Below are 144179 nucleotides of genomic sequence, written 5' to 3'. Positions count from 1 at the left end.
ACATAAAGAAATTCAGAAAAGTAAATCTTGGAAAAATGATTAGCCTTACTGCAAGGCTAATTGAAAGTTACAAAGTAGAATATTAGCAGAGCTAAGAAAAATAACCTCATATTGATAAAATTGTATTTTAGGACAACAGTTTTTAAAAATATTAAGGCAAAGCACAAGATCTATGAAATTATTCATGTTTGTCCCATAATCCATATTTTGGAATATATTCCCTTAAAATAATCCAAGGGAGACCTGACCTGTGGTGGCACAGTGGATACAGTGTCGACCTGGAATGCTGAGGTCACTGGTTCAAAACCCTGGGCTTGCCTGGTCAAGACACATATGGGAATTGATGCTTCCTGCTCCCCCCCCACACCCTCTTCTCTCTCTCTCTCACTCATTCTCCCTTCTACCTCTCTAAAATGAATAAATAATTTTAAAAAATTAAAGAAAATCCAAGTGAGAAAAACAATTTTCATGAAATGTTTATAGCAGTGAGGAAGGAGGGGCAGGCCCCCTCTTCCCTGAGAAGGAGGAAACAAAAAGAATACAATGGAAAGGAGCCAGCAAGGGTAACCAAGTCAGCCAGTAATAAATTAACTATATCCCATAGTTGTAATACAAAGCAAGAATAGCAGAATCTGTATGTAACTATGGACAGTGATCTAGAAACTCCTTCCCCCTTGTTTACCCCACTGAAAATTTCCCTCCCCTCTACCTTGAGTCCTGGGAAACCTTAAACAAAGAAATCACATGCACATTGCTTAGAGACTGTAAAGCAGTGGTAGTCAACCTGATCCCTACTGCCCACTAGTGGGCGTTCCAGCTTTCATGGTGGGCAGTAGCGGAGTATAAATAAAATGTATAAAAAACCAAAGTATAAATAAAAAGATAGATTTAACTATAGTAAGTTGTTTTATAAAGATTTATTCTGCCAAACTTAGCAAAAACCCGACATAAAGTACTTGGTAAGTAATTACAGTATTATTATATGCTTTAACTTGCTGTAACTCTGCTTTATAAATTTTATAAAGTAAAGTTACTTCCCTACTTTATAAATCATCATTACTGTGGAACTGGTGGGCAGTTAGAAAATTTTACTACTAACAGAGATACAAAAGTGGGCAGTAGGTATTAAAAGGTTGACTACCCCTGGTGTAGAGGTATATAACCTGTAAGAAAATCAACTTTGGGGAGCCCATGTTTTGGAGCTACAAATCGCATGTGCTCCGCCAGCTTTAATAAATCCTACTGCCTTCATCAAGTTGTCTGGCCCTTTTTGTCCTCCTTTGATTCCTGCAATAGCAGCACTATTCACAAGGCAAAACAAAATAAATCTGTAAACAACTCAAATACTGATAATTCGGAAGGTGTTTATTAAAGTAGCCAATGTGGACTGCATTCATACATGAGAAAGTACATACAAAATAATAAGAAAAGTAGAATTCAAATTACTTTGTAAATCCTGATGAGTGCTCACAAATAAATGTACATTGTTATGTATAATGAGAAGAAAATTTAGTATTAAATGGGTACCAGGATTTTTCTTAAGGAAAAAAGAAAAAATTTGCATTGTTTGGGAAAATACCCTAATAAACTGTTTCAATTATGAGGTGAGATCCTGAAAACATGGGTATAAGCAGAAGCCCTAGCAACACAAGGAAAGCTGCTCTGCATGGAAACATAGGAGGGAGTTGATGCTTCTGAAGGTGAGAAGAGGTGGACCAAGCCTGGACGGGTCGGCAGAGCAGAATGAAAAAGAGGAGGGCTAGCAGGTGATAGGTTGGGAAAATAGACTTTTTAAAGAACAGGAGTGTCTAATAGATAAGTTTTAAGTTCTTTTCTCAAATCTGAAAATCTCACTAATGCTTTGTTTAAATGGGTTTTTATAAAAACTGAAGAAGAGGCTGAAGTCGAGGCCATTGGAACAGTAAAATGACAGCACCCACAGATGCAGGGGCTCAGGGGCAGAGAGGGCAGAAGACAATGAGCCTCTGAAATTATTAGTACTCTTAGGTTCCAAACATCCAGATTGAATATTTGAGATGATTTTACTTAGATTCCACTGAATAAACAGAATGAATAGATCCTGCCATGGTGAAATTCAGTAGAAATGATAATGGCAGGGGGAATGAAAATGAATATGTAAGATGGATCCTGAACAGGTGGTGGTGCAGTGGATAGAGCATTGGACTGGGACCCAGAGGACACAGGTTCAAAACACCGAGGTCGCTGGCTTGAGCGTGAGCTCAACCAGTTTGAGCGCAGGGTCGCTGCCCTGAATGTTGGATCACAGATGTAACCCCATGGTCACTGGCTTGAGCCTAAAGATCCCTGGCTTGAGCCTAAAGATCCCTGGCTTGAAACCCAAGGTCACTAGCTTGAGCCCAAGGTTGTATGCTTGAGCAAGGGGTCACTCACTCTGCTGTAGGCTCCTGGTCAATGCACATATAAGAAAGCAATCAATGAGCAACTAAGATGATGCAATGAAGAATTGGTGTTTCTCATCTCTCTCTCTTCCTATCTGTTCCTATCTGTCCCTCTCTCTGTCTCTGTCACACACACAAAAAAATGTAAGATGGAAAAATTTATAGCCAAATAAGAAAAATTGTTCTATGTTGAAGTGCTGATAGAACAAAAATATGATCAAATGTTCAAGAAAGCTGATCTGTGAGAAAAGGAGAAAAGTTCAAAAGGATCAATGTGTAAATGACTCAGTGACCACATTCAAGCTCTTAATTCCCTAACTCCAGAATTCATGACTTTCACTGATTTAGCCAGAGGAGGGTTACTAACCAGCTCTAATTTCCAGGTGGCAGGTCTGTGGCTCAAGGCCTAGAAGTGATTTCCCCAAGGTTATGGAGCAAGTCAGAAAGTGAACTAAAAATAGTGCTGTACCTCACACTCCCATGCAGGCCATATGATAACTTGTGTACTGTCAGCAAAGAGTTGAGGAATGAATGTCCTGGAGAGGTTAGCATAGTTTTATGGTTAAAGGAGTCTTGCTCAACCATTGCCAATGCTACTTGACAACAACAAATGACCTACTTAATCCTATAAACAGTAATATCCTGGCTATTAAGCAAAAGTTTCAAAAAACAATTCCTCTTTGACAAAATTTTTTAAACTGTAATGACGTCACCACTTCTTTTTCTTTCTTTTTTTTTTTTTTTTTTTTTAGCGCACACAAGTAAGAGAGAGAAGAGACAAGCAGGGACAAACAGACAGGAAGGAGAGAGATGAGAAACATCAACTCGTAGTTGTGGCACTTTATTTGTTCATTGATTGCTTTCTCTTACATGCCTTGACTGGGGGGCTCCAGCTGAGCCAGTGACCCCTTATTCAAACCAGAGACCTTGGGCTCAAGTCCAGGCTGAAGCCAGCAACCATGGGGTCATGTCTATGATCCCATGCTCAAGCCGGCAACCCCATGCTCAAGCCGGCAACCTCAGGGTTTTAAACTTGCTTCCTCAGCATTCCAGGTCAACGCTCTATTCATTGCACCACCACTTAGTCAGAGTAAGCCACCATTTCTGTAATGCTTAAACCACAGAGATTGTCATCCTGACCTATGGTGGCACAGTGGTTAAAGCATTGACCTGGAATGCTGAGGTTGCCTGTTCAAAACCCCTGGCTTGCCTAGTCAAAGCACATATGGGAGTTGATACTTCCTGCTCCTCCCCCCTTCTCTCTCTATTTCCCTCCCTCTCACTTTCTCTCCCCTTCTGCCCTCTCAAAAAAGAATAAATTTTTAAAAATTAAAAAAAAATCCCACAGAGATTGTCACCTTTGACCCTCCCTTCTAAAGACAACTTCCAATACCAGCAAGCTTATAGGATCTTGCAGAAGTATCTAAACATTTATAAAAGTGTAGGGTATCTTGGAAACTTAGGCCCTCAGTGATAATAGTTCTCTGTAAGTTTCCTTACTGAATTAAAGAAATAAAATAGAATGGAATATTCAGATAGTTAGAGCCCCAAGGCTTAGCCACTAAATTAATGCCTCTAAGTACCCAAGCCTTGGAGGGATTGCTCAGTTAGCTGCTATGTTATATCTTAGTTATTATGCTCATATTTTTGAGAGAACCACAAAAACTTGTACCACTGTTAAGTGACCCTTTTCTAGGGTAGATTTGTACCATACCTTGCACTGATCTAGTCAACAGAAAACTTTAAAAATTGATGTTTTCAGGAGTGTTGCCAATCCCATTCCCACTTTCAAGAAAGGGTTCTTTGTGGTGATTGCTATATAAAGTGGGTTAATACTTTCATCTAAGCTTTAAGAGAGAATACCACAAAAAATCACAGAATCACAGACTGTGGACTTCTCTTTTTTTGTGACAGAGACAGAAAGAAAGAGAGAGGGACAGATAGACAGGAAGGGAGAGAGAAATGAGAAGCATCAATTCTTCGTTGTGACATCTTAGTTGTTCATTGATTGCTTTCTCATATGTGCCTTGATTGGAAGCCTACAGCAGAGCAAGTGACCCCTTGCTTAAGCAAGCAACCTTGATCTCAAGCCAGCCACCTTGGGCTCAAGCCAGCAACTTTTGGGCTCAAGCCAGCAACTTTGGAGTCATGTCTATAATCCCACACTCAAGCCAGTTGCCCCATGTTCAAGCCAGATGAGCCCATACTCAAGCCAGCGACCTTGGGGTTTCAAACTTGGGTTCTCCGCATTCCAGTTCAATGCTCTACCCACTGTGCCACCTCCTGGTCAGGCTAGACTGTGGACTTCTTGGCTGCTACTTACCTCTCCTTCGTATAAGAGGCTGCACAGCTACTGCTTCTGCTCAGTTCTTCAGTCCTGCCTTCTATAAACCTCCGAGCAAAAACCTAAAATGTAAATGTACAGTAGAAGAAAGGGACACATCTAGAAGCTACTTCTTAAGAAACTCTCATTTAACTGGTGAGAGCGGTGGAAGCTGGTCTCCTTTCTACAACATAACATCATGTATGACAGCATCTCACAGAGGCCCCATAGAAAGCAGAACCAATGGAACTACCTGGACAACATGCATATCAAAAGTGCTCACCAAGAAAATTGGGGTTATTAGAAATGTTATTTCTTACAGGCAATATTTTATTAATATATTAATAACCCAATTATTGCGAGACAGAGGAATAACCCAAACATCCAAATATGAATGAATTTGTTTGCACCTTCAGACTCTTTTAGCATATATACTTTGGCCACTGCCAGTTTTTTCCTTTAAGCAGCACAGTGACATAGTTGGACTTTCTGGGTTAAATACACATAAATACATAGGCTGAATACAGTGGGGATGGGAAGTGGCTCGAGCTTTGTTCAGAATGCCTTTTGAGTATTCTTGGCCATTATACTGTCTAAAATCTAGCAATACATAGGATTTGTCTTTGCTTACCAAAACAGACAGACAAGCTATATTTCACACAGAGGGGGGAAAATAAATTTGAAAAATTCTGTAGGGTCAGTAGTACACCTGGGTTGCCCCTTGGCTCACTGTCACCCTCCCTTCTCAGTTTGACTCATGCTCTGGTTTACTTTGAACCCTGGTTTAGCAATTTCTGTATGCATAGATCCAACATATGGACTATTTTAACTGATTCATGTACTCATCTATCCATCTATTCACCAATATTTTTGCCATTATGAGGGACATAAGTATCCCTTTCCCTTAATGAGGCTGCAGCAGAATGAAGGAAATAGTCACGGTGACAAACACAATGTAAGAATATATGATGGGCTCACCAGCTTGAGCCCAAAGGTCACTGGCTTGAAGCCCAAGGTCACAAGCTGTAGCAAGGGGTCACTTGTTCTGCTATAGCCCCCCTGGTCAAGGCACATATGAGATAGCAATCAGTGAACAACTAAGGTGCTGCAATGAAGAATTGATGCTTCTCATCTCTCTCCTTTCCTATCTGGCTGTCCCTATCTGTCCCTCTCTCTGACTCTCTCTCTGTCTCTTTCAAAAAGAAAAAGAAGAGAAAAGAAAATATGAAATAAGTGCTATAAGTAAGCTTTGGGGTCAAAAAAACTTAAGTTCAAATCCAGTTCTCCCATTTACTGAATGACCTTGGTCTAATTATTGAACCTCAATGAGTTTCAGTTCCACCATATGGGAGAACGATGGATGTGTCAGTTATCTATCAAGATGGCCCTCAACTATCCTGTATTCATGCTCTTGTATAATCCCTCTTGCCTTAAATGTAGGCTGAACCTAATGACTTGTTTCTAACTAACAGAACATGCAAAAGTGATAGGATGTCACTTTCATAATCAGGATGCAAAAGACGGACTTACTGGATTTTCTCTATTGCCTTCTTAGCTTGCAATGCTATAATAAAGCCAGCTGCCATGTTAGAAAGTCCCATGTGGCAAAGAACTGAAGGAGGCCTCCAGCCAACATTCAGTGAGAACTGAATCCTGCCAACACCATGTGAGTCAGCCTGGAAGCAGATCCCTTCCCAGTTGACGTTTGCAATGACCAGAGCCCTATCTAATATCTTGATTGCAACCTGTGAAGCAGGGAACCCAGTTAAGCCAGCCCAGCCTCCTGACCTACAAAAACTGGGAGATAATACATGTTGCTTAATGTTTTGGGGAGAATTTATTACCTACCAATAGATAAATAATATAATTGATAATATGCTCCTTACAGAATTATTGTTATTATCAGAATATATATGAGAATAAGAATGAGGAGGAGGGGGAGGATAACCACATCAGGGGAGCCCAGTAAGCTTAAATTAAGATTCAGAACCTGACAGAAATGCTGCTATTGTGAAGAAGACATTTTTAGTGCTTGAGCCCCTGAGAAGTACAAGAGAGCTGAAGGTATGGGGAGCAGGGTATCATGTTGCTCAATCAGGCCCAGACTGTCTGACTCTGATGGAGAGGGGCTTACGAGCAAAAGTAAAGTAGCAAGTTTGTGAGAGTCAGTGAACAACAAATGGAGGCCTTGGTGATGAAGTTTAGCAAAGAACTGGGGAGCAGGTCATTCTCCCACTTCTGCTCAAACTAGAGCACGGCAACAGCAGTAAAATGAGCACTGAAGGGATGGCACAGTTGTTCAACTCAAGGATGCTCTGCCTGGGAACACGGAGAGCCGTGCCCTGGGCAGGAGGACGGGCTCTCACGGAGGACACTGACCACAGTGTAGGTAACAAAGCCCTGGCACTTCTGCTGAGATCGGCACAGAACTAGTTTGTGGTTGATGAATAATGAGGAAAGAATATGGGGAAGGAACATATGCACACTTGACTTGATCTACCTCACCATAAGTCAATGACATTTTGGTTATAGGTGTCTTAAAGAATGTGCAGACTTTTGACAGGCAAAGAAGGGTAAATAGACATCCTAAACTGAAGGAACAGCCCAAGCCAAGATTCGGAACTATGACTATAAAAGGGAAATTTTTAGGGAAAAGCAAGTAATCTTGTGTGATTAGAGAAAGGAGTACAAACTAGTTAACATTTTTCTATTCAGATTCTGATTTAGTCCCCGAAGTGGTGAGTCTTAGACTTCTTGGTGTGTTTCCCTTTACATTTTTATAATTTTGGTGACTTCAGAGAGTTTTTGTGGATAATGTCTCTTGAATATTTACACTGTTAGAAATTAAAATGGATAAATTTTTAAATACTTAGTTTGAAATCATCCAAAATAAACAATGTTAACATATAAATAATATTTTATGGAAATTAACTCTATTTTCCACCACAACAAAAATAAGTGAAAAGAGTTGCATTCTTTTACATTTTTTAAAAATGTTTTTTTAAATTTCTGGCCTAATAGAAGACAGGTGGATTTTCATATGTGTTTCCGCATCAATCTGTTGCAATATCACACATCACATTGTCTCTGAAACTGCACTATAGGCTTGTGAGAGAAGGAGAGTGAAAAAGGCAAATCATCTTTTCTTTTTTTTATTATTAACTTTAATGGGGTGACATCAATAAATCAGGGTACATATGTTCAAAGAAAACATGTCCAGGTTATCTTGTCATTCAGTTATGTAGCATACCCATCACCCAAAGTAAAAATATGGAATGCTTCACGAATTTGCGTGTCATCCTTGCGCAGGGGCCATGCTAATCCTCTCTGTATCATTCCAATTTTAGTATGTGCTGCCGAAGTGAGCACGGCAAATCATCTTTTCATATTATGAAAATAGTTTTGATCTCTTGGGCCCTCTGTAAGAGTTTCAGGGACCCACACAGTTCCCTGGATCACACTTCGAAAATCACTGCCCGAGAGCAAACATAGTACATATCACCAAAAGAAAAAGCCCGAGTTTACAAATGTAGTAGTGATGATGCTAATAGTAATAATCATGTTGACGGCTGACATTTATGGGGTGCTAACTACATGCTATTCTAAGCAGCCACAAAAACCTAAGAAGTGATTACAATTATACTTTCCAGATGAGGACACTAGGGACAAAGAAGTTAAGTAATTTGCCCAAGTTTACACAGCTAGTAAGTGGTGGTGAAGCTGGGCTACAAACAGGCAGCCTGGCTCCGAAGGTCTGTACAACCCCTGCCCATCCTGCCTCTCTAAGGGAAAGGCCTGCAGTATAAATGACAAAGGATTGAGTCATCCCAGTCACCCACTCTTTTCTCCCCTCCCTGCCATTTTAGATTTCAATGCTCTTTTCTCTTTCCCTGCCTGTGTAGGAAACTCATGTTTCTTTTCACTCTGCAGTAAGTCCTTGTCCATTACCCATTGTTCATTATTCTCCCCACTCCACAGAAACTACTCTCTCCAGAGTCACCAAACGACCTTATAATTTTCAGATGTGTAGAAACTTTTCAGTCTTCATCTTCCTTGCTCTTTGAGATATGGCATATTATTGATCTTTTAAAAAAAATTAATATTCTCTCCTCTATTGATTATTCTGACACCAGACACTCTTGTTTCTTTTGCCACTTATTCAGTAATTTCTTTCCAGAAAATCCTTTATGAGGTCCTCTTCCTTGGCCTGTCCCTTAAACACGTTCATTCCTCAGTATTTGGTCCTAATGCTTTCTTACTTTTCATTCCATAACTTCTCCAACTGCCACATCATTCACCTTCATGGCTTTAATTCAGTGGTCCCCAACCTTTTTTGGGCCACGGACCAGTTTAATGTCAGAAAATATTTTCACGGACCGGCCTTTAGGATGGGACGGATAAATGCACAAAATAAAATTATGCGACTGGCGTAAAAACTGAAATATTTTAAAATATAATTGTTGAACTTTCGAGACAAGTGTCAAAAGTGAGTCTTAGACCAGGGGTCTCAAACTCAACTCAGCGTGTGGGCCGCAGAGCAAGATCACAGCCGTTCGGCAAATACAAGTAGGCCCCTAGGCTTACTTAATTTTATCCAAAATATTTTGAACTTCATGGATTAGTCTGCGGGCCGCACAAAATTGTTCGGCGGGCCGCATGCGGCCCGCGGGCCGCGAGTTTGAGACCCCTGTCTTAGACGGATGTAACAGAGGGAATCTGGTCATTTTTTAAAAATAAAACATTGTTCAGACTTAAATATAAATAAAATGGAAATAATGTAAGTTATTTATTCTTTCTCTGAGAACCAGTTCCAAATGGCCCACAGACTGGTACCAGTCCACGGCCCGGGGGTTGGGGACCACTGATCTAAGTCTCATTTTGGTACCTGGACTCTGTGGAGATTAGGACTGCTGACTAGGGCACATATGTGCACCTTCTGCTCTTGGCTTGGTTTCCCCATAGCTTGGTGGCTTCAGTGTAGAAAGATTTTTTTTGCGTGATATTTCAGAGTTCCAAGTGCAACTATTCCAGGTGGAAACTACATATCCATTTGTGACAGCCACTGAATTTATACAGTGTCACTTCTACCACTTCTTGTTGGTTATAAGAATATTTGTCCAGATTCAAGGGACGGAGACATAGACTTCACCTGTCCATAGAAAGAGTATCAGGTCACATTGTAGATGAACACAAAAAAGTGGGACATATTGTGGCCATCTGTGGAAAATACAATCTGTCACACAAACTATAGCAAACCTTGCCTGCAAGCCCACCTCCCCACCTGCCCTCTCTCCTTGACCTCTGTGCTCCAATTGCACAGACATCTGGCTGCTCCCTTCTGCACCAGTCGCTTCCTCTACCTGCACACTCCTACCCCTCCTTTAATAACAAACTTTCAAGCAGGAAAAAGAAAAGTGACTTTAAAGAGTTAACCTATATTTCAAAAATGGCAAAAGAACAGAGAGAAGGATCACTGTTGGGCAGATAAAATATATTATGCTCACTTTGTTAAAGATGGCACTGCCCACATGGAGGCCAGTTGCCCAGGTGATATTAATGTGTGTTGGGGGTGGGCTGTGGGCAGGCAGGATCCCTGTAGCCTGGGGCTTGGTTTTAGGAATAAGCCTTTCCCACCCTTTTTGATGTGGGGTGGTACAATCCCATCATGCCTCAGATAAGTGACTTTGTATTAGAGACTTCCCTATTTTGTATATTGGATTAAAGGTTTGGATTTCTACACTATAAAATGGGGGCAGAACAGGAGCTTGCTCTCTTGGTTCCTGAGATTATCATTAGAGGAGAGAGTAGAGAGAGCAGAGAGAAGCCATGTGGAGGAGGCCAGGAGAAGCAGCCAAGATGGTGGAGTGCTGAGTGAGAAGTCAGTTAGTGCAGAGTTTGTGCAGGGAGAAGGAAGGACATGGGGAACAGAGGTGAATAAGGCTGGTGAGCTAGAAACCTTTGATTCTAGGAAACTTGGATGAGTCAGTAGCTTTGTGAGCACTGAATAAGTGGGTTTCGGAGCCCAATGTGTGTTTTTACTTGCCCGCTGGGCACAGGCTAGGATTAAAGGTAATGGCCCACCAGTTCTTGGCTTTGTTGTTTCTTTACCGACTGTCCGAATCCAATGCGAACCTGCATGGGCCGGGCAGCTGTGATGGTGGCCGTGGACACTGGCTTTACATTTGGCGTAGTCTGTGGCAGGATTCGATACAGATGAGTATGGAGTCACCACCACCTTTGAGCGGTGGAGTACAGGATTGGCTGCTGTTATAGTTCCCCATGGCTGTCATTTTGGGGGCCGTAGGCTGGCTGACTTTTACAGCCATGCCTGAGGAAACCGATAGCTCTGTGGAAGAGGCTGCCCAGGACCAGCACACCGAGCAGTGAAAGAAGCTGGAGGAAACATGAGAGAAACAGATGCTGACCCTGGAGCTGGAGGAAGCGCTGGAGAAGGAGGCCAACCAGGCTTGCGAGATTCGCCTGGAAATGGAGCAGATGCTGGAGAAGGAATCACAGGTTCGTGAGTTGCAGATTGCCCTGGATGTTGTGGAGAGCCAGCAGCGGTGGGAGGCCGGGGCTGAGGCTGGAGCTGAAGCTGCAAGGTCTGTGGAGCTGAAGGCGGCAGCAGCCTGGGACTCAAGCCCAGCAGCGAGAGCTGGTGTTTTCAGTTCCTCTTTGGAGGATGAGGAGAATCAGCCTGGAGTTGCGATCCATAGTCTCCAGAAGGTGAGAACTCAGCAGCAAGGAGCACCTACTATGGTCCTGGTAGGTCTGTGATTTTGGGACATATGGGTGAATGCCATCATGCTCTCCGAAGCAGAGATGGAAATGCTGACTGCCATTGCCACATGCTCCTCTTTGGGACAGTGTAAGACCTGCCAGGACGGTTGGGATGAGGGGGGAGGCTGAGGCCCCATGTGTATGAACTGGTTTCCTGGACTACGACTAGAGTGAGCACTGGCTCCTTTGTTGGATGGACTTACGGATTTTGAACAATGTGAAATATCCTGATGGGGGTTGGGGGTAGCTTTGCTGGAAGGACTCCCCTGCCCTAGGAAGCTTTTCCCATGTTTAGAAAGAAGGCTAGGACATTTTGGGCTTTTGGCAAAGTGCTCAGAGACTGGTGAAGTGTACCTTTGTGATTGTTGAAATTGTATGATTTGTCATGTTGTAATATGTGTAATGTGCCTAATTTCCTTGCACAGGGATACCGATGATGTAGATTGTGGGTAGTAAAGTGAGCGTAGGGGTGGATTGTTGGGCAGATAAAATGTATTATGCTCACTTTGTTAAAGATGGTGCTGCCCACGTGGAAGCCTGTCTCCCAGGTGATATTAATGTGTGTCGGGGGTGGGCTGTGGGCAGGCAGGATCCTTGTAGCCCGGGGCTTGGTTTTAGGACTAAGCCATTCCCACCCTTTTTGATGTGGGGTGGTGCAATCCCATCATGCCTTAGATAAGTGATTGTGTATTAGAGACTTTCCCTATTTTGTATATTGGATTAAAGGTTTTGAATCTACACTATGAAATGGGGGCGGACTGGGAGCTTGCTCCTTCTTGCTTCCTGAGATTAGCATTAGAGGAGAGAGCAGAGAGAGGTCACGTGGAGGAAGCGAGGAGAAGCAGCCAAGATGGTGGAGTGCTGAAGGAGAAGTCAGTTAGTGCAGAGTTTGTGCAGGGAGAAGGAAGGACATGGGGAACAGAGGTGAATAAGGCTGATGAGCTAGAAACCTTTGATTCTAGGAAACTCGGATAAGACAGTAGCTTTGTGAGCACTGAATAAGTGGATTTTGGAGCCCAGTGTGTGTTTTTACTTGCCCGCCAGGTGCAAGCTAGGATTAAAGATAATGGCCCACTAGTTCGTGACTCCGTTGTTTCATTACCATCTGTCCGAATCTAAGGCAAACCTGCGTGTGAATGGCCACGATGCCGGATACTGGCTTCACAATCACTTAAACAGAATAGAATACAGAAATAGACAAAAGGATATACTAAAATTTAATATTTGATTTTCAAAGAAAAGGAGAGATATATACCCAAACATCCATCTAAGAATCAGCTTCATCTGGTAGATATTAGAAAAGTAGAAGTTTTATCAAACATCCCTCTTATTTCCCCCAGAGTTAGCTCTATTCTGCATGTACTCCTCATTGCTCTACCCCCGCCTGCTCCCTCCTTCTCTCCCTGAGGCTCCTGGACAGGCCCCTCCTATAGATTTTTCTTCTTCAGTGTCCATACCATCACCATACAAGCCTACCTGTTGGGCAGATAAAATATATTATGCTCACTTTGTTAAAGATGACGCTGCCCACATGGAAGCTGTCGCCCAGGTGATATTAATGTGTGTTGGGGGCGGGCTATGGGCAGGCAGAATCCTTGTAGCCTGAGGCTTGGTTTTGGGATTAAGCCTTTCCCACCCTTTTTGATGTGGGATGGTACAATCCTATCATGCCTCAGAAAGTGACTTTGTATTAGAGACTTCCCTATTTTGTATATTGGATTAAAGGTTTGGATTTCTACACTATAAAATAGGGACAGAACGGGAGTTTGCTCTCTTGATTCCTGAGATTATCATTAGAGGAGAGAGTAGAGAGGAGAGCAGAAAGAGGCCATGTGGCCAGGAGAAGCAGCCGAGATGGTGGAGTGTTGAGTGAGAAGCCAGTTAGTGCAGAGTTTGTGCAGAGAGAAGGAAGGAGATGGGGAACAGAGGTGAATAAGTCTGGTGAGCTAGAAACCTTTGATTCTAGGAAACTCGGGTAAGTCAGTAACTTTGTGAGCACTGAATGTGAGTGGGTTTTGGAGCCCAGTGTGTATTTTTTGCTTGCCCGCTGGGTGCAAGCTAGGATTAAAGACTATGGCCCACCAGTTTTTGGCTCCGTTGTTTCTTTACCAACTGTCCGAATCCAATGCGAACCTGCATGGGCCAGGCAGCTGCTGTAGTAGTGGTGTGGCTTCTGGCTTTACACTACCCAAGATTGGGGAAAATGAAAGAATTACAATGTAGGAAGGGAGAACTTAAGAGCTGAGTGCAAAATATTGTTTTCCCACACAAAACATCTATCACATTTATTTAACATGTGAACTGTGATCATTGAATATGTATTTAATACTACATGTTCATTATGTATCAGGCACAGTTCTGTGTGCTGAGAATAGAAAGTGTAGCAGATGGTGTTGTGGCCCCACCTTTACAGCCTTGGGCCTTATAGCACACATCACTTCTGATTATCAGGATCTGCATCTCTTTGCCTGTTGACTCTCTTCAGCAGCCAGAACATGATATGGCCATGGGCAAGTGGGCCTATCAGGACAGAAGTACAAAAGAATTAACACACCCTAGAAACAGCCCTTATTTGGTGATGCTTAATAGGAGTTGATGTATTCATATCTCAGCAACACACCCCTCAGGGTATATTCTTTGAGGCCCAGAGTTCCCCTGCACAATTAAACTCCAGTTACCCACAGTGGTAATTTGCTTGATAATGCATCCTTTATTGACTGCCTTCTCATCTCTGCCTCACTTCTCCATGCTCCTATGGCACTTCCAGAGGTCATATTTGATATAAACAATTGCACTCAAATTCTTGTCTCAGGTCTGCTTCTGAAGAAACCCAAACTAAGATAAATGGTTAAAAAAATGCACTTAAATGGCAAAGTCCTGACCTCATGAAGAAGATAAACAACAAATAAGTTAAACAAATAAATATATGATTTTAGGAAATGAGAAATGCTATGCAGAAAAACAAAGCAGGTAAGAGATAAAGTAACTGGTGGGCCTAAGGGGAAAGAGATACTATCTAGATAGGATGATCCAAGAAACTGTTTCTAAGGAAGTGACATTTGAGAAGCTTAAATGAAGTGAAGGAGGGAGCCTTGCAAATGTCTAGTGACAGAACATTCTTGGCAAAGTGCCTGAAGCAAGAATGAGCTACATTTAAAGTACAACAAGAAGGCCAGTGAGGAATCCTTTCCTCTTCTTCATCTACGTCACTCTTCTGTTGGGGTCATACAGTCCCAAGGGTTTAAATACCATCTGTATACTTTCAGCTCCTAAAGTTGTGTTGTCAGCTGGACCTTTTTCTTGGAATCCTGACTCACAAATCTGTCTGTGTACCTGTCTCCACCTGCATGTCTAATAGACAGCTCAAATTTAGATCCAAAACCAAAATCCTGATCTTCTCCCCCAACTTTCTCCTCCCACTGATATGTCTTTCCCTCATCCTTCCTGTCTCCCAAACCAAAATTACTGGAATCATGTTTGACCCCTGTCATTTACTGCCAACATCCAATCTAGCAGCAAATTCTGTCAGTCTGCCTTAAATATATTTAACATTCAGTTAACTTCTCTGCCACCTCAAGCCAGGCCACCACCACCCTTGCCTCTTGCAAGCCTCTTGCTCCTCTTCAATTTATTCCCAGTAACTGAAGAAATCTTTTAAAAATTAAGTCAGATCATCTCAGAGTAAAACAAAAGTTCTTGTAATGGCCTATAACATGTAAGGCCAGGAGCCGCCATCGTGGCCATTCACATGCAGGTTCCCATTGGATTCGGGCAGACGATAAAGAAATGGCGGAGTCAGAGGATGGGGGGCCATCCTATTTATTGGTGTCTCACCAAGACAGGCAAACCACAAAATAAGACAAGGGAAAAGCAGAAAACCAGCTCTTCCCATGAAGGGCAAGGGATCAGGGGAGCCCCTGCAATTGTGATAGCAGGAACTGTGTGTCCAAGCTCCTGGTCTGTCCCACTTTATAGTGTAGAAAACCAAAATCCCTTAATCCAATATACAAACAAGGAAGTCTCTGATACAAAGTCACTTATCCAAGGCATAATTGGATTCCTCATGAGAGTGCACCACCCAGATCATACAATCAGTCAAGGGTGTGGGGAAAAGCTTAGTCCCAAAACCAAACCTCAGGCTACAACAACCTGGCCTGCTTATAGCCTGTCCCCCACACCCACTATAAGTCACAAGCGAGCAAACATATATATCATATTTACAAACTTATTTGACCAACATTCCACCCCTTTTGCTCGCTTTACAATCTAAACCACAGGCATCTTCCATGATGGTCACTGTGCAAGGAGTAGGATACATTGCATAAACTGGAATAGTACCAACTACAGCAATAGGATTAACAGATCAAAAACTATGGGCGAGCCCTGGCCGGTTGGCTCAGCGGTAGAGCGTCAGCCTAGCGTGCGGAGGACCCGGGTTTGATTCCTGGCCAGGGCACACAGGAGAAGCGCCCATTTGCTTCTCCACCCCTCCGCCGCGCTTTCCTCTCTGTCTCTCTCTTCCCCTCCCGCAGCCAAGGCTCCATTGGAGCAAAGATGACCCGGGCGCTGGGGATGGCTCTGTGGCCTCTGCCTCAGGCGCTAGAGTGGCTCTGGTTGCAACATGGCGATGCCCAGGATGGGCAGAGCATCGCCCCCTAGTGGGCAGAGCGTCGCCCCATGGTGGGCGTGCTGGGTGGATCCCGGTTGGGCGTATGCGGGAGTCTGTCTGACTGTCTCTCCCTGTTTCCAGCTTCAGAAAAAAAAAAAGTATGGGCGAAATGAGAGAGCTGTCAGTGGCACCAAGAGAGGCAAATCTTTTCCCTCTGGCAGAATACAGGCCAGAGTTTTGTCTGCAGACAGCACCGTAGCTGGCACCAGAGGCCGCCCTAAGCGGGCATACCAAACCTTATTGGCCAATACACCAGCATCTGCTGGTTCTATGTGTAGTAAAATAGGGGAACTCATTATTGGCCATAAAGAAATTACAAAGGTGCCCTTCAAAATGCTGTCCCCTTGAGCACTCAAGGGATAATACACTTCTACCTTAGGTGGCCAGGTGCTGGTTGCCCAAGGAGTTAACTGGAGGTCCACCTCTAACCCCTTTCCCCATGGTGCCAACAAGGCCACCCATCTCAGATGGGGGGCCTGTACAGTCCAGGGCCAAGTCCATTGAAGCCGTTGTCCTTTAAGAAGGGCTATTGGAGCAGGCAAGAGCACGTTGCCCTGCTGTCCGAAACCTGGCTTGAGTAAAATGTCCTTGGTGCGTATCTGCAACTGAATAGGGGCAGCTGTCCGATGCAGGAGGGCCTCTACTGGAGCTGGGCTTCCCCGTCGAGGTCGCTCATTCAAAATCCGAAGTACTGTCCATAAGCGGCGTGTCCATCCAGTAAGAGAGCCGGTGCCCCCCTCCTGTCGCAGTCCCTGCTTTAAGAGTCCATTATAACGCTCAATGATACCAGCAGCCTGGGGGTGGTAGGGAACATGGTACTTCCAGTCCACCCCCAGCTTTTGAGCCCATTGCCTCACCGTTGAACCAGTGAAGTGGGTACCATTGTCACTTTCAAGGACCAGTGGTCGCCCGTATGCAGCACTCAGGCGGTCCAGAGCCTGTATGACTGCCCTCTGATCAGGGTTACGAGCGGGGTAAGCAGCAAGCAGCCCGGTGGCAGTATCTACACAAGTGACTGCATACTGATACCGTTCTGACTTTGGTAAGGGTCCAGTGATGTCTATCTGCCATCGTGTCAGTGGAACATGACCCCTCTGGATCTGTCCAGGTGACACCAATGGTCTCCGAGGGTGTTCCTTGGAACATACTGCACATTGCTCACAGGCTGTAAGTACCTCTGCATAGATCACAGGCAAGTTCCAAGCCTTAACCGTAGCCCACATAGTTTTCTGTCCTGCATGGAGCAGGCGCCGGTGGAGCCACTGTGCCACATCACCTGCAGGTGCAGTCTCCAACCATCGCACCCTTGCCAACGTATCTGCCTCATCATTCCCAGGATGGGCTAGAGGGGCATGCCCTGTGACATGATATACTGTCACCTGCTTCTGGTGTCCTATTTCCCATAAGTCCTGCCACATGGCCTGACCCCATAATGGACAGTGCATTACCATCCACTGGTTAATGTGCCAAGTAGCAATCCAAAGGGTCAGTCCACGATAGACAGCCCAACTGTCAGTACAGATCACCAGAGGTGAAGGTTCATTATGGGCAACTAGCCAAACAGCTCTTAATTCTGCCCATTGGCTGCTTTGGCCTGTACCCGTGTCCATCCAAATAGTCTCAGTGGCCGGATGGAAGGCGATAGCCGTCCATTTGGCAGGTTGGCCCCTGCTGGAACCATCAGTATACCAGGCATCTTCGGGGATGGGCACCCGCCCCTCCTGGTAGGGACTGACCTCAGGTTCTGCCTCCTGAGCCCCAGTTGCACCTGACTCTAAGGTCGCATAGGTGACTGGACCCAAGACTTCCTGCAGTTCTGCCCTCAATGGGCTGGTGCTAAGAGCACAGCGTTGTTGCAGATAGGCACCCCACTTGGCCAGGGTAGACATTTGGGCCATACCACTACGTGGTTTAGTTGCCCAATCTCTCACCCATCCAGCTATAGGGTATGTTGTTTTGACCGTAACTGGTGTTGTGGTTGTAATACTCTCAGTTGCCAGGAGGGCAGCATACACAGCTGCCAGCTGCTTCTCTACTAATGAGTAACGAACTTCAGCACCTTTCCACAATTGGGACCAAAATCCAATAGGTTGCCGTAGGCACTCTGTCCGCTGCCACAAGCCCCATCCAAACCCCTCTGAGGTTACATGAACATCCAGCTCACAGGGCCTGGCAGGATCAAACACATTCAAGGCCTGTGCCACCTTGACAGCTCTCTTAGCAGCTGCAAATGAACCTTGCACCTGCTCAGTCCAATCCCAGTGAACCCCCTTTCGAATAAGGTTGTACAAGGGGCATAGTAACTGAGCCAAATGCGGTATAAATGCTTGCCAATACCCCAACAAACCTAAGAATTCCTGTAACTGTTTTACCGTAGTGGGCACAGGGTATGCTTGAATCTTATCTATAACTGCGTCAGGGATAACTTTTGTCTTACCCGACCAGACAACTCCCAAGAATTTAACAGATAACCCAGGTCCTTGTAATTTGTTCTCGTTAACTGCTCAGCCACATGCTTTCAAATGGGATAGCAGGGTAGGGACTGCTTGCTCCAATTCTGAAAGAGAATCACTAGTTAGCATAATATCATCAATATAATGGTACATGCGGACTACCTCTGGCTGTTTCCATTTAGCCAGGTCAGCAGCCACCAGCCCATGGCACAAGGTGGGGCTATGCAAATAGCCCTGGGGTAACACTGTAAAGGTCCATTGTCTCCCTTCCCAACTGAAGGCAAATTAGTCTTGACTCTCTGCGGCTATATCAATAGAGAAAAAAGCATTGGCCAAGTCTGCCACAAAGTGGTATGTCCCTAACTCATGGCTTAGCCGATCCATCATGTTAGCTATCAAGGGAACAGCAACGTGCAAAGGGGGAACAACTTTATTAAGTTCCCTGTAATCTACTGTCATTCTCCAGGTTCCATCCGCTTTGCGCACAGGCCATACTGGGGAGTTGTAAGGACTGTGTGCTGGCCGGATGATCCCCACCTTTTCTAGTTCAAGGATTGTCCCTGTGACTTCTTCATAACCACCTGGCAGGCGGTACTGCTTGGTGTTAGTCACACACCGAGGGACGGGTAATTGCAAAGGGGAATGTGATGCATGTCCCCACAATACTGCCTTCACAACCCTGATCCGCAGCCGGAACTCCCCAACTGTAGTTTCCAACCACAGTCCTTGCAAGACATCTACCCCCAAAATATATTCAGGAATAGGAGATACATACACCTTATATGGCTTAGGAGGCAGTCTCCCTATCCCCAATGGAATAGTTATTGGCTTCACTTGAACAGTTTGGCCCCCATAACCGTCAATGGCCACTGGGGTCCCAGCAAACCGCTCTGGGTTTCCATAGAGAAGGGAACATTCTGCACCTGTATCCACCAAGGCCAACACCTGTTGTACGTTGGAAGGGGACCAGTGGATAGCCAGTTCCACATGTGGCCTCCGGTCCCCGCCCATCCCCGTTAGACGGGTCCCTCGGCCTTTTTCCTATTCAAACTGGTACAATGGGTCTTGGGAGTTCCCCTCTCCCTCGGCTGTCTCTATCATATAATCTTGTAACCGAGCTGTGCGCGCACCAAACGTTTTATTGGTAGCTGCTGGGGCCTTTCGTCTCAGTGGCTGGAACTTCTGTTCTGGTTTAAGCTGCCGCCAAAGCTCCAAAAGAATTTTATTAGACTGGCCATCCAATTTCCCCTTATCTGCTCCAGCCGCAATCAAGTCTACCCACATCTGCATTCGGGTAACCTTTACAGGCCCGTTTCCCTTGTTAGTTGGGGGGGAAACATAGGCAGCAGCCCTCACTGCTTTATGATCCTGAGCGGCCTCCAGCTCTCCCAAATCTGCTACCATCTGTGTAACTGCATTGATGGGCTGCCCCACATAGGGGCCCAAGATAGCCACAAGTGACCCAAAAAGGGCTGACGGGGCGCTAGCAAGGACAAATTCCCTCATTTTGGCCGTAAACACTTCCTCGTCTGGCCCACGAGACCCAGGGTTGAAAACAGCATTCTTCATACCTAGTTCTCAAAGGACCTTTACTAACTCACTGTAGCACTGCCACCGACTCATTGCCCCCGGCAGTTCTCCAGCATTCTGCCAGACCATACGAATGGCAGCCATCACCCATTCTAATAGGGTATGGTCTCCTGGGTTGCCATGGCAGTCCTGAAGACGGAGAGCATGATGCCATCCACCCCTATATCCCATAATCGTAGTAACCAGGCTACCAGGGATTCAGTAGGTTTCTGTCTAAATTGTGCCCCCAACTCCATCAGCTCTGCCTGGGTATAGGGCCGGACCACAGAGTGTTCCATTACCTGGGCAGGAGGCTGTGGCTGCCCCTGAGGGACTCTTTGTTGCTGGGTTTTTACCTTCTTGGCGACAACTGGTCGGGCTCTCAGTGTGCATATGGCAGCTTCAGCCTGAGCCTTCTCATCCTCAGAAGAGGAGTCGCAAGCGCCTGCTCCCGCTGACTCAAAGCCAATCCACTGGCACGGATGCTGCTGCTCCTTTGGTGACCGTTTAGGCTCCTGTGGCTGCTGGCTTTTGGCCAGAAGCTGAGACTCGAGCTCTTGAATCCGCAGTTGTTTCTCCAACAACTGCCGGTGAAGACGTTCAGCTTCCAGGGTAAACTGCAACTCTCGAACCCGTAATTCCTTCTCCAGTGCTCGCTCCAATTCCAGCCTTTTCTGCCGTTCTGTTTGCAATTCATGCTGAAGCTTTTGACCTCGGGCAGTTTCCTCTTGAGTAAAAAACATGTAGCCCATGGCCCCTAAAAGGACAGCCATGGGGAGCCAGAGCAGCAACCAGTACTCTATCCCACCCATCAAGGGTGGTGGCTCCATACCAATCTCTGAATCCTGCCGGAAACTACGCCAGTTGTAAGGCCAGGAGCCGTCATCATGACCATTCACATGCAGGTTCCCATTGGATTCGGGCAGACGATAAAGAAATGGCGGAGTCAGAGGATGGGGGGCCATCCTATTTATTGGTGTCTCACCAAGACAGGCAAACCACAAAAGAAGACAAGGGAAAAGCAGAAAACCAGCTCTTCCCATGAAGGGCAAGGGATCAGGGGAGCCCCTGCAATTGTGATAGCAGGAACTGTGTGTCCAAGCTCCTGGTCTGTCCCACTTTATAGTGTAGAAAACCAAAATCCCTTAATCCAATATACAAACAAGGAAGTCTCTGATACAAAGTCACTTATCCAAGGCATAATTGGATTCCTCATGAGAGTGCACCACCCAGATCATACAATCAGTCAAGGGTGTGGGGAAAAGCTTAGTCCCAAAACCAAACCTCAGGCTACAACAACCTGGCCTGCTTATAGCCTGTCCCCCACACCCACTATAAGTCACAAGCGAGCAAACATATATATCATATTTACAAACTTATTTGACCAACAAAGATAATGAGGAGCCACTGAGCCATTTCACCCGCAAGTGTTGTAAAGTACCAAAGGCTACAGAATTAATATTAATATTTTAGGAGACTTGGAGAACATTTTATTAATTTGGATTAAGCTGTGCAGAGAAATTGTGAAAATAGTCTCTGTACTGTGTGATTGGCATAACCAGGATGGCCCTTGGCATTGTATTGTAAATGCAAGGGGAGGAAAACATGGATTCCCAGACATTCCACCACACCTGTGGGGAAAGGGGTGAATGGCTAGCCAGGTGCAGAAAGAGAAAAGCCAAAATAAACCTTTTCTTATAGCAATGAGTCATTTGCAGGCATTTGTCCCCACCGAAACTACCTCTCCTATGTAAATGTGTGTGAGACTCTGGACAGAGAGATGACAGATAAACACTAGATAATATAGGAATGCCTTTAATATGTAAAGAGACATCTTTCTACCATTGTGTTGGCTTGTAAATTTTGTTTTCTCCAAAATAATGTATGGTTTGCAATTTGGATGTGGTCCTATCATGTTAAAGGACATATGACTATAACCAATAGCGGTAAGGGGCTCCTAATTGCAATTTTTGCTTCTGTACTTCCCACTTACAAAACTTTAAAAACTAAGTAGAACAAAGGGCTGGTGCGCTCTCCCTCAGATTTCTGTCGGAGCTGCCAACGTTTGGCCAAGCTAAACAATAAAGCTTTCGTGTGTAAACTACGGACCTTATTTCTGTCTTTCATGTTTTGGGTCCCTCCGAATTTGGATTAACAATGCCATGCATTTACATTCCCACTTCCTATTCTTATCTCATTGCTTATCACTCTCCCTCTTGCTTACTTCATGCCAGTCATGTGGGCTTTTCCTCCACTATGCCAGTGTATTTCCATTTCAGGATCTTCATGCTTGCTGATATCTCTGCTTAGAATGCTTTTTCTTCTATTATCCTTTACCTCCTTCACATATTTGTGAAGTGCCACCTTCCAAATGATCTCTCCTTGCCAGGGCGACTGCATATAGGTAGGCACCTGGCCAAAGGGACAAATGATGCCTACAATCCAGCCTGAAATACAGGACACACAATAAGCACTCAATAGATATTTGCTATATAAGTGAACAAAAGAATGTATTACATCAAACACATGTGACTCTTAATTCAGTATAAATACTTGTAAAGCCAGTAGCCAGGGCCACCATCACAGCAGCCCGGCCCATGCAGGTTCCTTCCTTCTCCCTGCATAAACTCTGCACAAACTGGCTTCTCACTCAACACTCCGCCATCTTGGCTGCTTCTCCTGGCCACATGGCCTCTTTCTGCTCTCCTCTCTGCTCTCTCCTCTAATGATAATCTCAGGAACCAAGAGAGCAAGCTCCTGTTCTGCCCCCATTTTATAGTGTAGAAATCCAAACCTTTAATCCAATATACAAAATAGGGAAGTCTCTAATATAAAGTCACTTTCTGAAGTATGATAGGATTGTACCATCCCACATCAAAAAGGGTGGGAAGGCTTAGTCCTAAAACCAAGCCCCAGGCTACAAGGATTCTGCCTGCCCACAGCCAGCCCCCAACACATTAATATCACCTGGGCAATGGCCTCCATGTGGGCAGCGCCATCTTTAACAAAGTGAGCATAATACATTTTATCTGCCCAACAATCCTGAAAGAGGAAAGGACATTTCTTGACTTCTTCAGCACCCTTACACTGGTATAAAAGCCTTACAATATTATGCGGAGCACTGTTAATTCCTCTTCTCATCCTTGTTTTACAGTTTGTGCCCATTCTCGGTTGCTGACAAAAAGAAGCCTGGTGGCTCTTTATGGTCCTTCTTCTGTTGCACAAAGACTTGGCTAAGGCTATGGCAGTAATGTTTTTGTTTGTTTGTGTTTTAAAAGAGTACTTTATTTTTTTTTGTTTTGTTTTTATTTTTTTTTACAGAGACAGAGTAAGAGTCAGAGAGGGGATAGATAGGGACAGACAGACAGAAACAGAGAGAGATGAGAAGCATCAATCATCAATTTTTCATTGTCGCACTTTAGTTATTCATTGATTGCTTTCTCATGTGTGCCTTGACCATGGGGATACGGCAGACTAAGTAACTCCTTGCTCAAGCCAGCAACCTTGGGTCCAAGCTGGTGAGCTTTGCTCAAACCAGATGAGCCTGTGCTCAAGCTGGTGACCTCGGGGTCTTGAACCTGGGTCCTCTGCATCCCAGTTCAACATTCTATCCACTGTGCCACTGCCTGGTCAGGCGGCAGTAATGTTTTTAATGCCTAGATTACATTCTTTGCTCAGAACTGATGTCTTCCTTGCAGAATCAAGAGAGCAGGAAAAGGGGTTGTATTATCCTTAATAAGAAACAGTATTTGCCTGACCTGTGGTGATACAGTGGATGAAGCATTGACCTGTAATGCTGAGGTCGCCATTTTGAAACCCCAGGCTTGCCCAATAAAGGCACATATGAGAAGCAACTACTATGAATTGATGCTTTCATGCTTCCTGCTCCTCCCCCTCCCCTCCTTCACTCTATCTCTCCTCTCTCTAAAATTAATAAATAAAATCTTAAAAAAAAAAAAAAGAAACAGAATTCTAAACTGTAAAGCCAGTATCCACCACCACAGCCATGCAGATTCTCTTGGATTCAGGAAGATGGTAAAGAAACTGTAGAGCCGAAAAGTGGTGGGCCATTCCATTTATTAAAGTCTCATAACGGCAGACAAGCAAACAGGCAGTGAAGACTCCTTCCTTTTTTCTCTCCAGACTTATCCAGATTCACAGGCCCCCACCATCAGTCTCAACAGGGCCCCCAAACCCCTCAGCACTCCATCTCTCTCCCTGGACTCTCCAGCAAACAATGGCCCCTCTCAAGCAAGAAGGCAGTTCGTATTTTGCAATCTGCTGCCCTGAGGGAAAACACCCTCAATCTTCCATAGGCTATACACACATGGCACTGCCCCCCCATCACCAATGCAAAATATAAGAGAGCAAACCTAAACATACTTGTTTACCCAACATAAGCCATGCTATTGGGGCAACTGGTTAGCCATCTGAGAAAAACATTAGTTGGATTTCCTATCTTAATTCCTAAATAAAATGGATAAATTCCAGATTATTTTGCACTTACATGTAAAAAAATGAAACTGGTACTAAAAGAAAATACAGTGAACAGAAGACAAGATGGCGATGGAGTAGGTGGATGTACCAACTCCCACCTCCCAGAACCAAAATGGATTACAAACTAATTTTAAGAACTATCATCTGGAAAAACCAACTTTGGACTAAACTAAGAGGACTCTTCAACCAAGGAACACTGAAGAAGCCACACTAAGACTAGTAGGAAAAGCTTAAACGTGGAGAGGGCTGCCCAGCTACCCGGAGCGAATGGCAGCCAGGAGAGACTCGCATGGCGGAAAGTGAGTTTAGCAGAGAGGGGAGGGTCCTGAGTCCCAGGATCAAAGCCCCAGCCTGCAGCCCCAGAGCCTAGAAGAGGCGTATGGACAGTATTTAGCTGGAAACAAGACAGGATGCTATTTGTGAGAAAAAGACTGATTTCTCAGACCCAGGATTCTTCTTAAAGGGACCGCGCAGAACACCTTTCTCACAACCACTCACCCGGGGCTCCGGGGGACAGGGAGAGAGGAGAGTGCCAAGGTAGCAGGAAGAGAGTGTAATCTAGTAGGCACAGGGAGAAACATTTTGAGAGACAGCCACCCTTACCCCTGGGATGAGTCACTCCCCAAATCTGAAGTGAATATTTCCCCTGGAAACAGCAATACCAGCAAAGGGAAGCAGGACACCAACCAAACAAGCTCTCCCATGGCACTCAGAGAAGAGTCGCTTAGAAGGAGGGAGCTTTCGGGGCTAAAGTAGTGAGTCTTAGGGTCTGAGCTGCAGCACCCCCACCCACACGGCTGAGGGCTCGCCCAAGGGCAGGCGCTGGGACACAGAAGTGTGGTTCTGTCAGCAAGGGCAGAAGCCAGGTGGCCACCACTAGGCCCAAGTGTGAGCTCAGTCTTGCCCAGCTGGGGAAGATGGGGCATGCAAAAGCGGTCAAGCCCGGCTGCAGGCGGCCTGTAATCCAGCCTCCGTGGGAAGGGCGGGAACCCCAGAAGGGGTGGAGACAAGCCCTTCAGCAAGGACGCAGGGTGGAGCCAAAAACCCAGAACAGGCAGAGTCCTACTACTGAGCGTGGGCACGCAGTCCCACCTGGCCTGTGGAGCCAAGGCTTGAAGCTGACCCAAGAGTGGGCTCCTCCTGCAGGGGTGGGGTGAAAACCCAGAATCAGGTGGAGACCCACAGCTGAACAAAGGTGCTCACCCCTTCCCTCAGGGCCGAGCATAATGCCACCCACGGGGGCAGGGCGAAGGCCAAGGCCACAAAGGCTTATATACCCGAGCATGTGATCACGGTTGCTCTGTGAAGGAGAGGCAGAAACCACAGCAACAGCCCCAGTGGGCAGGCATTAGCAATGCCCATACCTGAACACCCTAGGCAGCTACAGCAGAGGGGGTGGCAGGCCTGCAGACAGACCATACCTAGGTAACAGAGGCCATATGCAGTGGACTCCAGTGGCCAAGACCTTCTTTTACACAGAGAAGATGAGAAGGCAGAGAAATGCAACACAAATAAATTAAGAGAAATCCCCAGAAAAGGACCTGAATGAATCAAATATAACCAAATTACCAGATGCAGAGTTTGAAATAACGATTGTTAAGATGCTCAAAGATATTAGAACAACAATAAATGGTCATTATGAACACCTAAATAAAGAGATAGCAAATATAAAAAGGACATTGAAATAATAAAAAAGAATCAGTCAGAAATGACAAATACAATATCAGAAATGAAAAACAATGGAAGAAATTAAAAGGATAGATGAAACTGAGAATCAAATCAGCGAGTTAGAGGACACAATAAATAAAGGCATGGAAGCAGAGCAGAAAAAAGAAAAGAGACTCAAAAAGTCGGAGGAAACTCTAAGAGAGCTCTGTGACAACATGAAGAGAAATAACATCTGCATCATAGGGGTTCCTGAAGAAGAAGAGAAAGAACAAGGAATAGAGACTTTGTTCAAGCATATCATAGCTGAACACTTCCCTCAATTAAGGCAGAAAAACATCTCACATGTTCAAGAAGCACAGAGAACTCCATTAAAGAAAAACCCAAAGAAATCAACACCAAGACACATCATAATTAAAATACCAAAGCTAAGTGATAAAGAGAAAATATTAAAAGCTGCTAGCGAAAAAAAGACTATCACCTACAAAGGAGCCCCCATAAGGATGACTTCTGACTTCTTAAGAGAAACACTTGAGGCCAGAAGGGAATGGCAAGAAATATTCAAAGTAATGCAGAACAAGAGCCTACAACAATGATTACTTTATCCAACAAGGCTATCGTTTAAAATCGAAGGAGAAATAAAAAGCTTTCCAGACAAATAAGAAAACTCAAGGAATTCACTGCAACCAAACGAAGGCTGCAAGAAATGCTAAGGGACCTGTTGTAAACAGATCAAAGGAGAAAAAGAATATAGCAAAAGATGAATACAATTTTAAAGAATAAAATGGCAATAAACAATTACATATCAATAATAACCTTAAATGTAAATGGATTAAATGATCCAATCAAAAGCCATAGGGTAGCTGTGTGGATAAGAAAACAGGACCCATACATATGCTGTCTACAAGAGACACACCTTAAAACAAAAGATGCACATAGACTGAAGATAAAGAGATGGAAAAAATATTTCATGCAAATGGAAATGAAAAAAAAGCTGGGATAATACTTATATCAGACAAAATGGACTTTAAAACAAAGACTATAGTAAGAGATAAAGAAGGTCACTACATAATGATAAAGGGAGCAATCCAACAGGAAGATGTAACCATTATAAATATCTACGCACCTAATATAGGAGCACCTAAATATGTAAAGCATACTTTGATGCATTTAAAGGGCGAGATCAACAGCAATACTATAATAGTAGAGCATTTCAATACCCCACTAATATCACTAGATAAATCCTCAAGAAAGAAAATTAACAAAGAAACAGCAGACTTAAAGGACATACTAGATCAACTTGATCTATTAGATATCTTTAGAACCTTTCACCCTAAAGCAGCAGAATATACATTCTTTTCAAGTGCTCATGGTACATTCTCTAGAATAGACCACATGTTAGGGCACAAAAGCGGTCTCAACAAATTTAAGATTGAAATCATATCGAGCACTTTCTCTGATCACAATGGCATGAAACTAGAAATCAACCACAACAGAAAAACTGAAAAATACTCAAACACTTGGAAACTAAATAGCATGTTATTAAATAACAAATGTGTAAACAATGAGATCAAAGAAGAAATTAAAAAATTCCTAGAAATGAACGATAATGAGCATACATCAACTCAAAATTTATGAGACACAGCAAAAGCAGTCTTGAGAGAGAAGTTCATAGCATTACAGGCATACCTTAAGAAGCTAGAAAAAGCTCAAATAAACAACATGACCCTACATCTAAAAGAACTAGAAAAAGAACGGCAAGTAAAGCCCAGAGCTATTAGAAGGAAGGAAATAATAAAGATCAGCAGAAATAAATGACATAGAGGCTGAAGAAACAATACAGAGGATCAATGAAACCAGGAGCTGATTCTTTGAAAAGGTAAACAAGATTGATAAACCTTTAACCAGACGCACCAAGAAAAAAAGAGAGAGGACTCAAATAAATACAATTAGAAACGAGAATGGAGAAAATAACAACTGACACAACAGAAACACAAAATATTGTAAGAAATACTATGAAGAACTGTATGCCAAAAAATTAGACAACCAGATGAAATGGACAAATTTCTGGAAACATATAATCTTCCAAAAATTAATCTGGAAGAATTAGAAAACCTAAACAGACCAATTATAACAAATGAGATCAAAACAGTTATCAAAAAACTCCCAATAAAGAAAAGTCCTGAACCTGATGGCTTCACAAGTGAATTCTACCAAATATTCAAAGAAGAACTAACTCCTATCCTTCTCAAGCTATTTCAAAAAATTCAAGAGGAAGGAAGACTTCCAAACTCCTTTTATGAGGCGAGCATAATTCTGATTCCAAAACCAGGCAAGACAACACAAAGAAAGAAAATTATAGGCCAATATCCCTGATGAACTTAGATGCAAAAATCCTCAATAAAATATTAGCAAACTGGATCGAGCAATATATGAAAAAATCATACACTATGATCAAGTGGGATTTATTCCTAGGAGGCAAGGCTGGTACAATATTCACAAATCAATCATTGTGATTCATCACATAAACAAAAGGAAGGAGAAAAACCACATGATAATTTCAATAGATGCAGAAAAAGCATTTGATAAAATCCAGCACCCATTCATGATCAAAACTCTCAGCAAAGTGGGAATACAGAGAACATACCTCAACATGATAAAGGCCATCTATGACAAACCCACAGCCAACATCGTACTCAATGGGCAAAAATGAAAAGCAATCCCCTTAAGATCAGGAACAAGGCAGGGGTGCCCCCTTTCACCACTCTTTTCAACATAGTTCTGGAAGTCTTAACCACAGCAATCAGACAAGAAAAAGAAATAAAAGGCATCCGAATTGGAAAAGAAGAAGTAAAACTATCATTATTTGCAGATGATATGATATTGTATATAGAAAACCCTAAAGTCGCAGTCAAAAAACTACTAGACCTGATAAATGAATTCAGCAAGGTGGCAGGATATAAAATCAATATTCAGAAATCAGAGGTATTTTTAAACACTAACAATGAACTGTCAGAAAGAGAAATTAAGGAATCAATCCCCTTTACCATTGCAACCAAAAAAATAAAGTACCTAAGAATAAATTTAACCAGGGAGATTAAAGACTTGTACTTGGAAAATTATAAAACATTGATAAAAGAAATCAGGGAAGATACAAACAAGTGAAAGCATATACCGTGCTCATGGTTAGGAAGAATAAACATCATTAAAATGTCTATATTACCCAAAGCAATTTATAAATTCAAGGCAATACCGATTAAAATACCAATGACTTACTTCAAAGATATAGAACACATATTTCAAAAATTTATATGGAACCAAAAGAGAACACGAATAGCCTCAGCAATCTTGAAAAGGAAGAATAAAGTGGGAGGTATCCCACTTCCGGATATCAAGTTATACTATAAGGCCATTGTACTCAAAACAGCCTTGTAGTGGCAAAAGAACAGGCATATAGATCAATGGAACAGAACAGAGAACCCAGAAATAAACCCACACCTTTATGGACAACTGATATTTGACAAAGGAGGTAAGAGCATACATTGGAGTAAAAGACAGCCTCTTCAACAAATGGTGTTGGGAAAATTGGACAGCTACCTGCAAAAAAATAAAACTAGACCACCAACTTACACCACTCACAAAAATAAACTCAAAATGGATGAAAGACTTAAATGTAAGCCATGAAACCATAAGCATCTTAGAAGAAAACAGGCAGTAAGCTCTCTGACATTTCTCGCAGCAATATATTTGCCGATTTGTCTCCATAGGCAAGTGAAATAAAAGACAGGATAAACAAATGGGACTATATCAAACTAAAAAGCTTCTGCACAGCTAAAGACAATAAGACAGAATAAAAAGACAATCTACACAATGGGAGAATATATTTGACAATGCATCTGATAAGGGATTAATAATCAAAATTTATAAAGAACTTGTAAAACTTAATACCGGGAAGACAAACAATCCAATCCAAAAATGGGCAAAAAAAAATGAATAGATACTTCTCTAAAGAGGACATACAGATGGCCAATAGGCATATGAAAAAAGGCTCAACATCACTAATCATTAGAGAAATGCAAATTAAAACCTCAATGAGATATCACCTCACACCAGTCAGAATGGCGCTCATCAATAAAACAACACAGAATAAGTTCTGGCGAGGATGTGGAAAAAAGGGAACCCTCCTGCACTGCTGGTGGGAATGCAGACTGGTGCAGCCACTGTGGAAAACAGTATGGAGATTTCTCAAAAAATTAAAAATCGAACTGCCTTTTGATCCAGCTATCCCACTGTTAGGAATATACCCCAAGAACATCATAGCCCTGTTTGAAAAAAAGAAATGCACCCCATGTTTATGGCAGCATTGTTCACAATAGTGAAGATCTGGAAACAGCTCAAGTGTCCATCAGAGGACGAGTGGATTAAAAAGCTTTGTTACATATACACTATGGAATACTACTCAGCCATAAGAAATGATGACATCAGATCATTTACAACAACATGGATGAACCTTGATAACATTATTCTGAGCGAAATAAGTAAATCAGAAAAAACTAAGAACTATATGTTTCTGTACATAGGTGGGACATGAAAATGAGACTCAGAGACATGGACAAGAGTGTGGGGACTACAGGGTGGGGGGGAGGGGTGTGGGAGAGGGACGGGCACAAAGAAAACCAGTTAGATGGTGACAGAAGACAATTGGACTTTGGGTGATATATACATCGTAACCTCTGCCAGAACAGGAGAGGCTGCTAAGTAGGTTATAATTCATTGTCTGTATGCATTTTTCTATTATTGGATTTCCTAAATTGGTTAAAACTGACAATAATCCTGCAAAAAATAAAAAAAATACAGTGAATATATAGATGAGAGAGGCCTATCTAAGCACAAAAGTCATACAGAAGCCTAACCAGGCAGTTGCACAGTGGATAGAGCGTTGGACTGAGATGTGGATGACCCAGGTTCGAAACCCCAAGGTTGCTGGCTTGAGTGTGGGCTCATCCAGCTTGAGCGTGGGGTCGCTGGCTTGAGTGTGAGATCATAGACATGAGCCCATGGTCGCTAGCTTGAGCCCAAGGTTGCTGGCTTGAAACCCAAGGTCGCTGGTTTGAGCAAGGGGTCACTTGCTCTGCTGCAGCCCCCTGATCAAGGCACATATGAGAAAGCAATAATTGAACAACTAAAATGTCACAATGAAGAATTGATACTTCTCATCTCCCTTCTTGTCTGTCTGTCCCTATCTGTCCCTTTCTCTGACTCTGTCTCTGTAAAAAAAAGATCATACAGGAGAATACTAATACCTACACAAGAATTTTAGAAGCTTCTATGTGGGCATTTAAGAATATCTACAGATGGGATAAATTTTAAGAAAAAACAAGACAACACTTAGCACAAAATTTTTGATAATGGTTACCTTTGGAGAGAAAGTCACCCAAGAATTTCACTTCTATAAATTATCATATGGAGTGAATTATACAAATGTCCAAAGATATATTTGCAAGAATGTTAATACCAGTATTTTTATATTGGAAATAACACAAAAGTTTATTAATAAGGAACTAGGTAAATAAATTATGGCATACATAGAAACAATGAATCCTTCACATATATTAAAAAGATGTTAGTCTAGATATATTAATATAAAAAGATGCTCACAGTATTTTTTCAAATGAAATAAGGAAATTAGAGAACATCGTGTGGACAGTGGTCTCGTGTGTGTGTGTGTGTGTGTGTGTGTGTGTGTGTGTGTGTGTGAGGTTAGTAAAAAAAAAAGGTATGTGGAAGGAACTTTTAACAGTGATTATCTCTGCATAATAATATTGCCTTTCTTTTCATATTTTTCTGAGTCATAGGATATATATTAACACAACATATCACTTTGTCAATAAAATTGTTCTTAAAATATTAAAATAATATTTCCTTAACTTTACAGAGTAAATCTAAGTTAGAGCTGATAGATAAAATAGTATCTGAATTTCTCCAGCAGTTTCTTAAGTCTGTCCTGATTTCAATAACTTGAATATTCATTTGCAAATTAATCTAATTTAAAAACATTGGGAGTAATGATTTTTTTTCTGAGTGCTGTGTCTGTTATAAGTTTTATCATATTTCTTGTCTAGCATTTTTAATTATGTCATCACGACTGTCTGATTTATTCCTCAGTAAAGTTGCCACCTCTTAAAGTGTCATGTTTTGGAATTCTTGATTTCTCTACCCCACATACACATACCCAACAAATTTTTTTTTTTGTATTTTTCTGAAGTTGGAAATGGGGAGGCAGACAGATTCCTGCATGTGCCCGACCGGGATCCACCCGGCATGCCCACCAGGGGGCGATGCTCTGCCCATCTGGGGAGTTGCTCTGCTGCAACCATAGCCATTCTAATGCCTGAGGCAAAGGCCATAGAGCCATCCTTAGCGCCAGGGTCAACTTTGCTCTAGTGGAGCCTTGGCTGCGGGAGGGGAAGAGAGAGACAGAGAGGAAGGGGAGGGGTGGAGAAGTAGATGGGCGCTTCTCCTGTGTGCCCTGGCCGGGAATCGAACCCAGGACTCCTGCATGCCAGGCTGACGCTCTACCACTGAGCCAACGGGCCAGGGCCCCAACAAAAATTTTTATGGATGAACTTCAAAGATTTATTCTGTGAAAATATTTGCAGAGCCCATAAATTTCACCACCACTACCCAATTTATCTTTTGCAAACCATTATTTCTATTATAGCAGCTTGCATTCTAAAAGCAAAGCTCCCAATGATCAGAAAGGTCCCACTATAGTCTGGGAGCTAAAATTCCAAGGATGCCTCCAGGTTCCAAATTTACTCCTCCTGTAATGGAAAACCCAGTGCTGACCTCTCCTGCTGGGGTGATAGTTTCTGATTGCACAATATTGTGTTCCTGTCCCAGGGCTACAGAACCCAGATACTCTTTTGAGAACTTTCCTCACTAGAAACGCAGACTGTTCATTTAGCAATTAGAGCTGTCAGCACAACAAGCTGGCAAGAAAGACAGCAGCTGCTGTCCCCAGGCAGGAAGCCACTGGCAGAGACAGAACTTCAGGGCCTAGGTAAATAGGTAGGATAGGGACTTTCATTTGTTACTTCCCAGCACTTATATATTTGTATCTTGTATCTTGACAAATGACATGTGTATTAATCACACCTATATGGTAGAGTGGAAAGTTAGACTGGAAGTGTAGAAAGGAAGGAAAAACAGAAATAGACTGTGGGTCTCCAATGGCTCACATCTAGGTGATGCTATTCCATCCATTCATTCCTTAATTCAACACCCACTTACTCATCTATTCTATATCAGCTGCTGATTTCTTTTTTCTTTTTGCGAGAGAGAGAGACAGATAGCCAGGAAGGGAGAGAGATGAGAAGCATTAATTCTTTGTTGCAACACTTCAGTTGTTCATTGATTCTTTCTCATATGTGCCTTGACTGGGGGGCTCCAGCAGGGTAAGTGACCCCTGGCTCAAGCCAGCAACCTTTGGGCTCAAGCCAGTGACCATAGGGTCATGTCTATGATTCTACCCTCAAGCCAGCGACCCTGCGCACAAGCTGGAGATCCCATGCTCAAGCCGGATAAGTCTGCACTCAAACTGGGGACCTCAGGGTTTCAAACCTGGGTCCTCAGCAACCCAGGTCGATTCTCTGTTCACTGCACCACCACCTGGTCAGGCCCAGTTGCTGATATTGATGCCAAAGAGTAACTGATGAGTGTGACATGGTTCTTATCTTTGAGGAATACACAGTGAGTGGAAAAGACCAAAATATTAATAAGAGCAACAACAGGTTTCCAATGTTATGGGGCAAAGAGAGGACATATGTACAGGAATGGAATAAATTGTGGGTCTTCATAGTTTCCACCTGCCCCTTTGTCCTAAGGAGCCAACTTTCTCAACCATTTCAGCATGGTTCCTCTGAGGTTTTCCATCATCTGACCAGGATATCCTGAAATTCCTTAAATTTTTATGGTACATGCTATTTGTGCATTTTATTTTGGTCTGTAAAGTGTGTTAGCCTGTAATAGCTATTTAGGTATTACATGTATATATCATATTTCCCCATGTATAAGATGCTCCCATTTATAAGACACCTTAATTTGGGGGCCCGAAATTTGGGAAAAAAATGTATTACATAAAGTTATTGAACTCAAGTTTTATTCATCATAAAATTCATACAACTTCTCATCACTGTCAAAACTTCAATCCATTAGCTTGTCCTCTGATGACAAATCACTGTCTTCAACAATGAGCATGAAAACAAGTGTGAAAAAGTGGGAAATACAAGTAAAAAAAACTACAACCACTATATAAGATGCACCCAGTTTATAGACTCCAAATTTTTCCAAAAAAGGTATGTCTTATATATACATGGGGGATATGGTAAATCTTGACCCCTAATAACCCTTACTCGATGGTGGTAATTATCTTGTACTTTCACATAAGGGCAATCATAATGCTAATTATATCATAGCTACTCACTATACATTTTGAATTAAATAGTTATTGATTATCAGAAGGCCCCTCATCTCTCTTTCTAGCTCTTAGATACTACATATAAAACATAAAGAGAATTACCCTGCCTTCCTTACTCTCTCTTAGAACTGATGATCAAGAGCTTTGAGGAATAAATATATTTTGTCTGGATAAGGGTGAATGATTAGTGTTCATCCCTTCACAGAGTTCAAGATACAGACATTAGGGAAGGATCAAAAGTAGTACTCTTTGGCCTGACCAGGCGGTGGTGCAGTGGATAGAGCGTCGGACTGGGATGCAAAGGACCCAGGTTCGAGACCCCGAGGTCGCCGGCTTGAGTGCGAGCTCATCTGGTTTGAGCAAAGCTCACCAGCTTGGACCCAAGGTCGCTGACTCAAGCAAGAGGTTACTCGGTCTGCTGTTAGCCCCATGGTCAAGGCACATATGAGAAAGCAATCAATGAACAACTAAGGTGTTGCAACACGCAACGAAAAACTAATGATTGATGTTTCTCATCTCTCCATTCCTGTCTGTCTGTCCCTGTCTATCCCTCTCTCTGACTCTCTCTCTGTCTCTGTTAAAAAAAAAAAAAAAAAAGTCTTGAACTTAGACTTTTCGGTAAAGTGAATCAACAATTCCCTTTTTGCTTAAGGGAATTTGGAGCTGGGTTTCTATAAGTTGTATCTCCAGTCTTGACTAACAAAGAGCACTACTTTTTTAAAAATTATTAATTAATTAATTTTTTTTTTACAGAGATAGAGAGTCAGAGAGAGGGATAGACAGGGACAGACAGACAGGAACGGAGAGATGAGAAGCATCAATCATTAGTTTTTTGTTGCGCATTGCGACACATAGTTGTTCATTGATTGCTTTCTCATATGTGCCTTGACCGTGGGCCTTCAGCAGACCGAGTAACCCCTTGTTTGAGCCAGCAACCTTGGGTCCAAGTTGGTAAGCTTTTGCTCAAACCAGATGAACCCATGTTCAAGCTGGCACCTCAGGGTCTTGAACCTGGGTCCTCGGCATCCCAGTTCAACACTCTGTCCACTGCGCCACCGCCTGGTCAGGCTATGTTCAAGACTTTTAGCCAAATTTTTCTGGTTAACATTGATCATCAATAACATTTTAAATCATAGTCTTAATTTCTCATTAGTATAATCATTTATTACACGCCTGTATTTTAGTTTCTGATTGAACTATTTAGAAAAGCTAATAATTTAGCTTTCTTATTTTTAGATTTCACTAAGAAAACTATTTAAACAGAAAAGTAGAAAGAATAGTATACTGAACTCATTACTTAATCCAAAACTACTTAACATTTTGTTATAGTGACTTAATCTGTATGTATATGTATTGCTAAACCATTTCAAAGTTAATTTCAGTTATGACCATTCATCCTTAAATATTTCATTGTGTAGCTTTTAAAAATTAAGAATATTCTCCCTTTTAACCACAGTACCAGCATTACAGCAACAAAATGAAAATAATTCTCACCAGACCAGGCGGTGGTTCAGTGGAAAGAGCATCAGACTGGGACCCAGAGGAATCAGGTTCAAAACCCCTAGGTCCCCGGCTTGAGTGCGGGCTCACCTGACTTGAGCGCTGGGTTTGCTGGCTTGAGCATGGGATCATAGACATGATCCCATAGTCGCTGGCTTGAAGCCCAAGTTCACTGGCTTAAACCCAAGTTTGCTGGCTTGAGCAAGAGGTCACTCTGCTGTAGCCCCACCAGTTAAGGCACATATGAGAAAGCAATCAATGAACAACTAAGGTGCTACAACAAAGAATTGATGCTTCTCATCTCTCTCCCTTCTTGCCTGTCTGTCCCTCTCTCTTTCTCTCTCTCTCTGTAAAATAAAAAAAAGAAAATAATTCTCTAATACTGACATCCAGTATATATTTCTGTTTTTCCACTATTCTAAATGTACTTTACAACTGTTTTAGCTTGTTATTTAAATGCTCATTGAAATTGCTGTTACCATTAAATAACTACTGTTAGTATCACTTATATTCTTAATTGCATAATGTCTTCTTACTCTGTGTTAGGTTGACACCTAACACAAAGGAACTTTGGGTATTTCAGCCCTCTTTACAAGTCCTAACTAGACCGTTTCCCTTTTTTTTTTGCCTTTGTTCCTCTTCTTCTTTTCACCCAGCTCCCAGATTTCTAGCTTTTTCTGCTTTTCATCATCACTCAGATACTTCACATTGCCCTCTCCAGTCTTGGCTTTGGCTCTTTCCTACGTGGTCTTTGGAGCCTTCTTCTGGATCTCTTTTCCTCAGCACTTCTACCCTACTTGACCAAACCAATGCCAACATCAGCCAAACTATGCCTTTGAGTTCTCCTCAAATCTCTGTCAGAAGGAAGAGAACATTTTTTTTAATTTAGCCATGAAAGGTGGGGTAGATTTCAAGAACCATGGAAGATCTATCATAGTGTTGCCCTGTCTTAGCAACAGTGCTCACCACTCTTCCATAGCCTCATTTCTGCTTCCATCTCTCCATCTGGCTTCTTCAGACTGATGCTTCATTGAACTATGCATATGTTTGGTGCTGTGCTTCAGACCTCAACTACAAAAAAGGATGTCCTGAATTCCAGTTGGGCGTGGGCAGAATGTTCCTTCTTAGGGTAAGTAGAGAAGAGCAAGTCAGAATACTGATCCTGGGAAGCTAATGATTTGATGCTCCAATAAATCAATGCTTAAAGAATATTTGTTCAACCTGACCAGGCAGTGGCACAGTGGATAAAGCATTGACCTGGGACACTGAGGACCCAGGTTTGAAACCTTGAGGTCTCCAGCTTGAGTGCAGGCTCATCCACCTTGAGCACAGTCTAATCAGCTTGAGTGTGGGGTCACCAGCTTGAGCCTGGGGTCTCCAGCTGGAGCGTGGGATCATAGACATGAACCCAAGGTTGCTGGATTGAAGCCCAAGGTTGCTGGGTTGAGACCAAGGTTGCTGGCTTGACCAAGGGGTCACTGGCTCAGCTGGAGCCCCCTGGTCAAAGCAAATATGAGAAAATAACGAACAACTAAAGCGCCTCAACAACAAGTTGATGTTTTTCATCTTTCTTCTTTCCTGTCATTCTGTCTTTTTCTGTCTGTCGGTCTGTCTGTCTCTCTCACTTGCTAAATTACATATATGATACATATATATTTGTTTAGTTTCTTTTTTTATACAGAGACAGAGAGAGAGATAGACAGACAGGAACAGAAAGAGATGAGAAGCATCAATCATCAGTTTTTCACTGCGACACCTTAGTTGTTCATTGATTGCTTTCTCATATGTGCCTTGACTGTGGGGTTACAGCAGACCGAGTAACCCCTTGTTTGAGCCAGTGACCTTGGGTCCAATCTGGTGAACTTTTCTCAAACCAGATGAGCCCATGTTCAAGCTGGCAACCTTGGGGTCTTGAACCTGGGTCCTCCACATCCCTCTAGTCCGACGCTCCATCCACTGCACCACCACCTGGTCAGGCTACTCATACACTTGACTAAGCGAAACAAAGGCTTACAGATAACTGGACTCACTCTTCTTTAAAAAATTATTGGGGAGAAGAGAAGAAGCAATATTGCTGAGGTTGAAATGGAGGGAGGGTCAGAGAGACGTGTCAGTGACCTAGAAGACCACTTCATCTTCATTCCAGTTGTTCTTTTTTTTTTTTTTTTTTTTTTTTTTGCTATTTTCTGAAGCTGGAAACAGGGAGAGACAGTCAGACAGACTCCCGCATGCGCCCGACCGGGATCCACCCGGCACGCCCACCAGGGGCGACGCTCTGCCCACCAGGGGGCGATGCTCTGCCCATCCTGGGCGTCACCATGTTGCGACCAGAGCCACTCTAGCGCCTGGGGCAGAGGCCAAGGAGCCATCCCCAGCGCCCAGGCCATCTTTGCTCCAATGGAGCCTTGGCTGCGGGAGGGGAAGAGAGAGACAGAGAGGAAGGCGCGGCGGAGGGGTGGAGAAGCAAATGGGCGCTTCTCCTGTGTGCCCTGGCCGGGAATCGAACCCAGGTCCTCCGCACGCTAGGCCGACGCTCTACCGCTGAGCCAACCGGCCAGGGCCTCCAGTTGTTCTTATAAGCAGTCTGTCCAAAGCCAATGGCTATTAGTCCCATACTTCCCATACTGGCTGAATTCCTTGGACTCTCCAGACTGAAAGCCAACAACCAAAGCATGTCCTGAAGGACTCATTCCTACCACCCTCCAGCATTGCTTGGGTTCCTGGAACTTCAGCTCCCCTGCCACACCAATATCAGAGATTCCAGACAAATACCTACAGGGTGGTAGAGCTACCCTGTTAACACCCCCCTCCCTAGTACAAATGTCCAGTTGAACATGTGCCCAGCCTGAGATCTTGCCAAGCAGCTGCATTCCCTTTTCTAGCCTGAAGTTTAAGCTCTTCTCACAAACCATAACACCAGTTCTCCAGCAAGCCTCCAGGGACCTTGGTAAAGAACTCCTACCAGAACTACCACAGTCTCAACATAGCTCATCATCATATCTGGTGGCATTGGATATTACTAATGCTCACTCATTCACCCCTTTTCTACTCGTTCACCCCTTTTCTTCACTCGTTCACAGTAAAAGCAACCTGGTAGTTGTTCTATACTCCAGAAGCTGTAGGTTTTGCATCTCTCAGCTTTGACCTTATTTGAGCCAGTCTGACATTTTACTGTCTTCTAGATTTTTAGCTTATAATGAAGTTCTGGGGTAACTATCTCAAAGGGACATCAGTCTAGTAACTTTGACCTTGTGCCCATTTCCTATGAAAGATGACCCCAGTTGAGGTCAAATATTATCCCAGGAAATGAGACTTCCATCCTAAAACCAGCTTTTAGTCATTGTTTCCAAAAGGCTCTGCATCTATGGCTGGGGCACATCCCATCGTGGCCTGTCACATGCAGGGAAGTTCTGTTCACATCAGGCAGGCTTCTTTTTCTGAGTTTTCAATCTCATACACTCTAGAAAGCCAAAACTTCCAGGTAGACTCTCTTTCTCTAAAGCTCAGGGAACTTTTACTAGCCCTAAATATATTCTACAAAACATAGAATCAAACACACATCCTTCACATTACTGCTATATGAGACTTCCACCCTGAAATCAAGTAATACTTGGGAAGCTTGAGGATTTAATGTATCCTCTCCAACTCCCAGTGCTTTCTTGCATGTTTCTGATCCAATTTCCTATCCTGGATGTTTTGCCTATTAACCCCTATCTGCACTTTCATAGCCAATCTGTTCATCAGTGAGGTCGTCTTCCTCCACAGCTTCTTTCTTTCTTTCTTTCTTTCTTTCTTTCTTTCTTTCTTTCTTTCTTTCTTTCTTTCTTTCTTTCTTTCTTCCTTCCTTCCTTCCTTCCTTCCTTCCTTCCTTCCTTCCTTCCTTCCTTTCTTCCTTCCTTTCTTTCTTCCTTCCTTCCTTCTCTCTCTCTTTCTCTCTCTCTCCCTCTCTCCCTCCCTTCCTCCCTCCCTTTCTCCCTTCCTTCTTTCCTTCATTTCTTCTTTCCTTCCCCCCCTCTTTTTTTTTCCTTCTTTCCTTTACTTTCCCTTTTTTTGAGAGAGAGAGAGCAACAAGGAGGGAGAGAGATGAGAAGCATCAACTCGTAGTTGCATCACTTTAGTTGTTCATTGATTGCTTCTCATATTTGCCTTGATCTTGGGGTCAAGCTGAGCTAGTGACCCCTTGTTCAAGCCAGTGACCTTCGGCTCAAGCCAGCAACCTTGGGATCGTGTTGATGATCCCACACTCAAGCCAGAGAGAGACCCTGTGCTCTCAAGCCAGATGAGCCCTGCATTCAAGCTGGTGACCTTGGGGTTTTGAACGTGGGTCCACAGGGTCCCAGGTTGACTCTCTTCAGTGCACCACCTCTGGTCAGGCCACAGTAATTTATTTCTGACCTAGCCCCTGGTGTGCCTCACAGTTTAAATGGGTTTATCCTTGTCCACCTGAATCATTCCCAACACTCAGTAATGACCAAACAGCACATCTCATTCAAAGACTCAAAGGGAACCTATCATCAACATCACTTGACAGAATTCCTCATCTATGCAGGGTTTTAACAGGGTTGTATTTAACAGGGTTTGTATTTAACAGTTTTAACAGTTTGTTTCTTTTCTAGTCAGAGTGCCCCCACCATGCTCACACATCCTCCTGCACTACCAACCTGAAACTCCACAAGCTCTATTGCAATGATGCTTCAACCACTTGACCTTGAGCTTTTAAATCCTCCAGGGGTCTCCAAACTTTTTACACAGGGGGCCAGTTCCATGTCCCTCAGACCATTGGAGGGCTGCCAAATACAGTGGTCCTCTCACTGACCACCAATGAAAGAGGTGCCCCTTCCAGAAGTGCAGTGGGGGCTGGATAAATGGCCTCAGGGGGCCGCATTGCAGCCCGCGGGCCGTAGTTTGGGGATGCCTGCTATCCTGTGGATCAGAACTGAGAGGATAATAAAGACAAGTATTGCTCACTGTCATTTAATTCCTTCTCTAAGAATTAATTAGCATCCTCTGGATTTTACTTCTCCCAGTCCTGCTCTCCTCAGCTCTTAATTCTTGGTTTTGCCATCCTTTAAGGCTTTGTTACTGCCCTTTGGATTCACTAAATGAACTTGGTTTTCTGGGCTTGACCTATGGAGTTCTTAAAGACCCCGTCTTGTGTTCACTGTTCTGGTACATCAGTCATGATGGGCTAAGTGAGGCTGTGATCACAAACAGTCCCAAGATCTCAGAGCCTGTATATAACTGATAATGTATAATGTCCAATCTGAGTTAGGAAGGGCTCTGTTCATTGTAGTAACAAAGAGACCCAAGCTGATGGAGGTTCTGTCTAAACACCTGCTACATCATCACTGAGATAAGAAAAAGATGTGGCATATAATGTTCTGGTTTTTAAGATACCAGTCTGGAAATAATACACATTTTTTCTATTCACATTTTATTGGCCAAAGCATATCATGTAAAGTGCAATCTACCATGAGTTTAGAAAAGATACTGGAGTATTTGGTACTGATTCTGTTGATAAGTGCAAGACCACTTGTTATGGTTCAGTTGCTTGTCACCCCCAGTGCTCCAGTTCATTCTGTCACTCCTTGTTCTTGGAAGAAACTTCCATTCCTTTACCTATATTCACTCATCCCACATTGGCTCTACAGCCAGGCTCCTGCTCCCTGCATTGCCCCTAAGATGAACTCCCTGGATTACGATCTCTATCATACTTTTGCCTCTGATTCTGGTCTCTGCCTTCTGACTTCAGGCCCCATTAACATGGGAAAGAGCTGTCTGGTCCACATACTATGCCTGGAACCCAACAAAACCAGATTAGTCCTCATCTGCCCTGTTTCTGACGGGAGGTTTAGACATTCAGAGTCCCAGACTTGCAACTGGAGGACAAATACCAAAACTGTTTCCAAAGAAGAGTGCCAAGGCTGAGGAACTCAGCCAAATCTAGTCATCATACAAGGAGCCAAAGGCAAGTAACCAGACCCTGAGTCAAGGTCAGGGAGCTGAGGAACATGAGAATACAGACCAGCAGGGAGCATGCTGCAAATAGAAACTCCATAAACATGGTTCCCTATTCATACCATAGGGCTTCAAAATTAAATGTCTTTAATCAAAGTAATGCCTACACGTGTTTTACAAAATCAATTGGATTTACCAGCCTTTTTAAAAAAAACAGTCTTTTGACAAAAATTACCCATCCTCCTCATCTCTGCTTTTGAAGCAAAATTTTTCAACTTTTCAAAACCTATCATATATGCATAGATATATGTATACATATATATCTTTCTATATATATACACATATATCCTCATATATTAATAACTTGGTTATATATTGATTCTTGGATCTTTTAGTGTTAGACTATTCATCATCTTTCTGCTGTGCAATATAGGGAATTAGCTCTCTTATGCTACTCACAGCATACTTTCCCTTTCCCTATTCTCCCAGTGTGGTTTTTCTTTTCTTTTTTTTTAATAATTTTATTTTTTTAATGGGGTGACATCAATAAATCAGGATACATATATTCAAAGATAACAAGTCCAGGTTATTTTGTCGTTCAGTTATGTTGCATACCCACCACCCAAAGTCAGATTGTCCTCTGTCACCTTCTATCTTGTTTTCTTTGTGCCCCTGCCCACCCCCTTTCCCTCTCCCATTCCCCCCTCTCCCCCCGTAACCACAACACTCTTATCAATGTCTCTTAGTTTCACTATTATGTCCCACCTACGTATGGAATAATACAGTTCCTGGTTTTTTCTGATTTACTTATTTCGCTTCGTATCATGTTATCAAGATCCCACCATTTTGCTGTAAATGTTCTGATGCCATCATTTCTTATGGCTGAGTAGTATTCCATAGTGTATATGTGCCACATCTTCTTTATCCAGTCATCTATTGATGGGCTTTTTGGTTGTTTCCATGCCCTGGCCACTGTGAACAATGCTGCAATAAACATGGGGCTGCATGTGTCTTTACGTATCAATGTTTCTGAGTTTTTGGGATATATACCTAGTAGAGGGATTGCTGGGTCATAAGGTAGTTCTATTTTCAGTTTTTTGAGGAACCACCATACTTTCTTCCATAGTGGTTGTACTACTTTACATTCCCACCAACAGTGTATGAGGGTTCCTTTTTCTCCACAGCCTCTCCAACATTTACTATTACCTGTCTTGCTAATAACAGCTAATCGAACAGGTGTGAGGTGGTATCTCATTGCCGTTTTGATTTGCATTTCTCTAATAGCTAAAGAAGATGAGCATCTTTTCATATATCTGTTGGCCATTTGTATTTCTTCCTGGGAGAAGTGTCTATTCATATCCTCTTCCCATTTTTTTATTGGATTGTTTGTTTGTTTGTTGTTGAGTTTTATGAATTCTTTGTATATTTTGGATATTAGGCCCTTATCTGAGCTGTTGTTTGAAAATATCATTACCCATTTAGTTGGCTTTCTGTTTATTTTGTTATCAGTTTCTATTGCTGAGCAAAAACTTTTTAGTCTGATGTAGTCCCATTCATTAATTTTTGCCTTCACTTCTCTTGCCTGTGGAGTCAAATTCATAAAATGCTCTTTAAAACCCAGGTCCATGAGTTGAGTACCTATGTCTTCTTCTATGTACTTAATTGTTTCAGGTCTTATGTTTAGATCTTTGATCCATTTTGAGTTAATTTTTGTACATGGGGAGAGACTGTAGTCCAGTTTCATTCTTTTGCATGTGGCTTTCCAGTTTTCCCAGCACCATTTATTGAAGAGGCTTTCTTTTCTCCATTGTGTGTTGTTGGCCCTTTTATCAAAAATTATTTGACTATATATATGTGGTTTTATTTCTGGACTTTCTATTCTGTTCCATTGGTCTGAGTGTCTATTTTTCTGCCAATTCCATGCTGTTTTGATTGTCGTGGCCCTATAATATAGTTTGAAGTCAGGTATTGTAATGCCCCCAGTTTCATTCTTTTTCTTTAGGATTGCTTTGGCTATTCGGGGTTTTTTATAGTTCCATATAAATCTGATGATTTTTTGCTCTATTACTTTAAAAAACATCATTGGAAGTTTGATGGGAATTTCATTAAATTTGTATATTGCTTTGGGTAATATAGCCATCTTGATTATATTTATTCTTCCTAGCCAAGAACAAGGTATATTCTTCCATCTCATTATATCTTTTTCGATTTCCCTTAACAATGGTTTATAGTTTTCATTATATAAGTCCTTTACATTCTTTGTTATGTTTATTCCTAAGTATTTTATTTTTTTTGTTGCAATCGTGAAGGGGATTATTCTTTTGAGTTCCTTCTCAGTTGTTTCATTGTTGGCATATAGAAAGGCTATTGACTTCTGGATGTTAATTTTGTATCCTGCGACCTTACTGTATTGGCTTATTGTTTCTAGTAGTCTTTTTGTGGATTCTTTGGGGTTTTCAATGTATAGGATCATATCATCTGCAAAAAGTGATACCTTTACTTCTTCTTTTCCGATATGGATGCCTTTTATTTCTTTGTCTTGTCTGATTGCTCTGGCTAGAACCTCTAGTACCACATTAAATAAGAGTGGAGAGAGTGGACAACCCTGTCTTGTTCCTGATTTAAGGGGGAAAGCCTTCAGTTTAGTGCCATTTAATATGATGTTAGCTGATGGTTTATCATATATGGCCTTTATCATGTTGAGATATTTTCCTTCTATACCCATTTTGTTGAGAGTCTTAAACATAAAATTGTGTTGTATTTTATCGAAAGCCTTTTCTGCGTCTATTGATAAGATCATGTGGTTTTTGTTCTTTGTTTTGTTGATATGGTGTATTACGTTAACTGTTTTACGTATGTTGAACCATCCTTGAGATTCTGGGATGAATCCCACTTGATCATGATGTATTATTTTTTTAATATGTTGTTGTATATGATTTGCTGGTATTTTGTTTAGTATTTTAGCATTTGTATTCATTAAAGATATTGGTCTGTAGTTTTCTTTTATTGTGCCATCCTTGCCTGGTTTGGGTATGAGGGTTATGTTGGCCTCATAAAATGTGTTTGGAAGTATTGCTTCTTCTTCAATTTTTTGGAAGACTTTGAGTAGAATAGGAACCAAATCCTCTTTGAATGTTTGATAAAATTCGCTGGTATAGCCGTCAGGTCCTGGACTTTTATTTTTGGGGAGGTTTTTAATGGTTTTTTCTATTTCTTCTCTACTGATAGGTCTGTTTAGGCTTTCTGCTTCTTCTTGACTCAGTCTAGGAAGGTTGTATTTTTCTAGGAATTTATCCATTTCTTCTAGGTTGTTGAATTTAGTGGCATAAAGTTTTTCATAGTATTCTACAATAATTCTTTGTATATCTACGGTGTCCGTGGTGATTTCTCCTCTTTCATTTTGGATTTTGTTTATATGAGTTCTTTCTCTTTTTTCCTTGGTAAGACTTGCCAAGGGTTTGTCAATTTTGTTGATCTTTTCAAAGAACCAGCTCCTTGTTCTATTAATTTTTTCTATAGTTTTTCTGTTCTCTAATTCATTTATTTCTGCTCTGATTTTTATTATCTCCTTTCTTCGGCTGGTTTTGGGTTGTCTTTGTTCTTCTTTTTCTAGTTCCTTAAGGTGGGAAGTTAAGTGGTTCACTTGGGCTCTCTCTTGTTTGTTCATATATGCCTGAAGTGATATGAACTTCCCTCTTATCACTGCTTTTGCTGCATCCCATAGATTCTGATATGTCGTATTGTCATTTTCATTAGTCTTTATATGTCTTTTGATCTCTGCACTTATTTCTTCTTTGACCCATTCATTTTTTAAAAGTATGTTGTTTAGTTTCCACATTTTTGTGGGATTTTTTTCCTCTTTTTTGCAGTTGAATTCTAGTTTAAAGGCTTTATGATCAGAAAATATGCTTGGTACAACTTCAATTTTTCTAAATTTGCTGATGTTGTTTTTGTGGCCCAACATATGGTCAATTTTTGAGAATGATCCATGTACACTGGAGAAAAATGTATACTCAGTCACTTTGGGATGAAATGTCCTGTAGATGTCTATCATATCCAGGTGCTCTAGTGTTTTGTTTAAGGCCACTATGTCTTTATTGATTCTTTGTTTGGATGACCGATCTAGAGCCGTCAGCGGTGTATTGAGGTCTCCAAATATGATTGTGTTTTTGTCAGTTTTTGTTTTAAGATCAATAAGTAGCTGTCTTATATATTTTGGTACTCCTTGGTTTGGTGCATATATATTAAGAATTGTTATGTCTTCTTGATTCAGTGTCCCCTTAGCCATTATGAAATGGCCATTTTTGTCTCTGAGTACTTTTCTTGTCTTGTAGTCAGCATTATCCGATATGAGTATTGCTACACCTGCTTTTTTTGGATGTTATTTGCTTGGAGTATTGTTTTCCAGCCTTTCACTTTGAATTTGTTTTTATCCTTTTTACTTAGATGAGTTTCCTGTAGGCAGCATACAGTTGGATTTTCTTTTTTAATCCATTCTGCTACTCTGTGCCTTTTTATTGGTGAGTTTAATCCATTTACATTTAGTGTAATTATTGATACTTGTGAGTTCCCTATTGCCATTTTATATCTTGCTTTCTGTTAGTTTTGTGTCTTGTTTGATCCTTCTCTTTCGTTTTTCTATCTTTTGTTTTTATTTGGTTGTATTCCATACATCTTTCCTCTCTTGCTATCTTTTTTATCTCATGTGCTTCTGTGGTGGTTTTTTCAATGGTGCTTACTTGAGTAATGAAAAGCGTCCCTACCCTGTTCATTGTAGCGAACTATTTTGTGAGTACTTTTGCACTCCATTGTCCTTTGCTACTGTTAATCTCCATCTTCTCCCCCTCTTTCTTTTTGTTGTTGTCACAGTTTAAATTTGGTTTTATTGTGTTCTTCTTGGAGCTTTTACTTGTGGCTCTGTTTTTTTTTGTTCTTTGTATCTGATTGGAGAACCCCCTTTAGTAATTCCTGGAGTGGGGGTTTTCTGATGATAAATTCCCTTATCTTTTCTGTATCTGTGAATGTTTTTATTTCTCCTTCATATTTGAAGGATAGCTTTGATGGGTATAGTATTCGTGGCTGAAAGTTCCTCTCTTTCATGACTTTAAATATTGGGGTCCACTCTCTTCTAGCTTGTAGAGTTTCTGCTGAGAAATCTGATGATAATCTAATGGGCCTTCCTTTATATGTTGTATTCTTCTTTTCCCTGGCTGCCTTGAGAATTTTTTCTTTGCTGTTGGTTTGTGTCAATTTCATTATGACATGCCTTGGAGTAGGTTTGTTGGGGTTAAGAAAACTCAGAGTTCTGTTTGCTTCTTGAACTTGAGGCTTTAGTTCTTTCCACAGGCTTGGGAAGTTCTCATCTATTAATTGTTTGAGTATGTTCTCCATTCCATTTTCTCTCTCTTCTCCCTCTGATATACCTATTATTCTTATGTTATTCTTTTTGATGGAGTCAAATAATTCTTGTAGGGCTATCTCATTTTTTTTTATTTTTGAGTCTCTTTCTTCTTCTCTCTGTTGTGCCTCAAGTTGCTTGTCTTCTATTTCACTAATCCTCTCTTCTATCTGACCTGTTCTATTAGCTAAGCTTGTTACTTCGTTTTTCAGCTCGTGAATTGAGTTTTTCATCTCTGTTTGATTTGTTTTTATAGTTTCAATTTCCTTGGACATATATTCTTTGTGTTCATTGAGTTGTTTTCTGAGCTCCCTAAATTGCCTTTCTGTGTTTTCTTGTATATCTTGGAGGATTTTTAGGATTTCTATCTTGAATTCTCTGTCATTTAGCTCCAAGGTTTCCAATATATTAAATTTTTTCTCCATAGATTTTTCCTCATCTAGCTGTGTTACCTCGCTTTCTTTTGTATCCATGATATTAGATTTTCTCTTCCTTAATGGCATCTGAGGGTAGTTTTGTTGATAGTATTAATGAGATTTAATAAAGAATTAAAAGTTAAAAAAATAATAAAAAAATAAAAAATCGAAGAGTTGTTTTTTTAAAAAAAATTAATAATGAAATAAAGAAAAATAAAATAAAATAAAAATTTAAAAAAAAGGAAATTATTCCCCCCCTCCTTTTTTCCTCTCCTCTCCTCTCCCCTCTTTCTTGAGAAAATCTTGTGGTGAACTGTGAATTATAACAAACAATGCCTGTGATGGAGGGCCTGAATTGGGGAAAAGTAATAAAGGGGCAAAAAAAAGAAAAAGAAAAAAAAAGAAAGAAAAGAGCATATGGACCCACAAAAAGCAAATAAGGAAAAAATTTGGGTCAAGAATAAAATGATTTGCTTCTAGGTGTTGGTTGTCTAAGAGTTATGATGAGAGGAATAAGAGGAAAACGAAAAAATGGGGGGACAAATTAAGAAATTACTATTATATTTAGTGGAACAAGAACTAGATAATATGGAGAGCCAGGGATGGGAGCACTGCTAGTGAGTTAAAAAGGTGTAGTAAAAAACCCCCAAAATGCCACAAACATAAGTTTGAGTCCCAGATAAGATAATTTGTTTGTTATTGAGGTTTGAATGAGAGGAGATGTAAAGGAGAAAGAGGGAGAAAAGAAAGAGAGAGAGAGAGAAAAAAAGAGGGAACCACTAAAAGAAGAAAAAAGAAAGGAGAGAGAGAGAGAGAGAGAGAGAGTTAAGGGTTTTGGAGTGCAACCCTCATAGAGAGAAAGGAAGAGAAGAGAAAAGATAATGGGAGATGTAACACTTATGGGTAGTGTAGTTCAAGGAGAGGAGAGAGTAAGACCGGCAGAGAGTTAATTGGCCAAATTGGAGGAGGAAAATAAGTATCAAGAATGAAGATAAGAGAAACAAATGAACAAATATAATAAAATGGGATAGGTTATAAAGTCTGCAGATTATTCTCGATTTTGAGAGGTTATCTTCTTGCTTTTTCTTTTCTCTCCCTCTTCCTGGTCGGTGACTCTGTACCCCGGGTTCTGCCCCTTTGGCACGCTCAGGTAGAGGTTTGCAGTTGATAAGTCTCTATGGCAATGTCATGTATTGTGCTTTAGTCTCGTTGGCAGTCGAGGCTCATTAGCATTTATAGGCTCTGACAGTGAGAGTCCGTGTTCCTGGAGCCTTTCTCCTAGTCTTTTCTTCCTCAATTAGTAGCCTGATAATCCAGCTATGGGGTTGCTGCTGCCTCTGCCTGGATAGTAAGAGGCTCAAAGAGCTGGCAACTCCCCACTCTATTTCCACTCAGCACAGGGCTCTGGGTAAGGCTCAGTCAGTCAGAGCTGCTAGCATAATCAGGCGGGCTTTCCACCCACTCAAAGACCTCTGGCTCTGCCACTCTGTCCGGTAACACAGGCGGGCGCCCACTTCCAGGGCGCTTGGAGGAAACTCTCACTCACTGCGACCAGGATATCCGGCCAGCAGTCTCACGCTCTGAAACCCCCAACCGCAGGGAAAAGTTGCAGCGTTGGAATTGAGTCTCACTCCGTCCCCGTGCGCGGCTTTTGCAAGGCGCTGGGACGGCCCGAGATTCCGCTTTGGCCCACACAAAGGCCCCTGACTCTGCCCCTCTGTGCGATAACACGGGCGCGCACTGCTGAGGCACTCGGAGGAATCTCTCATTCACTATCTGCGCGCACAGACCAGGATATGTGGCCGACCGCGTTTCCCTCTGAGTGAAACGCCCTCCAGCACAGAAAATTTCCACCGTTGGAATTAGTTCTCGCTCCCTCCCGTGCGTGGCTTTCCCAGGGCACTGGGGCTGCCCAGAGACTCTGCCCTGGGCCCACAGAAAGGACTCTGACCCTGCCTCTCCTTGGGCTAACACGGGCACCCACTCCCAGGGCCTAGGAAGAAATCTCTCGCCCACTAACTGCGCGCACGCCGACCAGGAGACCGGGTAAAATGGCCGCTCCACTTGTCTTTCTTTGTTTGGGTTTGGCGCGAGTGTTAGCTTGTATTGCCCAGGTTGCCACAGGATGTTTTTTCCTCGGCTTGGATCTCCGTGCCACAGCCTGGTTTGGCCGTTTGTGCCGCGGCCTGGATCTATTCACCCCCTTTGCCCGCCTCAGTTTCTATATTCACAGTTACCAGAGAAAGCCGCCCTGTTTAGGTTAGTGAGGAAGGCGGAGCATTTCTTACTCCCTATTTCCTTCGGGGTTTGGTTATATATTTAGCCAATTTTTCACTCAACCATACCTTTGGGTGTATTGCGAAGCATCTAGAGGCTCCAAGTATAGGTTTTTCTGTTTCTGGTTGAAGACCTTGTTGAGTTTTGGGGGAGATTTATCGGTATCGCTTCCTACCCCACCGTTACTCTGACGTCATCTCCGGTTTTTTTTTTATAAATAAATTTTTATTAATGTTAATGAAGTGACATCAATAAATCAGGGTACATATATTCAAAGAAAACATGTCCAGGTTATATTGTCATTCAATTATGTTGCATACCCATCACCCAAAGTCAGATTGTCCTCCGTCACCCTCTATCTACTTTTCTTTATGCCCCTCCCCCTTCCTCTCTCCCTCCTTCCCTCCTGCGCCCCCCTCACTCCCACCCTCGGTAACCACCACACTCTTGTCCATGTCTCTTAGTCTCATTTTTATGTCCCACCAATGTATTGAATCATGTAGTTCTTGTTTTTTTCTGATTTACCTATTTCACTTCGTATAATTTTATCAAGATCCCATCATTTTGTTGTAAATGATCCGATGTCATCATTTCTTATGGCTGAGTAGTATTCCATAGTGTATATATGCCACATCTTCTTTATCCAGTCTTCTATTGAAGGGCTTTTTGGTTGTTTCCATGTCTTGGCCACTGTGAACAATGCTGCAATGAACACGGGGCTACATGTGGCTTTACGTATCAATATTTCTGAGTTTTGGGGGTATATATCCAGTAGAAGGATTGCTGGGTCATAAGGTAGTTCTATTTTCAGTTTTATGAGGAACCACCATACTTTCTTTCATAGTGGTTGTACTACTTTACATTCCCACCAACAGTGAATGAGGGTTCCTTTTTTTCCACAGCCTCTCCAACATTTGATAATAGCTAATCTAACAGGTGTGAGGTGGTATCTCATTGTAGTTTTGATTTGCATTTCTCTAATAACTAATGAAGATGAGCATCTTTTCATATATCTGTTGGCCATTTGTATTTCTTCCTGAGAGAAGTGTCTGTTCATATCCTCTTCCCATTTTTTTTATTGGATTGTTTGTTTGTTTGTTGTTGAGTTTTATGAGTTCTTTGTATATTTTGGATAATAGGCCCTTATCTGAGCTGTTATTTGAAAATATCATTTCCCATTTAGTTGACTGTCTGTTTATTTTGTTGTCGGTTGCTGAGCAAAAACTTCTTAGTCTGATGTAGTCCCATTCATTAATTTTTGCCTTCACTTCTCTTGTCTTTGGTGTCAAATTCATAAAATGCTCTTTAAAACCAAGGTCCATGAGTTTAGTACCTGTGTCTTCTTCTATGTACTTTATTGTTTCAGGTCTTATATTTAGGTCTTTGATTCATTTTGAATTAATTTTTGTACAAGGGGACAAGCTGTAGTCGAGTTTCATTCTTTTGCATGTGGCTTTCCAGTTTTCCCAGCACCATTTGTTGAAGAGGATTTCTTTTCTCAATTGTGTGTTGTTGGCCCTTTTATCAAAAATTATTTGACTATATATATGTGGTTTTTATTTCTGGACTTTCTATTCTGTTCCATTGGTCTGAGTGTTTATTTTTCTGCCAATACCATGCTGTTTTGATTGTCATGGCCCTATAATATAGTTTGAAGTCAGGTATTGGAATGCCCCCCAGCTTCATTCTTTTTCCTTAGGATTGCTTTGACTATTCGGGTTTTTTTATAGTTCCATATAAATCTGATAGTTTTTTTGTTCCATTTCTTTAAAAATTGTCATAGGAATTTTGATGGGAATTGCATTAAATTTATAAATTGCTGGGTAGTATGGCCATTTTGATTATATTTATTCTTCCTATCCCAGAACAAGAAATATTTTTCCATCTCATTGTATCTTTTTTGATTTCCCTTAACAATGGTTTGTAGTTTTTGTTATATAGGTCCTTTACATTCTTTGTTATGTTTATTCCTAGGTATTTTTTTGTTGTTGTTGAAATCCTGAAGGGGATTATTTTTTTGAGTTTGTTTTCTAATATTTCATTGTTGGCATATAGAAGGGCTATGGACTTTTGTATGTTAATTTTGCATCCCATGACCTTACTATATTGGTTTATTGTTTCTAGTAATCTTTTTGTGGAGTCTTTGGGGTTTTCAATGTATAGGATCATATCATCTGCAAAAAGTGATACCTTTACTTCTTCTTTTCCGATATGAATGCCTTTTATTTCTTTCTCTTGTCTCATTGCTCTGGCCAGAACTTCTAGCATCATGTTAAATAAGAGTGGAGAGAGTGAACAACCCTGTCTTGTTCCTGATTTAAGGTGGAAAGTCCTCAGTTTTATTCCATTTAATCTGATGTTGGCTGATGGTTTATCGTATATGGCCTTTATCATGTTGAGATATTTTTCTTCCATACCCATTTTGTTGAGTGTCTTAAACATAAAGTTGTGTTATATTTTATCAAATGCCTTTTTCATCTATTGATAAGATCATGTGGTTTTTGTTCTTTGTTTTGTTGATATGGTGTATTATGTTAACTGTTTTACGTATGTTGAACCATCCTTGAGATTCTGGGATGAATCCCACTTGATCATGATGTATTATTTTTTTAATATGTTGTTGTATTTGATTTGCCAGTATTTTGTTTAGTATTTTAGCATCTGTATTCATTAAAGATATTGGTCTGTAGTTTTCTTTTTTTGTGCCATCCTTGCCAGGTTTTGGTATGAGGGTTATGTTGGCCTCATAAAATGTGTTTGGAAGTATTGCTTCTTCTTCAATTTTTTGGAAGACTTTGAGTAGAATAGGAACCAAATCTTCTCTGAATGTTTGATAGAATTCACTAGTATAACTGTCTGGGCCTGGACTTTTATTTTTGGGGAGGTTTTTAATAGTTTTTTCTATTTCCTCCCTGCTAATAGGTCTGTTTAGGCTTTCTGCTTCTTCATGACTCAGTCTAGGAAGTTTGTATTGTTCTAGGAATTTATCCATTTCTTCTAGATTGTTGAATTTGGTGGCATATAGTTTTTCATCGTATTCTACAATAATTCTTTGTATATCTATGATGTCTGTGGTGATTTTTCCTCTTTCATTTTGGATTTTATTTATATGAGTCCTTTCTCTTTTTTCCTTGGTAAGTCTTGCCAAGGGTTTGTCAATTTTTTTGATCTTTTCAAAGAACCAGCTCTTTGTTCTATTAATTTTTTCTATAGTTTTTCTGTTCTCTATTTCATTTATTTCTGCTCTGATTTTTATTATCTCCTTTCTTCGGCTGGTTTTGGGTTGTCTTTGTTCTTCTTTTTCCAGTTCCTTAAGGTGTGAAGTTAAGTGGTTCACTTGGGCTCTCTCTTTTTGTTCATATAGGCCTGAAGTGATATGAACTTCCTTCTTATTACTGCTTTTGCTGCATCCCAGAAATTCTGCTATGTCGTATTGTCATTTTCATTTGTCTTTATATTTCTTTTGATCTCTGCACTTATTTCTTCTTTGACCCATTCATTTTTTAAAAGTATGTTGTTTAGTTTCCACATTTTTGTGGGTTTTTTTCCCTCTTTTTTTTCAGTTGAATTCTAGTTTCAAGGCTTTATGATCAGAAAATATGCTTGGTACAATTTCAATTTTTCTGAATTTGCTGATGTTGTTTTTGTGGCCCAACATATGGTCAACTCTTGAGAATGTTCCATGTATAATAGAGAAAAATGTATACTCTGTTGCTTTGGGATGAAGTGTCCTGTTGATGTCTATCATATCCAGGTGCTCTAGTGTTTTGTTTAAGGCCAATATATCTTTATTGATTCTCTGTTTGGATGACCGATCTAGAGCCGTCAGCGGTGTATTGAGGTCTCCAAGTATGATTGTATTTTGTCAGTTTTTGTTTTTAGGTCAATAAGTAGCTGTCATATCTTTTGGTGCTCCTTGGTTTGGTGCATTTATATTAAGGATTGTTATGTCTTCTTGATTCAGTGTCCCCTTAATCATTATGAAATGACCATTTTTATCTCTGAGTACTTTTTCTGTCTTGTAGTCATCATTATTAGATATGAGTATTGCTACACCTGCTTTTTTTTGGATGTTATTTGCTTGGAGTATTGTTTTCCAGCCTTTCACTTTAAATTTGTTTTCATCCTTTTGCTTAGATGTGTTTCTTGTAGTATACAGTTGGATTTTCTTTTTTAATCCATTCTGCTACTCTGTGTCTTTTTATTGGTGAGTTTAATCCACTTACATTTCGTGTAATTATTGACACTTGTGGGTTCCCTATTGCCATTTTATAAATTGCTTTCTGTTAGTTTTTATCTTGTTTGATTCTTCTCTTTTGTTTTTCTATAATTTGTTTTTGTTTGTTTGTATTCCATACTTCTTTCCTCTGTTGCTACCTTTTTTAAGTCATGTACTTCTGTGGTGGTTTTTTCAAGGGTGGTTACCATTAAGTATTGAAAAGGGTACCTACCATATTCATTGTAGTATCCTATCTTATGAGTGTTTCTGCACTTCATCGTCCTTTGCTACTGTTAATCTCTGTCCTCTTTCCTTTTTTTTGCTTTTGTTGTCACAGTTTAAATTTGGTTTTACTGTGTTCTTGGTGGAGCCTTTACTTGTGATTTTGTTTTGTTTTGTTATTTGAATCTGGTTGGAAAACCCCTTTTAGTATTTCCTGGAGTGGGGGTTTTCTGATGATAAATTCCCTCATCTTTTCTCTATTTGTGAATGTTTTTATTTCTCCTTTGTATTTGAAGGATAGCTTTGATGGGTATAGTATTCTTGACTGAAAATTCCTTTCTTTCCGGGCATTAAATATTGGGTCCACTCTCTTCTAGCTTGTAGAGTTTCTGCTGAGAAATCTGATGATAATCTAATAGGTCTTCCTTTATATGTTATATTCTTTTCCCTGGCTACCTTGTGAATTTTTTCTTTGTTGTTGGTTTGTGCCATTTTCATTATGATGTGCCTTGGGGTAGGTTTGTTGTGGTTAAGAAAACTCGGTTTTCTGTTTGCTTCTTGAATTTGAGGCTTTAGTTCTTTCCACAGGCTTGGCAAGTTCTCATCTATTATTTATTTGAATATATTCTCCATTCCATTTTCTCTCTCTTCTCCCTCTGATATACCTATTATTCTTATGCTATTCTTTTTGATGGAGTCAGACAATTCCTATAGGGCTTTCTTATTTTTTTTTATTTTTGAGTCTCTTTCTTCTTCTCTCTGTTGTGCCTGAAGTTGCTTGTCTTCTTTGTCACTAATTCTACCTTCTATTTGGCCTGTTCTATTAGCTAAGCTTGTTACCTCATTTTTCAGTTCATGAATTGAGTTTTTCATCTCTGTTTGATTTGTTTTTATAGTTTCAATTTCCTTGGTAATATATTCTTTGTGTTCGTTCAGTTGTTTTCTGAGCTCTCTAAATTGCCTTTCTGTGTTTTCTTGTATCTCTGAGTATTTTTAGGATTTCTATTTTAAATTCTCTGTCATTTAGCTCCAAGGTTCCCAATATATTAAAGTTTTTCTCCATAGATTTTTCCACATCTATCTGTGCTACTTTTCTATCTTTTGTGTCCATGATATTCGATTTCCTTTTTCTTAATGGCATCTGAGGGTGGTCTTGTTGATAGCATTAATGAGAATTAATAAAAAATAAAGAGTAAAAAAAATGAAAAAAAAATTGGAAAACAACCCACAAAAAAACCCAATAATAATTTATTATTCCCCCCCTTTTCTTTCTTCTTTTCTCCTTCTCTCCCCTCCTCCTTAGGAGAATATCATGATGAACTGTGAATTATATACGATATTATGCTAAATGGAACAAAAATTGCCTATAACAAAGGGCCTCAGTTGGGGGGAAGTATTCAAGGGGCAAAAAAGGAAGTAGGGACCCACAAAATGCAAAAATCAAAAAAATTTGGGTCAAGTATGAAATGATTTGCTTGTAAGTGATGGTTGACTAAGAGATGTAATGAGAGGGATAAAAGGGAAACAGGAAAAAGAAAAAAAATTGTATTAAGTGGAGTAAAAACTAAATAGAATGGAGATTCTGGGTTGGGAGGAATGCTAATGAGTTAAAAAGCAAAGTAAAAAGCACCAAAAATGCCACAAAAAAAAACTTGAGTCCCAAATTAAATAATTTGTTCGTGATTGAAGATTGAATGAGAGGAAAAGTAAAAGGAGAAAAGAAGAAACTAACAGAGAAGGAGAAATAAGAAAAAGAGGAAAAGGAAAAATAAAGAAAAAAACAAAAAGAGAGAGAGAGAGAGAGAGTTAAGGGTTTTGGAGTATAACCCTCATGGAGAGTAAGGAAGAAGAAAAGAAATAAAATGTAACACTTATGACTTATGGGTAGTGTAGTTCAAGAAAAGGAAAGAATAAAATGGGCAGAGAATAAAAGGACCAAGGTGGAAGAAATAGAAATAATATTAATAAAGGCAAGAAGATAAAAGAAACAAAAAAATAGTGGAACAAGTTATAAAGTCTGTGGATTTTTCTTGATTTTGAGAGGTTAACTTCTTCTTCCTTTTTCTTTCCTCTCCCTCTTCCTGGTCAGTGACCCTGTAGCCCAGGCTCTACCCCTGTGGCATGCTTAGGTAGAGATTTGCCGTTCATGAGACTCTATGGCGATGTCATATATTAGGCTTCAGTCTCGTTGGTAATCAAGGCTTGTTAGCGTTTGCAGGCTCCGACAATGAGAGAGTCTGTTTTCCTGGAGCCTCTCTCCTAGTCTCTTCTTCCTAGATTAGCACCCTGATGATCCAGCTATGAGGCTGCTGCTGCCTCTGCCTGGGGAGTAAGAGGCTCAAAGAGCTGGCAAATCCTCACTCTATCCCCAGTGAATGCAGGGCTCTGGGTAAGGCTCTGGCAGTCTGAGCCGCCAGCATAATCAGGCGGGGCTGGGAACCAATTGCTCTCAAGGTGACTTACTATGAGCCTCCAGGCCTGTTCAGCACGCCTAGCACTCTGTGGGACCACTCTACCCAGGCTTTCCGCACTTTGTAACCTGTTTTGGCTGGGAAGAAGATGCCCTAGTCGCTGCCTGCAGTACAGGAGGTCTTAACATCTGCCAAGTCCCTCTTTTTAGCATATATCCCTGAGTATGAAAGCTCTGCCAATCAGAAGTTGCCCCCACCCCTTTAGCAAGAGGCACTAAAAAATATCACGCCTCTTGTCTTAGATCGCTGAACTGAGAAAGATCTTGTCAATTAGAGTCGTGTAGGTCAGTTGGGAGGTGAGCAGACTGTGAGTTAAGCTAATTTCAGCGATTGGATCCTCCGATCTGCTCCAGAAAGGATTGCAAGCTGCCTGTGCGCCCCTCCCCCAATGCTTGATTGTTAGCTTGAATGGCTGGGTGAGGCGCCCTGCCCACCTAGAGAAGCTAGGGCGTAGGGAAGTTCGCTTTGGCACACTCCCCGCAAGCCGCTGGCAGCTTCTACTCACAGGGCGCGGGCGTTTGCTTGCGGCTTGTGGGCATTTGCTCGCATGGGCTGATTCACCACAGGCACACTCTTTCCTTGGCTTGAACGAACGTCCGTGCTCCAGCCTAGCTTCCTCCACACCCTTAGCCCCCCCCCCCCCGACTCTCAGTTCCAAGTGAAAGCAGCCTTTGCTCAGGTTAGTGAGGAAGGAAGGCAGAGTGTTCCTTTGTCCGATTTATTTCCTTCAGGGTTGATTATATATTTAGTCAATTTTTTGCTCAATCCTACCTTCACCTTCAGTGTGTGAAACTCCTGGATGCTCCAAGGATAGATTTTTCTGTCTCTGGTTGATGATCTTGTTGAAATTTTGAGGAGATTTGTCGGTCGCACTCCTCATGGCACCATTTCTCTGACGTCACTTCCCCAGTGTGGTTTTAGCCCAACTTTTGTTAAATCTATATTGAGTGTTACTATGATTACAACTATGTAAATATTTTCATCGAAGCAACAGAGCATAATGAATAAGAGTGTGAACTCTAGCCTGACCAGGCAGTGGTGCAGTGGATGGAGCATTGGACTGGGATGCGGAGAACCCAGGTTTGAGACCCCAGGGTCGCCAGCTTGAGCGCTGGCTCATCTGGTTTGAGCAAAGCTTGGACCCAAGGTCACTGGCTTGAGCGGGAGGTTACTCAGTCTGCTCAGGGCCCATGGTCAGGGCACATGTGAGAGGGCAATCAATGAGCAGCTGGGGTGTCGCAACAAGGAACTGATGATTGATGCTTCTCATCTCTCTCCGTTCCTGTCTGTCCCTGTCTGTCCCTTTCTCTGACTCTCTCTCTGTCTCTGTAAAAAAAAAAAAAGAAAGAAAAGAGTGTGAACTCTAGAGATAGATTTGAATCCTGCCTCCACCCCTATCAGATTGTGATAGGCTAAATCAGGGGTCGGGAACCTTTTTGGCTGAGAGAGCCATGAACACCACATATTTTAAAATGTAATTCCATGAGAGCCATACAACAACCCGTGTCCGTTATGCATTATCCAATAAAAATTTGGTGTTGTCCTGGAGGACCACTGTGATTGGCTCCAGCCACCTGCAACCATGAACATGAGCAGTAGGAAATGAATCGATTGTAATACATGAGAATGTTTTATATTTTTAACGTTATTTTTTAAAAATTTATTCATTTTAGAGAGGAGAGAGAGAGAGAGAGAGAGAGGGAAAGACAGAGAGATAGAGAAGAGGGGAGGAGCAGGAAGCATCAACTCCCATATGTGCCTTGACCAGACAAGTGCAGGGTTTTGAACCGGCGACCTCAGCGTTCCAGGTTGACGCTTTATCCACTGTGCCACCACAGATCAGGCACATTATTTTTTTTTTATTAAAGATTTGTCTGTGAGCCAGATGCAGCCATCAAAAGAGCCACATCTGGCTCGTGAGCCATAGGTTCTTGACCCCTGGGCTAAATAATGTCTCCTAAAAGATGCCCATGCCTTAATCCCCAGATCCTATGGATATGTTACTTTACTTGGTAAAAAGAGACTTTGTAGATGTGATTAAGGTAAAGATTTTGAGATGGAGAGATTATCCTGGATTACCAGGTGGGCCCATTAAGAGAAAGGCAAAAGAATCAGAATTAGAGAAGATGTGCCTGACCTGTGGTGGCGCAGTGGATAAAGCATTGACCTGGAAATGCTGAGGTCGCCGGTTCGAAACCCTGGGCTTGCCTGGTCAAGGCACACATATGGGAGTTGATGCTTCCTGCTCCTTCCCCCTTCTCTCTCTCTCTCTCTCCTCTCTCTATAATGCATAAATAAAATCTTAAAAAAAGAATTAGAGAAGATGTAAGGTTAGAAGCAGAAATCAGAGGGCAAGCCCTGGCCGGTTGGCTCAGTGGTAGAGCGTCGGCCTGGCGTGCAGAAGTCCTGGGTTCAATTCCCGGCCAGGGCACACAGGAGAAGCGCCCATCTGCTTCTCCACCCCTCCCCCTCTCCTTCCTCTCTGTCTCTCTCTTCCCCTCCCGCAGCGGAGGCTCCATTGGAGCAAAGATGGCCCGGGTGCTGGGGATGGCTTCTTGGCCTCTGCCCCAGGTGCTAGAGTGGCTCTGGTCGCAACAGAGCGACCCCCCGGAGGGGCAAAGCATCGCCCCCTGGTGGGCAGAGCGTCGCCCCCTGGTGGGCATGCCGGGTGGATCCCGGTCGGGCACATGCGGGAGTCTGTCTCTCCCCATTTCCAGCTTCGGAAAAATACAAAAAATAAAATAAAATAAAAAAGAAATCAGAGGGCAAGAAGATGCTATGCTGCTGCCTTTGAAGATGGAGGAAGAGACCAGGAGACAAGGAATAGAGATGGCCCCTAGAAGATGGAAAAGTCATGGAAACGGATTCTTCCCCAGAGCCTCCAGATAGAATGCAGGCCAGTAGACACCTTGATTTTATTTCATTAAAACTTATCTTGGAGCCTGACCAGGTGGTAGCGCAGTGGATAGAGCATCAGACTGGGATGCGGAAGGACCCAGGTTCGAGAGTCAAGGTTGCCAGCTTGAGTGCGGGCTCATCTGGCTTGAGCAAAAAGCTCACCAGCTTAGACCCAAGGTTGCTGGCTCCAGCAAGGGGTTACTCGGTCTGCTGAAGGCCTGCGGTCAAGGCACATATGAGAAAGCAATCAATGAACAACTAAGAAGTCGCAACACGCAACAAAAAACTAATGATTGATGCTTCTCATCTCTCTCCATTCCTGTCTGTCTGTCCCTGTCTATCTGCCTCTGTAAAAAAAAACAAAACAAAAAAAACTTATCTTGGACTTCTCCCTTCCAGAAGTATAAGTAATAAATTTGTGTTGTTTCAATAAATTATGAGTTTGTGGTAATTTGTTATAGTAGCAGGTGGAAAACTAATACACTGTGTGAGCTTAGCAAGGTACCTCACTTTGCCAAAGATTTCTTATCAACAAGATGAGTTGCTGTGAGGATTAACTGAGTAAAGAAATGTAAAACATTTAGAATGGAGCCTAGTGTTATAAAGTACCACATCCCAGATTCTGAAAGGCACTGTATCTCACTTCATTGAGTTCACGTAGAGATACTCAGTCTAGATAAATTTTGAAGAGTTTTATTAGAGGAGGAGAGTTATTAAATATGCTGGCTGCATATGGCTGACATGGGGCATCGGCAGGCCCAAATCGTGCAGTCCCAAAAATAGTTCAAGGGCTGCTTATATACCACCCCCCCCACCCCACCGCCACCCCTGCTCAGACACAGGTGGGGGAGAGCATGACCTCACGGTAGGAGCTGGCAACATTTGTTTAGGGGATACACAGAAACATTAAGACTTTCAAGGTAACACAATCAAGGATGTTTACAAATCTTTCAGGGTTCATCTTCCCTCATTAGCCTAGAGGTATTTTGCTCTCAAGATTCCAGGAAGGAGGAGGAACTACAATCAATGCAAGGTGGTATGTAAATTCTATCTCCCATTGCAAGAGAAGTTTCTCCGTTAACTTTTATTTTAGATTTAAAACTAAATGACCCATTGTTCTTGCAAGCCAGAAACTTCTACATTCTTCTCTCCTCCCTGAAGGAGGGATAGGACAGGAAAGCCTGATAGGAAAGCCTGATCTTTCCTCCCAGAACATCAATACCAATTTTCAGCTTTTTGGTACCTTACAACACTAGCACATAGTAAGTGCTATGTGTATATATGCTATTACTGTTTGCAGGTAAGCCACCAACTATAGTATGATTATGTGCCTTTCCTTTAGTCCACCTTTTTATACCTACCTCCCACTTTTGTATCTCTGTTAGTAGTAAAATTTTCTAAACACCCACTGGTTCCACAGTAATGGTGATTTATAAAGTAGGGAAGTAACTTTACTTTAGAAAACTTATAAAGCAGAATTATAGCAAGTTAAAGTAGATAATAATAATTACTTACCAAGTACTTTGTGTTGGATTTTCGCTGTTTGGCAGAATAAATCTTTATAAAACAACTTACTATATTTAAATCTATCTTTTTATTTATACTTTGGTTGCTCCACTACTGCCCACCATGAAAGCTGGAACGCCCATTAGTGGGCGGTAGGTACCAGATTGACTACCACTGCTTTAGTCTTTTCTTGGCACTTCCAGTATCTTCTAAGACTTAGCTGTTGGCCCTTTGTTGTTATTCTGGGAATTCCTTTCATTCTTCTCTTCTGTTAGATCTGCTTACCTTGATTCTGTCTTCTTTTCTCTCATCTTCTTTTTTATTTTCTCCAGCTTTATTGAGATATAATTGCCTTCCTCTTTCTTTCTTTTTTTTTTTTTAAAGATTTTATTTATTGATTTTATGGGGAAGGAGAGAGCGAGAAGTATCAACTCATAGTTGTTTCACTTCAGTTGTTCACTGCTAGCTTGTCATATGTGCCTTGACTGGGCAAGCCCAGTGTTTTGAACTGGTGACCTCAGCATTCCAGGTCGATGCTCTATTCATTGCACCATCACAGGTCAGGTGCCATCTTCTTTCTTGATTTACTTTCTAATTTTGATGGTGTACATACTCCAATAGTTTCTGATGAAGAGTACTTGAGAAGTAAATTTGCTGAAAACTTGATTGTCTGAAAATGTTTTCATATTATCCTCACACTTAATTGATAGTATAGCTTGGTATAGTTTTTAGTACCATAGACTGAATGTCTGTTCTCCCAAAATTCATATACTGAAACTTAATCCCCAATGTAATGGTATTTGGAGGTGAATGTTTCCTGCCATGCTTGGGAACCAGAGGTATAGAAGGTCTCTTTTTTTTTTTTTTTTTTTTTACAGAGGCAGAGATAGACAGGGACAGACAGACAGGAACAGAGAGAGATGAGAAGCATCAATCATCAGTTTCTCGTTGTGCGCTGCGACTTCTTAGTTGTTCATTGATTGCTTTCTCACATGTGCCTTGACCGTGGGCCTTCAGCAGACCGAGTAACCCCTTGCTGGAGCCAGCAACCTTGGGTCCAAGCTGGCGAGCTCTTTGCTCAAGCCAGATGAGCCCGCGCGGGACCTCGGAGTCTCGAACCTGGGTACTTCCGCATCCCAGTCCGACGCTCTATCCATTGCGCCACCGCCTGGTCAGGCAGAAGGTCTCTTTGTGTGTACAATAAATCTCTTCATGTCTTCTTGGTATTTGTGTGGTATCATCAGTATTGACATTTGAATCCATTCCTCATCTGCAGAATGACAACACAGCCCCACTGTTTGCTAACTGAATTATTTGGGGAAATTATGCCATCTCAGTTTTTTTTCATAAAATGGGAATAATAACAGCACTTATGCTGTTGTTTTAAAGATTAAATGGGTTAATATATATTAAGTGCTTAAAGCAGTACCTAACACATAGCAAAAATTCAACAAGTGGTAGTTATTAATGGTGTGAACCTTTTTAAAAAGACTTTACTATTCATTTTAGAGAGAAGAGAGAGAGAGAAGTGGGGGAGGAGTAGGCAGCATCAACTCCCATATGTGCCTTGACCAGGCAAGTGCAGGTTTTTGAACTGGAGACCTCAGTGTTCCAGGTTGATGCTTTACCTACTGTGCCACTGCAGGTCAAGCCTAGTGTGAACCTTTTTATTCAAAGTTTTGGGCACTTGAATTCTTTCAATTAAAGGACTCAAATTAATTTGATTATGAAACATATTTTTAGTATTTAATTTAAATCCTTCCTTCTAACCTGATCAAGTAGTGGCGTAGTGGATAGAGCATCAGCTTGGGAGACTGAGGACCCAGGTTCAAAAGGTCTCTGGCTTATATGCGGGCTCATCCAGCTTGAGTGTGAGCTCACCAGCAAGAGATTGCCAGCTTGAGCCTGGGATCATAGACATGACCCTATGGTCACTGACTTGAGCCCAAAGGTCACTGGCTTGAAGCACAAGGTCACTGGATTAAGCAAGGGGTCACTGTCTCAGCAGGGGCCTCCTGGTCAAGGCACATATGTGAAAGCAATCAATGAACAACAAAGGTGCCACAGCTATGAGTTGATCTTCTCATCTCTCTCCCTTCCTGTCTGTCTGCCCGTATCTGTCTGTCTCTCTCTCAAAAATAAATAAATAAATGCTTCCCTCTGTTCTTTAACATTTCTCACACTTTCTCTCCTATTTTTCATCATTTTAAAAAAATTTTTGCTTCACGGGACATGGACAGTTCCTCAACTTTATCATCCAGCTTTTTTTTGGCCTTTATTTTCATTCTCTTTTTAATTAATAGTAGAATCTCTGTTTTTTAATTAGCCATTTGGTCATTCAGACCATGTGCAATAATAAATACTCTGAGTATCTATAATAGAAGAAATATTTGTAAATCATTATCTTTTTTTTTATAAATAAATTTTTATTTTAATGAAGTGACATCAATAAATCAGGGTACATATATTCAAAGAAAACATTTCCAGGTTATCTTGTCATTTAGTTCTGTTGCATACCCATCACCCAAAGAGAGATCGTCCTCTGTCACCCTCTATCCAGTTTTCTTTGTAGCCCTCCCCCTCCCCCTCCCCCTCTCCCTCCTTCCCCCCCCCCCCCCCCCGTAACCACCATACTCCTGTCCATGTCTCTTAGTCTCGCTTTTATGCCCCACCAATGTATGGAATCCTGCAGTTCTTGTTTTTTTCTGATTCACTTATTTCACTCCGCATAATGTTATCAAGATTCCACCATTATGCTGTAAGTGCTCTGATGTCATCATTTCTTCTAGCTGAATAGTATACCATGGTGTATATGTGTCCCATCTTCTTTATCCAGTCTTCTATTTTTTTTTACAGTGATTAAAAGCCTTTAAGCAAACTCTTGGCCAATACAGCAAGAATCCATAAAAGAGTAGTGTCCTTAACATGTTCACCAAGTCCAAGTTGGCCCGATCACCATGCCAAATCCCTGAAAAATGCAACCCAACCACAGTTCAGTCTGTTAGGAGCTGTCACAGGGAGCAGGAGTCCAGGAAAAGTTCACATCCAGGAAAAGTCCGCATGGCACTGGAATTGTTGTCACCATTCTATACTTTGCAGCTCATGTCCAAGTCTCAATGACTGCTGCTTCTAGCTGGTAATGGTTCAGGTAGACTGGAAAAGCCATTTGCAGCATGCGTGGATATGGAGCTTCTGTTCTCCTCTGCCTGGAGAGATGAGAGCAGGTTGCTTTTCCCTGGAGCTCTGCGACTGTGGCATGGTAAAGAGAACCTTGGGATACACTAAGCTGGGTGGCCAAGGTAGATTTATAGTAGAAGTTGGCAAAAGGGGGAAAGTACTCTAAATTAGGAGTAGGTCCCAGCCTGAAATATGAGTGGGGCATTGAGGTAGGAAGGATAAAGGAAACACTATATATTAAGCAAAGCAGCAGAAAATAGGACTATCAACACCCACAACAGAGATCTTTGAGGGAAGAATAAAAAACCTGACTATTCAGGCAAAACATAGTTAAGTGGCCCTTGTGCAAATGAGATCAGTTTACCTGCTTCTTGGAAGAAATACCCTAGGCTCATCCACAGTGTCGTAGATGGGGCCAACGGCCCTGGGCACGTTCAGCCTTCAGTGGCAGACCCCAGCTTTCTGGGCAAGGTTAGGTTATAGGTGGCTGGAGCAGGGCTGGAAGAGACTGAACCCTCCCTTAGAGGAGCGAGGGAGAAGCCTACCTTCCAGTGTCCCTGTTTCCTCACAGCAGAGGCATGTAAGCCTGGCAGGCTTTAGCTCAATGACCTTCCTTTCCACTATTGAAGCAGGATCCAGATGACATCCTATGAGACCCCTTTGGGGCATTGGAGCCTTTAAGGGTGTATCCTAAAAGCTGGTAGTTCCCCTGATCTCTATTGGGCTTTTTCTGCCTCTAGGTATCTTAAAAGCCATGCTCAGAAGATCTCGCTGAGGGGTTTGAGGATCCCCCTCCACCTATATAAATCTTTTCTATATATCTGGAGCTATTTGGAAAAAGAAAAAACAGTGTTATTAGCTGTATCTAATAAAGAAGGTAGTAGTTTGCAGGCGAAAAAGATTTGGTGTCTCTTGTTCATCAGCATTCCAAAGAAATGTAAATTTTTTTTTAAGTAAAAAACATGATATGGTAGACCCGTAGGAGTTTCAGGATATGACTACCCCCTCTTAAATTTTTTTTTTTAAATTGACCTTAAAATGTTTGCTGAGTACACTTTAATAATACCTTAACTTTAAAGATTGTAAGCATGACAAAATACAGTAAATACTTTTGCTCCATATGCAGGAGCATTTTCAGTTTAGCCAATTTAGGAAATTCAATAATAGAACAATGCATACAGACAATGAGCTATAGCATGCTTAGCAGCCTCTCCTGTTCTGACCGAGGTTACTATAGATCCAGAATATGTATACACTGTAATGTGGACATATGACTGTTTGCCAAATGAAGGTATATGAGTAACATTCATCTGCCAAAGTTGTCCTGGTAGGGGTCCTTGAGGGTTAACTCCAAATGAAGGGGCAGTATAGGACCCCTTGGACAGGATTTCCCAATCTGCCGTGCTGCTTCCCGAGAAAGTTGAAACTGTTTACACCGGGCTGCAGCATTCTGGTGATGAATAGTATGAGACTGACTTGCTCGGTCTGTCATGATTGCTCCATATAATTTTCTTTTGGGTAGCTTGATCAACAAGGGCATTCCTAGGCCCTGGCCGGTTGGCTCAGTGATAGAGCATTGGCCTGGTGTGCAGGATTCCCGGGTTTGATTCCCAGTCAGGGCACACAGAAGAAGCGCCCCTCTACTTCTCCACACCTCCCCCTCTCCTTCCTCTCTGTCTCTCTTTTCCCCTCCCACAGCCAAGGCTCCACCGGAGCAAAGCCACCCCGGGAACTAAGGATGGCCCCATTGCCTCTGCCTCAGTTGCTAGAATGGCTCTGGTTGCAACAGAGCAACACCCCAGATGGGCAGAGCATTCCCCCCTGGTAGGCATGCCAGGTGGATCCCGGTCAGGCGCATGCAGGAGTCTGTCTGACTGCCTCCCCATTTCCATCTTCAGAAAATACAAAAAATAAGTAAATAAAAGAAAAAATACAACAAAAAAAAAGAAAAGAAAAGAAAAGAGAAAAAAAGAAAAAAAAAAGGCATTCCCTTGTGCTAAAGCTCCAGGGAGCATGGAGTGAGCTTGAGTATGTCCTATGAAACATGGAGCTCTATGTTGACATATAAGTCTTTGAAGAAGGAGGAACTGCTGAAATAGTTCATCAGCATTTGTCCCTAAGACAGCAGTCTTTATAGTGGAAACACCATAAGTAAATATTTGCTGTCTGTCTATAGATTAAAGAGGGAATATGGCAAATGCTGAAAAGCATGATCTTTGTGCCGCTCCCCTCCCCCAACCCCTGTAACCCCAACACTGTTGTCCATGTCTCTGAGTTTCATCTTTATGTCCCACCTATGTATGGAATCACATATTTCTTAGTTTTTTCTGAATTACTTCTTTCACTCCGTATAATGTTATCAAGGCCCATCCATGTTGTTGTAAAAGATCCTATGTCATCATTTCTTATGGCTGAATAGTATTCCATAGTATATATATACCAAAGCTTTTTAATCCACTTGTCCTCTGATGAACACTTGAGCTGTTTCCAGATCTTTGCTATTGTGAACAATGCTGCCATAAACATGGGGGTGCATTTCTTCTTTTCAAACAGTGCTATGGTGTTCTTGGGGTATATTCCTAACAGCGGTATAGCTGGGTCAAAAGGCAGTTCGATTTTTAATTTCTTGAGGATTCTCCATACTGTTTTCCACAGTGGCTGCACCAGTCTGCATTCCCACCAGCAGTGCAGGAGGGTTCCCTTTTCTCCACATCCTCGCCAGCACTTATTCTGTGTTGTTTTATTGATGAGCGCCATTCTGACGTTGTGAGGTGATATCTCATTGTGGTTTTAATTTGCATTTCTCTAATCATTAATGATGTTGAACATTTTTTCATATGCCTATTGGCTGTGTGTCCTCTTTGGAGAAGTGTCTATTCATTTCTTCTGCCCATTTTTGGACTGGATTGTTTGTCTTCCTGGTATTAAGTTTTACAAGTTCTTTATAAATTTTGGTTATTAACCCCTTATCAGACTCCATGTCAAATATATTCTCCCATTGTGTAGTTTGTCTTTTTATTCTGTTCTTATTGTCTTTAGCTGTGCAGAAGCTTTTTAGTTTGATAATGTCCCATTTGTTTATCCTGTCTTTTATTTCACTTGCCTGTGGAGACAAATCAGCAAATATATTGCTGCGAGAGATGTCAGAGAGCTTACTGCCTATGTTTTCTTCTAAGATGCTTATGGTTTCACGGCTTACATTTAAGTCTTTTATCCATTTTGAGTTTATTTTTGTGAGTGGTATAAGTTGGTGGTCTAGTTTCATTTTTTTTCAGGTAGCTGTCCAATTTTCCCAACACCATTTGTTGAAGAGGCTGTCTTTACTCCATTGTATTTCTTTACCTCCTTTGTCAAATATCAGTTGTCCATAGAACTGTGGGTTTATTTCTGGGTTCTCTGTTCTGTTCCATTGATCTATGTGCCTGTTCTTATGCCAGTACCATGCTGTTTTGAGTACAATGGCCTTATAATATAACTTGATATCCGGAAGTGTGATACCTCCCGCTTTATTCTTCCTTTTCAAGATTGCTGAGGCTATTCGTGTTCTCTTTTGGTTCCATATAAATTTTTGAAATATGTGTTCTATATCTTTGAAGTAAGTCATTGGTATTTTAATCGGTATTGCCTTGAATTTATAAATTGCTTTGGGTAATATAGACATTTTAATGATGTTTATTCTTCCTAACCATGAGCACGGTATATGCCTCCACTTATTCATATCTTCCCTGATTTCTTTTATCAATGTTTTATAATTTTCCGAGTACAAATCTTTAATCACCTTGGTTAGATTTATTCCTAGGTACTTTATTTTTTTGGTTGCAATGGTAAAGGGGATTGATTCCTTGATTTCTCTTTCTGACAGTTCATTATTAGTGTATAAAAATACCTCTGATTTCTGAGTATTGATTTTATATCCTGCCACCTTGCCGAATTCATTTATCAGGTCCAGTAGTTTTTTTACTGAGACTTTAGGGTTTTCTATATATAATATCATATCATCTGCAAATAATGATAGTTTTACTTCTTCTTTTCCAATTCGGATGCCTTTTATTTCTTTTTCTTGTCTGATTGCTGTGGCTAGGACTTCCAGAACTATGTTGAATAAGTATGGTGAAACGGGGCACCCCTGCCTTGTTCCTGATCTTAAGAAGATTGCTTTTAATTTTTGCCCATTGAGTATGATGTTGGCTGTGGGTTTGTCATAGATGGCCTTTATCATGTTGAGGTATGTTCCCTGTATTCCCACTTTGCTGAGAGTTTTGATCATGAATGGGTGCTGGATTTTATCAAATTCTTTTTCTGCATCTATTGAAATTATCATGTGGTTTTTCTCCTTTCTTTTGTTTATGTGATGAATCACATTGATTGATTTGCGAATATTGTACCAGCCTTGCCTCCTAGAAATAAATCCCACTTGATCATGGTGTATGATTTTTTTCATACATTGCTCGATCCGGTTTGCTAATATTTTATTGAGGATTTTTGCATCTAAGTTCATCAGGGATATTGGCCTATAATTTTCTTTTTTTGTGTTGTCTTTGCCTGTTTTTGGAATCAGAATTATGCTTGCCTCATAAAAGGAGTTTGGAAGTCTTCCTTCCTCTTGAATTTTTTGAAATAGCTTGAGAAGGATAGGAGTTAGTTCTTCTTTGAATATTTGGTAGAATTCACTTGTGAAGCCATCAGGCCCAGGACTTTTCTTTTTTGGGAGTTTTTTGATAGCTGTTTCAATCTCATTTGTTGTAATTGGTCTGTTTAGGTTTTCTGATTCTTCCAGATTGATTTTTGGAAGATTACATGGTTCAAGAAATTTGTCCATTTCATCTAGGTTGTCGACTTTTTGGTGTACAGTTCTTCATAGTATTTTCTTACAATATTCTGTATTTCTGTTGTGTCAGTTGTTATTTCTCCACTCTCGTTTCTGATTTTATTTATTTGAGTTCTCTCTCTTTTTTTCTTGGTGAGTCTCGTTAAAGGTTCATCGATCTTGTTTACCTTTTCAAAGAACCAGCTCCTGGTTTCATTGATTCTCTGTGTTGTTTCTTTAGCCTCTATGTCATTTATTTCTGCTCTGATCTTTATTATTTCCTTCCTTCTACTAGCTCTGGGCTTTACTTGCTTTCTTTTTCTAGTTCTTTTAGATGCAGGGTTAAGTTGTTTATTTGAGCTTTTTCTAGCTTCTTGAGGTATGCCTGTAATGGTATAAATTTCCCTCTCAAGACTGCTTTTGCTGTGTCCCATAAATTTTGAGTTGATGTATGCTCATTATCGTTTGTTTCTAGGAATTTTTAAATTTCTTCTTTGATCTCAATGTTAACCCATTTGTTATTTAATAACATGCTATTTAGTTTCCCAGTGTTTGAATGTTTTTCAATTTTTCTATTGTGGTTGATTTCTAGTTTAATGCCATTGTGATCAGAGAAAGTGCTCGATATGATTTCAATCTTCTTAAATTTGTTAAGACCGCTTTGGTGCCCTAACATGTGGTCTATTCTAGAGAATGTACCATGAGCGCTTGAAAAGAATATATATTCTGCTGTTTTAAGGTGAAACGTTCTGAAGATATCTATTAAATAGAGTTGATCTAATATGTCCTTTAAGTCTGCTGTTTCTTTGTTAATTTTCTTTCTTGAGGATCTATCTAATGATGTTAATGGGGTATTGAAATCCCCTACTATTATAGTATTGCTGTTGATCTCGCCCTTTAAGTCCATCAAAGTCTGCTTTATATATTTAGGTGCTCTTATATTAGGTGCATAGATTGTTTTTAATTAATTAATTATTTATTTATTTATTTTTTACAGAGACAGAGAGTGAGTCAGAGAGAGGGATAGACAGGGACAGACAGACAGGAACGGAGAGAGATGAGATTCATCAATCATTAGTTTTCCATTGTGCGTTGCAACACCTTAGTTGTTCATTGATTGCTCTCTCACATGTGCCTTGACCACGGGCCTTCAGCAGACTGAGTGACCCCTTGTTGGACCCAGCGACCTTTGGTTCAAGCTGGTAGGCTTTTGCTCAAACCAGATGAGCTTGCGCTGAAGCTGGCGACCTTGGGGGTCTCAAACCTGGGTCCTCTGCATCCCAGCCCGACACTCTAGCCACTGCACCACCGCCTGGTCAGGCTTAGGTGCGTAGATATTTATAATGGTTATATTTTCCTTTTGGATTGCTCCCTTTATCATTATGTAACAACTTTCTTTTTTCTTTTTTTTTAATTATTTTTTTTATTTATTTATTCATTTTAGAGGAGAGAGAGAGAGAGAGAAGGGGGGAGGAGCAGGAAACTTCAACTCCCATATGTGCCTTGACCGGGCAAGCCCAGGGTTTTGAACCAGCAACCTCAGCGTTCCAGGTTGACACTTTATCCACTGCGCCACCACAGGTCAGGCAGTAACGACTTTCTTTATCTCTAACTATGGTCTTTGTTTTAAAGTCTATTTTGTCTGATATAAGTATAGCAATACTTATATTGCTATACTTTTTTTTCATTTCCATTTGCCTGAAATATTTTTTTCCATCCTTTTATCTTCAGTCTGTGTGCATCTTTTAATTTAAGGTATGTCTCTTGTAGACAGCATATGTATGGGTCCTGTTTTCTTATCCACGCAGCTATCCTATGTCTCTTGATTGGATCATTTAATCCATTAACATTTAAGGTTATTACTGATATGTAATTGCTTATTGCCATTTTTTTCTTTAAAACTGTATTCCTTTTTTTGCTATATTCTTTTTTTCCTTTGATCTGTTTACAACAGGTCCCTTAGCATTTCTTGCGCCTTGGTTTGGTTGCAGTGAATTCCTTGAGTTTTGTGTGTTTTTTTTCTTTTTGTCTGGAAAGCTTTTTATTTCTCCTTCAATTTTAAATGATAACCTTGCTGGATAAAGTAGTCTTGGTTGTAGGTTCTTGTTCTGCATTACTTTGAATATTTCTTGCCATTCCCTTCTGGCTTCAAGTGTTTCTGTTGAGAAGTCAGAAGTCATCCTTATGGGGGCTCCTTTGTAGGTGATAGTCTTTTTTTCTCTAGCAGCTTTTAATATTTTCTCTTTATCACTTAGCTTTGGTATTTTAATTATGATGTATCTTGGTGTTGGTTTCTTTGGGTTTCTCCTTAATGGAGTTCTCTGTGCTTCCTGAACATGTGAAATGTTTTCCTGCCTTAATTGGGGGAAGTTTTCCACTATGATATGTTTGAACAAAGTCTCTATCCCTTGTTCTTTCTCTTCTTCTTCAGGAACCCCTATGATGCGGATGTTATTTCTCTTCATGTTGTCACAGAGCTCTCCTAGAGTTTCCTCAGACTTTTTGAGTCTCTTTTCTTTTTTCTGCTCTGCTTCTGTGCCTTTATTTATTGTGTCCTCTAACTCGCTGATTCGATTCTCTGCTTCATCCATCCTGTTTTTAATTCCTTCCATTATATTCTTTATTTCAGGTATTGTATTTGTCATTTCTGAGTGATTCTTTTTTATTATTTCAATGTCCTTTTTTATATTTGTTATCTCTTTATTTAGGTTTTCATAATGGCCATCTATAGTTATTCTAATATCTTTGAGCATACTAACAATCGTTATTTTAAACTCTGCATCTGGTAATTTGGTTATATCTGATTCACCTAGGTCCTTTTCTGGGGATTTCTCTTGGTTTATTTGTGTTGTATTTGTCTGCCTCTGCATTTTCTCTTCATGTGAGTGGCTGTGATCATGCGCCCGGGTCCACAAGTGTTGGTGGCCTTGGCCTTTGCCCCGCCCCCATGTGTGACATTATGCTCGGTCCTGAGGGCACTGGCGAGCACCTTTGCTCAGCTGCGGGTCTGTGCCTGTTTCCGGGCTTTTGCCCTGCCCTTGCAGGAAAAGCCCACTCGAGGAACGGCTGCTATCCTTGGCTTTACCACCGGGCAGGACTGCGTGCCCAAGCTCAGCTCAGTAACAGAACTCCGCCTCTTGTGGGCTTTTGGCTTTATCCCCGCGGGAGGAGCCGGCTACCAAGTCAGACCGCAAGCCTGGGTTGCATGGGCGGGGCAAGGCTGTGTTCCTGTGCTCTTGCTCAGGGGCTGGTCTCCAACCTTTCCGGGGTTCCCCCCCTTCTCCCGCAGGCTGGATTACAGGCTGCTGGCAGCTGAGCTTGACCGCTTTTGCACGCCCCCTTCTCCCCAGCTGGGCAAGATTGAGCTCACACCTGAGCCCAGTGGTGGCAAGCTGGCTTCTGCCCCTGCCAGCACAACCATGCTTTTGTCTCCTGCTGCTGCCCGCCCTCCGGCAAGCCCTCAGCTGCGTGGGTGAGGGTATTGCAGCTCAGACCCTAAGACTCACTACTGTAGACCCAAAAGCTCCCTCCTTCTATGCGACTCTGCTCTGAATACCGCGGGGGAGCTTGTTTGGCTGCTCTCCTGCTTCCCTTTGTTGGTATTGCTGTTTCTGGGGGAAATATTCACTTCAGCTTTGGGGAGTGACTCGTCCCCAGGGTTAGGATGGCTATCTCCCAAAATGTTTCTCCCTGTGCCTCCTAGATTACACTCTCTTTCTGTTACTCTGGTCCTCTCCTCTCTCCCCGTCCCCAGGAGCCTCCGGTGAGTTGCTGTGAGAGAGATGTTCTGCATGGTCCCTTTAAGAGGGATCCTGGGTCTGAGAAATCAGACTCTTTCTCACAAACAGTATCCTGACTTGTTTACAGCTAAATACTGTCCTTACGCCTCTTTTGGGCTCTGGGGCTGCAGGCTGGGACTTTGTTCCTCGGGCTCAGGACCCTTCCCCCTCTGCTAAACTCACTTCCCGCCACGCGAGTTTCTCCCTGCTGCCGTTCACTCCAGGGAGCTGGGAAGCCCTCTCCGAGTTTCTGTTTTTCCTACCAGTTTCAGTGTGGCTTCTTCAGTGTTCCTTGGTTGAAGAGTCCTCTTAGTTTAGTCCAAAGTTGGTTTTTCCAGATGATATTTTTTAAAATTAGTTTGTAATCCACTTTCGTTCTGGGAAATAGATGTTGGTACGTCTGCCTACTCCAGCGCCATCTTGTCTCTCCTGCAAATAATTATCTTATTGGGGGCTAATATCCAGAATATATACAGAACTCCTAAAACTAAAAAACAAATTCTGATTTTAAATTTTGCAAAGGACTTATATAGACATTTCTCTGAAGAAGATATACAAATGTCCAATAAGCACATGAAAAGATGTTTAACAACACTAATAATTAGGACAGTGGAAACCAAAACCACAAGGAGATACCATTTCACACTCATTAGAATAGTTATTACAAAAAAAATAAACAACCTAGAAAATGACAAGTGTTGATGAGGATGTAAAAGAATTGGAGCCCTTCCATTCTATTGGTGGGAATGTAAAATGTGCAGCTGCTGTGAAAAGAAGTATGGCAGATACTAAATAAGTTAAACATGGAATTACCATATGATACAGAATTTTGCTTCTGGATGTATACCCAAAAGAACTAAAAGCAGGGACTTACTTGCACAGATATTTGTACACAAATGTTCATAGCAGCATTAATCATGATAGTCAAGTTCCATTGATGGATGAATGGTTAAACAAAAGGTGGTATATACATAAGTATATATAAGGTCTACCGGAAAGTTCTGTCCATTTTTGGAACAAAGCGAAATACAAATTTTATTTCCACACCAACCCTATCTTCTGAATATGGTCTGAAATGGTTTGCTGAGTTGAATTAAGCCTTTCTGCAATCTTTGATATTGTCAGAAAAGGATATTGCTCCAACATGGTCTTAACAACATCATCATCGATCAAAGATGGTCGCCCAGAACTTGGCTTATCATAAAGGTTGAAATCACCTGTTTTGAATTTTTCAAACCATCTTCTGCATGTCCTATCAGAAACTGTACCTTCACCAAACACTTTCAATAAATTTCTACATGCTTCTGTAGCATTTCTTCGTTGTTGAAATTCGTAAAAATACAGTGGCATAAATGGACTTTATCCATAGCCATGGGTACACTATCACTTCACACATAAGACTAACGTGAATGAACTTTGTTTTTGTTAATTTGCTATATCAGTATGTATACATTAAGTGATAAAAATAGAGAGGCACACATGCGCCAAATAAACATGTACTTACGTGTCGAAACTTGTGATAGAAATGAACAGAACTTTCCGGTAGACTTTATACTATTTAGTATATATAAATAGCATAAAATTATTCACCTTTAAAAGAAAATGGAGGCCCTGGCTGGTTGGCTCAGCGGTAGAGCGTCGGCCTGGCGTGCGGGGGACCCGGGTTCAATTCCCGGCCAGGGCACATAGGAGAAGCGCCCATTTGCTTCTCCACCCCCACCCCTCCTTCCTCTCTGTCTCTCTCTTCCCCTCCCGCAGCCAAGGCTCCATTGGAGCAAAAGATGGCCCGGGCGCTGGGGATGGCTCCTTGGCCTCTGCTCCAGGCGCTAGAGTGGCTCTGGTCGCGGCAGAGAGACGCCGCAGAGGGGCAGAGCATCGCCCCCTGGTGGGCAGAGCATCACCCCTGGTGGGCATGCCAGGTGGATCCCGGTCGGGCGCATGTGGGAGTCTGTCTGACTGTCTCTCCCCGTTTCCAGCTTCAGAAAAATAAATAAATAAAAAAATAAAAAATAAAAAAATAAAAAAAATAAAAGAAAATGGAATTATGATATATCTTAAAACATGGATGAACCTGGAAGACATTATACCTAGTGAAATAAATCAGAGAAAAAGGACAAATATTGTATAATTCTTTTATTTTCTTTTTTTTAGTTAAAGAGAGAGACAGACAGACAGAAAGGGAGAGAGGTGAGAAGTATCAACTCATCTTTGTGGCACTTTAGTTGTGGATTGAGTGCCTTGATGGAGGAAGGGGCTCCAACAGAGCCAGTGACCCCTTGCTCAAACCAGACACCTTGGGCTTCAAGCCAATGACCTTGAGCTCATGTCTATGATCCCATGCTCAAGCTGGCAACCCTGTGTTCAAGCTGGAGACCTGGGGGTTTTGAACCTGGGTCCTCAGTGTCGCAGGCTGACTCTATCCACTGCGCCACTGCCTGGTCACATTGTATAATTTTTATATGAGGTACCAATAGTAGTCAAATTCATAGAGACAGAGAATAGAATGGTGATTTCCAGATAATGAGGGCAGGGGGCATAGGGAGTTATTGGTACAGAATTTCAGTTTGGGATGATGAAAAGGTTCTGGAGATGAATAGTGGTGATGGTTACACAACAATGTGACTGTTCTTATGAACTGTGATGAACTGCATGCTTAAAATAGTAAAATATATGTTATTTATATTTTTAGTGTAATAAAAATAAAAGAGATACTCTTCAAGGATGAAAATTTATCACCATGACAGCAATGGAAAATGAGGAAGGGTTGATCAACTCCTCTTGTCTCCCTCTCTCCAACTGATACCATCCCCTATTACTTCATGACTGATTATTATTTCCTATCTGTCTCTTTAGACTCCTATTTATTCTGAATACCACTACCAAATTCTGTATTCACATGGCTATATTCCTCCTTGTCTAATCCTTTTTTGGCTTCCATAAAAAGTCTGTTGTATGTCTTATTCCCCCCCCCCCCCCCCCCCCCGTGTACAATTTACCTTTTTTCCTCTGTGGACTTTTAAGGTTTTCTCTTTATTATTGGTGATATCCAGTAATGAATTTATAAGAAACAGTATCAGTGTTATGGAGGGAAACAACAGGAGACAACCAACCATATCTTATTGCTATCCTGGTAACAAATCTTTATCCTTGAATAGTATTTCTGGTTGTACAATGGACCTAAAGACCCTGGTTTTTAAAGCTATGAGATACTGTGAGTCCTTATTATACCATACACCTGAAGGCCACCTTAGGTGAAAGAAAGCAGTGAGGGGTATGGGGAAGTTATCCCAGAGACAGATTTTTTTTTCCTTAAAGAGATGTGTTTCTTATAGGGACCATTTAAATTACTTAATTAGATAAATTTTAAAACAAGAGCAGGCAATTCCAAAAGGATCTATACCTAATAACACAAGTTGGAAATATTGGGAGCAATGGGACTGGTGTTCCTGGGGTTGTGCAATGTACTGGCCCTGCTTATAAGTACCTTCCCACTCTTTACTTCACATTATTCAGGTCACTGGTCAATGCTCCTTCCTCAAACAGGTCTTACACTAATCCTTCTACCCAAAATAGCCATTTCCTCAAACATTCCTTAACCTTGCTTTACTTTTCTTTCTAGCACTTAATCACAACATGAAATTTTATTATTTATTGTTTACTTGTTAATTGTCAGTCTCCTTCACTAGAGAGTAAACATCATGGGTATATCTTCATTGTCTTATTTGTATCATATCCTCAGAGCATAGATCAGAGCATAGGCTCAGTAATAGTTGTTGAATAAATGAATTTATTTACTTACGTATTTACTGTAGATTATATAAAGTATATACAGGTTGGGGCAAAAGTAGGTTTACAGTTGTTCATATGGAAAATAATAGAATGAGGCCCTGGCCGGTTGGCTCAGTGGTAGAGCATCGGCCTGGTGTGCGGAAGTCCCGGGTTCGATTCCCAGCCAGGACACACAGGAGAAGCGCCCATATGCTTCTCCACCCCTCCCCCTCTCCTTCCTCTCTGTCTCTCTCTTCCCCTCCCGCAGCCAAGGCTCCATTGGAGCAATGATGGCCCAGGCGCTGGGGATGGCTCTGTGGCCTCTGCCTCAGGTGTTAGACTGGCTCTGGTCACAACAGAGTGATGCCCCGAATGGGCAGAGCATCGCCCCCTGGTGGGCGTGCCAGGTGGATCCCGGCACATGCGGGAGTCTGTCTGACTGCCTCCTCGTTTCCAGCTTCAGAAAAATACAAAAAAATAAAAATAAAAATAATAGAATGATTAATAAATACTAATACAAGAATAAACTCATGTGTACTTCATGTACTCACAAGTGTAAACCTACTTTTGCCCAATCCTGTATTTAACATTTCCCTATTATATTATTTAATTTGACATTAACTGTTGTTTTTATTTTTATCCATTCATTGTGCAATCATTTACTAAGCCTCTACTTTGTATTATATGTATAGATAGCTTGAGAGGTGGGGAGAGACAAGAACATTTAAAGTAATACTTCCATAAAGAAATAATCACTTCCTCACTAATAAATTCAAAGTCCTTAGGAAGCAAAGATTATTTTCACAGAGGGGAAAATTAAGCTGACCAATCGTCCTCCTTTAGGGAGGACAGTCCTTCTTTTGTAAGTTCAGTCCTCCCTCGAAAAGTAACCTCCTACTTGTCCTCCTTTTTGATATTGGAAAACTAATCTGTAAATGTCTGTATTTGATTGATGCAGAGTCAATTCATTGTGTATGATGTGACATACTTGTATTTGACATGACGATTTGTCAAGGATCAGTACAGTGTGGCAAGATGCAATTATGAGACACATGCGCTCCACATGGGAGACCTTGAGAGAGTGCACAATATACCAAGCATGCAAATGGCTTTGTGTACTTCTTACTGAAACACCACATGGCACATACGACATTGTAGACTCATGATTATTTCTTTTTTTTTTTTTTTTTTTGTATTTTTCTGAAGCTGGAAACGGGGAGGCAGTCAGACAGACTCCTGCATGCGCCTGACCGGGATCCACCTGGCACGCCCACCAGGGGGCGACGCTCTGCCCACCAGGGGACGATGCTCTGCAACTTCGGGGCGTCGCTCTGTCGCGACCAGAGCCACTCTAGCGCCTGGGGCAGAGGCCAAGGAGCCATCCCCAGCGCCAGGGCCATCTTTGCTCCAATGGAGCCTCGGCTGCGGGAGGGGAAGAGAGAGACAGAGAGGAAGGAGAGGGGGAGGGGTGGAGAAGCAGATGGGTGCTTCTCCTGTGTGCCCTGGCCGGGAATCGAACCCGGGACTTCTGCACGCCAGGCCGATGCTCTACCACTGAGCCAACCAGCCAGGGCCAATTATTTCTTTCTCAGTGAATATTCAATCATAGACAGGTAAGCACAATTCATATTTTATTAATTCATTATCTATTTAATAATTTCCAAATATGTATAATTTTATACAAGTATTTTCCCTGAAATTCGAGTTTTAAAGTGGAAATCTAACTTCAAACCATATCTCTTAATAACACATTTTGATTAAATAATTGCATAAAACAAATGTCTTTTAATTAGAAAATGATAAATACATCCAAATATCACTCCAAATTAGAGGTTTTGTTTGATATTTAGTTTTAATAAAGGAGTACTTTTTTCTTACAATTATTATTAAAAATTAATAGGCATGTGAGCATAATTACAATATAAAATATTAAAAATGTTGCCCTGGCCAGTTGTCTCAGTGGTAGAGCGTCAGCCTGGCGTGCAGGAGTTCCGGGTTCAATTCCCGGCCAGGGCACACAGGAGAAGCGCCTATCTGCTTCTCCACCCCTCCCTCTCTCCTTCCTCTCTGTCTATCTCTTTCCCTCCCGCAGCCGAAGCTCCGTTGGAGCAAAGTTGGCCCGGGCACTGAGGATGGCTCTATGGCCTCTGCCTCAGGCGCTAGAACGGCCCTGGTTGCAACAGAGCCATGCCCCAGATGGGCAGAGCATTGGCCCCTGGTGGGCATGCCGGATGGATCCCGGTCGGGCACATGCGGGAGTCTAACTGCCTCCCCGTTTCCAACCTCAGAAAAATACAAAAAAAAATATTACAAATGTTTTTATTATGTATTTATCATATTGTGGTGTATTACTGTTGCAATGAATAAAATGTTTCTTTTATTTACGATATTGTTTCTTCAATTTTTTTGTCCTCTTTTTCATTGTAAAAAAATTGGTCACTTTAGGAAAATAAAGTTTTCTGTTTCTAAAAACACTCAAGGAATTAGGTTCCTTGAAGTGTAGGAGTCACACTGCTTTCTTCCAGCGCCTCCAAGGAGCCCAACTCCCCAGTTTTCAACCAGAGCCAGCTACTAGTCAGCCTTGCTCAAAGCTCCTCCCTTGGTAATTGACAGCTGGGGAAATCCCACTAACTGCTCCCCCCCGCCCCCCAACACCCCACAACGCCTTTGCTCGTTATACTGAAGGGAGCAACCAGTGGGAGTGAATGCTGGATCAACCAATGGAAGAAAGAGGGAACAAGAGAGCCTGTGTAAACAAATGCAAAGATGCTGCGCTTTGGGCTCCTCCCAGGCAGACGCCCAATACCTTGACCTAATGCCTATCCAAGACTGGCAAAGCGTCCTTTCAGCCAATCAGAGCCAGTGTTTCCCACAAGGAGGCGCTCCACCTGGAGGGAAAGAACGAAGGAAGCGAAGAGACAGATGTTAACACCAATCAGAAGCTGGGACATCTGAGGAAGTGGGCGGGAACTACTTTACATTTAAACCAATAAGCAGCACACGTGCCCTTCTAGGTGACTGAGCGGCAACGTTTAATGTCCAATAAACGAATAGGGCGGTGCCCAGCAACCAATGGTTTTGGTTCGGGGGCGGGGTGAGGAGTCAGTGTGCTGTAAGTGGCAACCTGGCGAGTGGTAGGGTCGCTTCTCGGTGCTGTAGCTCACGTTTTGGTACTAGAGGCCGAGACTGCCCTGGCGACGAAGACCTCTGCGGCAACGGCTGAGGCTCTCAGAAGAGCAGCGGAATAGGGTCTGAAGAAGGGGCTTCTGGTCAGCCCAGGTGGGCTCGGGCTCCCGTGCTGCCGTGGAGGGGACCCGCGGTAAGCGCTGCTCTCCCGGTTTTGGGGGCACCCTGCGCCTCCCTTTCCGCCGCCCTCGGGGCTGTGAGGGCGGCGCGCGCCTGCCCGGCTTCCAGTGGGGAGGGTAAGCCGGCGGGTCCCACGTCGCGTCAGCTGCATACCCCGTACACCCTGGAGTCGCGGGAATTTTTAGTTCTTTTCTTGCCGCGAGGCGCGCTATTCATCTCCCACCGCCCAACTTCCCTGAGCCCCTTCAGCCTTCTTCTAACACGCGGACGGAGGTCTCTGGCTCGCGAGTCCCGTTACTACTTCAGTGAAACACTGCTACGGAAATTGACCAGTGCTGCGTTCACCGGTCCCCCTGCCCAGGCGGGAAGGGGAGGAGATGCGCATTTTGCCCCTCCCCCATTCGCGGGCCCCGGTGCCTTTTTTGCGTTTCTTCTACTCCTTCCCTCTTTACTCCAGCCCCTTTTCTTGGTACCTAATTTTAGTTAGGGACCTTGGCCACTTTTTCTCTGCCTTTCGTTCTTCCACCCCCTAAATTTCATCCTCATTTCTCATAGAAACTAACATTTTCCACTTGCCCCTTCCAAGCAGATGGAAGGTGAACACCAGAGAGAATACAATGTACAGGGAGCTTTACAAGGTTGGGAACCTTAATCGGTTTTGTTAATGGTAAACCATTCTTGTCTTCCTTAAAATGGCATTCGGTCATTATATTCTCTCTGGAATCTTTGTCCCAATACAATTGTTTTGATGATAATTTCTGAAAATGCAGATTGAGAAGGATTTACTGGCAGCAAGAAATTTAAAATGTATTATTTTTTAATTAGATAGAATTGGACTACATTTTAAACAGCTTAACTGGGGTGGCAGAGAGTTTGCAGTGAGAGCCTGACCACTCTAGTTTGTCATGAATTATAGAGCATGCTTCAGCTGTATAACACAATGTGATTTGATCACACCCAGCCTATGGATAATGTAGCATTGGAACTGTTTAAAAATAACATTCTCTGTTCCCCCTTTTACAGAGGCTGTGTATTCACCTTCAGCATACATCAGTTTAGGTTTCAATAGTGTAGATTCTACTAGCCATATGTTCTAGATGATAGTGCAAACTGTGTTGTGCCTTTTAGATAAAATTATGCCAAGAATTTTATGGAGAAAAAGTAACTCACTTCACTGAGTTTTGATTGAGACTTTAGAGTTTTAAAAATGCTAACCTAGGCACTGGAGGGTTTTGTAACTGAGGGTTTTGTTTTGGGGTGTGGGAAGTTAAAATACTGGGATAACCCTGATGGCCCCCTCAGGCTGTGCATGTATGAGGGAGAGAGTGCACACAGAAGAAAGAAAATACACGTGTACAAAACCTTGTTGATTCGGATGGTGCTTAGTTTCATGACTTTATGTAAATTAGAGTTGTTTTTCCTCATTCTCAGTGGTGAATTGTAAGCAGTGGATTTAATATCATGTCTATATTGTTTTAGCCAGAATTTTGCAAGCTTTTGTGAAAAATTCTTACTGTTTTTCTAATTCTTTTTGAATTATACATATCAGTATGCTGTCTGTATTTTGCCATGGTGAGACTGTATATTGTATGTAGAAAGATAACTCTAGTAGAGTGAATTAAAAGTAATCTTTACTGTGAGGAGGCAGCATTGGCTAATGGACCATATGTTTGAGCCTTACTAATCACACTAAAAAGAGTAAGATCTTAAAGCTGTTCCAACACATGCCCAGGTGTTTAGAACAATAAAAAGAATTCACAACAGTTATTAGCAGTCAAAAAAGAAAAGTCCTGGACAAATAGCAAATCTCTGAGTGGGTCACTCTTGTGAGCTGGTTTAAGGCTGCAGTTGGAAACCAAAGTTATTGTTTTTGTACAGTCTTTTCATGTGGATTTGTACTTACAATTACTTGTTTGCAAATTTAAGATACTATAATTATGATGTCTTCCTAGAGATCATGCCTATAAGGAATTTACTGTTTAATGGATGAAAATCTATAAACCAAGAATTAAATGTAGAGGGAGAGATTCTATAGTACAGGATGTAAACATGACCCACAGAAGCACTGTGGCCCCGTGTCAGAACCCGTCACATCTTCTACTGATCTAGACTTTGTGATGTGACATTTTCCTGAACCTGCCTGTTTATTTCACACACCTTGGCTTATCTGTGTAGGTGCTGTTCACTCCTTTCTACAGCGTGTTTGGTGAGGTCCTATTTCAAACTCTTCTTGAAGCATGTCACTGACTTCTACTTCATCCAAATAAGTGTTTTCTATATCTATCTGTTATTTTGTTATAAATTATTACAGTTGATTCTCATTATTCATAGTAATTATAGTCTGTAAAGCCACCTAGATCACTAAATTAGCAAATACTGAATCATTACTCCCAGGTAAAATATGTACATACATATATATAATACATGTCTTATAGAGATTATAATCTTAAATACAAAATACAGCTCATCCTGGTAGATTCTATTTTCCTACTTTTACGGAAGAAAAAATGAGGTTCGGAAAGTATTAAGTGACTTGGAGGAGGCCGCCCCCTAATAGATGCCAGAGTTAGGATTCAAGCCCTTCCCTACTGGTTCTAGTGGCAAAGCCTTAAGCTTCTTGCACTACACTGCACTGCCCCCTACCGATTGAGTCCTTTAGTCATCCCTGTATGAGAACTGACAGAAGACAGAGCACTGCCTTGTTCTGCCTTAGCTGGAAATGTGAGTGGTCAAAATTTTTGCCATTCTGTGCATGTCTGTGAAAGACTGCAAAAGTGCTTATATTGATTTTTAGGATTACAAATAAATTTTAGCAAGTAGGTGAATTCTTAAATACAGCATCCACAGATCAACTATACTTGTAAATGATCCCTGGAGTCCCTGTGGTGGCAAACCCCCCCCCCCCCCCATCGACTATAGATTCTTGAGTTTATTTGAGAACTCGTTCACTTATTCATTTATTCAACAACTTTTTATTAAGCACTTTCTATAAGTTGGTTTGTTCTAGACTGTGGTGAACAAACTAGAGATTAAGCTGCTGCCCTTATAGATGTTATATTCAAGTAAGAGGGACAGACAGCTAGCAGTCTAGAGCTCATGGGAGAGTTCCAGGTTGGAATTATAAATTAACTTGACACAGGTGAAGGCTAGTATGCTTCCTCCCACTTCTCATCCCCTAGAATTCCGACTTTCAGAACATTTCTATTCTGCTCTGTACATAAACACTTCCTTTTGAACCAAACCATGCCCTAATCAGTGGTCGGCAAACTCATTAGTCAGCAGAGCCAAATATCAACAGTACAACGATTGAAATTTCTTTTGAGAGCCAAATTTTTTAAACTTAAACTATATAGGTAGGTACATTCCTTATCGAGGTAGTGCCCACATGTGGTATTTTGTGGAAGAAGCCACACTCAAGGGGCCAAGGAGCCGCATGTCACTCGCGAGCTGTGGTTTGCCGACCACTGCTAGGTGATCATCTTCAAGTTCAGCCTGCCCTCAGGGCTCTGAGCCCTGGTCCACTCTTTTGTGGCCAAAGCAGTAGGATTAGTTTTATGGATTATCTGTCCCACAGACTATAGTATATATAAAAAGAAGCCCTTGGGGACAGTTTCTTCAAAAGACAGTTGAGACTATAGCAGTCCTTTGAGTTTCCTGAAAGTCTGTTCAATTCAAATACCTATCACATGATCATAGGTAATGTTCAGTAAAGCAGCTAACAAAGTAATATATAGCACATAGCACAATATATCATAAGTCATTCTTTTGGTGCTGTATTTAATATTATTATAGTATGGTTATTTGCTCATATGGCTGTTTTTCTTCTTAGACTGTGAACTCCATGAGGCAGGATCCACATTTTCATTCTTCTGTCTTTGGCCCCTAGTTCAGTGCCTGTTATATAGTAATAGAAGCACACTGTATGACATGACGAATTTCTCCTGAAAGGCAGTATGGGAAGATGTGAAGCCTTCCTAGAGAGGTATTGTTTTAAGCTGGTTCTTTTTTTTCCTTTTCTTTTTTTTAAGGGAGAGGAGATTGACTCCTACATGCAGCCTGGCTGGTATCCACCCAGCAACCCCATGTATGACCAATGCTCCAGTACCAAGCTATTTTTTGCACCTGAGGCTGACACACTCAGATCAACTGAGCTATATCCTCAGCACCTGAGGCCAAGGCTTGAACCAGTTGAACTACTGACTGCGGGAGAGGAAAAGGAGAGAAGGGGAGCTGGAGGGGAAAAAAAGCAGATGGTTTCTTTTCCTATTTGCCCTAACTAGGAATTGAACCTGGGACATCCATATGCAGGGCTGATGCTCTATCCACTGAGCCACTGGCCAGAGCCTAAGCTGGTTCTTTTTTTTTTCTTTACAGGGACAGAGAGAGAGAGAGAGAGAGAGATAGGGACAGACAGACAGGAACGGAGAGAGATGAGAAGCATCAATCATCAGTTTTTCGTTGCGACCCCTTAGTTGTTCATTGATTGCTTTCTCATATGTGCCTTGACCGCGGGCCTTCAGCAGACCAAGTAACCCCTTGCTTGAGCCAGCGACCTTGGGTCTAAGCTGGTGAGCATTTTTTATTTTGCTCAAACCAGATGAGCCCGCGCTCAAGATGGCGACCTCAAGGTCTCAAACCTGGGTCCTCGACATCCCAGTCCAACGCTCTATCCACTGCGCCACCACCTGGTCAGGCTCTTTTAAGATTTTAAAAATTTATTTTAGAGAGGCGGGGATGGGGGTGGAAGAGAAGAAGAAGGGCAAGGGGAGGAGCAGAAAGCACCAACTCCTGTATGTGCCTTGACCAGGCAAGCCCAGGTTTTCAAACCTGTGACCTCAGCATTCCAGGTTGACGCTTTATCCATGGCGCCACCACAGGCCCTAAGTTGGTTCTTAAAGGATAAGTAGGAATGTCTTCCAGGTGAATAAAACCTTGAGACATTTAAAAAAAAAAACAAACCTTGAGACACCATGCGAAGCAGGGACCAGCATGTGCCAAGGCACAAAGATATGAAAAGATAATGAAGGTTACTGAACACTCATATTAGATTAAAAAAACAAAAAGCAAGCAAACAAAAATCACCTAAGGAAAAAACTGTGAGTGGGCATGGCTAGAACACATGTCTCTGCTGAGTTAACCATGACCACAGCTGCTCAGATATGAATGTAAGTTTTAGGGAGAAACTTTCTCAAGTTGTTGGCAGGTTATCAGTAACAGTTTAGAAATACAAGTATTGAACTCTGGGAACTATTACATTATAGTGAAATTCTTTATTTACTTCCTCATGAGGCTCATATGTGTCCCATACTGTTCAAGGTGCTCAAAATATGATCAGACTTTATTTTCAAAGAGCCCACAAGTTAGCAAGAAGTCAGATGAATAAACTGATTTATCATATAAGTGAGGCAATGTATAAATAAAATGCTATTCAATGGAGGAAAAAGGAATAGTAATATATGTATATGAAGCACTAGAGGAAATTTCTCAAATGAGGCCATAATTAAGTTAGGTTTTGGTGGGTGAAGAGGAAGGAGTTCATTAGGCTGAAATTAGGGGCTTTTTGAAAAATTAATATTTTGTGTTAAGACATTTAAGAATTACTCATTTTTGTTTTATCTGTTGTCTGTTTTAATTAATGGTTACATCTATTCAAACAGTTTTTCTGAACACAAAATGTAAGTAGTTATGTCGTAATAGAAGAATTTTGTGTCAAAATAATCTGGTTTAACTGAAGGTTCCTGTGATACTGGGCTTCTCTAGAACCTTTGTTATATTGTCCATTGTGAACTGTGGCTCTCCAAAAGGAGTGCATTGCATTTAACCCTGGCTTCTCCTCCCTCTCCCTTCCACTTCCACAGCACTCCTAAACATCTTTGGAGCAAATTTCATGAGACATAGTTTGAGGAATGGTGATTTAAAATATATTGTGACCAAACCATGATTTATCAGTGCTGCTGTGTGTGTCGTAAAATGATCTGTATGTTGTATAGGAAAGAAGGAGAAACATTTGGAGAGAAAGAGTACATTCTAACCAAGTTATTATCATCATCATTAATAAGTTCCAAACTTTAAAAACCTTATGTAATCACACACTCACACACCCTTTGAAAAGAATGGCTTATTCATATTTTGAAATTTCATTGGAGACACCCTGGGGTGTTGCAAAACCAGAGCAGAAGTCAATGCTGGTGACAAAGGCAAAAGTCATCTCGAGAAAAAGAATCTTCCAGTTTGAGAGGATGGTGGTTTTATCATGTGTTCATATTAGGCCATATTAGACATGTATATATTTTATCAGTTACGTATTTTATTTAGGAACATACTAAAAATCCACACCTTCTTCTGACTGGAGTTTTGGGGTTATATGTCAATATTCTCCTTTCAGTAAGATCTGGTTATATGAGCATCAGGGACTGAGACCTTATACTGTGTAATTTTAATTCATCTGTCAATTCTGATTTTGTGATTAACTCCTTACGACAGGGGTCCCCAAACTACGGCCCGTGGGCCGCATGAGTCCCCCTGAGGCCATTTATCTGGCCCCCGCCACACTTCCGGAAGGGGCACCTCTTTAATTGGTGGTCAGTGAGAGGAGCAATTGACCATCTCATTAGCCAAAAGCAGGCCCATAGTTCCCATTGAAATACTGGTCAGTTTGTTGATTTAAATTTACTTGTTCTTTATTTTAAATATTGTATTTGTTCCCGTTTTGTTTTTTTATATACTTTAAAATAAGATATATGTGGTGTGCATAGGGATTTGTTCATAGTTTTTTTTATAATCTGGCCCTCCAATGGTCTGAGGGACAATGAACTGGCCCCCTTGTGTAAAAAGTTTGGGGACCCCTGCCTTAGGATATGTTAAAATTAAGGAAGCAATGATCATGTTTTGATAGCTCACTAAATTTGAAGTCAGAAGGTCTAGGTTTGAAATTTATCTGTCAGCTTTCTATTTGAATGACCTTGGGCACAACTACTTAATCATCTGTGGCCTTCACATCTCTTTTGATAAAATGAGGATACATATGGTTAGTGTAAGAATTAAGTGATGCACATAAATATACTTTATAAACTCTGAAGCACTACATAAATATAAGACAGTAAAGGAATGTATCCAGCTTTATTTGAATTAACATTTTATTTTTATTTTATTTATTTATTTATTTATTTTTTTCTGAAGCTGGAAACAGGGAGAGACAGTCAGACAGACTCCCGCATGCGCCCGACCGGGATCCACCCGGCATGCCCACCAGGGGGCGACGCTCTGCCCACCAGGGGGCAATGCTCTGCCCATCCTGGCGTCGCCATCCCCAGTGCCCAGGCCATCTTTGCTCCAGTGGAGCCTTGGCTGCGGGAGGGGAAGAGAGAGACAGAGAGGAAAGCGCGGCAGAGGGGTGGAGAAGCAAATGGGCGCTTCTCCTGTGTGCCCTGGCTGGGAATCGAACCCGGGTCCTCCGCACGCTAGGCCGACGCTCTACCGCTGAGCCAACCGGCCAGGGCGGCTGAATTAACATTTTATTTTTAGTTTTTAACTTTATATTACAGAAATAGTATCTCAAATTCAAAAGCATTAATAGACAAAAGTAGAGGAAAACTACAAAGCCCTTCATAGATACACCATGAGCCAGTGGTTTATGTTTTGATGGATATATTTTATATTCTATGCATATTCTTATTTATGCATATATAGATATATATACATATATATATATATATATATATGGATTTTTCTTGGGTGTTTTGTTTAGTCACTATATTTTTATGAGATAAATCCCCTAAGAGTATAATTGGTTGGTTCAAGGAGTTATGTCTTTTGCTACATGTTGCTATATATAATGAGAACTAGAAAAGGCTCTATCTTAGCCTGGCAAATATGGGACCTTGTGGTAATCTATTACATATCCTGAACCACTTCAGAAGCTTCATCAAAGGCACATTCAGAAATTAGCTTGATGTGTATTGTGTGTGTCTGTGTGTGTGTGTATGTATACATGCTTAGCATTGTTTGCAATAGCATGATAGGAATGCCTCCAGTGTTTGTTCAGAAGAATCTAGTTAAATAAACTTTGGTACATCTAAACCATGATTTATTCTGTAATTGTAAAAAAGGATGAGGAAGATTTGTATACTCATGTTAAAAAGCTTTAAGATACTTTTTGATTTTCACAAAAGGAATAATGTATGGAACAGTATATTTAATATGTTTTTTGTGTTGAAACAGGGCTAGAATAAAAATATACATTTATATTTGCTTATAATTATAAAAATAAATCTGAAGTGTTATATAAGAAGTCACCATATGCCTTTATATATATTTAAATATTAAAAAAAAATTTTAATTTCCTGACAAGGCGGTGGCGCAGTAGACAGAGCAGCAGACTGGAATGCAGAGGACCCAGGTTCAAAACCCCGAGGTCTCTGGCGTGAGCTCAGGCTCATCTGGCTTGAGCACTGGCTCATCAGCTTGAGCATGGGGTTGCCAGCTGGAGCGTGGGATCATAGACATGACCCCATGGTCGCTGGCTTAAGCAAGGAGTCACTTGCTCTGCTGTAGCCCCCTGGTAAAGGCACATATTAGAAAGCAATCAAGGAAAAACTAAAGAGCTGCAACGAAAGATTGATGCTTCTTGTTTCTTTCCCTTCCTGTTTGTTCTTATCTGTTCCTCATTCTATATCTCTGTCTTTGTCACACACAAAAAAAATGTTTTTGGTTAATGTGTTCGTATTACCTTTTCATAAAATGAGTGAATAAATGAATGAATGAATGGATTTATAAGACAGAGAGAGAAGATAAAAGGATCTGGGGGGCTGCCCATATTTTTGGTACCTGGTGACTACATAGAAACAGTAGCAAAGACTGGAAGAGGGACCCCAGGAAGGGTTTGGTAGACTTTTTTCTTCTTTTACTCAGTTTTGTCCATTTCAAAAATAATTTGAGAACAATAAAACAATTTAAAATGTTTTCAGACAGCAGTCCCCATTGCTTTAATAGCTGCTTTCTTTTTCATATTCACTTGTATTTTTTTTACTATGCATATGTATTATTTTCAAGTGTAATTACACTTTACATTTTAAAATTTAACCTGATTTTTTTTAAATTAAGGTAGGGAAGCTTTGTCTAGTACACATTCCAAAAGTGGGCTAATCTACCTCAAGAAGCAGTTATTCAAGACTTCTAGTCTACATGTGACACACATACATGAGAGAAAAAAAAGATTTAAATAAATATAAATGGAAGTAACATTTCTCCTGATTGATTATAAAAGAAACCATGTTTTATTTTGTAATCACTCAAAAACTACAGAGAAAAAAAATGATCTTTAATTTTGCCACTCAAAACATTACAGTTCTCTTGCTTTTTAGACCTTTTTTATGCATATAAACATTTTTAAAACTAGAATCATAATAGATAGCCTTTTTTTTTCACTTACTATGTTTTGGGATTATTTTCAGGGCAGTAAATACAGTTGTCCCTTGCCATATCACGGTTTACTTTTGTGGTCTCACTGTGTTGGAGATTTTTAAATCGTATATGTATATCTAATTTTGTGTCATGGATTTTTCGCTATATTGCAGGATTTTGTGGTATATGGGTATTTTTATAAATTTATTATTTTGTTTTTGCGGGAAAATAAACATTTTCTAGCCTAAAAAATTGAAAACAATATAAAATATTAATTAACATATTAAAATAATATTAAATGGAAATAAAATACGTAGTGTAGAATTTTATATGTTAAAATTACGTAGGTTTGAGTGTAGGAAATATTTAAGTGCATAGAAATGTTTATAAGAGTGTAGGAAAGTTTAGTAACAGTATGGGAAATATGAGTGTGGTGAGCCTGACCAGGCAGTGGCGCAGTGGATAGAGCGTGGGACTAGGACGAGGAGGAGCCAGGTTCAAGATCCCGAGGTCGCCAGCTTGAGCGCGGGCTCATCTGGTTTGAGCAAGGGTTAGTTGGTCTGCTGTAGCGCCCCCCTCCCAAGGCACATATGAGAAATCAATATCAATAAACAACTAAGGAACCACAATGAAGAATTGATGCTTCTCATCTCCCTTCCTGTCGTTGGTCTGTCCCTCTCTCTGACTCTCTCTGTCTCTGCAAAAAAAAAAAAAAAAAAAAGTGTGGGGAGGGTTTATAAAGCCTTAAATATATGTAAATAAATAAATATGGGGTCGTTACTTCAGGGACTTTCTATCGCGGGGGGTGAAGGGGTGGGGGGGGTTCTGGAATCTAACCTCTGCAATAGATGAGGGACCACTGTAGATTCTTGGCATAATTATTATTTTTTTTTACAGAGACAGAGAGTCAGAGATTGGGAGACAGACAGGAACAGAGAGAGATGAGAAGCATCAATCATTAGTTTTTCGTTGCGCATTGCGACACCTTAGTTGTTCATTGATGGCTTTCTCATATGTGACTTGACCGTGGGCCTTCAGCAGACCGAGTGACTCCTTGCTCCAGCCAGCGACCTTGGGTCCAAGCTGGTGAGCTTTGCTCAAACCAGATGAGCCCGCACTCAAGCTGGCTAACTCGGGGGTCTCGAACCTGGGTCCTCGGTATCCCAGTCTGACACTCTATCCACTGCACCACCGCTTGGTCAGGCTCTTGGCATCATTTTTAATAGCTGGACATGCACTGTTAACTATTGTCACACCTGTGATGAAATTCCAGTGCATTTATTTTAGCCGAATTGAACAAGTATTTTTGGACTAAATTTCTAGAAGTTGAATTTCTTGAGGAAAAAAGTACAAAACAGTTTTAATATACATTTTCAAATTATCCCATAGAAAAATTGCTTCCATTTATATTCCCACCCACAGTTGAGTGAGAACTCCACTTTCCTCCCTTCATTTGTTATCTTTACATGTCTTTAAGCAGAAAAATCTCACTTTTAATTTACATTTCTTTGATTTCTAGTGTCTTTGATTTTTTTATATGCTTATTGGCAATTTTTATTTCTGTGAGAATTGCGTATTTCTTCATTGCTTATTTTCTATTGAAGCATTTGTCTTTTGTTTTTTGGTTTGTTTTTTTTTTTTAGCAAGAGAGACAGAGATGGACAGAGAGAGGGACACATGGATAGGAAGGGAGAGAGATGAGAAGCATCAATCATCAGTTCTCCATTGTGGCACCTTAGTTGTTTGTTCATTGATTGCTTTCTCATATGTGCCTTGATGGGCGGGGGGGAATGTGTGCTGCAGCCTAGCTAGTGACCCCTTACTCAAACCAGCGACCCTATGCTCAACCTGTGACCTCAGGGTTTTGAACCTGGGTCCTCTGTGCCCCAGGCCAATGCTCTGTCCACTGAGCCATTGCCTGGTCAGGTAGCATTTGTCTTTTTTATAGTAATTGAAGATTTCCTTATAGGCTAAGGACATAAATCTTTTAGTAGTTGTTGAGATTGCAAATTCTTTGCCCCAGATAGTAATTTGCCATTTAACCTCATTTTTGTTATTTTCCCGAATGAAAGTATTTTTTTTTCTGTAGTGTACTCACATATATTCTTTTTTTTTTTCTCTTTCTTTTGTGACTTTTCACCTTGGTGGCTTACTAGGAATGACTTTCATTTATCCCAAAGTTAAAAATATTTATTTGAATATTGTATATTTTAACATTTTAAACCTTAATCAGTATGTAATTTATTTTTGTGTGAAGGTAGGCAGTTTGTTTTTTATTTGCCCTCCCACTTTCAGTTGAACGAGGCTAGCTAGTTGTCCAAATGTTTATTCTCTCTCCACTATTTGAAATGCAACTCGTAACCTAAACCAGATTCCTATTTCTGGGCTTTCTGTTACATTAATACTCTATTTCTATGCTCATTCTTTACTGTTTTAATTAATTTTATATTTCTCCTTATTCTTTTTAAACATTCTGTTGACTACTATGCAGTTATTAACCAACCTGAAATTAGAATTAGTTGGTCAAGTTTTTAAAAAAACTCTCTTTGATGGTTTTACCAGAATTTAACAAAACAAGATTAATTGGGAAGAGTTAATATTTTACAATATGTCCATTTTTCAAGTCATCTGAAAATTCTGACAAGAAATTGTTTTATAGTCTATATATTTATTAGGTTTATTTTGAAGAATTTTAAATTTTGTGTGGGAGTGTGTGGTATGATAATTTGGATCTTTATTTGACCTGGTTGTTGGTTTATGTGAAAACTTTATTTTATATGTTTATTTTGCAACCAGTCTTACTATTAAGTTCTCTTACTGTTTCTAATAGTTTTCTATTGATTCTTAATCTTGCTAAAAAATAAAAATCATATTGACAAAGAAGGGATAATCTTGCCTTTTTCTTTGTGATAGTAGTACCTCTTACCTTGTGTTCTTTTTTTTTTTTTCTATTTTTCTGAAGCTGGAAACGGGGAGAGACAGTCAGACAGACTCCCGCATGCGCCCGACCGGGATTCACCCGGCATGCCCACCAGGGGCGACGCTCTGCCCACCAGGGGGCGATGCTCTGCCCCTCTGGGGCGTCGCTCTGCTGCAACCAGAGCCACTCTAGCGCCTGGGGCAGAGGCCAAGGAGCCATCCCCAGCGCCCAGGCCATCTTTTGCTCCAATGGAGCCTTGGCTGCAGGAGGGGAAGAGGGAGACAGAGAGGAAGGAGGGGTGGGGGTGGAGAAGCAAATGGGCGCTTCTCCTATGTGCCCTGGCCGGGAATCGAACCCTGGTCCCCCGCACGCCAGGCCGACGCTCTACCGCTGAGCCAAGCGGCCAGGGCCTTATCTTGTGTTCTTGATGGACTGCATTGAGTGCTAGTATTCAAAGTTACAAGTAGTCATGATAGTGTAGTTTTCTCATCTTTTTCCTGTCTTTAATAGATGCACTAAAGCAGGGGTTGGGAACCTATGGCTTGTGAGCCAGATGTGGCTCTTTTGATGGCTCCATCTGGCTCTCAGACAAATCTTTAATAAAAAAAAATAACGTTAAAAATATAAAACATTCTCATGCCTAGCGTGCGGAGGACCCGGGTTCGATTCCCGGCCAGGGCACACAGGAGAAGCGTCCATTTGCTTCTCCACCCCTCCGCCGCGCTTTCCTCTCTGTCTCTCTCTTCCCCTCCCGCAGCCAAGGCTCCATTGGAGCAAAGATGGCCCGGGCGCTGGGGATGGCTCTGTGGCCTCTGCCTCAGGCGCTAGAGTGGCTCTGGTCGCAACATGGCGACGCCCAGGATGGGCAGAGCATCACCCCCTGGTGGGCAGAGCGTTGCCCCTGGTGGGCGTGCCGGGTGGATCCCGGTCGGGCGCATGCGGGAGTCTGTCTGACTGTCTCTCCCTGTTTCCAGCTTCAGAAAAATGGAAAAGAAAAAAAAACAAAAACAAAAAAAACATTCTCATGTATTATAATCCATTCATTTCCTACCACTCATGTTCATGGTTGCGGGTGGCTGGAGCCAATCACAGCTGTCCTCCGGAACAACACCAAATTTTTATTGGATAATGCATAATGTGCACAGATTGTTTTATGGCTCTCATGGAATTACTTTTTTTTTTTTTTGTATTTTTCTGAAGTTGGAAACCAGGAGGCAGTCAGACAGACTCCCGCATGCACCCAACCGGGATGTGCCCGACCAGGATCCACCTGGCATGCCCACCAGGGGGCGATGCTCTGCCCATCTGGGGCGTCGCTCTGTTGCAACCAGAGCCATTCTAGCGCCTGAGGCAGAGGCCATGGAGCCATCCTCAGCGCCTGGGCCAACTTTTTGCTCCAGTGGAGCCTTGGCTGTGGAAGGGGAAGAGAGAGACAGAGAGGAAGGAGAGGGGGAGGGGTAGAGAAGCAGATGGGCGCTTCTCCTGTGTGCCCTGGCCGGGAATCGAACCCGGGACTCCTGCACGCCAGGCCGACGCTCTACCACTGAGCCAACCGGCCAGGGCCGCGGAATTACATTTTAAATTATGTGGCGTTCATGGCTATTTCAGCCAAAAAGGTTCCCGACTCCTGCACTAAAGGTTTGAGTCAGAGAGATGCTTATGTGAGTATATTGATTGCACTAAAGAAACTTGATTTTATTCCTTTCTAAAATGATGTGTGTGTGTGTGTGTGTGTGTGTGTGTGTGTGTGTGTGACAGAGAGAGGGACAGATAGAGACAGATAGACAGGAAGGGAGGGAGATGAGAAGAGTCGATTTTTTGTTGCAGCACCTTAGTTGTTCATTGATTGCTTTCTCATATGTGCCTTGACAGGGGGCTACAGCAAATGACCCCTTGCTTAAGCCAGCAACCTTGGGCTCAAGCCAGTGACCTCAGGGTCTCGAAACTGGGTCCTCTGCCTCCCTATCTGATTCTCTATCCACTGAGCTACCTCCAGGTCAGGCTAAAATGGTTTTTTTAATGGATATTAAATTTTATTAAATTCTGGCAAATATTGAGATGCTCATGTAGTTTTTTTCCTTTTAATAATATGATAGAATACATTTTTAAATGACCTGGGGTTTTTTTGTTTTAATTTTAAAGATTTTATTTATTCATTATAGAGAGGAGGGAGGGAGGGAGGGAGGGGAGGAGGGAGGGAGGGAGAGAGAGAGAGAGAGAGAAGGGAGGAGCAGAAAGCATCAACTCCTATATGTGCCTTGACCAGGCAAGCCCAGGGTTTTGAACCGGCAACCTCAGCATTTCCAAGTTGACACTTGATCCACTGCGCCACCACAGGTCAGGCTAGAATACATTTTTATATTTCTCAATTTTAGATCATCTTGCATTTCTTGGCTGAACCCTTTTTGAGTAAAGTGGTTTTGCTTTTACCTGACCAGGTGGTGGTACAGTGGATAGAGCATCAACCTGGGACGCTGAAGACCCAGGTTCGAAACCCTAAGGTGGCCAGCTTGAATGAGGGGTTGCCAGCTTGAGTGTGGGATCATAGACATCACCCTATGGTTGCTGACCTGAGCCCACAGGTTGCTGGCTTGAGCAAGGGGTCACTGGCTCATGTTTTATTTGAACTTACACATTTGTAGCATAAAAATAGGTCTGTAGTTTTCTTTTGTGCTAGTTTTGTTTTTTAGTTTTTTTTCAGGTTTTTTTTTTTTAGTTTTTTTTTTTGTTGTTTTTTCAGGTTTTTTTTTTAGTTTTTTTTTTAATGTGTTGAGTTACGTGTATACTAGAAGCCTCTTCAGTTCTTGGTGCTCTGGAACAGTTGCTGCTTGGGAATTACCGTATCTGCTTTTTGAAAGTAAGTGCCGTGTGGGCTATAGACTAGGCTTGCCCAATATTTTATTCTCTCGCTGTTGACGAGTCATTGCCAAGTATTTCAGATTTCCATAATCTGAGGGTAGTGAGGTTTAACAGTGATTTTAGTGTAAATAGGAACACTACAACATGTAATTGTCTGGTGAGAGCTGCCTTTAGTTTGTAGTGTTCTTGTTGTCTTTTTTATTACTGAGGCTAGTACTGTGGTATTATTACACTCACCATCTGAGGGTTTATAGGACCTTTGCTTTAATATTGAACAGATATAAATGTTTAGTTCTGCAGTCTCAAAGATAAACAGTGTGCCTGCCAGGGTTCTGCTTAATTCTCATTGAAAGCAAGAAGTTTGCTGTGCTAGAAGCTTTGAAGAATGGGTTATTCTGGTTTAATTTTATCTTAGAAGTATGAAGGTGAAAAAAATCCTAAACTTGAACACCTTGTCAAATGCAGTTCTAAGGTGGAGCAAATAATTACACATTACTTCTCAAATAAGTTTGACATATTCTGACCCTAGTGAATGTTTTATTATAGAATTCCTAGATTGTCTGAGGCTCACATTATAAAGATCCTTTTTAGAATTTAAGATTTATGGCCAGACCTGTGTTGGCGCAATGGATAAAGCGTTGGCCTAGAACTCTGAGGTCGCTGGTTCAAAACCATGAGCTTGCCTAGTCAAGGCACATATGGTAATTAATGCTTCCTGCTCTTCCCTTTCTCTCTCTCTCTCTCTCTCACTCTCTCTCTATTTCCCTTTCTCTCTTCTAAAAAAAAAAAGAAGATGATGATGATTTCTGAAAATGTATTATATGTAATCAAGCTGGATGGGAACTGATACCTAAGTATACATTTCAGATGAAATCTCTCATTGAAGATTGCTTTCTTATCTAACTCATAAAAATAAAACATATTTGATTGAGGGTGAGAGTTGTGAGGAGATTATGGTTTTTGTTTTTTGGGGTTTTTTTTTGAGAGAGAGACAGGGAGAGGGACAGATAGAGACAGACAGGAAAGGAGAGAGATGAGAAGCATCAATTCTTCATTGCGGCTCCTTAGTTGTTCATTGATTGCTTTCTCATATGGTCTTGACCGGTGGGCTACAGCAGAGTGAGTGACCCCTTGCTCAAGCCAGCGACCTTGGGCTTAAGTCAGTGACCTTGGGCTTCAAGCCAGCGACCATGGGATCATGGCTATGATACCATGCTCAAGTCAGTGACCTTGGGATTTTGAACCTGGGTCCTCTGCATCCAAATCCTACACTGTATCCACTGCAGCACCGCCTGGTCAGGCAACTTTGCGTGCTTAATAAATAGAAAGTATTGTGTGTAAAGATATTCCTGAAATTTTTTAAAACAGGAACTTAAGAGAAACTTTTTTAAAAAAAGTAATCATTGGAATTATTTTATCTTATTGGAATGTTGGAGAATAATCCGCTCCATAAAACATCAGAAGTAGAATGGATTTTTTTATTGTTTTAGTGATTTGTCATTGCATTGTTTGAGGTAATACTTGTGATTCTTATAATCCCTTAGCAAATGAAAAGTGAAGGCCAAAATCATAGACCTGGCATAGAAGCTGGATACAGGAGACAGCTATGAAGGAATAGATAGGTATATATACACATATATACCTACACACATGTGTACATATACATGTAATACACATACATACACATGTTTTTAAATTGTTTTATATATATATACATATATATGTATATATGCAAAGATCGCCCCCCACACACACACACAATACAAAGATATCTGTTCTAAATTTAGGCATCTTATGGGATCTTTAAGCTAGAGACTCTGGAAGCTACACATTTTCACAGAGATTTGCTTAAACAAGTTTTTCTCATTTGCTACCTAATTTCTGTTTTACTGCTAACAGCCTCAGTTTTCAAGTTGATCAGCGGGCCGCAATTGAAGGAATAATTGGTATTGCAAACTGTGGGTTGGGCAGACTCCTTACTTGGAAACACTCCAGTTTTGTTCCCCTTTTCCTTCAGAGAAGACTTTGAGTGAGGAAAAGAAGAGTAGAAAACTAGATCCTACAGACTAGACCAGTGCTTCTGAAACTTGGCTGCACATTGCAATTTTCAAAAGTGATTAGGTCAGAGATACTCATTTTTAGGATTTTACAGGCCTATAAATTTTAAAAAATATTTTGAGGATAGCATAGGATTACATTTTTTTAAACTAAGGGTTGTAAAACATTCTTATTAATATCATTTTATAGAAGTATATGATCTCTAAATGCCAAAAAACATAGAAGGGCCTTATTGAATGCAAAAAAAATTTTTTCAAATTAAATAAATTTAACTTTATGAAAAACACTGTATTTCCTTATTTCACCACAGGCTGGTGAATATTCGCTTGGGACCAGCACCAGTGTGGTCAGAGGCATAGAGCCCAGCTGACTACATAAAAATACTTGGGGAAGTTGTTTAAAATGCAGACCCATTCATAGTCTCCATCTTAGTGAATCCAGAAAATATACTGGAGTTAGTGCTGCCTGTCACCAATTCAGAGACAGAGATCGACACTGTATGGCTACTTTATTCCGATGGTCGCCACGCTGGGGAGAAGGGGTTTATATTCCGTATCATCTTAACCCCCTTTCCCCAGCCAACCACTTTTATAAGGGGAAGAAAAGAGTACATAAGGGTTTTGGGATTTCAAGGGAGAGCTAATCGGATTATAGTCAAAGTAAATTGAATTATTGTCAGCGAGAGTTCCTGTCCTTGGATTACAAGGTCGTTGCTTATAGTCCCCTGGGCACAAAGGTGGGGTGCTCGCAGGAAAGGGTATTACTCGCAGATCTCTAAGTCCTGTGGGCCTGTTCAAGTATCCCCGTTCCTGGAACAAAGCTTTTACTTGAATTAAGCATTATGCCCACTGAACATAACCAAAGTCACCATTATTTAAGTTAAAATTTTAACTCTTGAGTTTCCCCTATCACTAGGAGATTATGATTCAGAATGTCTGAGAATGAGGCTCCCAAATCTACATTGTGTTTTAGAAAGCTTTCTAACAACTTTGAATGTTTATGGTAGAGAATATAATTTATTTTCATTTTTAACTATATATATTTTAAGATTTTATGTATTGATTTTAGAGAGGAGTGAGGATCCGAACCGGCGACCTCAGCATTCCAGGTTGACAATATAATTTATTTTTATTTAAACACACTAGCATGTGGTGTGACCTTGTTTGTATTTTCTTTCCAAAGACTTGGTCTTATTGAATAGAATTGTTTTCAGCCTCGTTTCTCTACTCCCATTAGCAATATTTAAGAAAAATCAGAGTTTTATAAAATAGCCATTCTGGCCTGACTAGGCGGATGGTACAGTGGATAGAGCTTCAGACTGGGACACGGAGGACCCAGGTTCGAAATCCTGAGGTCACCAGCTTGAGCACAGGCTCATCTGGCTTGAGCTCAAGGTTGCCAGCTTGAGCGTGGGATTATAGACATAACACCATGGTCAGTGATGTGAGCCCAAAGGTCGCTGGCTTGAGTCCAAGGTCACTGGCTTGAATAAGGGGTAACTCACTCTTCTGTAGCCCGCCCGCCCCCCCTCCCAAGGCAAATATGAGAAAGCAATCAATGAACAACTAAGGAGCCACAACAAAGAATTATTCTCATCTCTCCCTTCCTGTCTGTCCCTATCTGTCCCTCTCTCTCTGACTCTCAAAAAGAAAAAAAAAAGAATAGCCATTCTGGAACTAAAGTGAGGAGTATGAGAGGTTAGGGTAGTGGCTAAGAGCATGGACTTTGGAGACAGAGGACCTAAACTTAAGCCCCAGTTCTGGCACTTACTTGGATTGTACTTTGGCAAGTTGTTTAATTAATCTCTGAATGGTGGAGAATTCATCTGAAAAACCAGGATGATGATAGCACCTACTTCCTAGCATTGTTGTAAAGATTAAAAGAATGTTAGTGAAGTACTTAGAAGTGCTGTTATTTTATTCTCATCTTTCCCCCTTGTATTTGGGTAGATTACTTATTTGCTCTTTGTAACTTAATTGTCCTATGGTGCCCTCTGTTTCTGTTAGAGGTCTGGGTAAGCTTTCTTCAAATACTTTTTCAGTTTTTGACCTACTTTCCCAATTCGATTTTGCCCTTGCAAATTAGACGGTCAAATCCTGCCTCTTCAACAGTTTCCATACCAAAAACCCCACAGGCGCCAAGCTTTATATGGCTCTAGTAGTTTTACTGACAATTTAAGGTCTTTGGGTAGGGACCACACTGTGCAGTGTAGGGCCTTTCACTATCTGAAATTGTTTCTTGACTCATTCCAGCACTGTGCCCCCATTAACCAGAGAAACATTCCTCTTTCTCTCATGGAACAGCTTTTGTTCTTATACTCATCCCTCAAGGACTCTCCTTCTATCCAAGTTAATTTTCAAGAAGTTTGTCCCACCCAAAATGGTAGGTGCCCTTTCTGAAAAGACTTCTGGTGAATATAGTTTTCTCTACCTCATTACATATGTATTTAGACTGCTTGGCTGCCCTCTCCCCACTTTGCTGTGGTAAACAGTCCTTTTTGCCAGAAAGGTATAAAATAAACATGTGGTCCCTTTTGGTGATTTTTCTTGGGACCCATTGTATGTTTTTTTTTCTAGTTTATTTAACTTTACTGTGGCAAGTTTTTATGCCTAGCCTGCAGCTAGCTCATGAAGAGAATGTTATGTTATAGTTACCTAGTGTTAGTAGATGCTAATATAGTACACAAGAACTCATAAAAAAATTTCCTAGAAGTAAGAGAGCTTTTTATTCTTTCAATAGTAATTTAACAGATTCCTGAATGATGGTGTCACTGGCTGAGGAGAATAACTTAATACTCAAAGAAGAGTGCTCAGGCCCTGGCTGGTTGGCTCAGTGGTAGAGCGTCGGCCTGGTGTGCAGGAGTCCCGGGTTCAATTCCCGGCCGGGGCACACAGGAGAAGCGCCCATCTGCTTCTCCACCCCTTCCCCTCTCCTTCCTCTCTGTCTCTCTCTTCCCCTCCCGCAGCCAAGGTTCCACTGGAGCAAAGTTTGCCCGGGCGCTGAGGATAGCTCTATGGCTTCTGCCTCAGGCACTAGAATGGCTCTGATTGCGGCAGAGCGACGCCCCAAGATGGGCAGAGCATCGCCCCCTGGTGGGCATGCCGGGTGGATCCCGGTCAGGTGCATGTGGGAGTCTGTCTGACTGCCTCCCCGTTTCCAGCTTCAGAAAAATGCAAAAAAAAAAAAGAAAAAAGAAGAGTGCTCAGCCTGGCTGGGTGGTGGCGCAGTGGATAGAGCGTCGGACTGGGATGCCGAGGACCCAGATTCAAGACCCCAGGGTCACCAGCATGAGCGCGGGCTCATCTGGTTTGAGCAAAGGTTCACCAGCTTGGACCTAGGGTCGCTGGCTCGAGCAAGGGGTTACTCGGTCTGCTGAGGGCCCGCGGTCAAGGCACATATGAGAAAGCAATCAATGAGCAACTGGGGTGTTGCAATACGCAACGAAAAACTGATGATTGATGCTTCTCATTTCTCTGTTCCTGTCTGTCTGTCCCTCTCTCTGACTCTCTGTCTCTGTAAAAAAAAAAAAAAAAAGGAAGAGTGCTCAGCTGCTGCAGATCCTAGCCCCTAAGTATGAATGTCCTTCCTAGTAAATGGGGTTTGGAATACAGCATTTTAGATATGAGAGTCAACAAATTATTTATTGAGGACCTGGTGAGTACATAAAGGCATGCTAAGAAGCTGTGAAAGACTTGATTTTTGCCCTCAAAAAACTTCTAAGGGTATAAATAGACTGTTTCCAGAACAAATGATGTATGTATGTATAATATATATATGCACTCAAATACATATATGTATAATCAAATGTGAAATGGGGGTGGAGGTGGGGGAGACCTCGGGCAGAAATTGTATTTAGGCTTCTATAGTGTCATTTCTGGTATTACACATTTAAAAAACTGGAACTATTAGCCAATCAGTCTAAGACATTTAGAAGCTTTTGTTTTGTTACTGAGATTGTTATTGAGAAAAGTTACACATACTTCATATGTAATAATTTGCCCATTTGGAATGTTTTTTATTAGTGTTATCTGCTGAAAACGTCAGTTCTCAGTATTTCCCCTGTTAATGGCAAGTTTCTTTTTGGAGCTAGCTATGGAGCAGCCAAGGTCCCTGTGATGACCACCATCCAATGATATATTTATACTTACTACTTGGAGGACAATTGAAGGCCTTTACCTGTGGGTGTAGAAATTGAGGACAGGTCTGGGCAGAGAGCTTGCTACTGACTTTAGGCAAGTCTGTTGATTCTACCTTTGGAAGTACCTTCAAATGCTTTATGGAGTGCATTTTTTGTCTGTACTGTACATTTCCACTAGGATAATGGTAATGTCACAAAACATTCTTATGGCATGGTTCTTAAGTTTGTGTGCTGTTAGTAACTGTTAGATTAAAAATGTGGTAAATAAATAATAAAGCCAATTAATTAACTAGAGAAATGCTTGGTAGTTATAAACAGTACTTCTCAGAGCAATGAATTCATTTATGGAAATTTATTTATTTATATTTTTGTGACAGGAACAGAGAAACAAAGAGACAGACAGGGACATACAGGCTGGAAGGGAGAGGGATGAGAAGCATCAATTCTTTGTTGCTGCACCTTAGTGTTTATTGATTGCTTTCTCATATGTGCCTTGACAGGGGGCGAAGAGGGGACTACAGGAGAGTGAGTGACCTCTTGCTCAAGCCAGCAACCTTTGGGCTCAAGCCAGCGACTCTGAGGTCATGTCTGTGATCTCATGCTCAAGCCAGCGACCCCGCACTCGGGCTGGCGACCTTGGGTTTTGAACCTGGGTGCTCTGCGTCACAGTCTGATGCTTAATCATTGTGCCACTGCCTGGTCAGGCTTTTTATTTATATTTTTTTTGTATTTTTCTGAAGTGAGAAGCAGGGAGGCAGAGAGACAGACTCTTGCATGCGTCTGACAGGGATCCACCCGGCAAGCCCACCAGGGGGCAATGCTTTGCCCATCTGGGCGTTGTTTTGTTGCAACCAGAGCCTTTCTAGTACCTGAGGTGGAGGCCATGGAGTCATCCTTAGCACCCTGGCCAACTTGCTCCAGTGGAGTGTTGGCTGCAGCAGGGGCTGAAAGAGATAGAGAGAAAGGGGAGGGGGAGGGGTAGAGAAGCAGATGGGCACTTCTCCTGAGTGCCCTAGCTAGGAATTGAACCTGGGACTTCCACATGCCGAGCCGACACTCTACCACTGAGCCTGCCGGCCAGGGCTTTTTTTTTTTAAGTGAGAAAGGCATAGACAGGGACAGACAGACAGGAAGGGAGAGAGATGAAAAGCATCAAATCATAGTTGCAGTACCTTAGTTGTTCATTGATTTCTTTCTCATATGTGCCTTGACTGGGGGGCTCCAGCCGAGCCAGTGACCCCTTCCTCAAACCAATGACCTTGGGCTCAAGTCAATGACCATTGGGTCATGTCTATAATCCCGCACTCAAGCTGATGAGCCTACGCTCAAGCCAGTGACCTTGGGGTTTCAAACCTGGGTCCTCGGTGTCCCAGACTGGCGCTCTATCCACTGTGCACCTGGTCAGGCAGCCATAGATTTTTTTCTCCCAAACAAGCATTCACAAGACTGGTTTTTTGTAGAACACAGATTTGGGAACTACTCAATAGGAATTAGGGCAATTGAGATTTGGACTATTCCATATACAGTTTGCCACTGTATTGCAAGAATTGTCCTTAGTCTTTATTTAGTCTTTCTACAATCAGAATTACGGATGGCAGTTAATAAGCAAAAATAAATATGTTGGCTTTGGCTTAGGCCTAACAAATCGAAACATCTAAATCAGGGGTCCCCAGACTTTTTATACAGGGGGCCAGTTCACTGTCCCTCAGACCATTGGAGGACCAGACTATAAAAAAAACAATGAACAAATCCCTATGCACACTGCACATATCTTATTTTAAAGTAAAAAAACAAAACGGGAAAAATACAATATTTAAAATAAAGAACAAGTAAATTTAAATCAACAAACTGACCAGATTTCAATGGGAACTATGGGCCTGCTTTTGGCTAATGAGATGGTCAATGTGCTCCTCTCACTGACCACCAATGAAAGAGGTGCCCATTCCGGAAGTGCGGCGGGGGCTGGATAAATGGCCTCAGGGAGCTGCCTGCTGCCCATGGGCCGTAGTTTGGGGACTCCTGATCTAAGTGGTACGATGTGGAAAGCTTCTGGGAGATTCTGTTACACTCTAGAGATTGAGAGCCACTGAATAGAAATATGCCTTCTCAGTACTTGCTAAACGCATCCTTAATCCTATTTGAGTATGCTGCCATTTTATAGTCTTGGCTCTGGTCTGGGAACTAACTACACTGTGTAGTTATGTTCAGTGTTGTCATTCTTCCCAGAGTGATTGTATCCAGATTTTCAGAGTCCATTTCATCAGGGCAAATTTATAGGTCAGTCAGTATAGGACACAAGAGAGATTGTGTTCTGTTTATATCATCTTCCTAATATGACCGCCTTGAGTTTAAGTTAGAAGATAATTCTATTCGTAATTTACTTCTGTTTTTAATGTATTTTCTATTAGAGAACCTAAATAATTTTACTCTTGACTTGTCAGATAATAAGCTTTTGAAAGCTTCTTACTGCCTGACTAGGCAGTGGCACAGTGGATGGAACGTCAGACTGGGATGCAAAGGACCCAGGTTTGAAACCCCGAGGTCGCCGATTTGAGCATGAGCTCATCCAGCTGGCTCACCAGTTTAAACGTGGGGTCGTGGTTGCTGGCTTGAGCCCAAAAGTCGCTGGCTTGAAGCCCAAGGTCGCTGGCTTGAGCCCAAGGTCACTGACTTGAGCAAGGAGTCACTCTGCTGTAGCCCTTCCCCAAGGCATATATGAAAAAGCAGTCAATGAACAACTAAAAACAAGCCGCAACAGAGAATTGATGCTTCTCATTTCTCCATTCCTGCCCATTTGTCCCTTCTCTCTGTCTCTGTCACACAAAAAAAGCTTTTTACTAACTTCTAATTGCAGGTAAGTACAGTACTGTGTGCTTGACAAGGGCATTGACATTCTGTTAGCAAGCCTTTTACTTTTTTTTTTTTAATTAAAAATTTTTTTTTTATTTTTAGTGAGAGGAAGGGAGGCAGAGACAGACTCCCGCATGTGCTTCAACTGGGATCCTCCCAGCAAGCCCACTAGGGGGCGATGCTCCTCCCATCTGGGGCCTTTGCTCCTGTGCCATTTTTTAGCGCTGGAGGAGGAGGCCATAGAGCCATCCTCAGCACCTGGGGCCAACTCTTTCTAATTGAGCCTTGGCTGCAGAAAGGGAGGAGAAGAGAGTGAGAAGAGAAACCCGAAGGGGAGGGGTGGAGAAGCAGATGGGCGCTTCTCCTGTGTACCCTGACTGGGAATCGAACCCAGGACATCCATACACTGGGATGACGTATGAGCCAACCAGCCAGGGCCACAAGCCTTTCTCTTGCATCAAATAAAAGATAACTAATGGAGCATTTGTGTGTTGAGGTCAATATAAGGAAAGCTTAGCAGGGTGATTACTCCCTTATTTCCTACTAAAGTCCATGCTGCTTCTCTGAGAATAAATAAAATGGAATAGAGGGCACAAGACCATTGTAATGAGAGATTGATCTGGAATCTTTAAAACCACTATGTACATATCTCACCTGTTCTCCCATCCCACCCTCTGTAAAAGGTGAACTGCTTATCCTGCCACCCATCCACTTTGAACTTCCACCAAATGATGAAGGAAAGTTGATGGGTTTTTTTACTTTGTAAAAGAAGACAAGTTATTTTAGTGCTGAGTATAACATGAGATATAAAAATATGTCCTATATGGGCCCTGGCTGGTTGGGTCAGTGGTATGGTGTCAGCCTGGCATGTGGATGTTCCGGGTTCAATTCCTAGTCAGGGCATAGGAGAAGTGACCATGTGCTTTTCTATCCCTCTCCTTCTCGCTTCTCTCTCACTCTTTTCCCCTCTTGCAACCATAGCTTGATTGGAGCAAGTTGGTCCCAGGCGTGAGGATGGCTCCGTGGACTCTGCGACAGGTGCTGAGTAGAGCTTGGTTGCTGAGCAACAGAGCAGTGCCCCCTATTGCGCTTGTCAGGGCACATGCGGGATTCTGTCTCTCTGCCTCCCCTCCTCTCACTGAATTAAAAAAAGTGCTCTGTGAATTTAAAAGACTTTATAAAATTCTTGTATTGCTTATGAAGCTTTTTTTTTTTCAGTTAAAGGAGGGGAGATAGAGCCAGATTCTTGCAAGCACCCTGGCTGGGATCCACCCAGCAACCCCTGTCTGGGGCCAGTGCTCCAATCAGCTGAGCTATCTTCAGCTTCCAGGGCCAACTCTCCAACCAGCCGAGCCATTGGCTTTGGAAAGGGAAGAGGAAGAGAAGGGGGAGAAGGAGGGAAAGCGAAGCAGATGGTCACTTCTCTGTGTGCCCTGACTGGGATTTGAACCTGGGACATCCATATGATGGGCTGACACTCTCTCCACTGAGCCAACCAGCCAGGGCCTGCTTATGAAGCTTTAAAATGTGTGTGTGTGTGTGTGTGTGTGTGTGTGTATATATAAAACCCTTGAAAAATTAAAAGAGGAAATAAAAATAAAGCCACAAAGTTGGAGGTTGGTAGGTTTACCCGACAACTGTTGGGCCTTGAGACTTGCGTTAGGGAGACATGCGGTCCTGCACCAGGGAAGTGAACCCTGCCGTGGAGTGAGGGTGCTCCTCGTGGTGTTGTAATGGGCCACGTCTCTCCTGATCACTTTTCTTTCCCAGTGGCTCTTCTTTTCTCAGCTGTGACTTCACGCTCACCATGCAGCTCTTTACTACTAATTAAGAATCCCAGGCATTTATATTTTGAATCCTGGGAATGTATTAGTTTTTCAGAAGATCAAATGAGTTTCTCCACCTGACTTCCCATGCCTGACACCATTAGTTATTCCTTCTTTCTCCTGTATTTTTAGCCTCTCCCTCTCTACTAGACCCCTTCTGTGAATATTTCAGCATAGACCAGTGGTAGTCAACCTGGTCCCTACCGCCCACTAGTGGGCGTTCTAGCTTTCATGGTGGGCGGTAGCGGAGCAACTAAAGTATAAATAAAAAGATAGATTTAACTATAGTAAGTTGTTTTATAAAGATTTATTCTGCCAAACTTAGCGAAAATACGACATAAAGTACTTGGTAAGTAATTATTATTATATGCTTTAACTTGCTGTAACTCTGCTTTATAAATTTTATAAAGTAAAGTTACTTCCCTACTTTATAAATCACCATTACTGTGGAACCGGTGGGCAGTTAGAAGGTTTTACTACTAACAGATACAAAAGTGGGCGGTTGATATAAAAAGGTTGACTACCCCTGCTCTAGATTCTCCATTCTTTAAAAGTAAGGTTTCCAGGGATCTCTCATCCCTCCAGTTTCTGTCCATTTTTATCCCTTCTCTTGGCAGCTGGACTCCTTGAAAGAGTCATCTAATACTTCCTATCACCTGCAAGTCATACCTCCATTTGTCTCGCACCCTCATTTCTCTTCATGGAAACTGCTCTTTTTTTTTAAAGTTTTTTTTTTTTTTAAGATTTTATTTATTCATTATAGAGAGGGGAGGGGGGGAGGAGCAGGAAGCATCAACTCCCATATGTGCCCTGACCAGGCAAGCCCAGGGTTCTGAACTGGCAACCTCAGCGTTTCCAGGTTGACGCTCCATCCACTGTGCCACCACAGGTCAGGCCATGGAAACTGCTTAATAAGCTCATTAGAGATTTCCATGGTCCTAAATTCTGTGGGCATTCCTCAGCCTTCCTCTTGACCTTTCAGCAGCCTTTAACACACCCAGTTCCTCTGTGTGCTAGTTTCCTGTGGCTGCTGTAACAAATTACCACACACAGGTGGTTTAAAGCAACATAAACTCACTCTCTGGCAGTTCTGGATGCCAGAAATAAAAAATCAAGGTGTGGCCAGACTGCACTTGGAAGGCTGAGGGAGGGAAAATCTGACCTTTGCCTTTTCAGCTATTGTGGCCATAGGCATTCCTTGACTTGTGGCCACTTTGCTCCACTGTTTGCCTCCATGATCACATTTTCTCCTTCTTTCTGTCTTAAATTTCCCTCTGCTTTTTTTTTTTTTAATTCTGCTCTTCCAAAAAAATTATTGACTACTGGAGTGACATTGGTAAATAGGTGCACAATTCTACAATACATCATCTGTATACTGCATTGTGTGTTCACCACCCCAAGTCAAGTCTCTCCATCATCATCTATTCCCCCTTACCCTCCTCCACCTCCCCTCACCCCTCTCTCTCCCCTGCAGTCACCACAGTGTTGCCTGTGTCTGTAAGTTTTTTTTCTTTGCTTAATCCCTTCACCTTTGTCACTAGCTCCCTAGCCCTTTAGCCCCCTTCCAGTCTGACAGTTGTCAGCCTATGCTCTGTATCTAAAAGTCTGTTTGTATTTTGTTTTTTGATTTATTTTGTTCATTAGATTCCACATATAAGTGAAACCATGAGGTACTTGTATTTCTATGACTGGCTTCTTTCACTTAGCTTAATAATCTCTAGGTCCAGCCTGACCAGGAGGTGGCGCAGTGGATAGAGCATCAGACTGGGATGCGGAGGACCCAGTTTCGAGACCCCGAGGTCACCAGCTTGAGTGCGGGCTCATCTGGTTTGAGCAAAAAGCTCACCAGCTTGGACCCAAGGTCGCTGGCTCGAGCAAGGGGTCACTCGGTCTGCTGTAGCCCCCCGGTCAAGGCACATATGAGAAAACAATCAGTGAACAACTAAGGTGTCGCAACGAAAAACTGATGATTGATGCTTCTCATCTCTTCATTCCTGTCTGTCTGTCCCTATCTGTCCCTCTCTCTGTCTCTGTATTAAAAAACAAACAAAAAAACAACATAAACAAAAAAAGGTAAGGAAAAGATATATACCCTGATAATTTAAAATGGGCAAAGTACAGGAGGTCCTCAGGTATGACAAAATTCTGTTCCAACAACAGTGACATAAACCAAATTCTAATGTAAGTCGAAACACACCCTAGTCTAATAAACGGAGCACTTGTGCTGTGTGTGTGTGTGTGTGTGTGACAGAGACAGAGAGAGAGTCAGAAAGAAGGACAGATAGGGACAGACAGACAGGGAAAGAGATGAGAAACATCAATTCTTCTTTGCGGTTCCTTAGTTGTTCATTGATTGATTTCTCATATGTGCCTTGACTGGGGTGTTACAGCAGACTGAGTGACCCCTTGCTCAAGCCAGTGACCTTGGGTCCAAGCTGGTGAGCTTTGCTCAAACCAGATGAGCCCGCGCTCAAGCTGGCGACCTCGGGGTCTCGAACCTGGGTCCTCCACATCCCAGTCCAGTGCTCTATCCACTGCGCCACTGCCTGGTCAGGAACACCTGTGCTTTTAACAGCCCAAAATGGCATAGGTAAGCGTACTGGGGGACACCAACTCCCTCACTCATATGCGTGTTACTGTGTAGTCTACCATGTGCAGCCAAACTATATAGTTTGTTCACATAGTAAGTACGATGCTAATGATGTACGTAAGCTGGAACCCTCACATCTCAATTTTTTAAGGTTTTTATGGAAGTGAGCATCATAAACTCAAAACATTATCTGAGACTATTGAAACCCAAAGACCCCCTGTACTTTAACAGGATTATAAAACGAAATATAAAGAGTGTCAATACAGTGTGTCCATAAAGTCATGGTGTATTTTTGACTGGTCCCAGGAAAGCAACAAAAGATGGTAGAAATGTGAAATCTGTACCAAATAAAAGGAAAACTCTCCCAGTTTCATACCTATTGAGTGCAGTTCGATGTGGGCTCACGCACAGATTTTTTAGGGCTCCTTAGGTAGCTATCCCATATAGCCTCTACAGACTCGTCACTGATAGATGGCCTACCAGAACGGGGTTCCTCCACCAAACTGCCTGTTTCCTTCAACTGCTTATCCCACTGAGTAATGTTATTCCTATGTGGTGGTGCTTCATTTTAAATGTGCCAATATTCACGTTGCACTTTGGTCACGGATTCAAATTTAGCGAGCCACAGAACACACTGAACTTTCCTCTGTACCGTCCCCATCTCGACTGGCATGGCCGTGGGCTGCTCCACTGTATACATGGTGTTACGTCATCATCTGCGCATGCGCACATGCTGCCACATCATCCTACAGAAACTGGGAAGGTTTTCCTTTTATTTGGTGCAGATTTCACATTTCTATTGTCTTTTGTTGCTTTCCTGTTCCGGTCAAAAGTGCACCATGACTTTACGGACACACTGTATATCTCAAAATATTTAGCCTTAGTAAAAATCAAAGAAATGTAAGTGTAAACAATAAATTGCAATCTTACTCTTATGAGATTGGCAGTGATTTAAAAAGTGATACTCATGAATGCAGTGGAATGGGCACTTACATACTACTGATTGGAATTTAAATCTTGAATCAACCAATGAATGTATGAAAAGTGGAACAACAAATCAGTGTTTCTCTCCCTCTCTCTCTCTGTCTCAAAAAAAAAAAGTCTTATGATAGTATGGCAATAAATCAAAAGTCTTAGAAAAAGAAATATACTTTCCAAATAGCAGTTTTATTCCTAGGAGTTATCCTAAGGAAATCATTAGAAAAAATGAACACAAGAAGTTCATTGAAACTTTATAATACAAAAACATTAGAAACATCCCAAAAGACAGTGTGGCTATGTTAAGATAGAAATGAAAAAAAGCTAATGATGGTGTGTCTTGCTGTTACTATAAGAATGGATACGTGGGCTCTGGCCAGTTGGCTCAGTGGTGGAGCATCGGCCTGGCGTGTGGAAGTCCAGGTTCAATTCCCAGCCAGGACACACGGGAGAAGTTCCCATCTGCTTCTCCACCCCTCCCCCTCTCCTTCCTCTCTGTCTCTCTCTTCCCCTCCCGCAGCCAAGGCTCCATTGGAGCAAAGTTGGCCCTGGTGCTGAGCATGGCTCCATGGCATCCTTCTCAGATGCTAGGATGGCTCCAGTTGCAGTGGAGCAACCCCGGTGGGCTTGCCGGTGGATCCTGGTCGGGGACAAGCGGGAGTCTGTCTCTGCCTCCCTGCTTCTCACTTCAGAAAAATACAAAAAAAGAATGGATAGTTGGGGAATGTATCTATCTGTGTGTGTCTATGTGTCTGAATACACGTAAGAGAAGTCAGGGAAGGTTATATGCACCTTGTTCATCATTCTTTACTCTGGTTGGTTGAACAACTGGTGACCTTAATTTTCTCCTTTTTGCTTATCAATAAAAAGAACATGTATTATTTTTTGAAATAGGTTCTAAAGTGGCCCTGGCCAGTTGGCTGATTGGTAGAGCGGTGGCCTGGCGTGTGGAAGTCCTGTGTTCGATTCCCTGTCAGGGCATATAGGAGAAGCGACCATCTGCTTCTCCACCCTTCCCCCTCCCCTTCTCTCTCTCTCTCTCTCTCTCCCCCCCCTCCCTCCCACCCTCCCTCTCTCTCTCTCTCTCTCTCTCTCTCTCTCCTCCCTTCCCGCAGCCATGGCTCAAATGGTTCTAGCAGTTTGGCCCAAGCCACTGAGGATGGCTCCATGGCCTCGCCTCAGGTGCTGAAATAAAATAGCTCAGTTACCAAGCAACGGAGAAGCAGCCCAAGATGAGCAGAGCATCGCCCTGTAGGGGGCTTGCTGGGTGGATGGATCCCAGTAGGAGCCATGCAGGAGTCTGTCTCTGCCTCCCACCTCTCACTTAAAAAAAAAAGAAAAAAGCGGTTCTAAAGAAAAATAAGCTTGAGAATTAGAATAAGAGACAGTTGCTTATAATGTTCATTAAGAATCACATTTTCCTCACTTATTTAAACGTTGAGGGTTAAGAAGCCGGGTGATCTTTGATTAAGTTCTGAAACTGACAGAATTTGCCTTGAAAGAATTCGCTCCCCATTCCATTTGCCTAGAAAGGGTAACTAACCCTAGTCATGGTTTTCTTTTTTTTCTTACCTTTTTTTTTTTTTTACCGGAAAATAAATTAATTTTATTTATTTTTCAATAAATTTAACTCCTAGAGGTACATTACATGGACTCTGTGTCCAGTAGCCTTACCAGGAAGGTTGCTTCAGCATTTAGCATGAAACCATGCCACTGTTTCCAGTTTCCATGAGATAAGTTACCTTTCTTCAGATGACTGGTTTTGCTTGGTTTGCCAGCAGGAGTCACTGTGTTGTTTTTTGCGTTGTACACATAAGCACATATCTTGTCTAGACAGAATTCATTTCATCTCAGCATAACACGTTCAGGTTTATTGGGTTTTTTAAAAAGATTTTATTCAATTTTCAGAGAGGAGAGAGAGAGGGAAGGGGGAGGAGCAGGATATGTGCCCATATGTGCCTTGACCAGGCAAGCCCAGGGTTTCGAACTGGCGACCTCGGCATTCCAGGTCAACTCTATCCCACTGCGCCACCACAGGTCAGGCCAACACGTTCAGTTTTAAGAAGAGCTATGTGCTCCTTCTGGTTCCTGAGACCCCACTTGGACCTCAGAAATGGCCTTGGACCTCAGCTTTCCAGACATATGTATTGTTATAGAAGTTCTATTCCCAGCAGGCCTTCACAGACTCCAAGATGGTGGAAAGAGGACATTTTTTTTTCTTTTAACTCGGGTCGGGAACCTATGGCTCGTGAGCCAGGTGTGGCTCTTTTGATGGCTGCATCTGGCTCGCAGACAAATCTTTAGTAAAAAAAATAAGGCCTGACCAGGCGGTGGTGCAGTGAATGGAGCGTTGGACTGGGATGCTGAGGACCCAGGTTCGAGACCCCGAGGTCGCCAGCTTGAGGACGGGCTCATCTGGTTTGAGCAAAAGCTCACCAGCTTGGACCCAAGGTCACTGGCTCAAGCAAGGGGTTACTCAGTCTGCTGAAGGCCCGTGGTCAAGGCACATATGAGAAAGCAATGAACAACTAAGGTGTCGCAATGTGTAACGAAAAGGTAATGATTCATACTTCTCTCTCCGTTCCTGTCTGTCTGTCCTTGTCTATTCCTCTCTCTGACTCTCTCTCTGTCTCTGTAAAAAAAAACAAAAACAAAAACTGTTAAAAATATAAAACATTCTCATGTATTACAATCCATTCATTTCCTACCGCTCATGTTCATAGTTGCAGGTGGCTGGAGCCAATCACAGCTGTCCTCCAGGACAACACCAAATTTTTATTGGATAATGCTTAACGTTCACGGGTTGTTGTATGGCTCTCACGGAATTACATTTTAAAATATGTGGCATTCATGGCTCTCTCAGCCAGAAAGGTTCCCAACCCCTGTTTTAACTCTTAAAGAATTGTACATCTGGCCCTAGCCAGGGGTTCAGTGGATAGTGTTGACCTGGCATGCCAGAGGTACTAGAAGCAACCAATGAGTACACAACTAGGTGGAACTAAGTGAAGTAACAAGTTGATGATTTCTCTCTCTCTCTCTCTCTCACCCTCCCTCTTTCCCTTCCTCCCTCCCACTTTCTTTCTCTTTTCCCCCCTCCCTCTTCTCAAATCAGTGGAAAATTTAAAAAATAATTTACATCTGTATAGTTGACAACTAAGATATGGTTTGTTTTGCAAAGGTACAGGTTAGCAGTTTATGTTTATCTGTAGTTAATAACTTTTACTTAGAACTTCAGAAACTTCTAGAAGAATCTGGTTATTATAGGTTTTCATTTCCTTGATCCTTATAACATTTTATCCTTTCTTTTATTTCTGTTTAGGTTCTATCATAATGAATGGAACCAGTGTGGTAAATACATCACCCAGTGTAAAATCCAAAGAGGACCAGGGGTTGAATGGGCATGACGAGAAGGAAAACCCGTTTGCAGAGTTCATGTGGATGGAGAATGAAGAGGATTTCAACAGACAGGTAAAGAAAGAAGGGGAAGGACAATGATGTATGTAACACAACAACTATAATATTTTATTGTCAGTCTGTTACAAAAGAAATGCGTTCATTGGCTATATTATTATTTTTTAATTTTTATTTATTTGTTTTTTTACAGAGTCAGAGAGAGAGTCAGAGGGATAGACAGGGACAGACAGACAGGAAAGGAGACAGATGAGAAGCATCAATCATTAGTTTTTCGTTGCGCGTTGCAACTTCTTAGTTGTTCATTGATTGCTTTCTGATATGTGCCTTGACTGCAGGCCTTCAGCAGACTGAGTAACCCCTTGCTGGAGCCAGCGACCCTGGGTCCAAGCTGGTGGGCTTTTGCTGAAGCCAGATGAGCCCGCGCTCAAGCTGGCGACCTCAGGGTCTCAAACCTGGGTCCTTCCACATCCTAGTCCAATGCTCTATCCACTGCACCACCGCCTGGTCAGGCTATTATTATTTTTTAGACATTAAATTTAATCGGGCGACATTGATCAATGAGTACCTACTGTACTTCCCCGTGTATAAGACGCACCCTTTTTTGAAATGGGGTCTAAAAACTGGGTGCGTCTTATACAGTGGTTGTAAATTTTTTTACTTGCATTTCCCGCTTGAGGAGTTATATGAATTTTATGATGAATAAAACTTGAGTTCAATAACTTTATGTAATACTTTCTTTTTTTCAAATTTCGAGCCCCAAAATTAAGGTGCATCTTATACATGGGATTGTCTTATACATGAGAAATATGGTAGGTTTCGGGTAAACATTTTTTTTTTTCGGGTAAACATTTTTTTAGTGGTTGAACTGTTGATTGTGTTGTGTGCCCATCACCTGAAGACAAATCATTTTCTGCTACCATATATTTGTCTCTCTTTACTCCCCTCCCCTCCAATCCTCTCCCCTGCTAACCACTTCACTTTTATTTATGTCCATGAGTCTCAGTTTGTGTGTCTGTGTGTTTTGCAAGAGAGAGACAGATAGGAAAGGAGAGAGAGGAGAAGCATCAACTCGTAGTTGCCGCACTTTCGTTGTTCATTGATTGCTTCTCATACATATCTTGATGGGGGGAGTGCTCTAGCCAAGCCAGCGACCATGGGGTCATGTCTGTAATCCCACTTTCAAGCTGGAGACCCTGTATTCAAGCCGGTGACCTCAGGGTTTCGAACCTGGGTCCCCAGCATCCCAGTTTTATATCCCACCTATGTATGAAATCATATACTTCTTAGCCTTTTCTGATTTACTTATTTCACTTAGTATAATGTTCTCAAGGTCCATTTTAGAATAACTTAAAAATATGTGGTCTGGCCTGACCAGGCGGTGGCGCAGTGGATAGAGCGTCGGACTGGGATGCGGAAGGACTCAGGTTCAAGACCCTGAGTTCTCCAGCTTGAGCGCAGGCTCATCTGGTTTGAGCAAAAAGCTCACCAGCTTGGACCCAAGGTCGCTGGCCCGGGCAAGGGGTTACTTGGTCTGCTGAAGGCCCACGGTCAAGGCACATATGAGAAAGCAATCAATGAACAACTAAGGTGTCGCAACGAAAAACTGATGATTGATGCTTCTCATCTCTCTCCATTCCTGTCTGTCTGTCCCTGTCTATCCCTCTCTCTGTCTCTGTAAAAAAAATAATAAAAAATGACGTGGTTTGTGCTGACAAGGAAGTACCTTCAACTGGTAAGAGACCAGACAGTGCTTTAAAGGAAGATTGTGATATTTTTCTGTCACATTGGTTAAGAGAATCTAATGCTTTGGCGATCTGGTGTAGACTTTGGGGATATAGCAGTTTTGCGCAGACAGGCCAGCCTGACATGCTCCAAATAGGAACTCAGGGACTGGTAGAATGTCAGCCTGAGATGAGTATGTAGTAGGGAGGGGAAAGCTAGACTGCTTCAACAAAGAGTCAACAGTAATTCATTGTCTTCTATCTCTGTGACCTTAACAGCTCAAGACAAGCCATCCTAGGTAGCCAGGCGGCCACACAGTTCCTTCCTTGGTGTTCCAAGGCACTTACCGTATTTCCCCGTGTATAAGACACTCTCGTGTATAAGACGCACCTTAATTTTGAGGCCTGAAATTTGAAAAAAAATGTATTACGTAAAGTTATTGAACTCAAGATTTATTCATTATAAAATTCATACAACTCCTCATCTGTGTGAAAAAGAGGGAAATGCAAGTAAAACAATCTACAAATACTATATAAGATGCACCCAGTGTTTAGACCCCAAATTTTTTGGAAAAGGGTGCGTCTTATACATGGAGAAATGCAGTATCAACTGAATAGCTGAAGGAAGACTGGAAGTCTAGCCACTGGGAACAGGAGAGAGCTGAAGGACAAGGCAAGGGATCTTCTTTCAACCGAGTGATGCAAAGTGCTCACATCCCTTATGGGGACATTACGTGACAGATAGTTTTATGTCCACATCTAGCACAGGAGACAGGAAATACGGTATTGTCTGAATAGCCTGATGCTGTGGGAAGAAGAAAACAAGCTTGGGTGGCACAGCCAGCAGTTTCCACTCTGGTGGCTCCTTGTGTTGTGATTTTTGTGAACAGCATGTATACCATGCTTCCGTCACAACCCTGTGCCCAGGTAACCATTTTCAAGGGTTGTGCCTGTGAATAAGGATAGATTTTTCAAGGGAGCACACACTGTTAGGCTTTTGGGGAGAGCCAGAGCAAATCTTGAGCAGTCACGTTAAATCTTGTGGCTTGGAAGTATTTTGTGGTTATTGTTGTTTTAAGTACTTCATATCTTTATTATTTACTTAAATTTTTTTTTAAAGTTTTGCCAATTATAATGTTGAAATACTGTTTTTAACTCTTGCTATCAGTGACTTTTTTTTTAATTCATGAGGTTACCTGTATGAGCTGGTTTGGGTACTTATTTTTGCTTGACGCCTCTGGTGGCGGCATGAGTGAGCTATGGATTGTCACCAGACCGGCTGCGGGAAAAGGAATGGCCAAATGTGAAGCAGGAGGCCTGTTGAAATCACACAGTCTGCAGAATGAACTCTTAAGAGTTAAGAATGACTGCAAACAAGTATAAAATATATACTGCTTTAGTTTAGGGCAATCTTTAAGAAATATGGAGTGCTTTAGCCTGACCAGGTGGTGGCACAGTGGATAGAGCGTTGGACTGGGATGCAGAGGACCCAGGTTTGAGACCCCGAGGTCGCCAGCTTGAGCACGGGCTCATCTGGTTTGAGCAGAGCTCACCAGCTTGGGCTCAGGGTCGCTGGCTCGAGCAAGGGGTCACTCAGTCTGCTGAAGACCCACAGTCAAGGCACATATGAGAAAGCAATCAGTGAACAACTAAGGTGTCACAACGAAAAACTAATGATTGATGCGTCTCATCTCAGTTCCGTTCCTGCCTGCCTGTCTCTATCTATTCCTTTCTCTGACTCTCTCTCTGTCTCTGTAAAAAAAAAAAAAAAATTGAGTGGTTTAAATATTCATATTATTTCTTGTTTTGAAAGAATACTACATTGATGACATCATTTTCTATTGGTATGCCAAAAAAGTATTCCCTCTATCTTTCCAAGGTTCTGAAAATAATTTTCTTTCTTAGGGACTTCATTACCAGAAAAGTGGGCCAGAAGCTGAGTTGTGGTTTTTTGGGTTTTTTTTTTTTATGAGACAAAGAGAGAGTCAGAGAGGGATAGATAGGGACAGACAGACAGGAACGGAGAAAGTTGAGAAGCATCAATCATTAGTTTTTCATTGCGACACCTTAGTTGTTCATTGATTGCTTTCTCATATGTGCCTTGACCGTGGGGCTACAGCAGAGTGAGTGACCCCTTGCTTAAGCCAGTGACCTTGGGTCCAAGCTAGTGAGCTTTGCTCAAACCAGATGAGCCCACGCTCAAGCTGGCCCCCTCGGTGTCTCAAACCTGGGTCCACCGCATCCCAGTCCGACGCTCTATCCATTGCGTCACCACCTGGTCAGGCGAGTTGCTTTTGATTTAATGTCCACTGTCCAGGTAGTGGTCTAGTTAGATAGTTTTTGTTCCTTCTTAATAGTTGTAAAATGGACCAAAAGCCAGTGACTTAATCAGCCATGCCTCTGTAGTGAAGGCTCTGTAAAATCCCTAAAAGGACTGGATTCATAGAGCTTCCAGAGGGCTACAGCAGACTGAGTGACCCCTTGCTCAAGCCAGTGATCTTGGACTCAAGCTGATGAGCCTTGCTCAAACCAGATGAGCCCACGCTCAAGCCGGCGACCTTGGGGTTTTGAACCTGGGTCTTCCGCATCCCAGTCTGACACTTTATCCACCACCTGGTCAGGTTTAGGTCTTAAGAGACATACAGGCCTGACCTGTGGGGGCACAGTGGATAAAGCGTCGACCTGGAAATGCTGAGGTCGCCGGTTCGAAACCCTGGGCTTGCCTGGTTAAGGCACATATGGGAGTTGATGCTTCCAGCTCCTCCCCCTTCTCTCTCCCTCTCTCTCTTCCTCTCTAAAAAAAATAAAAATAAAAATAAATAAATAAATAAATAAAAAAGAAAAAAAAAAAGAGACATACAGAGATGACGTCAGAGTAATGGCGCGGTAGGAAGCGATACCGATAAATCTCCCCCAAAACTCAACAAGATCTTCAACCAGAAACAGAAAAACCTATCCTTGGAGCCTCTAGATGTTTTGCAATAGTTGTAAAATGGAAAATTAAGGGAGAGTTGCTTCTTAACAAGATTGAGAAAAGAATTTTAAGCTTTAAAACTGATTTTTGGTAAGTGCCATATGAACAGAAAATCTGTCACATATTAGAGATCTTATATCTGTGAAGAATTTCTGCTGTTTTGCATAACTATTTCATTAGTCTTATTGTTGATGGAATTTGGTTGAAAAAATTAAAAATTGTATTTTCTCCAGCCAATCATTAGAAATGTCTTAATTCTTTTTTTTTTTTAACAAATTTTTTTAAAAATTTATTTTATTTTATTTTTTTACAGAGACCAAGAGAGAGTCAGAGTGAGGGATAGACAGGAACGAAGAGATGAGAAGCATCAATCATTAGTTTTTTGTTGCGCATTGCGACACCTTAGTTGTTCATTGATTGCTTTCTCATATGTGCCTTGACCGTGGGCCTTCATCAGACTGAGTAACCCCTTGCTGGAGCCAGGGACCTTGGGTCCAAGCTGGTGAGCTTTGCTCAAACCAGATGAGCCCACGCTCAAGCTGGCGACCTCGGGGTCTCAAACCTGGGTCTTCCGCATCCCAGGCTGACGCTCTATCCACTGTGCCACCGCCTGGTCAGGCTTAATTCTTAGTACATCTTATGCAAGATCATTTTTTTTTTTTTTGTATTTTTCTGAAGTTGGAAACAGGGAGGCAGTCAGACAGACTTCCACATGCACCCGACCGGGATCCACCTGGCATGCCCACCAGGGGGCGATGCTCTGCCCATCTGGGGTGTTGCTCTGCCGCAAACAAAGCCATTCCAGCACCTGAGGCAGAGGCCACAGAGCCATCCTCAGTGCCCAGGCAAACTTTGCTCCAATGGAGCCTTGACTGCTGGAGGGGAAGAGAGAGACAGAGAGGAAAGAGAAGGGGAGAGGTGGAGAAGCAGATGGGCGCTTCTTGTATGTGCCCTGGCCGGGAATCGAACCGGGACTCCTGCACGCCAGGCCGATGCTCTACCACTGAGCCAACTGGCCAGGGCTGCAAGATCATTCTTGATCTTGAAGTCATAACCTCTGAAAGAAAGAGGTGGAGAAAATAGAAGAGGTAAGTACCTCTAGGACAGTAAGTCTGAGACCCACACCTTTGCTTGCCAGGTGGAGGAGGAGCTGCAGGAGCAGGACTTTTTGGACCGTTGCTTCCAGGAGATGCTGGATGAAGAAGACCAAGACTGGTTTATTCCATCACGTGACCTGCCTCAGGCCATGGGACAGTTGCAACAACAGTTAAATGGACTTTCTGTCAGCGATGGTCATGATTCTGAAGATATTTTGGTAAGAGCCATAAGTAGTTCCACATGTGACATAGTGAAAAAAATATGGGATCTGGAGTCAATGACTTTCTGGCCCTACAACCTTGGGCAGATCTCTGGAGCCCTCCTAGCTGCTGTTTCTTCACTCGTTACATGGGCACTAATAAGCAAGTGTGTGGCCGATGTGTGCCGCCTCACAGAGCTCTGTGAAAACAGTGTGCAGCAGCACCAGCTTTCCTTTTCCCAGTGGGCTTTGCAAAGTAGAATTTGGATTAAGGATAAAAATTTGAACATGGAAAAGGTTTGGTTTCAAATTTATCATTTGGTGCTGTCCTTTTACTACTATTCCTCAAATCTGTATTTAGCATTTTGAATGATGTTGTTATAAAAATTGTTTATTTTGGAAGGAACATACTCATGAGAGGACATTTTTCGTTTAAAATTCGAAGACCAGATAAATGAATCCCCTGCCTTCCATGTTTACTTACGGAATTCTGAGTGACTTAGTTCTCATACAATTCATGTTCTGAGTGCTTGTGTCCTGTAGTTTGCTAAGGTATTGGGTATTCACAAGAAAGTAGAGAACCAAACCGAGCATAGCAAGACGGAAAAAGATATATGTATAATAGGGATTGTTGTAACCAAACTGATTTGATGGCACTCTTTGATGTTTAAGTTAAGGTACTCAGTGAATTAAATTGTTTTTGGACTCAAACTTACAATCCCCTAATGAAAGCATCACAAAAGGGGCAGGCGTTTGAAGCAGGAAAGAGAAAATGAAGTTGGTCAGGGCTTAGTATGTCAGGAGCCATGGAGAGCAGCCCAGCAGTAACAGCGGGGTTGCATGGAATTCTCCGTTTTCTCTCATGGAGGCTGAGAAGCAGGTGCTGATAACAATGGCAGTAGGGAGAAAGTAAGTTTTAAAGTGGAACTTGCTGTGGGATTTATTATCTCTTGATTCTTATTTCAGAGCAAAAGTAACCTGAACCCGGATGCCAAGGAATTTATTCCAGGAGTGAAGTACTGACAGAAAAGCTTTGAGGAGGACTTGTATGTCCCCATAACCAGGGACAGTGCTGCACAAAAATGGCAGAGCTGAAGGGGGAGGGTGGGCTAGGGGTGCACAGTGGGAAAGGGGAATAGTGGTTTAACTTGGACACTGTGACTGGAGTAGCTAATGCTCAGTTTTACTCTACAAGTTTCTGAGTAGTTCTCTTGTTCTACTGACTTTCATTCTGAGCAATTCTTACTATTTTTATTATGCGTTTTTGGCTTTTTGAATTAAGGAAATTGCAATCTTTTCCTCCTTCGTCAGGAATGTCGTGCTATGTGTGTTTAAACAAAATAAGCTGACCAAGAAAATCGGGGTGTTTATGAATGCCCTCACCCTGCTGTATACTTACAAGGGCAGTGAACACCTAGAAAACCACTATCGAGTCTGTTAAGCTGGATGGGAAGAGGGACGAGTGGGAGAAGCAGGTGCTCTAAACCAGAGGACACAACTCGGCTCTCCGGATCCCTGAGATTCCTGCAATGAACGCAGGTTACCAATGGCCTGCTGAACCTCAAACCCCATTCAGGAAAACACAGGCTTAAAGTACTGGTTTATAATAACTCTTTGATTGTGATGAAAGTTGTAAATCAGAAGGGGGAAACTGATGGTTATTGTCAGTTGAGTCATATAGTTACTACTGGCCTACTCTTAAGCCTCTGCTTACAGCTACTGTCAAACTCATCAAGGTACAAGAGCACTCAGGTAGATTTGCCTCTTTGTTTCACGTGGTGTCTAGTCAGTCCCCTGTCCCTCTCCACCCCCACCGTACTCTGATTTTCTTTTTGTATTTTTCTGAAGCTGGAAACGGGAGAGACAGTCAGACAGACTCCTGCATGCGCCCGACCAGGATCCACCCGGCACGCCCACCAGGGGCGACGCTCTGCCCACCAGGGGGCGATGCTCTGCCCCTCCGGGGCGTCGCTCTGTTGCGACCAGAGCCACTCTAGCGCCTGGGGCAGAGGCCAAGGAGCCATCCCCAGTGTCCGGGCCATCTTTGCTCCAATGGAGCCTCGGCTGCTGGAGGGGAAGAGAGAGACAGAGAGGAAGGAGAGGGGGAGGGGTGGAGAAGCGAATGGGTGGAGAAGCTTCTCCTGTCTGCCCTGGCCGGGAATCGAATGTGGGACTTCTGCACGCCAGGCCAACGCTCTACCGCTGAGCCAACTGGCCAGGGCCTTTTCTGATCTTGTTTAATAAAGTAAATCAAGTGCTTTTTTAAAATTGCTTCATATTCATTTTGAAATATCACCTAATTTTTGTGAGCAGTGTATAATTTTCAGGACACTAGAAAGAAGTTGAGTTCAAAATTTTGATGCTTCTCCCACTGTATGGAATTATGCAAAAGAACTAAAAAAAAACAACCTAGTAGAGTGATTATCACTTGACCCAGGTGACAGACTGTGCGACCTACTGGGATAGTTGCAGCAGTTATAAAATTTTGCCATTCCTACACACCCAGTTTTGTGAGTTTTCTAGTTTGGGTTCTCTGGATACATTCCTTTTGTCTTTCCTGCCTGTCAGTCATGGGTTTTTGTTTTTGTTTTTTATTAATTCTCATAGGGAACTAAACTGAGCACCAGGTGCTGCTTTTGTGTGATAGAGATGCAGGTGGCAGAGTCAGGTCTAAAAGAGAGTGTGTGAAGTCCTGGCGATTCTCCCAGGATGAGGCTTTGCAGAGGCCTGAGGACAGGGGCTTCTGTGTGACTGCTGCTGTGTTGTGTGATAGGCATATCAGGAAAAGATCATGTAACTTGAAAAATATCTGTGTAAATTCAGTATGTGAATGTGGGACAGAGGTTGGAAGGCAAAGACTAGAGATCTGAAAGCTTGAGAATTTTTCTTATGAATTCCTTGTTGATTTTTTGAACAGCCACAGCCTAAGGCCAGATTTAAAATACCTGCCCACATCTTTTTCTCATGTGAGTAGTATTAGCATTATTTGAAAACTGGCCTTCTTTGTTAGGTCACATGTCATAGGAGAGTAGCTTAGGGAGCTTGCATTGCTAGACATGCACATTAATTCCCAAAGCCTCTACCTCAAGAGAACGGGACTCTGACTTATTTTCAGGGACGCCTGTGAATAAAGAAATTTCTTTATTCCAGCTTCAGCTTTCATCTGGGGTTGTTGCTGATAACGAAGTGAGGGCCTTGGCAGTGCAGAACTAAAGTCTCTCTGTCTTCAAGGGCTGATTTTCTTTCTTTCTTTTCCATTAGCTGTCCAAGCTCAGAATTATAAAGTCTGTTAGAAATGTGTTGTGATTACTGAAGGAGCCATTTTTTAGACCCTGGGAACCCCCTAAGAGTACAGTGGTTTCTTGTGTGGCTCCCGGTCCGGAAAGTGCTACAGGGATCCAGATCTAGCCATTTCTTCATCCTGAAGAAGGCTGGCTTTTCTGACACCAGGACCCGCTAAGATGCCAGGCGCAGTTCAAAGAGCTTGTCTTTCCATCTGATGTGGGGTTCTGTTTTGGATGTCAGTCTTCAGCATGGTTGTACAAGGCATATCTTGTCAAGACTAGGAAATCTTCCTGTCAGATGAGCAGTGAACCTGAGGGCTGGACTTTCCAGTCCTAGACACAGTGTGCTGACTCCAAGGTCAGAAAGCAGCTAGCATTGTGTGACCCTTTTTTCATGTTTAGGCTAGTGCTTCCAGTGGCTCCTCTTATAGCCCAACTCTTCTCTTCATCTGTTTTGTTTAGAGGTGGAAACACAGCTATCACCCAGATCACAGGCTCGACTATAGTCAGAGTTTGCCAACTCCATAGCAAAAATGCATTTGTGTTTTGCTGGACCTTGACTGAGAAAGGATGGGAGCCTTTTCCCCATAGCAGAGGGTCTGAGTGCAAGCCAGCCTGGACACTTTCGCCTTTTAAAGGTCAGGTTGGTATTTATGTCATCACTTTGATGTTGATGTCAATATTCTGTTGAAACTCTTTTTATTGCCAATTGGAAGTTTGAGAATTTGTGTAGAAATGAAATGTATTTTTCTTCATTTTTTAAAATTTATTTATTTTCAAGAGAGGAAAGGGGAGAAAAACACTGATTTGTTGTTCCACTTGTTTATGCATTCATTGGTTGATTCTTGTATGTGCCCTGACTGGGGATTGAACCTACAACCTTCGTGTATCAGGATGACTCTCCAACTGACCAGGGGCTAGAATATATATTTTTAACAGTTTTCAATTCTGGTTGGTCCCAGTGTTAATTATTAGTGATTGATTTCTGATTTTTGTGATTATTGAACTCCAAGATGAAAATTATCTCTTGCTCTTTAAGGGGAAAAACATAAAAATAAAGAAATGCCTTTTTCATTTCTCCAGGTCGTACAACTACAGCAGAAACCTTGATGCAGGTAGCTGGCCCAGGCTTGCAACTTCCGGTCAGTTTCTGACTGCAGCAGTTGAGTTTTGAAGTCATGTAAGGTCAAACCAAGAAAGATCATAAATAAAAGGCTGGACCCTTGTAGCACCTCAGTTTCTGAAGTCAAAATGGTTGGACTCTTTTAAATTAAGGTCCTAATGGCTTCAGAATATTTTTAGTGAAATACTAAGCATTTTTCAAATTGTATATGGCTACAATTTCAAAGTTTTGTCTTGATTTCAAATAGGCTAGTAAGTAAGGAGTTCAGTTGGATACACTGGCAATTATATGTTAGAGAGGAAAGTTGTTGGAAGTTGCCAAAGGAAACAGCTTGACTGAATTTTCTTACATAAATCTCCTGCAAACACCCTGTAGAAACATTAGGAGCCCAGGAATCTACCTACTGTGACTGGAAGGGGCACGTGTTCTTCAGTAAGGGTCCCAGCATCACAGGTTAATACAAACTCATTAGTCAACAGAGCCAAATATCAACAGTACAATGATTGAAATTTCTTTTGAGAGCCATTTTTTTTTTTTTTTACAGGGACAGAGAGAGAGTCAGAGAGAGGGATAGATAGGGACAGACAGACAGGAACGGAGAGAGATGAGAAGCATCAATCATTGGTTTTTCGTTGCGACACCTTAATTGTTCATTGATTGCTTTCTCATATGTGCCTTGACCGCGGGCCTTCAGCAGACCGAGTAACCCCTTGCTCGAGCCAGAGACCTTGGGTCCAAGTTGGTGAGCTTTGCTCAAACCAGATGAACCCGCGTTCAAGCTGGCGACCTTGAGGTCTCAAACCTAGGTCCTTCCGCATCCCATTCCAATACTGTACACTGTGCCACTGCCTGGTCAGACTGAGAGCCAAATTTTTAAAACTTAAACTACATAGGTAGGTACATTCCTTATCAAGGTAGCGCCCGCAAGGTATTTTCTGGAAGAGCCACACTCAAGGGGCCAAAGAGCCGCATGTGGCTCATAAGCCGCTGTCTGCCGACCACTGGTAGGTGATGTTGAGGTGTGGGAAGAGGCAGAAGATATCTGACATTTGACTAAGATTTGGAGATATCCATCTATTGGGAAAGACTGTATATCCCCCAGTATTGAGGATAAAGCAAACCTCATTAACTTTGGAGGTAGGTGGAGGGAACAGGAGGGTTGGCCCAGATCTGGTTCACCATCAGGAACCTCCCTCTCCTGCTACCTCTGCTCACAGTTCCCAAGTGAATCATTGCCCAAAGGGATCCTAAGTCCTTCTGGTCCCACTGCCTGGGGTAGTTCACAGTACTCTCTGCAGCCACTGCTCTGCTGTTGTATGAACTGCAACCACAGACTTGGTCACAATTTTGAAAGTTTTATTTTCAAATAAATGTGTTTAATCGTTTTTATTTTTCTCATCTTGCAACTGTAACTGGTGACAAGAGATAGGACAATAGGAGGCTGACAGAAGGCAACACTCAAGTTTTTTGCTTGCTCCTTGACCTTGCCTCCCCCCTTACTGCTGTCTCCAGTCAGACTAGTCTATATGGGAATCATAGGAATAGGGCAGTTGAATATACTGATCTCTGCAGGGTATCAGCCAAGAGTCACCACTCCACCCACCCCAGGGGTAGAAAAGAAATCTGCAAAGGGATAGATACACCATTTTTATTCCAAAACAAATGGCCCCCTTAGATTTTGTTACTAGGAGTATCAATTGTGAAACTACCTTCTTTTTGGCTACCTTTTACTTTAAAATAATGAAGAAACATTGTAGGCAGTTTACTATAAAATAGTATAGTGTTTTCACTCTGTAACTCAACACTAAGTGAAAATCCTGCCCTGTTGATTGTGAACCTCAGGAATGTTTAGTGCTTGATGGGTGGTTTGGGAGGCAGGGTTTTTTAGTGTTTTTTTTAAACAATATTATTGAGACATATTTTACATATCATAAAACTCACCCATTTCAAGTATTAACTTCAGTGATTTTAGTAACTTTCCTGAGTGGTGCAGCCATAATCGTAACTCAAATTTAGAAATTTTCATCTACCCCAGTAAGATCCTTCTTTTTTTTTTTAAACTGATTTTAGAGAGAATGAGAGAGATAGGAACATAGATCTGTTCCTGTATATGTCCTGAATGGGGATTGAACTGGCAACCTCTGGACTTTGGTACCTGGCTAGGGGGATCCTTCATTTACTGCATGATAGTGTTCCCAGTTCTAAGTAACACTAATCTTTATCACTATGAATTTACCTTTTCTGGACATCAGTGGAATCATACAAAATGTAGTCTCTTGCCTCTGGCCTTTCTCACTTAGCATATTTTGTGGTTCATCCATGTTTAATTTGTGTCGTTAGTTCCTTTTTATTGCTGCATAGCATTCCATTGATAAACCACATTTTGTCAGCAAGGAGTCTTTTAAACTTGGATTTCAACCTCCTGTGGTCTAAAGCAGTGACCCCCAACCCCCGGGCCGCGGACCGGTACCAGTCTGTGGGCCATGTGGTACTGGTCAGCAGAGAAAGAATAACTTACATTATTTCCATTTTATTTATATTTAAGTCTGAACAATGTTTTGTTTTTAAAAAATGACCAGATTCCCTGTTACATCTGTCTAAGACTCACTCTTGACGCTTGTCTCAGTCACGTGATACATTTATCTATCCCACCCTAAAGCCTGGTCTGTGAAAATATTTTGACATTAAACCGGTCCGTGACCCAAAAAGGTTGGGGACCACTGGTCTAAAGGAACCCTCAGAACATAGGCCCGTAGGAGAAGGTGCTGTGCTTATCCAACTGCTCATCAGAACCAGCTTTGTCATCAGAAACTCCACATGAGGAGCCTGAACTGCTGCAGAAATTTTTATAATCTTGCAACTTCTTTTATATAAGGAACTTTTTTGCTGTCTACATGTCAGTACTTTTGAGGTATCTGGTAATTAATTTATTCTAACGTATGAGCATGTGTTTGGGTGGACAAGAAGGTGAACCATCAATAATACTGTTGGGGATTTTCTCTCCCCAACTGGATGGGGGAGTCTCTGAACTTTCTAAATACAGTATCGTTTCCATCATCATACGGAATCTTTATTAAAGATCATGCTGCCTTTGTTGGACAGATTTTGGGGGAAGGAGGCCCACCAGAGGTCCAGGGGAGAAAGAGTGCAGCTTGGGGAGGTAGCCCCAAGGTCTGCGTGTGGTCCCATGCTGCTGGTGGGGATGGTGAAGCTCGGTGGTGTCAGGGCAGCTTAGTACCTCTAGCAGGCCCAGGTCTGACTCTGGACCTTTACCTGTTTCACTAGTGTTTAAAAGCAGTTTTTCTTCCTTTTTTTCCCCTAAATTACATGGTGGTTATTAATATTTCTTTGGGGGAGGGGCAAGGCTTTAAAATTGAAGAAAATAATTTTCATAAAATCAAAAATGGAAAAAAAAAAGTTACCTAAAAAAATTTGCTATACAAACCAAATGGCAGCTGTTGAAAAATCTCAATAAAATGGGAATAAAATGTATTTGTTGGTAGTCAGACCTTTTTTTTCTAAGATTGGGTCATTATATATCGTTCTCTAGGTGGTGTACATGTGGTATGTGTGTGTGAGAGATTTCTGTCTCAAGATTGATCATTATTTTAGTTGCATAATTTTCCATTCCAAATAGTGTAACATGACAGTATTAAGCACTGGCTTGAATGTTACAGACTTGAGTGAATTCCACCTCCACCACTTTGTGCTTTCGGGCTGAACCTCAGTTTATTTGTAAAGCTGTCACACCTTTCTCCTGGGGCTAATGTGAGAATGAGACTGAATGTAATTTCAAAATACTGCCTGGTACATAATAGGCACTTAATACATGGTCACCATTGTGGCAATAATGTACAGCTTTGAACAAAGAAGTGGTAACAGGGTCCTTGGGCGTGAAGGGAAATGGATAGCTCATCACACCTCCTTTGGCCAAAGTAGGAACACATCTGAGCTTGTGTACTTGGAATAACTAATATCTATTCAATTTATGTGCTGGCAAAAAAATAAATTATGAAGTGCTCTTTGCTCTGCTCTAAATCCTCCATTGTCCAGTTGGAATAGAACCTAGACAACGGTAAAGAAGATAAGGCTTGTATTTTAAACTCTTCACCAATACAGTTTTAGATTCTTTATTCTTTTTTTTTTTTTTTTTAAGAGACAGAGGGACAGACAGGGACAGAGAGAGATGAGAAGCATCAATCATCAGTTTTTTGTTGCGACGCCTTAGTTGTTCATTGATTGTTTTCTCATATGTGCCTTGACCAGGGGGCCACAGCAGACCGAATAACCCCTTGCTCGAGCCAGCGACCTTGTGTCCAAGCTGGTGAGCTTTGCTCAAACCAGATGAGCCCGTCTCAAGCTGGCGACCTCGGGGTCTAGAACCTGGGTCCTCCGCATTCCAGTCTGATGCTCTATCCACTGCGCCACCACCTGGTCCAGCCAGTTTTAGATTCTAAATTGCAAATATAGCTTTATGCTGATCCTGACATGTAAAAAAACTTCTCCAAGCTCACTCTTCATTAAGTGTTATTGAGAGGGTTCAAGAGATACAGCAAAGGCACCTCCACAGTGTCCCTATTCTCTTTGCCAGCCTTGTACCAGATGATATATCAAAGACAGGCTGAGAGCTGGACCCCAATGGTTTGGACCATAGCTAGGTGGAAATAAGGCTGGCTATCCCTTAGGAAGGGACTTGGCTTGAGTTCTTATTGCTCAAAGCTCCACCTTACTATGTTGGGCTACAGCTGATTGGAATGAAAGCTGCTGCCATTCTGTTATACACTATGAAATTAGTGTCCTATGACTTGGGAAACAAAAATCCAAGATTCTTTTTTTTTTTTTTTTTTTGGTATTTTTCTGAAGTTGGAAATGGGGAGGCAGTCAGACAGACTCCCGCATGCGCCCAACTGGGATCCACCTGGCATGCCCACCAGGGGGCAATGCTCTGCTGCAACCAGAGCCATCCTCAGCGCCCAGGCCAACTTTGCTCCAATGGAGCCCCAGCTGCGGAAGGGGAAGAGAGAGACAGAGAGGAAGGAGAGGGGGAGGGGTGCACAAGCAGATGGGTGCCTCTCTTGTGTGCCCTGGCCGGGAATTGAACCTGGGACTCCTGAACACCAGGCCAATGCTCTACCACTGAGCAAACCGGCCAGGGCCAAAAATCCAAGATTCTTTCAAGGACCTAATCAGAACTCAAAAGCTATAGGGCAGTGGTCCCCAACCTTTCTTGGGTCACGGACCGGTTTAATGTCAAAAAATACTTTCACAGATAGGCCTTTAGGGTGGGACAGATAAATGTATCACGTGACAGAGACAAGAGTGAGTCTTAGACGGATGTAACAGGGAATTTGGTCATTTTTTTAAAATAAAACATTGTTCAGACTTAAATATAAATAAAACAGAAATAATGTAAGTTATTTATTCTTTCTCTGCAGACCGCTACCGGTCTGCGGCCCAGGGGTTGGGGACCACTGCTGCAGGGTACAACTCCCTCAAGTGCAGATCCTGGACCACTACAGCAGAAGCACAAGGTAGTTAGAATAAATGAAAATTGCCCATCTCATCCTTGACCTACTGAATCAAACACATTATAGAGGGGGAAGAAAAAAAATCTGAATTGGAAACAAGTTCTAGAATAATTGATACATACAAGTTTGAGAACTTATGTCCAGGACATAATCTATGTCTTCTAATAGTTCATGCTCTAAACACCTAGAAGGCCCTGTCCGGGTGGCTCAGTGGACAGAGAATCGTCCTGGTATGCTGGGGTCGCAGTTTCAGTCCCTGGTCAGGGCACATGAGAAGCAACCAATGAGTGCACATTAAGTGGAACAAGTTGATGCTTCTTTCCCCCTCCCCCTTCCTCTCATTCAAATCAATGGGAAAATCAAAAGAAAATAAACACCTAGAGAGGCAGCCCCTACTAATGGAGACTGTCTTCATTGTTCAGTAAGCAGCATGGGCAGAGCAGGAAGCCTTGGACTTGTCATAACCAAACTAGAGTATCCAAAGTACAGGAGTCCTGTCTGCTCGTCACAGGCGCACCTTGCCCAGTGCCACACAACAAGTGCAAAGTGTCTGCTGTAACCAGAGCCAGGCTAGTAGTCCTGGAAAAACCTAGTGAGGTTGTATCTAGTCGACCTTGGATCTCCGCCACCCTCATAACTGCTCAAAGAATTCATTTATACCAAAAAACTGCAAAATGTGCTGCTTACCCATAAGTACCAAATCCAGTGAGGTAAAAATTCTCCCAGATGAGATTTGTATCCTGTCCCCTAAGTCCTACTTGGGACTCTCAGTAGAGGATGTGGTGGTATGTTTAAGGTTACTCCCAGTGAGATTTTGCCTGGAAAACATTTAATTTCACTGAAAATGCACTGGCAGTGATCATTCCCCACTTGGACAGAAAATGGAGGTCACAGGTTAACTGGCAGCAACAGCCTAAGTATGCTAGCATGGGGGGGTAGTGGAGGCACACAGATAAATTTTATGTCCAACTGCAGGGCAAGCAGACTGTAATCCCAGGCCGAGCACCTGGTGTGGGGCTTTCAACCATGGGCTACCATCCCTGAGGGTACTGCAGGCAGGCGCACTGAGAATGGACACAGCAAGTGTGCTTCACAACACAATTCAATTGGGAGTCGGTAAAGTGCATTTATTTTCTCTTTTTCTTTTTTAAAAAAGTAAAAGGAAGAAAGGCCCCTCCCTCCCAGCCCCCAATATCCATGGGGCATGGAGGAGGTAGGGCCAGGGCCGGCCCCCTAGGAGAAGGTGTAGGAGTAGAAGGCCACGGCATTGACACTGTAGTCCATGGGGAGGGGGTGCCCGATGTGCCTGGCCCCTAGGCTGGCCCCGCCCAGAGCAGAGGAGTGCCTCAGCTTCATCAGGGTGAAGCTGGAGAAGGAGTTCTGAGCCTGGATCTCTCTGCCCTGGGTCAGCGCCAGAAGGAACCCTGGAGGGAAAGAATGCAGAGGACCGAGGTGGAACAGCAGCCTGTGCTGGAGACGAGCAGGGGACAAAGCAGGGAAAGAAGAGGCCAGGCCCGAGGTATCCCTGCAGACAGAGGTCCTAGAGGAGCCCACAGCCAGATCCCCACCCGGTGGTGCACCAGGGTACATGAGCCCAGTAACGACTGTGGGTACTGGAGCCACTGTCCCCAGCACCCAAGGCCAGGAACTCCAAGGGAGCAACAGGGGTCCCTAAGCTACTTCAGAATGTCTAATGGAAACCAGAGTTGCCCAAAACAAGGTGGCAGAGTGAAGAAGGCCCATTTCTCTCATTTCGGCTAGGATTGTGTTAACACATGCTGGTCAGCAGCTCTGATTTTAAGTTAAGATTTGTGTTTAATTTTTTTAAAAGTGGTGCTTGTTTAATAAATCCTTTGGAAAAGAACATCTTTTTACAAGTTCAGATAAGCTGGACAGGACCTTGTAAAGGGCTCCCTGGCAGACTGAAGGTTGAGGGTGTTGAGCTGAGGCATCAGGGGCCTGTCCAGGCCTCAGGTCCCAAGTCCTCCCTGGAGCAGACAGCTGTCTGGCACCCCTTCTTTGCCAGCACCAGCCCTTGCCCCAGTCCTATACTCACCCTCCTTTAGCAGTTCCCAGCTCTTCCACACAGAACCCACACACAGGATGGGGAGGCCAAGCTGCCCTTTGAACAGGACCTGGACAGTGAACAGAAATGGGCAGTGGGGTGACCAAGTCTCTCCAGTACTGCAGGGGTAGCTGTTAAGACCAGCCCTCTCTATCCCGCTTTCACTCCCTCTAGTCGAGAACAAAAAGGTGAACTCAAGAAAAAAAGGGAGGAAAATAGGGAGATTTATAGAGGCAAGGGAGAAGGGAAAGGAAAACACATCGAGTAATACCAGGAAAGAATGAAGAGGAAACGGGCAGAAACACGACCAAAAGGGGAGACCACATTAAACCAGCTTACTATATATACACATTACATGTTAGCCAGAGTGAGGGCACAGGACGAAAGAACTTGTTTGTTATAGACTTTCTGTAACACTTTTCTCAACTCTAGGTTCTCATTTAACATCATATCCAATTTACAGTTTGATGGAACAGTGTCACCCCTCATGGGAAAGGGTCAAAGGTGGCCCAGCAGTTACCAGCCTTCATTTCCCACCTCAACTCACCGGGTCAATCTCCGGCAACACGGCCACAACGTGTCTGCCCAGCATCTCCCCAGCCTTCCTGAAGATATAGCGGGAAAGGGGGTCTCCCTGCTGAGCCCCTGGGGGGAAGGAAGAGGGCAGGGCGTGGTGAGTACCTAGGGGGCCGCCAGTGCTCAGCTGTTCTCACTCTGGTGCAGGGCAACAACAGCTAGGTCTAAACCAGGAATGAGGTGGGCACGTGGCAAGTAAGCCTCCCAAGCTGCCGTTCCACCCTTATTTCCCCTACCCCACTTCTACCATCGGAGGGTGTCCTGTATGGAGGTGGCTGTTCTAAGAATTGGGAAGGGAAGTCGTCCCCCCCCACACATACTAGAGAAGCACACTGGCTTAGCTCATACTCGTGGTTTACCTCCAGCTTACACGGAGTTACTGAGTCTGCGCCTGAAGCTCTCTCAGCTCTGGGGACCCAGGACCCTACTTGAGCAGCTGGTTGGTGCTCTTGTCAGGGCCCCACCCATCTCCAGGAGTCAGCCCCTTCCCAGCTATTCTCTGAAGGGACCTCAGTCCAGCAGGACCTCAGGGGATCCTTCAATGCCCTGAGGCTTCAGGAATCCAGACTGAGGGAGTATGGACCATACAGTGGAGAAAGAGTAATATGCAGACAAGCAAGCCCTGTGGTCCAGCCGCACCTCACCCAACCAAATATGCCTAACTTCTCCAGGATCTCCTAGTTCTGTGGGTATCATTGGTTAAAAAAAAGTTATATATTTTCCCAAAGGACAACTGCTTCATAAATTTCTCAGAAACAGGCAAACAGCCTGCACAAGCCACAAGAGCTGTCAAGAAGAGAAGCAAATGTAGTATAAAACAACTGTCAATATAATCTGCATGACCTTCTGCCTTCACCTCAAGGCCCATGGTGGCAGAGAACTGAGGTCACTTTGTCAAAGGGAGATTAAACTGGCTTCAGTCCTCACTGAACCTTACTCCACTATGACCCCCTTCTTCCCATCTAGGTCTTTGGGGAATGAAGCCAGATAAAATGCTGCCCTATCTCAAGTACCTTCTGCAATCTTCCGGCAAAACCCAGCAAACCTGCACTTATCAAAGTCCCTGTACAGGTGTACAAGGATTCCGAGCCGGTCTGGCACCTGAGAGACAGAGAAAGGATACAAGATAGTCATCAGAAACAAAGGGAAATCCCCAGTCTGCCCACCCAAGTTGGCCTTCTGATGTCTCTACTGCTTGAAAAGCTAGAATAATGTTTGTTTTTTAAGCTCCAGAGAGTGCAAGGATTTGAGACTTCACATTTGAGAAAAGTTCTTTTGTTTTCCTTAGCATGAATTCCATTGCTCCTTACAGATTAGTTTGGATAGAGCACAGATCTCTGCTCACCAAAGTGTGTTTGGTAATTTCTTGAGGTGCTTCTGAAAAGATTTCTTTGGTCAAAGGAATATACGGACTTTTGCACATTCTCTCTTAGAGATTCACAATGCACATTAGCAAGTTAAAGGCTCTGAGAAGTCCTAAACCAAGATATGTTTCCCGCAAACTTATATGACCACAGAAAGTACTTCTTCCACCTCAACAAACTTACACACCAGTAACACCTCTGAGGGACCTGAGGAACCGGTGATTCCCCAGAGAAGTTCTTATGATGGAAGAAGGTGGGCTAAAATTTGAGCACCTACAGCAACATGTTAAGCACGTTACCCAGACTATCTCCTTTACCCTGTGTAATGACCTTATAAAAATAACCAAAGGATAAGAAAGCGGTAAACATAATACTGGAATTCAGAAAAAATTTGCTGAATCAGGATATATTAACTCCACTTCTTACAGCAACTGCAATAGGAAGTGATTTCTTTCCCTATTCCTCAGCTTGGCCCAGGCCAGTTTCTCTATAATCATCAACCCCTGAGCCTTGAGAATACAGGTCTTACTTCTCAGTATTTCTAATCTCCTTCCCTGGCCCCATCCCCAGCTCACCCAAGTGGCCCTTACTCAGAGAGATGTCTATCATATAGACATTCTCTTCCTTCTCTTCTTCCCACCTTTTACCTCTGGCTCAGATAAAGACAGCTATTTCCAAAACCCAATACAAATAAGCACGGCTCAGACAAAGAAAAGTCAATCCCCGATACCTTGAGTAAGTGGCTACCCCCCCCCCCCAGAACTCTTCCTGTCCACCTCTTATTTTTAATTTATTCATTCATGTTAGAGTGGGGAGGGAGGAGAGAGGGAGAGAGAGAAGAGGGGGCAGTGCAGGAAGTATCAACTTCCATATGTGCCTTTACCTGGCAAGCCCAGAGTTTCAAACCAGTGACCTCAGTGTTCCAGGTTGACGCTTTATTCACTGCGCCACCACAGGTCAGGCCCTGTCCACCTCTTAAGGGCTCTACTCCCTGACCCACACAGACCAGAAGCAGCTCACTGTCTAACATAACTGTTCAGAATTTACCTGCCATCTCTGTGTCTCTGACAACTGTTTCCTGATCTCACCCTGTACTTCTCATTCCAGCTTAAAATGCCATCTGCCTTCACCTCCCAGCAGGCTCTAGCTACCTAAGAATGAGGTTTGGCTAAGCACTTATCCACAACCTACCCCTCCCTCATGCCCGATACCTTCCTGGAATGTACCACCCATTTCATTCAGAATCTTGTCCTTACCTATGACTTCTCTATCCTACAGCTCTGACCCATGACTCACCTTCAACTTTTCTTCGGCTCACCCAGTCCCTTCCTGCATTCACTCCTGCTCAGTCTCCCACTGCCCTATCCCAGGTGTGCATGTTTACTGGGGAAAAGGGAGAGTACCTGGAAATAGTTGAACATGGCCTGTTTGACGTAGCCAATGTCATGTGGCGCTGCCTCTAGGTTGTCAATGGAGTCAAACACTATTTTCACTGCTTGGTGTGCAATCCAGTAGGCTGTGGAGAGCAGAGAGAGCTAGAAGATGGGGCCATATCCCCGAGCTCACAGGGAAGGAAACTCAGACCTAGACAGGTTAGTGATCAGCTTGTATAGTATAGCAAATTAGGTGTCCCAATTCCCAGCCTGGGCACCTCCAGTTAAACTGTATCTGACTGATCCACATAAGGGAAAGCTGGAGGGGAAAGACAGAACAGGTGACGCTGTGTCACATCAGCTGCTACCCAAAACTAAAGACAAGGTCAGCTGTCACACAAACCACTGGGTCACTGCCATGAACTGGACCCCAAGGGTCCCTATGGAAGCGTGCACCTGCTGCTTATAAGAGAAGCTGCTATACCACTTTCCCACTAGCAGACTAGGCGAGCACTCCTGGCCTCTATGACCTTAGCCTTTAGTCTCAATTGCTCACAAAGGCTCCAAAAGTCAGCACAGGTAGTCAGCAGCTATGACGCTGGGCATGAACCTGAATCCCGGGTGCATATCACGGATGAGCAAGGCCAACCACTTGTCCAGCTTTTGCATCTCTGTGAGCTCTCAGTCATTTTATTGTACTCAGGACTATCAGATCCAGGAGCTGTCCCCAGATAGCCCCTCAGGGTCAGCAGGCTAAGGGCAAAGGAGAGAAGATGGAGAGCTGCAGGAAGGGAAGGGTCGTGGACCTTGAGCCAGGCCCAGTTGAAGCGAGCTCACCTGAGCCCTCGTCCCCCATCATGTGGCCCCAGCCGCCACAGCCACTCTCAGAGCCATCAGGGTTGATGAGCCTGCAGTTGGAGCCTGTCCCAGAGATGAGCACGATCCCACCTGGGGAAAGGGCATGGAAGGCTCAGGGTGGCCAATACCCTGCACAGAGTGAGCACACAGCTTCTAACAGGAAAGACAGGACAGAAACCAGCCCTGGGCCCAGGAATCACCACCCAGTCTTGCAGAGAAAATTGAGCTAAGTAAGAGAGGAACTCCAATTACATACAGCCCTTCTCTGGGGGATAGAGAGGAATATGAGCCCATGTCTTCTTGCCCAGCCTTCAAGTGACTACCTCCTTTACTGAGTACCTACTATGTGCCAGGGATGGTACCAGACCCTACTCACAATGATACTCAATACCCTAAACCAGTGGTCCCCAACCTTTTTTGGGCCACGGACCGGTTTAATGTCAGAAAATATTTTCATGGACCGGCCTTTAGGGTGGGACGGATGAATGCACAAAATTATGCGACTGGCGTAAAAACTGTGGTATTTTAAAATATATTGTTGAACTTAAGAGACAAGCGTCAAGAGTAAGTCTTTGACAGAGAGAATCTGGTCATTTAAAAAAAAAATAAAACGTTCAGACTTAAATATAAATAAAACGGAAATAATGTAAGTTATTTATTCTTTCTCTGCGGACAGGTACCAAATGGCCCATGGACCGGTACCAGTCCGCGGCCCGGGGGTTGGGGACCACTGCCCTAAACCACCTTATCAGTACAATTACCTCCATTTAATATGAAGAAATTGAACCTCTGAGAGTTCTGTAACTTCTCCAAGATGGCACAACCAGCAAAATAGGAACTGAGATTCAAATGCCAATCTTGTGGCACCAATGCTTTTTATACTATCAGAGCTCCTCCCACTTTCCTCTCAGCCAGCTCAGGGCCTCCTTCCTGGGATGGAGTCTTATGTCTGACTCAACTCCTTGCTTCTCATCAAGACACTCTCTTGCCCTCCCTCCTGTCCAGTCCTTGCTCTGGCAGCTAATTAAAAGGGGGGTGGGGGGTATGATGGAGGCTGCCTTCCAGATATTTGCAAGACAAGTTCTCCCAGCTACACCTAGGGAGCTTTCCCAAGAAAAACAGTTTATAACCTCCTTACCATCTGGTGTAGCTGTGGCGATGGAGCCAGCGGCATCGGTGGTGATAAAGTAGTTTTCACTCAGGTGGGGAAAGCGGTCCCTCAGCTCCTCCATCAGGATCCTCACAGCGTCCTCCTGCTCCCCACCACTTAGGGATAGGCCCTAGGCCACAGGGGAGGTGAGCGAGAGAGCAGGGCCCAGACCTGGCTCCTTTCTCAACCCCCTCCCCTCCTATCTACCCCCTATTCTCTACATCTGGGCTCTGCTTACCTAGCCCATCCTCCTTCCACCCCACGTGATGACCCCTCAGAAGGCTGTAGCTTAATAAAAGCCTGGACTGGGAATGGACAAAGAGGGGACTCAACAATGCCATATTTGGAGCGAGATGAAAGTAGTGCCCTTAACAAAAAAATCGGGCAGAGGAACAAGTTGAGCATAAGCCTGGTCTGCAATACAGGGCTGGGGCTGTGTCTGCAGCACATCTTGCCGAGGACATATCCAGAGAGCAGCCAGAGCTACAGCAACTTGGGAGGAAGGCCTCAGCTGGGAATAAGAGCAGACATTTAACAAATGCTTATGGGTCAGGGTCTCTGCTAACCACTTTAGCACGTGTCATGTCATTTTACCTTCCCAACAACTCGGGTAGCTACTGCTATCTGCACTTTCCAAATGAGGAAACTGAGGCTTAGAGAAGGTAGATAACCTGCTTAGGGTCACACAGATGCTGAGTGACAAACCAATGTCTCAGTGGCTCTCCAAAGCCCTGTGCTCTTCCAATTGTTGTGACTTCTGGATGACAACTGAAGCCACAAGAATGGATGAGATCATGTGAGTTTCTAGACCAGAGACTAAGTCCCCAAGTTCTTTCCCTCTGTGGTCAAGGTTGTCAGACTCATCTGGTTTGAACTCGCTTTCTCGGTGTTGCTGTGACTTAATTCCTAGGCTCTCCCCCAGACTCACCAAGCTTCGGAGAGGTACCAGAGGATCGACCCCTGCTTTCCGTTTGGCCCTGTTCACCATCTCGTTGATCCTCTCCACACACTTGTCTGTCCCGATCAGCTAGCCCCAATCAAGGGAAGGAGGAGTTACACAGGCCTGCACAATCTGTGCTGCCCCCACAGGCTGCTATATGAGCCCCCAGCCAATACCTCAACAGGAATTACAGAGAATAAAACCACAATCAAGCGACTGGTCCCCTCAATGTAACCTTTACCCAGTGGTTTGTGCTGAGTCCATCTGCTTCTGCCAGGATCTGTCCATCCTCTGAGAGTAAAAGGACCTTGGACCGTGTTCCTCCCCTACAGAACACAAGGGGACACTCAGTCTTGCACAGAAAAACCAGAAGGTACAGCTAACTTTGTGCAGTCCTTATCACCAAGCCCGGTATGACAAAAACTACTTCAACAAACCCAGTCACCATTCCCAAAACCACCTCTGTGGTTTGGTGTTTGCTGTGCTCTTGGACTGAAAAAGAGGTCCTGTTCCGCTTCCCTTAGGGATGTCCTACTTATGCTTCAAGGCCCTACTTATCCATCAGCTAGTCTTTGAAATTTCTGATGTGTGGCCCACCCACATAGCTCCACTAGTTAAGCCAAGTCAGTGCCCTTATAACTTTTAAAGATTCCTCTCTATTGAGTGTATTTTATTTTCTTGTCTGCCTCTCAGTAGACTACAAGCTCCAGGCCATTTATCTATCCTCAGGTCTAGCACAGGCCAACACTTGGTAAATGTAACTTTACAGAGAATATATCTTTTTGCTTCTCACAAAAGCTAACGGGTGCCTTTCAAGATCCAGCTCCATGGCCCTGGCTGGCTGCATTAGTAAATAGAGCATTGGCCCAGCCTGTGGATGTCCAGGTTCAATTCCCAGTCAGTGTACACATGAGAAGCCACCGTCTGCTTCTCTTCCCTTCCTTCTCCCCCTTTTCTCCCTCTTCTCCTCTCACAGCCAGTGGCTCATTTGGTTTGAACATCAGCCCCAGGGGCTGAGTATAACTTGGCTGATTCAAGCATTAGCCCTAGGTGGGGCTGCCGGGTAGATCCCAGCTGGGGTGCATACAGAAGTCTATCTCCCTTCCTCTCACTTAAAAAAAAAAAGATCCAGTCCTGGCCGGTTGGCTCAGCGGTAGAGCGTTGGCCTGGTGTGCAGGAGTCCCAGGTTCGATTCCCGGCCAGTGCACACAAGAGAGGCATCCATTTGCTTCTCCACCCCTCCCCTTCTCCTTCCTCTCTGTCTCTCTCTCTTCCCCTCCAGCAGCAAGGCTCCATTGGAGCAAAGATGGCCCGGGCGCTGGGGATGGCTCTGTGGCCTCTGCCCCAGGTGCTAGAATGGCTCTGGACGCAACAGAGCGACGCCCCAGATGGGCAAAGCATCGCCCCCTGGTGGGCATGCCGGGTGGATCCCGGTCGGGCGCATGCGGGAGTCTGACTGCCTCCCCGTTTCCAGCTTCAGAAAAAAATAAAATAAAATAAAATAAAATAAAATAAAATAAAATAAAATAAAAAAAGATCCAGTTCCAGCTGCAAAGGTCTTTGAGACACCCTTGTGAGAAACACTGACCAGATGGCTAGGAGAATTAAGATCCATTTAAACAACTAACCAGTCAAATACTTATTACTGGGGGAAATGGTAGTTTGAGGGAGGCCTGTGGTGGTGTGAGGTATGTTTCTTTACTGATCAGTACTTTTAGAAATATAAGAGGAGGACACTGAAGATGTGCTGATCAAACTGAAAAATGACAAATTTCAAGGATTGGTTAATGCATGAGATCCAATACTGAAAATAATCTCTTGACAAACTGGGGGGAAAAGGGTCATATCTTATATAAATAACAGGGATGAATGCAAATTCCTGTACTTAGTTTTGTTGTTGTTTTTTTAAGGGTAATAGTTACAGGATGGGAGAGATCAACCTTAATGCATGTGAAGAAAAGATTTTTTTTAAAGGATTTTTTACAGAGACAGAGCGAGAGTCAGAGAGAGGGAGAGATAGATACAGACAGGAACACAGAGAGATGAGAAGAATCAATCATCAGTTTTTCATTGTGGCACTTTAGTTGTTCATTGATTGCTCTCTCATATGTGCCTTGACCCTGGGGGGCTACAGCAGACCTTGGATCCAACCAAGCTGGTGAGCTTTGCTCAAACCAGATGAGCCCACACTAAAGCTGGCGACCTCCGGGTCTTGAACCTGGGTCCTCCACATCCCAGTCCGACGCTCTATCCACTGCGCCACCGCCCGGTCAGGCAAGAAAAGATGTTGGGGTCCATGAGTCAGCAATGAAATGTGGCTGCCATAGAAGCAATCCATCTCAAATTCAAAAGTGCCCTGGCTGAGACAACAGCCATCTCTATTATGCACTGATGTGACACACCCAGATTCACAGAATGTTGTCACTGGCAGGGGACTTGGTGATCATCTCCTTCATTTCCTCACTTGATATACACAGGAGGTAATGCAAGCCTATACTGAGCAAAAGTCTTGCTCATATTTATACCGAGGAAAAGAGCTATTTCAAAAAATCGAGTAGACAAGCTTCTGAACAGGAAAAAATGCAAGAACAGGGTTCTAGCTAGGGTAAGGAGCCTGGCATGCTGACAAGAATGGAGTTTCAGGGATCAGGACGGGCTAGCACTCGGGCTCGAAGCTGCTCCCCCTTCCAGATACCCTCCGACAAAGATCCTGGTCCCAGCTTCCACCACACTTCCCCTTTCCATCCCCCAGTCCAGCAACTTCACACCTGACACCTGTTCTGAAAAACTCTCGGGTCGGGAATGGGAAAAAGGAGCATCTCCAGCTGGAGACAGAGGACTGGGCCGTTCTCGGGAGAAAGGGGCGTGGTTCCGCCGTGAAACAAAAAGAACCCCCCCCCCCGGGTGTGGCCAGGGCACACGCAGAGCCCCTGAAAGGCAGACACCCGCACGCGCAAAGGCAACGCCGCGCGTGCACAGAACCCTGCTCTGCAAGGCTCCGCAGCCCAAAAGCCCATAGTGGCCGGACTCAGAGGCGAGAAGCCACCAGCCTGCCCACGGCCTTCATTACGCCCCACCCTCGGGACGGGGTAGACCCAAGCCGCTTCTAGGGCGCCCCCCACGATCCCCCTCCGCCGGGCCGCACTCACCCCTCCACACCCCCGTAGAGCGCGGCCATGCTGATGCTGCCGCTACCGCGGATCCCGCCGATTGCTTCCCTCCCGCCGGCGTTGCCCTCCTGCTTGCCCGCCCACTCGGCACCGCCCCGCGTCACGTGAACGCCCCCACGGTCCAGCTGACTCCAAGTGCGAGCGTGTGCGCGCACGCGGGGCGTGGCGCCGTGGGCTGCAGTTGGTCTTAGGCTGGCTGTGTCGGGGCGGGTCTCCCCGGGGGGATGAGGGCGCTCCTAGGCAGCTCCTTAGCGGCTCCTCCGGCCCCTGCCGGCCCCTCCCCACCTCCTGACTCCTGCTTCTGGAGCTAGACACGGAATCCCAAGCAGAGGAGCCAGAAAGGGGTGTCTGGAACGGCCCGGAAGTTGCCGGCAACCCCGCCTTGCGCTTGCGCACTGAATACGAGCCACGTAGACTGTTACTGTTGCGGACGCGCAGTGACGCAAGCACCGCCAGACACCCACTACCTCAGAGTGTGGGATCGGGCAACTGCGCATCTAAGGCCGGGGTGTTGCAAGGGCCTCAAAAATTATAATGTTTAACCCAACAGCTGTCGGTGATGGCAAAAGTAAAGTGTACACGCAACCCCCCACGCAAACTTTAATCTGCACTTGTTTATGCATCTTCCAAGAGTATCTAGAAACAGGCTGGGGAAGGAGAAAAGACGTGGAAACTGTCCTTGTCCTTGGCCCAGAGAAGGGGCGTTTGTTCTTACTGTACTACCTGCCCAGTTTAGTTTTTTTGTTGTTGTTTTGACAGAGAGGAAGGGAGAGAGGTAGGAAGCATCGATTCTTCTTTGCTGCACTTTAGTTGTTCATTGACTGCTTTCTCGTATGTGCCTTGGGGGAGGTTGCTACAAGAGAGGGAGTGACCCCTTGCTCAAGCCAGCGACCTTGGTCGTCAAGCCAGAGACCATGGGGTCATGTCTAGGATCCTGCACTCAAGTTAGTGAGCCTGTGCTCACGCCAGTGACCTCGGAGTTTTGAACCTCGGTCCCTCACATCCTAGTTCGATGCTCTATCCACTGTGCCACTGTGCCACCGCTTGGTCATGCCCCAGTTTAGTTCTTTTGGAGGTAGAGGAAGAGTGAAGATAGGGAACATATAAAATGGAGTTGTTTTAACCAAGCTGCCAAAATTATTAACATTATGAAGGTTGAGCAGGAGAAGAGTACATTCTTATTCTAACTACCCTGGGATCTTAAACTTTATTTTTAAATTTTCCAGTCCTGAATCAATGCCTGGGTATACATCTGGATTTCCAGGTAATCTTCTAATTACTGTGGGAAGGGCTGGCATATGTGTCCACCTGACATCCATTATCTAGACCACTGGGTGTGACCAGACCTCCTGACACCCATCTTTTGGACCACATGGCATCTATCATCCTGGCTTCCTGACATATATCTGATAACAGTCTTTGAGCAATCCTAGGGCTAAGAATGCAGGACTGATCATTCTCTTTTTTTTTTTTTTACTACAATAACTTTTAACTTTTCTTTTTGGAATGCTTCTGGAGTTTAGTCTAGCTGTGTTACCTGTTTGCAAATTCCAAGACTCTCAAGTAAATCTCTCTAATTTATTTCTAGCAAAGCCTCCAGGTTCTTTTTGAGTTTGTTTGACAAGGTACTTGTTGTGACATAGACTACTAGGCAAACCAGCAGGTAGAGCTTCACAAGCGTTTTGTTGCCCTCCTGCTGCCACCCTGCAATGGGAGGAGAAAACCAGCCAGGTCTGGGAGTTAAACTGGGGCTCCTGCGGGCAGTTCTGGGCTTGTGAGGGGCAGCTTCACTGGTCAGTATGGTAGTCAGCTGCCCTTGGCATCTATTTGGGAACATTAGCCTAGGCCCTAGGGACTAGTTCTTGGCAGGGCACTTCTCAAGCTGGCCTGCCTCTCACACTGTTCCTCATCCCTCAACGTGCCTGCTATCTTCTTACAGAGAAATCCTGCACTAGGAGCCTCTTTCCCTGATAGCCACCTGAGTCTGCTTATGCTTTGGCATAAACATTTGGCATGTATGTGCTTTTTAAACCAGAAGAGAGAAGTCTTTAGCTCACTTTCTTACTTATTTGGGATGCCAAAACATGACAATGTAACTCCCAAGAGTAATTAAAAAGTAAGTCACATCCCTGGCTGGTGGTTCAGTGGATAGAGCGTCCGCACAGTGTATGGACATTCCTGTTAGGGCACACAGGAGAAGCGACTATCTGCTTCTTTCCCTCTCCCCCTCCCTCTCCCTCTTCTCTCCCTCTTCTCTCCCTCTTCCCTTCTCACAGCCAGTGGCTTGATTGGTTCAAGATGGCCTGGGACATTGAGGATAACTCAGTTGATCTGAGTGCATCAGACTCAGGCATTAAAAATAACTCCATATAGGAGCATTGGCCCTAGACAGGGTTTCCAGGTGGATCCCGGTCAGGGGAAATGCAGGAGTCTATCTCCCCTCCTCCCACTTAAAAAAAAAAAAAGTCACTACATTGTAGAGAATATTAGAGCGATTGGTAGATTTGCGTGCGTGTGTGTGTGTGTGTGTGTGTGTGTGTGTGTGTGTCAGAGACAGTGAGAGAGAGACCAATAGAGACAGACTTCAGGAAGGGAGAGAGATAAGAAGCATCAATTCTTCATTGTGGCACCTTAGTTGTTCATTGATTGCTTACTCATATGTGTCTTGACCAGGGGGCTACAATAGAGTGAGTGAACCCTTGCTCAAGCCAGCGATGTTTGGGCTCAAGCCAGCGACCATGGGGTCATGTCTCTGATCCCATGCTCAAGCCAGCGACACCATGCTCAAGCCAGATGAGCCCATGCTCAAATTGGCGACCTCAGGGTTTTGCACCTGGGTTCTCTGCATCCCAGTTTGAGGCTCTGTCCACTGCAACACTGCCTAGTCAGGCTGATAGAATTTTTTTATGCCAACTTACATCACTTGCATCCATAGCACATCAGAGTTGAAAGGTGCTTGACCCAGCACACACATATTTTTAAAATAATGCTCCTAATAGATTCTCGTGGGATTGCACTGGACATGATTTTTGAAGAGACAAGATTGTGGGTGGATTTTGAAAGAACTCTGCCTTTTCATGCAATGAGTCTTGAGACCTGTCTGTTGAATAATATTCAAGTTTCACTTTGTATTGCTTGTTTAGAAGAGGGAGTAAAAGAGAAAG

The 144179-nt window shown here is 42.7% G+C and overlaps 2 protein-coding genes and 1 non-coding gene across 4 annotated transcripts; 1 reads left to right on the top strand and 2 right to left on the bottom strand.

Annotated features, from left to right (window-relative positions):
* Nucleotides 1-8007: 8007 nt before the first annotated feature.
* On the bottom strand, nucleotides 8008-8110 carry LOC136332653 (U6 spliceosomal RNA). The gene has a single exon (XR_010730819.1). It is a non-coding gene; the product is annotated as a U6 spliceosomal RNA (small nuclear RNA).
* Nucleotides 8111-80369: 72259 nt separating this feature from the next.
* Nucleotides 80370-127483, top strand: PAIP2B (poly(A) binding protein interacting protein 2B). 2 transcript variants are annotated; one of them, XR_010730314.1, is made up of 5 exons: nucleotides 80370-80570; nucleotides 113498-113646; nucleotides 119426-119602; nucleotides 120551-123506; nucleotides 123952-127483. XR_010730314.1 is itself a non-coding variant. In XM_066267348.1 (4 exons), the coding sequence occupies exons 2-4, from the start codon at nucleotides 113509-113511 to the stop codon at nucleotides 120605-120607; spliced, it is 372 nt and encodes a 123-aa protein (XP_066123445.1). In that variant the 5' UTR covers nucleotides 80370-80570; nucleotides 113498-113508; the 3' UTR covers nucleotides 120608-127483. The 2 variants fall into 2 exon arrangements, 1 of the variants encoding a protein (XP_066123445.1); XM_066267348.1 differs by having other exon boundaries at nucleotides 120551-127483.
* Nucleotides 127484-130620: 3137 nt separating this feature from the next.
* Nucleotides 130621-141366, bottom strand: NAGK (N-acetylglucosamine kinase). Its single transcript, XM_066267347.1, has 10 exons — nucleotides 140995-141366; nucleotides 138087-138171; nucleotides 137834-137932; nucleotides 136894-137035; nucleotides 135735-135845; nucleotides 134928-135040; nucleotides 133174-133261; nucleotides 132132-132229; nucleotides 131576-131654; nucleotides 130621-130943 (listed from the first exon to the last, which is right to left on the bottom strand). The coding sequence occupies exons 1-10, from the start codon at nucleotides 141021-141023 to the stop codon at nucleotides 130753-130755; spliced, it is 1035 nt and encodes a 344-aa protein (XP_066123444.1). The 5' UTR covers nucleotides 141024-141366; the 3' UTR covers nucleotides 130621-130752.
* Between the last annotated feature and the right edge of the window lie 2813 nt (nucleotides 141367-144179).

This window comes from Saccopteryx bilineata, chromosome 3 (genome assembly GCF_036850765.1).
Source record: "Saccopteryx bilineata isolate mSacBil1 chromosome 3, mSacBil1_pri_phased_curated, whole genome shotgun sequence".
NCBI classification, from domain to species: domain Eukaryota; kingdom Metazoa; phylum Chordata; class Mammalia; order Chiroptera; family Emballonuridae; genus Saccopteryx; species Saccopteryx bilineata.
Note: the sequence above shows the minus strand (reverse complement) of the source record. Positions and strands in the feature narration are given on the sequence as shown.

Excerpts from the sequence above, each read along its gene's own strand:
- PAIP2B (XM_066267348.1), top strand. The coding sequence starts at position 113,509 with ATGAATGGAACCAGTGTGGTAAATACATCACCCAGTGTAAAATCCAAA. Across the intron at positions 113,647-119,425 it reads AAGAGGATTTCAACAGACAG|GTGGAGGAGGAGCTGCAGGA; the intron begins GTAAAGAAAGAA and ends TTTGCTTGCCAG. Across the intron at positions 119,603-120,550 it reads ATGATTCTGAAGATATTTTG|AGCAAAAGTAACCTGAACCC; the intron begins GTAAGAGCCATA and ends TTCTTATTTCAG.
- NAGK (XM_066267347.1), bottom strand. The coding sequence starts at position 141,023 with ATGGCCGCGCTCTACGGGGGTGTGGAGGG. Across the intron at positions 135,041-135,734 it reads GATGGGGGACGAGGGCTCAG|CCTACTGGATTGCACACCAA; the intron begins GTGAGCTCGCTT and ends TGCTCTCCACAG. Across the intron at positions 131,655-132,131 it reads TGTTGCCGGAGATTGACCCG|GTCCTGTTCAAAGGGCAGCT; the intron begins GTGAGTTGAGGT and ends TTCACTGTCCAG.